The sequence below is a fragment of the Malania oleifera genome, chromosome 9, assembly GCF_029873635.1.
Source record: "Malania oleifera isolate guangnan ecotype guangnan chromosome 9, ASM2987363v1, whole genome shotgun sequence".
NCBI lineage: Eukaryota > Viridiplantae > Streptophyta > Magnoliopsida > Santalales > Ximeniaceae > Malania > Malania oleifera.
Window position 1 is genome coordinate 32,728,007 of NC_080425.1, and position 144,179 is coordinate 32,872,185.

The window sequence follows — 144,179 nt, forward strand, 5'->3', positions numbered from 1 at the left end:
AACCGTCGACGATTTTCTTGAGACTCCTCAAACCATCGACGGTTTGGTCTTGTATCAAACCCTTTTCTTCTTTTCCTTTTTCCTTCTATTTTTTTTATTTATTTTTTTATTTTCGTGATTCAGGTTACTACAATATTTAACTTACATTTTATAAGCTTTATGATTTCATCCCACAGCATGATCATTCAGTAAAAACATGTCACTTGCCGATAACTAGGTTGAGTTGAACAAAAGTGACAATGTACACTACTCAAGTTAACATATAATGAATAAATATCCCATGTGATAATTCAAGGAGGCACCTAGACACGTCCCATGGGGAAGGGGCGCTTGAGAGCTACTAATCGGCTTGCGGTGAGAGAATGTAACATAGGGGCCGGTGGCTTCATGCGGGTCGCTTCCATAATCCATTCGTCCTCGCCATCCGCATAACTTCGCCGTCCAATCTCCAAAGTCCAAGAGCCTTTGTTGGATACTGGAGAAGAGGTTATTAGGGTTCATGGTACCTTCGGCTTTTCGATAAAATTAGGTCGCCAAATTCAGACAGTCTCATGACAAAGCCCTCGGTGCCCGTCGCAAACCTTGATTCCACCAACATGCTTCTACGGATTAAGCAAGAACAAAAGCAATCGCCACTAGCAGGAGCAGGAACAGGAGCAGGAGCAGAAGCACCACCACCGCCACTGCAAAACCCTGTAGCTCAAGCGAGAGGGGAAGTCAAAATGGAACTACAAGAAGAAGAAGAAGAGCCCCAATACATGAAATCCATCAACGAACTCGCTTCTCTCTCCGCCACAATCCACACCTTCAAAAGCAGATTCGAGGACCTTAAAAAACACCTGGATTTTATCCAAAACGCTATCGACTCCGAATTCAAGGATTATCATCACCAACCAGAACAACAAGAGCAGCAGGTGCAGATTGAAAACAAATCGGCTGCAATTTCACATCCGAAATCAGTGGGAACAGATCAAACAGGTTTGACAAAGCCACCAGACACGGAAACTGGTGTCAAAGCCTCTCGCTCAGAGATTCAGCATCTCTGCGAAACAATGTGCAGCCGGGGCCTTCGCAAGTACATCGCTACGCATATGTCAAATATAGGGAAGCTTCGCGAAGAAGCCCCTGCGGCTCTTAGGCTCGCGCCAAAGCCTGCGAAGCTCGTTCTGGAATGCATTGGGAGGTTTTTTCTGCAAGGGAGCAAAGCGTACAACAAGAATTCACCGATGATTTCTTCAAGACAAGCCTCGGTGTTGATTTTGGAGCTGTTTCTTTTGATGTTGGGAGGCTGTGGAGAAGGAGAGGTTGAGATTGAGTCCTCTGTGAAGGAGGAGGCAGAGCAGGGAGCAATTGCGTGGCGAAAAAGGTTGATTAGTGAGGGTGGTGTGGGCAAGGCCAGTGAGACTGATGCGAAAGGTTTGTTGCTTTTCATTGCCTGTTTTGGGATTCCTGCAGCATTTAAGAGCGAAGATGTTGGTAAGTTGCTGAGGTTGTGCAATATTGCTGAGATTTCTGATGCATTGAAGGTGTCTCGCGTGCTTGTCTCAAAAATGGCAGGTATTTGAGCAGGTGTAGATGTGGTGTATTAGCTGATAAAGAACTGTTTTTTGTTTCCTCAAAGCTTTTCTTGTTGTGTTGCTTTTTTTAGTTAGTATTTATTTATCCTGCTAATTGTTTTCATTTCCCGAATTTGCCCACTATTGTAATTCTATCTTTATCTAGTGGCTTTAGCATCTCGGGATCTTTCTGTTGAGGTATGTATCTCAAACATGGTTTTAAATAAAGGCCGCGACCGTTATGTAACGGTATTTTTTGGGTTACTGATACCGTTACACACCGCGAAATCGCTGAGAAGAAAAATCACAGCCGTAGCGCCCATTACGGATCGCGACCATTACGTAAAGGCCACTTGCATGCTATACCCTAGTCATGGATTTGCTGGGTGAACCAAGTTTCCTGATACTTTGCCTGTTGGTGCACCTAAGTTGCTAAATGGATGATCTGGAATGGTTTTATTGGTGGCTACCAATTTCATGATAAACACAAGTACACTACCAATTACTATTGCTGTTACATAATTGGATGAATTCTCTTCTCACATTCTGTTTTAAATATAAAGGCCGCTTTATTCAATAAATTTTGTATTTTTCTTAGTGTTTATGTCTCTTTGTTACATCTACACAATCTAGCTTTCTCTAATTCCTTACCCTAGTTACTGAAAGTTAACCAGCATGCTTAAAATTCTTGAATCAGCCTGCACAGATGTGTATTCATAAGTTTGCAGCAGTAGAGCACTAGAAACCACATCCTATTAATGAACCAGGCGATCAGTTTGCTTAAAATTCTTGATTAGGCCTGCACATATGTAATTTTTGGGGCCTATCATAACTTCACTTATAGTTATAGCGTTCATTTCTGATTTCTTATTGTGGTGTTTGCCATTTCGGATACAGCCATTTGGATGTTTCTGGATGCATGTGTCTGGTTACAAATTTGGATTTACATATGGCATTTCGTCTTATGTTGATGTGGATTTGATGCTCGGTGTGATTCTATTTCAGCTTTTTGCTACATTTGTGATCTGCACACCTGTGATGTGTTGTCTGGGCATCCGAAGCAATTAAAATATCACATGATTTATGCTGGTCGTGAGAACTCTATGAACTTCAACATTGGCTCAGTGCTTCATCAGTTACATTCTGCATTGAGTGTTAGTTCGAGTTTTTCTTGCTATCTGGGCCCTTCTTTTGTTAATGAGTATTTGAGGCCTAACAGCAAATGATGGCAGCATGAGTTTAGAAGTTCTTTGTGGAGAAAAGAGCTAGTGAAGAGGCCCTTTCATTCTTCAGGAAATCCAATTAATTTTATTTTTCTTCTTAGCAACTTTATTTTAGGAAGGAACCGTTGTTTTATTTTGGAAAGTAATTTGCAGAGTTTTGTTATTTATATGGAGTCCAGGAGTTGTAGTCACCTTTGGAGGTGGTTTGAGGAATTGAAATCTGAATTGAGAATTTAGGGCTTACCTGTGTGAAGACGTGTATGCTTTATGTTGCTGGATCTTATGTCTAACACATAGGTTGAACATATGGGATCTCAAGAACTTGCAGAAGTTTAGAAGTTCTTTGTGGAGAAAAGAGCTCATGAGAGAGCCCCTTTCGTTCTTCAGGAAATCCAATTAATTTTATTTTTATTTTTAGCAACTTAATTTTAGGAATGAACCATTGTTTTATTTTTTAAAGTAATTTGCAGAGTTTTGTTATTTATATGGAGTCTGGGGGTTTGTAGCCACCTTTGGAGGTGGTTTCAGGAAATAAAAACTGAATTGAGAATTAAGGGTTTACCCTTGTGTGAGGATGAGTATGCCCTATGTTCCTGGATCTTATGTCCAACACATGTGTTGAAAATATGGGATCTCAAGAACTTGAACTCAGATCCTAGCTTAGGCCAATAACTCTTAGTTTTCTTTGATTAACGTATGGGTGATGTTTTGTGGGTGTAACACCTTGGGATGTGATGGAGGTCCTTGAGAATGTGTCAAGGAGTGTGCACTCTCTCTCTCTCTCTCTCTCTCTCTCTCTCTCTCTCTCTCTAGGTTAGCTCTTCCCAACTTTGAGCACGTCTCTTATCTTGAAAAAAATAAAATAAAGAGAGAAACATTGAGCACATGTCTTAGATTAATAGATTCGCTTCAGACCTCGAGCATTTGGTTGTGTGGGACAGATGCTGGGTGCAGCCTAAGTACTTTGGGGGAAGTGTTCTATTGGCATCAGCTCAAGATAATTGTGTGGTTAAGGTTTTCAATACATTCAGACATGCTTGGAGTGAGTAGATCAGAGGCAGGATGCACCAATAGAAATGTCATTACCATGACTCTGGAGCTTCAATTGTGGACAGAGGTTGCAGCTTGAGGAGGTGGAGGGCAAGTTGGAAACTTTATTTTGAGTTGGATGAAGGCTTGCTGACAGGGGAGCTATTTGGACGAGATGATGGATCTTGTTCACCAGAATGAGTCTGCTGATTTAGTACCTACTACCTACTGGTTTACAGGTCACACTTTGGGGCGTAAACCGTGTAATATCTTTGATGGGCAGCAAGAAGATGACAAGTTGAGCCTTGCATGATGGAGTCTAAAAAGGAAGAGACAATAGCTTAATTGATTTCCAAAATTTGTATGAGTACAGGTGACACTTGGGGATTGTAATATCATTGATGAGCAGCAAGAAAATAACAAGTTGAGCCTTTCATGCTGGAGTTTAAGAAGGAAATGACAATAACTGAATTGGTTCTGAGAACTTGTTTGAGTTGTTGAAGTTGGGGGTCCATGTTGACCATAACATTAGTATTAATAATGAGGGTTCTTTAGCTATTGTCCTCCTTTCTAATAGCCCAGATTTTAATGCTTCACCTAATCTATACATACCATCTAATAATTTACTTGTGAAAAGCAGGAGACAGGAATCTAATAAAGGTGTCTTGTTGAGTCGTAAGGAAGGCTCTACATAAAACATGTGTCAAAGGGAGAAAGGTTTGGAGGATTTTTTGTAAGGGGAAGAAATAACTGAGTCTACGACTGCTTTTGGAGATGTTGGGGTAGAAAGTGAGGCCTATGGGTCAAGAGGTCTGTGTGGATTTCTCATTGGGGTGCAGATTGGAAGAATAAGTGGCTGCGTAAATAATTGCAGAAGCTCGCTACATCTTTAATTTTTAATTTTTTGGGCCGGGTACTGCCTACTGGTTGAGGTACCCTGTTAGTTGTACGAAATTAACTAGGTTATTTCCTAGACGTCCCCAAATTTTTTCACGATGCAAGAAGCTGAGTTCTAGTGTATTGATGGTCGATTAATTATGTAATTTTGGTCATGCCCGTAGGAAACTAGGATTATTATATACCTTCAGTGAATTGCTTTTTTAGTGCTGTAACTAGGATTAATCCACCCCTTTAGTGAATTTCCAGCAACAGCATAGCAGACTATAAGAAGAATTAAGGCAACATAATCAAAGATGGAATGATGAACTTTGAGATTGTTCTGAATAATCTGGGATTCTTTGATTAGTAGCGACGATTTGGTTCAAAATTGCAGGAACCAGAGTGCAAATACTCTGGGATCCTATTTGATGACCAGCGACGATTTGGTTCCAAATTGCAGGAACCATATTGCGAATAATTTGGGTACATTCTCAATGGCTGGCGGGAGATTGGCTCATGATGGAGGGTACCAGTTTGTGAGTTTCAGGGGTTTTTGTCCGTTTGTTGAACGAAATTGTGGGAAGAGGAGGAGTTTCCTGGAGAGGGTTGGGTTTGTTAATTATAAACCAGTTGAAAAATCTGTTCCCGATTTTTACCGTAATGGGCCTAATTTTATTTGGCCTAATGAAGTTAAAGAAAGAGGCTGTGATAAATGATTTGGGCCAAGTGCTATTGGAAGGGGGAGTAGCAAAAGTTGGGCTGTGGTTAAAATAAAAAATCTTGATGGAGTTACCAGGATTAATGAAGACATAGTGGCAGAACATACTGGGTTGGGTATGGTTCATTCTATTGCTGAAACAGAATAGCCTTTCTTTGATAAAAAAGTGAGTGCTGTAGAAGTAAGGATGGAATTGATAATTTACAAGGGATTGTGGAAATCCATACTCAAATAGGCAATGAAGGTTCTGTAGGAGAAAATATTTTGCAATCTAATAATTCACAGATGGTTATTCCTGCGCAGAAAGCCATTTCTTCTCTTTTATCTTCTTTGTATGGTGCTAAGAAACAAAATGATGAGCAGCATAAATGTTTACCTTTGGAAGAGGACGAGGTTGGAAAGAAAAGCTTTTATGAGTTATTAATGATGATTTGGGGAGCTTATGTGAGTCTCATAAGGGTTTATTGTTGATCAGCTGATGGTAGAACTAGGGATAGGCAATGGTTTTTTGAATTATTCTCTAGATAAGTCACATCGTGAGGTATCATGTGTCTTTTTTAAGGGACCAAACAATATAATGAACTTAAGTGATTCTTTCTTATTTGGACAACTTAAGCAGGGATGGAGTTTCTAAAGGGACCTCTGAAGATGATTAGGTTTGTGTTGACCCTCCGAGGAGCACAAATAATCATTTAGAAGATTTAATCCAAGAGGGTTTTTGCCTATCATTCCTTCCAGTGGTTGTCTTCCTGTTCTAATTGATAATGAGTCTATTCCAGCTGTTGAGAGTGGCAAGTCTGAGAATGACTTTTTCATGGAAAAGCAAGGGGATCCCACTTCTCGGCAAAGTATATTGCCCATTCCTTGTTTGTCAAATCGTATTCTTAGTTTTTTGTGCCAAAACTATACATATTATGAGGGAGGGGTGGTGACCATTAACTCGTTGGGGGATGTGACAGACAACCATTATTCTCAAAAACTCCTTGTAGGGATAGGGATTGAGATGGCGAACTCTTTTGGAAAGGAAATGAAAGTAGTAGTTTCTCCTAAGACCTATGAGAGGAAGAAAAAGAAGGTGCTAAAAGAATTAAACTAGTTAGCTATTTGGTGAATTATGGAGGGGGTCGAGGTAGAGGTAAGGGAGAGAAATTGGTTAAGTTATGTAGATCATTAATTAGAATGTTAGGGGGTTAGGGGATGTGAGAAAAAAGGGTCTTATTAGGGAAATTTTGAATAGGATTTCTCCTGATATTATTCTTATCCAAGAAACTAAACTTGAGAGTGTGGATGATGATATGATTTGTAGTTTTTTTTTTTTTTTGGGGGGGGGGGGGTGTTGTAGGTTTAAGGAGTGGAGCATTCTTACTTCTTAGGGGGGCTGCTAGGGGAATCCTTATTTTTTGGGATATTCATTCAATTGTTAGGATAGATAGCTTTGTGGGTTTTTTTTTTTTTTTCCTTTGGTCTATTTTGTTGGAAGTGAAAGGTAGGGGTTAGTGCTGGTTCTCGTCATTTTTTGGTCCTTCCAGAGTCCCAGACTTGCTCTCAGGTCTTATTTTTGGGATGAGTTATTTCTTGTATGTTTTTTGTTATTCTAGGTGGGCTTTAGGAGTTGATTTTAATGTGGTGATATTTTTTAGGGAAAAGAAAGGGGGTGGGAGTTCACTTCGAGTATGAAGAATTTTGATAGTTTTATTAGAGGTTGTGGGTTCAGGGATCTTCCTTTGGGTAATGCTTTTTTTTCTTGGTTAGATTATTTATTTATTTAGTTATTTTTTTTTTGGGGGGAGGGGTTGGACATAGAGAGAGTTTGCTTGTTTAGTTAAGTTCTTGTTCTCTAGTGAGTTTGGGGGGGATGTGTTTACTAATCTTTCTCAGTACGTTTTGTCTAGGCCAATGTTAGATCATTTCCCTATTCTTTTAGAGGCTAGTACGTTCAAGTGGGGGCTGAGTCCATTTAGAATTTTGAAAACATGTGGCTTGGCCATAAGTCTTTTCAAACTTTGGTTAGGAATGTTTGGAGTGAAAATGTTGAGAAGGGTTGGGAAGGTCTTAGGTTTATGTTAAAGTGCCAGAAGAGTTGAAAATTTATAATGTTGAAGTTTTGAGGGATTTTGGGGTGAAGAAAGACAACATTTTGGATGAGATTAATTTGTTGGATGGAAAAGAAGAAGAGAATAAGTCTTTTGGAATGTGATAAGGTAAAGAGGATAAAGGTGATTAATGTTTTAGGGCAGGTGATTTTTGGGGAATTGAGGAGTTGGAGGCAAAAGATGATGTTTAAGTGGGTTAGAGAAGGTGATTATAATTCTGATATTTTTCATAGTTTGGCTATTGGTAGGAGTAGGAGGAGGAGGAGGAGGAATATGATTACAGAATTGGGGCAAGAAGGAGGAGAAGTTACTACCGGTTCTTCTTTTATTACTAGGAAGATTGCATATTTTTTTGCTAATTTGTTTAATGAGGAGAATGATTGTTGGCCTATGTGTGAGGGGCTGGATTGGAGTCTTATTTGTAGTGATCAAATGAGGTGGTTGGAGCGGCCTTTTGAGGAAATTGAGGTTAAAGCGGTGGTGTTTAAGATGGGAAAAGATAAGGCTCCAAGTCCATATGGTTTTAATATGGCTTTCTTCTAAAATCATTGGGATATTGTTAGAGGGGATTTAATGAAGATCATCAGTGAATTATTTTTAATGTGATTTTTGGTAAAAGCATTAATTCTACCTTCATCACTTTGGTGCCTAAGAAGAGTAGGTTTGTGAAAGCTGTAGATTTTCGTCCTATCAGTTTTAGTGACTAGGGTATATAAGATCATTGCGGAGGTTTTAGTTGAGAGGTTGAGTATTTGATAGGGGATGCTATTTTGGAGGCTCAAAGTGCTTTTGTCGGAATAGGAAGATCTTGTAATAGCAAATGAGATTGTTGAGGATGTTCATGGAAGGAGAAATAAGGGGTGGTTTTTAAGGTAGATTTTGAAAAAGGCTTATGCTCGAGCTAGTTGGAACTTTCTTGATAAGATCCTTTTAGAGAAGGGTTTTGGTCATAGATGGCGATCTTGGATGAGAGGGTGTTCATCAATGTTTCTTTCTATGTTATTATCTATGGAGAGCCTAAATCTTGGTTTAGAGATTTGACGGGGTTAGGCAAGGAAATCTCTCTCCCTTTCTGTTTGTTCTTGTGGTAGATGTTTTGAGTAGGTTGGTTTTTAGAGCTGTAGATAGAGGTTTTTGCAAGAGGGATTGGGTGGGGAATGATCGGATTTTAGTTTATTATCTTCATTTTGCTAATGATACTATTTTCTTTTTAGAAGATTATTCTCTTGCTAATGTGCTTTATATTTTGCAATTGTTTGAGAGGGTCTCTTGTTTAAAAATAAATTTGGTGATGAGTGGGTTAGCTTGTATTAATTTGGGATTTCGAGATCTTTGGAATCATCCTTCATTGTTTAAGAGGGTCTCTTGTTTGGAAATAAATTTTGGGATGAGTGGGTTAGCTTGTACTAATTTGGATATGTCTAGATCTTTGGATTGTCCTCTTTAGTTGGGTGTGGTTGGCCTCTGTGTTATCTAGTGTGCCTCTTGGTGATAATCTTAGATCACTTTGGTTTTGGGATCCTGTGGTGGAGAAGGTGTCTAAGAGGCTAGATGGGTGGAAGGGTGCTTGATTTTCTCTAGGTGGGGGAATTACACTCATCCAGGACGCCTTGCTAGTATTCCTCTTTATTTCTTGTTTATCTTTAGAATACTAGTGAGGGTAGCTCGTATTGTTGAGAAGATCATGAGAGACTTTCTTTGGTCCGCGATGGGGAGAACAAAGATCATTGGCTAGTAGGGAGGTTGTCTGTAGGTCTAAAAAGGAGGGGGGATTCAGGTCTTGGTAAGTTGGTGTCTAAGAACATTGCTTTAATGGGTAAATGGAGGTGGCGATTTTCCTTAGTGGAGTCTTCTCTTTGGCTCAAAGTTATTGCAGTAAATTTGGGTTGCAGGATTTTGGGTGGATGCTAATTTGAGTTTGGGATGTTCTTGTAATAGTCCTTGGAAGGGTATTTCACTGTTATATCCTCTTCTTATTCCTTTCACAAATTTTATTGTGGGAAATGGCTATTGTGTTTGGTTTTAGGAAGACATTTGGGTGGGGGCCTTGCTTTGTTCATCTTTTCGCTGTTTGTTTAGGTTGTCCTCTTTGCACAATGAACCAATTTCTTCTTTCTTTATTTCTAATGGAGTTGGTTTCTATTGTGTTTTCCATTTTCATAGGCTCTTAATGTTAGGGAGGTTTTGGAGCTTGCTTCTTTATTGAGTTTGTTGGATAATAAGCTCCCTTCCCAAAGGAGAGACTACCGTTCTTTAATTCTTGATTCTTCTATGAAGTATTCTTCTAACTCCTTTTTTGAGCATTTAACCAATAAAAGTTTGTCTTCCTGCTTCATAGATCCATTTGTAAGGTTAAAGGGTTTCCTATAAAATAGGCTTTTATTTGGTTGGTCCTTCTTAATAGAGTTAACATTAACAATCTGTTGCAGAGTGGGGGGCCTTTTAAGGTTTTTTCACCAGATGTTTGTTCTCTTTGTTTTCAAAATTAAATAATCTGGTTCTCACCTTTTCCTGCATTGCTCCTTTTCTTGGAGGGTGTCGAACAACCTTTTTGGTTTATTTGGAGAGAATTAGGTGTGTTGGGAGTCGGTGGAAGATTTGTTGGCTGCCCACTTTTCAGGTTTTGGAAGGGGTATGGATGCTTTGGCCTTGGAGGTGTGCAATTTTGGCAGTTTTGTGAGAGATTTGGTTGGAACGGAGTGTTCGTATTTTCGCAGGGAAGATGCCTTCAGTTATGCTTTGGATAGGATTGAAGCCTTTGGCCTCGTTGTGGGTTGTTGCAGCTGGGTGTTTCAAAGGGTTTTCTTTTCCTGATCTACAGCGTGATTGATTGGCTGTGCTGTTTTGATTTATTTTGATTTTGTTTTGTATTTTTAAGGAGGATTACTTTTGCTCCTTGTTGTACTTTTTCTTGTTAATAAAATAAAATAACAAAAAATTTTGAGATTCTTAGGCTGAAAAGCCTCAAGGTCTGTGTAATCTGTTTTTCTGAAATAACTGATGAAACCTTGGAAGAGGCAAAAACAATGATTTTCATACCCATAAAACCATATTATCCTAGCCCATATTTACTTTAGCCCTTCAAGTGCAGTAGACAAGTTGCATGAAATGTGCATGACCTTCTAAGAAACTAAGACAATAAACTAGAGTCTATAAAAGCTAACATAAAATATAGAATTCTTAGGTTACACTGATTTGCAGGATCCTACTTTACTAACAATCTTGATCCTATATAAAATCGCAAAGTAGTAGGATTGCAGTGGGGTCAGTGGTACTTGATACATTGTACTTAGGATGGAGGTAAGATCGTAATCTGTAAGATCCTACAGTACATTGTATTTATGAATTTTCTCTAGATTACTTTTACTATAGGCTTGATGTTCTCCTGAATAACATGCACAACAAATGGGAAAATTAGGAAGTGATTTGGTTTATCTAATATTGACAAAATCATTAGACTCAAAAAAAAAAAATATTGTTACATGGACGTTCATTAAGTGGTTCAAATGTCAAACATCAATGTCTAGGTTGAGGATATAATTGGAGATTTAGTACCCAAATGCATTTGATGATAACAATGATGACATTGATGATATTTTAGAGATGGGCTTGATGAATTCACCCATGATGACCTCAGTGATACTGAAGAAACAAATAGTGGCTTGAATGTTGACACTAGTGTTATTGAGCTAGCTCTATAGTTTGCTTTTGCTATTTGTACTCTGTATTTTTTTTTTATAAATGTTTTGTGTTCATGTTGCATAGTTGTTTGTGACTAATTTGTGTTAAAATTATGTCTCTCTTTTTTCCCCCCCTTATAAGTACTTATTCCTTTATCATCATATAAGCTGGTTTGATTTATTTTGGAAAGTAACAAGTTGAACCCATCTCTTTGTTATGTTAGGGATCTATCATATAAGCTACTGGTTATGTTCGTAGTCTTGAACACTTGCTAGACAATGTTCCTAGTCTTGGACACTTGCTAGACAATTTTTCAGGTTTATAATATTTAAATTTTTGAAAATGGCATTTTTTTACATCGATTTTATATCATTAGTAGTATTTTACGATCCTCACTAGGATCCTATGTGGGATCCTGATTTTAATAACCTTGCTCCTTGGAATAGAATGATCCCACACACTATAGTTGTCAAATTGAAATTTGAATCGTGAATCGAAATTCTAATTTTGGGAATTGAGAATCAAGAATCAAATTGGATTGTAAGATTCGGTACAAATTTTCGAAATCAATTCTAAATGATATGCATATATTGATATACAAACAACAAGCAAAGTAGTAGAATAAATTTTTATTTTTGACAATTAAAAAAATCATATTTCATGCGTATTTCCGTAAACAAGTGAAAAGTTAGGGAATGAGTCAATAAATATTAACAAAGAATGGAAATTGTGCTGTTTAAGGGAAGGAATCGAGAAAAAACAATTAAAAAAAAAAATTGAACTTTCGATGTTTATCAACAATTGAAAAAAATTAATGCATATTCTTTATTGAATTAAAAGGAAAAAATAATTAAATTTAAAAAATGATAATAATTGAACAAAATGCTAAAAATAACAACTTTTGAATCTTAACAACATAACAAATCGTCAATAACACCTTAACTGATGTGTGTCCGCCCCTTCTCAATGGCAAAGCACTATATTCCATGAGTGAAGAATGATTTTATGAAGTCAACACGAGACCTAAAGTTCTACTTTCTCCTCTTTTTTAGAACAAATAATTGTGTAAAAAATAGCAATTAAAAAAGGAAATGGGGTTTTAAACTAGTCAGGTTTGTGAGGATACAATAGGGCTAGAGTCGTGTGAATCGATGGATTCTTGATCGATTCACAAGGTGAATTGATGGATTTGGAAATAATTCAGTTGATTTTAGATTTGCTAGTAAGATTTGAATCGATTTGGTGTGGAATTTATACGAATCGTATGAATTGAATCGTGAATCATAAGATTCTAACTATGGGCACATAGTTATAGTATGGGAATTTGATAGCTTACAAAATGGGAATATCTTTTCCTATTGTTATCTAAAAATATCTTTTCATGCTATAATTTATGTCAGATGGAATCACACAAATTTTTGCATAAATGACTCCCTTGGAAATTATTATATATCTCTATAATAATTTTTGGAAGAAGCTGGTTCGAAGGATCGAAGACGAAAGCCTGCCTCGTGCTAGTTTGAACTTCGAAAGCTTTTGTACTGCTTCGAAGGATCGATTGGTCGAAGATGAACTTCTTTTACTGGTTTCGTGCTGCTTTGAAGCAGATGAACTAACGACTTTCGAAGGCTCGAAGGCGAACTCATGAAGCTCTTGCTGGTTCAAAGGCTCGAAGACGAGCTCGCGAAGGGCTCTTTTTGGTTTGAAGGCTTGAAGACAAACTCACAAAGCTTATGTTAGTTCGAAAGCTCGAAGACGTACTCGTGAAGGGCTCCTGCTGGTGTTGTGCTGCTTCGAAGGGTCGAAGAAGAAGGGTTCTGGTTGGTATCGTGCTGGCTCAAAGAGTTGCAGATGAATCTTGTTGGTTCGAGTCAAATGCGAGCTAGGTCCCGTTCTGGCTATTTCTTTATTAATAGGCTTATGGCTTCAAAAATTTCAAGGCGCGACTCACAGTGCCTGGAGCGTCAATGCACCCTCCTGCGCCTCTTAAAGGTTGCCTCATCTCACCAGTGATGAGGTGTTGGCCTTGTCGTCCCCCTACTCCCCATGCCTAGGAGGCGTGCTTTTGACTGCTATGCAACCGCTTAACCAATACTCCGTAATATTTATTGCTTTTCTTAGGTTTTGACTCTTTAACGTCTAGTACATCTTCAATGACATCAACTTGAGCTTTGGGAAGTTGTTCTCCTGGAGCAATTGAGCCTCTACTGGAGCAGTTTCTTTGTTCACATATTAAGCAAGCAAAAATCAGAATTTTTTTTTTAATAAACAAATAAATTTGTTTGAAGAAAGGAAGACGCTATGGAGAGTGGGATAAGGCATCCTCCTATCGAATAAAAGAAGGAATTGAAAAAGAACAACTTGATGTCATCAGAAAGTTAATGAAGCAAAGTTCTCCAGTGCCTTGCAAATAAGTGAACCTCCCCACTAAGATGTATTTGCACAGCATCAAAGTGATACAAGAAAGGCGCCTTACTCCAAACCAAAAGAACATGAATAATATAACTCTTGAAAATTGCAGCATTAAGCTTCGTGTTAACACCAAATAATCCAAATACTCAACAAAAAAAAAATGCAATGACAAATGGGATTAGAACAAATAAGCATTTGCACTGATCTTTCTAGCTCCTACAACAACAATAACAACAAAACCAAGCCTTAAGTCCCGCTAGGTGTGCCTTACTCCAAACCAAAAGAACATGAATAATATAACTCTTGAAAATTGCTGCATTAAGCTTCATGGTAACACCAAATAATCCAAATACTCAACAAAAAAAAAATGCAATGACATATGGGATTAGAACAAAGAAGCATTTGCACTGATCTTTCTAGCTCCTACAACAACAATAACAACAAAACCAAGCCTTAAGTCCCACTAGTTGTGGTTGGCTATATGAATCCTTTTCCGCCAATTTATGTGATCATGGACCATTTCTTTTGACAGATTCATGGATATTAAATTTGTACTCACTATCTCCTCCCAAGTTATTTTAGGTCTACCCCTACCCCTCACAGTAACTCTCTCTCTCTCTTCCTCACTGGTGCACTATGTGGCTACGTTGCAAGTGTCCGTACCATTTGAGTTGCCCCTCCCTTATCTTATCTTCTATAGGAGCTACACCTAACTTACCTCGAATATGTTCATTCCTTAATTTATCGTTCAATGTTATACCACTCATCCATTTAAGCATTCTCATCTCGGCAACTTTTACATCTTTCTAGCTCCTCATTGGTGGAAATTTCTGACTTTATCTTGTGATAACTCAGGAAATCTATCTTGCCTCAAGTGCACTAGCACTGTTTGTCTTATTCAAATTCTTGAACCTTCATTGCTGATTAGCCTGCATGATTCATTATTGGCTTTCATTTGCTGCTTTGAAGTCATCTTTATAAGATGTTTAGAAAATGCTTATCTATCTTTACTCGATCGAGCTTCCAATGGGAGTGGAATGGAACTAAATCCAAGATTGTGCTAGAACGGACTTTATGATACCAATCACCATCATTGCAATTGTCTTGTCCCTACCAAAATATCCACCCAAACCTTTATTATGCATTTTTTTTTGCGAATCTGTTCATGTAAGGATTACTTCAAATGCAAAATTGGTTACCTTTTAAAGGGTGCCCCTAGCATTCCCTGTGGCACAACTTTTTCCTTCCCTACAATTTGGTGGTGATGGAGCTGGAGATGCGCCATTGTTGCATTGATTTCTTACCTCTTCAAACCTTGTAGCAGCTAGTTGGAAACAAAAGTCATGGTTATGAAAGAAAGCAATCATAGTACTAGGCTCTTTCATTGTGTCGCTTGTGGTAGGAGGTGTAAATTTCCACTATAGAAATGGAGAATGATTTAGATGGTCATTGGTGATCCAAAATTGATTGGTCTAAAATTACTCAGTTCAATAAAGTGTTTTCATTCTAAAAATGATTATTGTCTTTGATAGAAGCTTTTTTTGATTGGTGTCCCACTTTTATGGATAAAATTGAGTGGTTGGGGAGGCTATTTGAGGTAAAGAAGGTATGGAATGTAGTGTTTGAGAGGATTTCTGGTTTGAAGGTTAATTTATTGACGATTAGGTTGGTGGTATTAGCTTAGAATTGATTTGTTGTCTCAAATTGCATATATGGTTGGGTGTTCAAAATTGATATGTTATTTTTGTGTTTGTTTAGGAGAGAATCCAAGAGCTGTGTTATTTTGGATTGTTTATTGAGAGTGTGTTGGATTTGTCCTCCATCTTGGAGCATTTCTTGTTGATTAATTCTATTAGCTTTGGAAGGCTCAGACAAAAGAAAACAAAAGTTGTGGTGGTGTACAAACTTTGCAACTATATAGGTAATCTGGCTGGAGAGGACTTACTTCATCTCTAGAACTTATTTGGAACAGGATTATTTTTTTTGGCTTCCTTGTGTGTGTTCTCTACAGGGTGTTTTGGATTGGTAACATGGCCTTCTCTGATATCTAGTGTGATTGACGGGTCCTATTAGCTTAATTTTTTTATTTTTTGTTATTTTTTATAGCCATCTTTTTTGTTCTTTTTCACTTTGAACAAATTGGAATCTGGCTATTGAGGGTGCGTATTTCCTCAGTTCAAGCTTGTTTCTTTTTTGTACCTCTGTATTCTTTTTAATCTTCATCCAAAACTCATATGCAAGTTTCTCAAAATTTAGAGAGGAAGTTGAGAAATTTTATGTGGGTTAGGATTAAGCCTAAGTGCGAGGGTGGTTTAGGTTTGGGAAACTTGGTACAACAACAACAAAACCAAGCCTTAAGTCCCACTAAGTGGGGTCAGCTATATGAATCATTTTTCTCTAATTTATGCGATCATGGACCATTTTTTTTTGACAAATTCAGGGACATTAAATCCTTACTCACTATCTTCTCCCAAGTTATTTTAAGTCTACCCCTACCCCTTCTACTGCCCCCCACAGTAACTAACTCACTGTTTCTCATTAGTGTATTATGTGGCCTACGTTGCAAGTGGATACCATCAAAGTCGCCCCTCATTTATCTTATCTTTTATAGGAGTTACACCTAACTTACCGCGAATATGTTCATTCCTTAATTTATCTTTCAATGTTATACCACTCATCCATCTAAGCATTCTTATTTCGGCAACTTTTACTTTTTGGATATTCTGTTTCTTCGTCGCTCAACATTTTGACCCATATAGATCCAAGGTATTGAAATCCTATAAAACTTTCCTTTTAATTTCAAAGGTATTCTACAATCATAGAGCACACTTGAAGCACTTCTCCATTCTACCTAACCTGCTTTAATTCTATGCATTACATGATCTTCAATTTCTCCTTCAGCTTGCATAATAGATCCAAGGTATCGAAATCTACACTTGCTATTTATTACTAAAATTACATTTCATATATTCTGTCTTATTTCTACTTATCCTAAAACCTCTAGATTCCAAAGCTTCTCTCTATAATTCTAACTCGACCTCTACTCCATCCCTAGTTCCATCAATTAATACAATATCATATGCAAACAACATACACCATGGAGTATTTGAGGAAATTTTGCATTAGTTGGTATATGGGTACAATGTGTTCCTTTGGAGCCTAAGTTTCTTTGACATAGAATGGTCCATGGTATGAAATCGGTTAGAATGGTGGGGATGCTAAAGGCGGTATTACTGGTTATCATTTTCTGTCCTTGGAAATTTTTGTCTTAGGGTTCTCTCATCTTTTCGTTTCCTCGGATATAATTTAACAATTGTGATGGTCCTAAGAGTTTACTTTTGAGAAGGTAACTAGATTGGGTAAGCTCCTTTATTTCATGTTCATCCTTGACTTTGTTGTCTTAATTAATATAGCACTTTTTTTTTTGAATTTTTTCTAGGCGGTATTGTTTATTAGAATTCCTATTTTAGGAGAAACTTGATTGAGATATAGAGGGACCATTGAAACCATTGTGCATCTCTTTATGCATTTCCGTGTGGTGCAGCATCTTTGGTCAACTCTATTCTCCATTTTTGGTGAATCATTGGGATTTTAACAAAGCAAAAAAGAAGAGGCGTTATGGAAATGTGTGGTTCATTCTATTATTTGGACTCTATGGACCAAGAGAAGTAAGCGCTCTTCAATGCTAAAGCTACATATTTTCACTTGTTATGGGATAGAGTAGTTTTTTACACTTTTTTTTTTTGGCTCATGCTTTGTAGTTATTTTCTAGGCTTCTAGTTGTTTACTGAAAGATGTCTTGTCCTCCATAGTTTGCATTTTAGTTTTTTTTAAAATGAATAAATAGGCAAAAAGACACTGACCGTTCTTTAGGTTTTGTAAAAAAACGTGGACTTCCCTTAAGATTTTAAAAGTTCTACGAACCTCTTTTGAGGTTTGGAAAAAAGAAATGGACCTCCATTGATATTTAGAAAATCCCATGGACTTCTCTTGAAGGTTTGGCTAAAAAAGGCAGACCTCTAATATTTGGCAAAAAACAAGGTAGGGAGGAGTAGAAGTGTCTCAAAAATCAAATTCCAAGGGAGATCAATGGGAGAAGTGTGCATTGTTTTGGTAGACTAGAAGAGAAGTGTATGATTTTTGAAACCTTTGTGGAGGTTTGCGCTTTTTGCCAAACCTTGAGGAAGGTTAGTGTCTTTTGCCTTAAATTTTTCTCCACCCCCGCCTCACAAAAAAATAAATAAATAAATAAAGGAAAAGAAGAAAACTTAGGCCTATAATGAGATCAATTTATGTTCAAGTCAAGGCTTTTATTCGACTATGGCCCTTAATAGTGGAGGTGCTTTACTATTGATGTGGTGAGTCAAGTGTTCATATATGTGTGGTGCACGTTTGGAATAAGCTCTTTATAGTTTATAGGTTTTCCCATCTTCTTTAGAGGGCTTCTTTTTTTATGGTCATAAGGGTTTTGGTTTTGGTATGAAGAGAGGTTTTTTGGAATTGTTCTATTTTTGTAGTTGTATTGTATATTTTCTTTAAAGTTTATTAGGGGTTTCAATTGGAAACTAACTCCTAGTTTGGTGAGTAGAATTATATTTTTAGCATCACATTCTACTACATCGATGGTGTTTTCAATGCTTTTCCTATGCTTACAGTCTTAAATTTGTTCTATCTTAATTTTCACTTTCCACCAACTTCAAAATCAAAATGATAGTTTCTGCCTTGAAAATTTTTCTTTTGGGATTTCCACCAGTCATCCAAAATTTATTCGAACTCTTGAAGTTTCAACAGAATTTGTTGAAAATTTGACTATGGAACAAAATTTGTTTCTTGAATTATTCATAAGTAGAATTGAAAATTTTATCTTAGTAATTTTTTTTTTATTGAAAGTAGACCTTATTACAAGAAGGATATGAATGATAGCTTCGAGACTTAAATTTTAAGCAAAACTAAACTTAGTAGCTACAACGTTTTATTAGCTTTTTATTGTCTAAATTTGTTGTATTTGCATGATAATTAATATTTAAGTTAGCTATGAATTTCATTTATTTTAAGTATGAATATGTTTAATATAGTTATTATATTATAGTTATTGCACCTTATATGCGACGTCGTTTATGTATTTTATTTATAATATTTTATTGCTAAATCTGGCATCATTATTTTTATTGATAGTTTTTGAAATTTCATATAAATTCCATGCTTTACTATTTATTGCCATCTCTTTTTTTAAGAATTGAAATTAATGTCAAAGCTCCATTTACTGTCGTAAACAACAACAACAACAATAACAACAAGCCTCAAGTCTCACTAGGTGGGGTCAGTTACATGAATCCTTTTTCACTAATTTTACCTGAGTCGGAGTATTTTCTTTTATTAAATTAAGGGCTATTAAATCCTTCTTCACTACCTCATTACAAGTTATTTTAGGCCTACCCCTATCCCTTTTCATGCCAGAAATAATAACTAACTCACTCCTCACAGGTGTTCTACTAGGCCTGCGTTTCAAATGTCCAAACCATCTAAGTCGTCCCTCCCTTATTTTGTTTACGATCGGTGTTATACCTAAATTATTGCGTATATGCTCATTTTTTACTTTAATTTTTATGTTAAACTACTCATCCATCTTAACATACACATCTTAACAACTTTCATTTTTTGTATATGTTGTTTTGTGGTTACCCAATATTCTAAACCATAAAGCATAGTTGGCCTTATAACCGTCTTATAAAACTTTCCTTTTAATTTTAAGGGTATTCTACGGTCACTCAACACACTTAATGCACTCCTCCATTTTAACCAACCTGTCTTAATCTATGTACTACATCTTTTCAATTTTCCCTTCAACTTGAATAATAGATCCAAGATATCTAAATCTATCAAGGCTATTAATCTCTTGATTATTCAGTTTAATCTTCTCGTTATTGCTACTCCTTACATTACTGAAATTACATTTTATACATTTTGTCTTATTCCTATTTATCCTAAACCCTTTAGACTCTAATGTGACTCTTCAAAGTTCGAGCTTAGATTCCACTCCACTTTTACCATCGTCAATCAACACAATATCATCTGCAAACAACATACACCAAGAGATCTCATTTTGGATATTCCTAGTTAGTTTATCAATTACTAAAATAAAAAAATAAGGATTCAAATTAAAACCTTGATGTACACCTATTGTGGTTGGACACTCTAGAATCTCCTCCTACAGTCCTAATGCTAGTCACTATTCTATCATACATATCCTTAATGACCTCCATATATCTATTGCAAACTCCCTTCTTTTCTAATACTCCCAACAGAATTTCCCTATGTACTCTATCATAAGCTTTCTCTATGTCAATAAAAATCGGATCTAAGTCCTTCTTTTCCCTAAACTTTTCCATTAAACTTCTTAAAAGATAAATGGCTTCTGTTGTTGGTCTCTTAGGCATAAAACCAAATTGATTTTTTGAAATCTTCGGTTCTAACCTTATTTTATATTCAATTGCCTTTTCTCATAATTTCATCGTATGACTTATAATCTTAGTTCCATGATAGTTATTACAATTTTGAATATCCCTTTGTTTTTTGTACAAAGGCACTAACGTACTTTTCTTCCATTCTTTTGACATTTTCTTGGTTTTTATATGTTTTTCAATGCCATATTGACTTCAAGGATTCTAATTTTGCAAATAAACCTCCTATTTTTAGTCTTCTCCTCCTTCGTCACTTCCAAGTTCAATCTTTCATTTTGGTTTTCATTAAACAACTTATTGAGGTATCTCTGTCATCTCTCTTTTATGTCTTCTTCTCTACTGACATTAGCATTCTCGTCCTTTATACATTTTGCATCGCGCTAAATCTTTGCATTTTCTTTCTTTAGCTTTAACAAGCTATAAATGTATTTTTCTCATTCTTTTGTATTTAGTTTAGTGTATAAAGTATCATAAGCTCTATGTTTAGCTTCATTGATAGTCTTTTTTGCATTTTTTCTCGCTTCTTTATATTTTTTCAATATTTTATATATTTCTACAATGTTGTCATATTTTATACTAATTTCTTTTTGTATTAACGGTTTTTTGGACTTCTTGATGTCACCACCAACTTTCTTTACTACCCGAATATCTTCCTTTGGAGTCACCTAAAACCTATTTTGCTATCCTTACGATAGAATTTGTCATTTTATTTCAAACAGTATTTCATCAACCTTATCTGTTGTTGCCCAATCACTCTTTGTTCATTTTATCTTTAAATTTTACTATATTATCTCCCTTCAAGTCTTGTGTTGATTTATACTAGTCTGTTTCTTCCATTTTTTAATATGTATATCTAATACGAAGACTATGTTGTGTAACCAAATTTTCACTCAGAATAACTTTACAATCCTTACAAGATAGACGATTCATGTTCTTAGTTAAGAAGAAATCTATTTGGCATTTACTATACCCACTCTTGAAAGATATTAAGTGTTCTTCTCTTTTATAAAGCAAGTATTCAATATAACCAAATCATAAGATGTGGCAAAATCTAAATTTTTATTATTGGCCTCATTTTTATCTCCATATTTATGGCCTCCATGTATCCTCTCATATCCTATATTATCCTTGTCAATGTGACCATTCAAATCAACTCCCATGAATATCTTTTCAAACATTGGTATCCCTTGTAAAATACTATTTATTTCTTTCCAAAATTGTCTTCTCAGATTTTTTGCTAAGCCTATTTGGGAAGCATATACACTAATGATGTTCACACTCTCCCGGCGTAAAGCTATCTTAATTTTAATGTTCCTATCTCCTATTCTTTTAACATCTATTGTATTATCTTTTAGGTCTATCTACAATAATACCCACCCCGTTTTCATGTTTCTCGTTACTAGCGTACTGAAGTTTGAATCCTGATTTTTTAATTTTTCTAGCTTTTTGTCCTACCCATTTTGTCTCTTGAAGGCAGATTAAGTTAATTTTTCTTCTAAACATTATTTTTCACTATTTCCATATTTTTTTCCCATAAGAATCCTTATATTCCAAGTTGCTAATCTTATCTTAGTTTCTTGCGCTAACTTATTAACCCTTTCCCTTTTATACTGACTCGGTCTATTACTTTGACCTAGGTGAATTTGGTAAGAACTCATAATAATAAGATCTGACAAAGTTTTACGTTGGCTGTTAGTTACCGAACACAACCCTGCTTTTTATATGAGCTTAGTACCAGCTGTGTGCACAAAGAATTTGTGTTGCATAGGCGAAATGCATGTTTGTGTTTATTTATTTATTTCTTTTGGCAAACTTATTTCACATAAACAATTTTCTAAGTCACAGCCTACAACTAATAGAAACCACACACAAAATACAATGCATTAAAAAAAAAATTTAAGCATATAACTTTGGGTGTGAATCCAAGCTAGACTATTTTTTTTTTTTTAAACCATGTTATAGTACTTTTTGGAAAATTTTGTATATTCTAAAACTTGCAAATGAAAAACACAAAAACACAAAAATGCATATACTAATACTAGGAGTCTAAGAAATGGGGGGATTTTTCAAATGACGATAGTGACGACGTCAGTGAGTTTGACTATGGTGGTGGTTTGTTGTTGGATGAGGTTCCCAAACAATATGGCTATGTTTTTGACTTGTGTGATGTTCTCGGGGTTCTATCATATGTACATCCTGCCTCGATGGAAAGATTAGATAGGATTCCTATTTTTGAGGACAATGGGTTGGGTAATAAAATGCAGTGCAATGATGGAATTTTACCTACACAAGTGGAGGTGATTTCTAGGAAGAAATTAGAAACCCAAGATATAATGGATAAATTGGATTTAAAAATGTGTGATGCTAGTGGAATTGAAGTGCGCTTTGATGGGGGCAAGTACAAGGCAAAGAAGGGTCAGAGGGAGCTTTCAAATTTAAAGTGCTCAATAAATTATGACTAAAAGGGATTGAAAAGTGGTTTTCTTTGATTGGAGTACTTTTCGGTTTTTTATTTTTTATTTGTTATTTATAATTTTCATTTTTATTATTATTTTTTGTTTTTTTTTTCTAATTTTTTTAGGTGAACCGCTTATTTTATATTATTATTATTATTATCAGTAAAGAGAAATTTATATTGACAAGGCATCAAGGGGATGCCATCCTGAGGTACAAAACATCAACCACTCTGTAGAGTGTCGCAAACATCAAGGGTTACATTAAGATCATTAACAATTTGCCCACTAAACCAGCTGGAAACAACTACAAACCACTGCTCTTTGCAAATTTGAAGCAGTGTAGCTGTATTTTTGAGGGCTCCCTTATTTCTTTTTTTCCAAGCATGCCAAAAGAAGGCAAGAGGGATGAGATTCAAAGCCTTTTGCTTCTCCTTGGTGGCTCTGATGCCTTTCCAAGACCAAATCTTCCCTCCAACGGAATTTGCAGTAACCCACTGATTATCCAGTCTAGGATAGAACCATATTCAACAAGTTCCTTGTCCAGGGGCAGTGGAGAAGAATGTGGTTGACTGATTCTGCATCAGCCATACAAAGAAAACATCTATTTGTGACTACTGTAATCCCCCTTTTCTGCAGATTGTCAAGGGTTAAAATATTTCCATGTGTGGACTACCAAACAAAAAAGGCAACTTTTGAAGGGGCTGCTGTCCTCCAAATATGAATCCAAGGGGCGGGTAAGGCTTGCACCATTGGTAAGGGTGTTATGGATTCAAGCCATGAAAATAGCTTTCTCCACTGTGCAGGCAAGGCTGTGTGCATCATACAATCAGACGCCTAATATATGGGGTGGGAGCTTTGTGCGTTGGTTGTTGCATTTGGGGAAAAAAAAAAAAAAAGGAAAGGAGAAACGATGTGAGAACTTCTCTCATATGGAGTTTGAAGCACTTTGACCCAAATGGTTCTGCCATGGCATTCTTCCAAAACTGTTGCAGTATAGTTCATTATGATGTTATGTGTTCTTTTTGGGAATTTTGTTTTCTTTAATGGGTTTCTCGGGGAAGTATAAATTCTTCTTTGTGCCCATTTGAGACAACTTTCAATTAAAACTGAGTCCATAGTACATAATTATTTTAAGACCAGCCTTCAATGGCTTGGTTTGAAAATCACATTCTTAGAGTTGGAACTGAATGCTAAACCTAGAAATTACTTCAGGAGCAAAGTAGTTCTTGAAGCTTACCCCTGAGCTGATTTTAGATAAAAAATCACTTCCAAACTAATTGATGCTTGTGAACTGGGGAAAGTTAGGTTTTGTCACTTTTAATAATTTTAAGAAAGCCTTGAGTTTGAAAATCAAGATGTTCAAATTGGTGTAGCCTTAGAGTATAAGAGTTAGGCCAGCTTTGCCTCCCTTGGTGGTTGTAGGATTTTAAGTTCTCCTTCCCGTCTTGGTGCTGCATTAGGAGAGAATCAAAACTATTTTTGGATTTTGTGGTGTGAAACTTCCTAGGTGCTTTGATGGGTGGAAAGTTAGTTGCTGTTGTTGTTGTTGTATTTTTTTTTTTAAATTTTAATCTCCAGGTTTGTTTTAGTATTTCTCTTTACTATTCTTTGTTTTGGATTCCTGTTGGGGAGGGATTGAATTGAGAAGTTAACAAGGAATTTTTTTTTTTTTAGGTTGGGAGTGGGAGATACAAAGCGGAACCGTTTTTTAGTTGCGAAATTTGTTGTGAGCCTAGCTTTTTTCATTTTTTTTTTCTTTCCATTTTTTCTTATTTTAAAAGGAGGGGGTGAAGGTTTAATGTCTTATAACTTGCCTAATAACATTGCTTTGGAACCACATTTTCTTCTCGAGCTTGATTTCCTTCGGTGTAAGGTGATAGCATAGCCTACCATCTATGATGGTCGGTAAGGATGGACAATGAAGTCAATGTCTACCATGTGAGTGTTTTGAAGTTTTTCTCACGAGTATGCCCTAATAGCCACATTTTCTTTCTCCCATTTAGATACAAAGTTGATGATTCTCATATTCATTTATACAACAATGTGCAGAAATGGGATGGTCCTTTTTTGTTTAAAAGTTTTCTCAAGTTTATCATCTCTAAGTCTTCATAATGTTCCTATGTCCACTTTTTATATTTTGGTTGGTCTGTCAGCTTCTCAGAATTTTCTTTTTTTCCTAGAATCCAAATGAAAGGGAAATCCTAGATTCTTGTCCATCCTTAATCAGTTTGGATAGGACCATCGTTACCAAGAAATGATAACACCTTAGTGAACCATGTTCTGAATGTCGGTAAGTCTAACAATCCAAAGTTTTAATTCAATGTTTGGTGTCATATTTTTTTTTTATTTGTTGAAGTGGGGAATTATCACCTTATAATTTTGTTTTTGGTCATTATTAATCTATTTCACAAAAGAAAATCTCTTCTATATTTAGAAACACCTCATGTCCTCTTGAAAATGTACAAGTGCCGTCCATTACAGTTTTCATCAATTTACCTATATGAGTAGACCAAGGGTGGATCAATGGTAAGGTTACTCTGTGATTGGTTGGTCATGGGTTCGAGTCCAAGGAAACAACCTCTCTACATAAAAGTAAGGGCAAGGCTGCGTGCACTGTGATGACCCTCCCCTTATCCTCGCAAAGCGGGGAGCCTTATGGCTCAGGGGTCCCCTTTTTTATCCATATAAGTAGACCCTTTAATTTTCTGCATTTTAGAGACATGTCATACCGTGTTCCTGTTCCTGTTCCACAAATGGGAATATTCTGGGTTTAGGTAACATTGAATTGGATGTTTTGGTGTTTCAATGATTTTGGAACCTGTTTGTCCTCTTTTTTTTTCTTGTCATGGCTCCTAATTGGAATCATTTCCCTCTGGTCAAGCACATTTGGAAAGTTAAAGAACCCCACTTTTAGTTTAAAGATTTTTTGTATTTGGTCCTTGGTAGGATTAACACTAATATCCATTGCGGGAGTGGAATCCAAGGTTTTGTCATAAAAGTATGTATTAGGAGCCATCATAGTAATGAGACTAATGGCCATCTTCTCTGCCCCCCTCCCTCTCCTTTTGCGTTGCACCATCCCCTAGAGTCTTTGGAGTGGTTTTTTGGTATTATTGAATGACCAGTGTGTTTGTTGGGAGACTAGGAGGATCTATTATTGATTCCTTTTCACGGGGTTATTGGTGAGAAAAGGAGAGGAAAGATTCTTTGGAGACCTGCTTTAAGCCTTTGTCTGCATTGCTTTTTGTGTCTATTGATGGGAAGTGATGCTTGAAGTATAGAACTTCCAGAGATCTGTATCAGGGCATGCATTTTGCTTGGGATTCAGTGGTGTTCTTCGCTTAATTATGGTTTTCAGCTTTCCTCATTTTTTTGAGGAATTTCAGGTGATATTTTCAGGATTGGAAAGCAATTTCATTGTTTCTTTTAATTATTGTTATATTCTTTAGGAAGACGCCTTTGCTGCCTTGGTATTCCCTTTCCCTTGTAATAAATGTCTTCTTTTATGAACAGAAGGTAGGAGGAGGAACAAATTCTAGATGATTGGTCATCTATTTTTTAATCTTTGGTGTATGCCCTTGCCTCATTCTGGAGGTGTCTATAACATGAATTATCATTGAAATCAGGCATTTATTGCTTCATAATGATTGGTTTCTTTGAGCATATTTCATTTTAGCTTCTTTTTTTTTCATCTTTAGATTGTTACATGTCTCATATTCTCTTGAAGTCCTGACCACATTAACTTTGAAGGATATGAAGTAAGTTTAATTGCATTTGGTTCATTATTACCTACGATATTTTTTCAATCAATAGGGAAGATATTGCTTGCTCATTAGCTGCTGACAACTTATCTGATATGATGTCCATCTACTCTAGATATCATGGATGCTATGGGGAAGAATGGAATGCATGTGGAAGCTATTGATATTGCTTACACCCTTGGGATTGAGGATAAGTTTCCTCCCCAGACAATCTTGACTGCATACTTGCGAGAGTCCAAGGAAGCATACAAGAAAGCAAGACGAGATGCACAAAGTTCACCGGTAGCACTGGTATTCTACCTGCTTTAATGTTATTATATCATGACTTTTTTTATTTGCTCGTCATAAAAAATATTTTATTATATTCTTTAATTTTGTCAAGTTATTGTGATTTTTCACAGAAAGAAGCAAACGAAATGCAGTTAGATGCTCTAAAATCTGTTGTCAAGTGTTTGGAAGACAGGAAGTGGGATCTAACAAAGCTTCTCGGCGGATGGCAAATTAAAGAAAAGATGGTCAAGTTGGAGAAGGAAAATGCTGATCTTGACAAGAGGATTGAAGATGCAGCAAGGACAAAGAGAAAACTGGACGAAATGGGGTCCTCAAGTAAAGTGAAGGTAGAAGCTAAACGTGCGCACCTTGCAGCCCAAGGATCGCCCATGTTGATATCTCCTAATGTCAATAGTTTGCATGAGCGGCGGGCAGCTATTTTTGCAGATGGCATGAGGTCGTATGATAGTTTAGTGCCAAAATCTTTGGAAAGTGGTATTTCTGGTCTCAGCAGTTATTCTGGTATGCATGCAGCAGCAATCGGAGGTAGTGTGGTCCCTGGAGCAGGTGCGCTATCCATGAGTTCATATGCTGGGGCTCGTGGGGACATTGGGGTTGATAAGCTTGGGCATATGACGAGCAAGACAGGTCAGTCGTATGGATGGCATGGGGTTGATGTCTCCACAGCAGCATATACAGACAGGCCACTTGCACAAAACACCCTCGGGCAGTCTGCATCAAAGGTGGCTGGTGGTTTGTTTGGACCATTGCCATCTGTGGAGGGCTTTGCTGGTCTGCCAGATTTTGCGCCCAGTGGCGCTTCTAATCGAGCATCAGCATCTGATCTATACCGGTTTGCTGATGATGTAGTGGAAACTGATCCTTATGGCAGTAGCTCTCACAGGCCTGGTGCTCTGCCCCCTGTTGTCCCTGCTCGCCATCCTTCTTACATGTATTAACCAGTTGAATTTGCAGCACAGCACCAGGTTTTTGGACTTGATTTTCTATTTTATAGAGAATTTCGTAGCTAGGGACTTGGCATAAGCTTGTTTATTTGCTTTTACTCCAGACAAGCAGGTTGCTTGGCATGTTCAAAATGCCTCATATTGGGCTTTCCCTGGTTCAAGCATTACATAATTATTACTGAATGGGCAAATAGTTTTAAGTTGAACAAATAGAAGTATCATGGCATTTGCTTATATATAAGGACAGGCAAGCTGCAAAACACCCCCACAAGAAAAAAAAAAAAAAAAAGGGAGAACAACAACAGCAACAATAAGTGTGGATGATGTGTTGGTTGGTAAGCAAGCTATTTATCTCACAATGTTTTTCTGTTTCAAGTTCCTTTTTTCTGGCTTTTTTTTTTTTTTTCAAATATGTTATATTTTATTTTTTATAAAATATTATTTTTGTGATGGTTGTGAACATTTTTCCCCTAGCTAGAACTCCCTTTTCTTTCCCACATCCATTTTCATTCGCATGATTGATCTCCAACATATACAGAATACCTTTACTTTGACTAAAAGAGATCGAAATAGCTTGAAAATCACGAACAATCTCAAGGTTTAGCGCTCCGGCGTCTTGTTCATCTCTTCTAGGGGATGTTTGCTTCGTGAATTTGAAGTATTCCCATCAGATGATATTTTGTGGAAATCTTATTCCATCAAATGATATACGTGAATTTGGAATCTTACTTTTAGTGCAAAAATATTTAGTATACTTACCAAATAAAGTTTCTTTTAAAATTCTTACCCATAAAAAAAAAAAATTCCAACACATTGGTAACCCAGTTAACTGGCATAAGGGAGGGTAGTATAATTTCAAATTTTCAACTATTCTATTATATAATTATTGCACAATAGTAAAAATATATATTTTTATTTTTTTTGGACCAAAGACACTTAAAAAAAAGGCACTGGCTTTATGAGATTTTTAAAATTTTACAAGACTTGGAAAAAAGATAAGGATCTCATGGGAGGTTATCTAAATTTTACAAACTTCACTTGACATTTTGAGATATTTATCCTTGTGGAATTGTCTTTTTGCAATATTAAAGAAAGATTGTGTTTGTTACTACAAAAATTTATTTGAGAAAATTTGGATCAAACACGACTTAGATCGCCTACCAAGAAGAATAAGAGAAAAATGACTTAAAAAGGATTTAGGGTGTATTTCGGGGATCATTTCGATGCCTAAGTTTGGAAATTTGGAAGGATTGTGTGTTTGCAATAGTAAAAGTATGTATAAGAATAAGAAAAGATGAGATATCTTACCTTAAGGGATCCTTTTATAGGCATTCGAGATACCTCCCTATAGATTTCCCTACTAATGGATCGCAGGATTACATTTTAGATTGGTTTCTAGGTAGTAGAGATTTGTGTGTTAACCCCCTATTTTAATTTACGGGCATTGCCTTCTTTCCATTAATCTCTCAATTCTTTTTAGTTTTTTCGGTCTTACATTAGTTAATGGGTCTCTTTGAGGTTATATCAATGGTCCCCTTACTTTCGAATCTTAGAGTTACCTTTTTGGCTCGAGAGTATTTTATATTTACTATAAGTCCTTTTATTATCACTAGACTCATATTAAGTCATCAAATGGGAAGTTTTGGGCCTCATTTGTGATACTCGTTAGATAGACCAATACTCTACCAAGCAATGCTTGTTTCTTATTGCCTTATAAGCGGTGCTCATTAAATGGACTTGTACTTTGCCGAATAGTGTCCATCTCTTGCTGCTTCATGAGAAGTGCTCATTAGATGAATATTTTTGGGTCTCATGAGCGGTACTTATCAGATGAACTAATTTTTTACCGAGTAGTATCCGTCTTTTGTTGCTTGGTGAGCTGTGCTCATCAAATGAGTATTTTTTTATCCTTATAAGTAGTACTTATCAAATGGGTCAATTTTTTGTCAAGTGGTGCCCATCTATAGTTGCCTTATGGGTAGTGTCCATCAAATGGCCACTTTTGGGCCTTATTAGTAATGATCATCGGACCAATTTTTTATGGAGCAGTGTCCATCTCTTGTTATCTTATGACTGATGATCATTAAATGATAGGTCTGAAAAGTACATTTTTTTTTCATCAAAATATTGTATTTATTTGATGAATTCTTATTATTTGTTAAATATATAATCATTGATAATATTTCTTCAGAATCTTAGAATTTCATGTATTGTAAATATTGTTTCCTTCTAAGTCCTTTAATTTATAAGTTCTTAACTTGATTTCTGCTGTTACTTGATATAGTCCTTCCCAATTTGACTTCAACTTATTAGGTCATAGTTCTCTTGGGCTGACCTGTGCCTTCCTTAGGACCAAATCTCTAGGCTTGAATACTTGAGCCTTCACTCGAAAGTTATGATACTTAGCCACTTTTTGCTAGTATGTCATTATCCTGATTTGGGCCTTGTCTCATTTTTCCTCTATCAAATCTAACTTAGTTCTCAATTCTTCGTCATTTTCGTCTACATTGAAATGTTGCCTTCCCCTTGAAGGAATTCTTATTTTTGTTGAAATCACAACTCCTTATCCAAAGGCTAGTAGAAAAGAAATTTCTCCAATTGTTGTTCTTCAAGGAGTGTGATATGCCCAAAGTATTGAAGGGAGCTCCTCTATCCACCTAACCTACGTAGACTCGAGACGTGTCTTAATTCCATGCAATATTGTGTGATTCAGGTTTTTCACGTGTCCATTGCTCTGCGGGTATGCCCCTAATGCAAAACGCAAGGTTATACCTAAATCAAAGTAGAAAATTTTAAAGCGATGGTTATCGAATTATTTCTCATGATCCGCCACTACAATGTGTGGTATTCCATATCGGCATATGACCAAGGATCAAAGGGATTTAGTGGTATTTCTCTTTATGATATGGGATAGTGCCTCAGTTTCAACCTATTTACTGAAGTAATCTATAGCAACCATTAAAACTTTTCTTTGCCCTATGGCTTGAGGTTAAGGGCCCAATATGTCGATTCCCCATTGAGAAAAAAGACATGGGCTAGCCAATGAAGAGAGAACACTAATTGGTAAGCTGGGTATATTGGCACACCTCTAGCATCACACTGCTTTACTAGATCCAAAGCATCTCTTCTCATGGTGGGCCAATGATACCCCTTTCATAGAGCTTTATGATCTAGCGCCCTTCCTCCTAGGTGGTTCCTACATGGATCTCTTTCAAAATACACTTTGCTTCACTTTTATCTAGACAACGTAAGTATGGTAACGTAAAAGATCGTTGATATAGCTCTTCATCTATTATTGTGAATCTAACTGCCTTTCTTCTAAGCTTTAGCGACTCTTTTCAATCTTATGGTAGCCACCTTTCTGTAAGGTGTTTTAAAATTGGAGTTTTCCAACTTGCTCCTTCAACCGCAACTATTATAGTAACTTTCTTACATGTAGGATTTCCTATTCGATCCAAGTATCTTACTTTCTCCCAATTTGGTTTTAAGGTGGAGGCTAACCTTGACAGAATGTCAACCTTTGTGTTCTCTGCCCTAGGGATATGTTTAGTGTTGAACTCTAGTGCTATTGTATATTCTCATACTTTGGCTAAGTACCTTATCATCTTTGGTTCTCTAGCTTCAAAATCACCTTTTACCTGCTCCACCACTAGTTGTAAGTCACTCATTATTGTAATTTCTTTGCCCTCGGTAATGATCGTAACTGTAGAGACCTAAAGAAATTATAATAATTAAATAATGAAAGAGGTAGAAAAATAAAATTGTAAAGGGAATCCAAATAGGGTCTCGTCGACAAACATAGCACGTTCGTTGACGAACAGGCTCAAGGGGATCGTCGACGGGGACACGTGTCTTGTCGACGAGAAGTTACCGAGAGGCTATTTTCAGTTCTGAATTTAGTCGACGAAAAGTAAGCAATCGTCGACAAACTCCCTTTGTGGCTTCGTCGACAAAGTGACATGGCTCGTTGACAAGTGCAGGTGTATAAATAGCTTAAACTCGATTTTTTAGTAGAAATTACATGAAGGATCTCTCTCTCTCTCTCTCTCTTGCTCGTCCCCTCTTCCTTCTCTCTAAGGTTCTGGGTCCATTCTTCGCCGGATCGACGATCCGAGGCCTCCACGACACTCTTGGGAAGTTTCTTTTCAAGTCTGCTGGAGTGGATCGTTGGTGGGGTTAACTTGGACTCCATCCCAAATTCAGGGTAAGACTTTTTTTTTAGCATTTAGTTTTCCTACAGTTGTAGAAAATGTAGTACTCGAAGAAATACTGAAGTTTTGTTTGGGGCAATATTGTTTTCAGGGTGTTGAACGGGGAATCCTGCGGGTATAGGACTAGTCATTTAAGGGGCTTTCCAGAAGTCAGGTAAAGGGATGAACTAAGCCAGGATTTCATGAAAATGTATTTACTATTTTTACAACATTTAATTTCAGAAAAATATGTATATTGTAGAATTGTGTTGGAAATAATGTTGTTGATCAAAAATATGGATTTTATGTATAATATCAGAAATAAGATTGATATCACTTCTGTGTGGTATGAGTAATATTTACCATGAAATATTCTGTTTACAAAATAAGCATGTTATTACTGTTTTCAGGAAAATGATAAAATGATACAGGAGTTTTTCAAGCTAAGGAATTTATATGTTATGTCGGCGTAAGGGCCGAGGATTTAATATGTTACGTCGGTGTAAGAGTCGAGGATTTTATATGATATGTCAGTGTAAGGACTGAAGTTTATTATGAAATATCGGCGTAAGGGCCAAAAGATTTTGTGATATGCAATACCAGCGTAGGGGCCGTGATTTACAAAATACAAAATGCCGGCATAAGGGTCGTAAATTTATTATGATATGTTATGCAAAGTTGTATGAAGATATTAACATGACAGATATTACTATGAAATAGCTATGTACTATGAAATAGCTATGTATCATTATTTGGAAATATGTTATATATTATCAGAACCTTATTGGTTTGGTTTAGGCTTTCACGAAGTACGGTACCGTAGCTATATGATCACGATCATGTTTATGTTAGTGCTACCGCTTGTCGTACGGGACAGTGGGAGATCGACAGTCGATGTGGTTTATTGTAGCGTAGGCATCCCTCTGGTGTCCGGACTAGGAGGGGCAAACCCATCGTACTTATAGACTTATGTTGATCTAACGTGGTTGGCCAGCCATTACTAGGTCCCGCCTTTGGGCCACACAACTCAGTCATGTGGGGGTAAGATATGACACCAGCCAACTAACCACCCAGGATATTTTCTATGTATAGTTATATGAGATGATTTACATGTACAGAAATTTAGTATGTTATATCATGTTATGATAAAATATGTTTTTCCAAATATGATACAAATATTTTTATCAAGTGTAATTTTAGTACTGTTATATTATAACACGAAAATACTCATGTTGCCACACACTGGTATTAGTTTATTTCCCTTACTGGCAGGTGTCTCACCCCAGCTATATATAAACATTTCAGGAGCCCCAGATAGAAGAGCGGATAAAGCTCTGCAGCATTAGGATTCATCCGATCTATCCTATTTGAAGGGTAAGTAGTTTGCTAGGGTCAGACGGATATTTGGGTGGTGACCCTAGGACTCTTTTTGATTATTTTGGGTTGTGTATATTCATATGACGGATGGAGTAAACTCTAGTATTGTTTTGGATGGATAATTTGATATATATATATATATATATATATATATATATAATTTTACATTTCCCGTTGTTTAGGTATCAGGATTGTATTTCAGATATACCCTTGGTACCCATGGGTCCACGTGGGTTATGATTTATCATGTTGATTATGATTTGTCAAGATTATTATATTAGATATTATTATGGAAAAAAAATTGGTAAAATAGGCAGGTCGTTACAATAACTCTGTTAGCAAGGTTCGTATTCTGCATCATTGTTGGTTGCAATAAACTTTAACCTCAAGACATATTGTACTTTAGTTCCATCGAATGTCTAGTCCAATATTATCAGTCTAACCACCTAACGAAATGTACCACAATAGAACTGTGATTCTGTTTCCATTTCACATTGTGTTGCTTTTCTATGCTAGAAGATCCAAAATTTTCGTTATTTAGAGGGGCATATCAAATAAAAAAAACGGGAAAAGTTATATTGTTGAACAAGTGGAGCATCACATAATAATAATAATAATAATAATAATAATAATAATAATAATAATGCATAAATAAATAAATAAATAAGGGAAAAATGTGTGTTCGAGCAAGAATGGTAGATATTATTAAGTAATAACCAATTGCAATGCATGCACTTTGTTCATCCAACTGGCTAACGAAAATATTTTAAAATATCTTAAATTTGTTAGATGAAGTCTAATATTTTTCTTTAGACCAACCTACTATTTACTTACACTTAAATATTTCTTGAATTCTCTCTTACCTTTCTTATTAAAGGTAATGTTATTTCCTATCTTCATTTCCTTTCAACTTTTGACAGTTTTTTCTCCTTTAATTTTAAATTAATAGTTTTCTCCTTCAACCCAAAATTTTGTTTCTCAATTATTAGTTAATATACCTTAAAATTTTCAAATTTTGAAATGCTCATAAAAATGCCCATGCAAATCTTTATGAAAATATTTCTTATATTATTTATACACTAAAGTTTTAATGTACTAAAAAAGAGATTAATGTGTTCCAAAAACTCAATCCCGAATTTTAAATTTTATTTAAAAAATACACTTGGATGTACCTTATTGATTGACGTGTGCTTTTTCGGTACATGATAAAAAAAAAAATGTGATTATTTATGAAGTTAAGTAAAAATGTGATTTTTCGGTACATCATTTTATTGATCATTTGTAATATATATAAAGATAATGGTCTATTTTGAGAAAGATGTAATTATCTTTGCTATTAATTAAAGTAAATTAAACCCAACCAGTTTTTTTTTTTTTTCTCATCATTCATTTTATAAACTCGTTTGATAACCCTCAACATTTTAGAGTAATAACTAGTTTTTTAGAGAAAAAAATGATAAATATATAATAATTTATTTTGTGAATAAAATTTCACTCTTTCAATCACTCCATCGTCTTTTTACTTTTTTGGTTCAACAAGTTCTTTTTTTTTTTTTTGATAAAACTGTTGGTTTTTGTTTGTCCCACATCGGTGGGAAGGTTGTTTGAAGTTTTTTTTTTTTTTTTTTCTTTTCTTTTGTCCCACATTGGTGGAAAAATTATTTGAACCTTTGGGATGAAGCTATATAAAGAGTTCCCCTCTCCATTTGTAATGACATCTCAAAGTTATCATTTGTCTGGAAGTAAGGATTGATCATCGGCGCCCGAAAAACGTATGTAATTCTGTACCGAACCTCGTAAATTATTGTTTTGTTCTTTATTGTTGTATTTTATTTTTAGTTTCTGCATTACTTTAGTTTTGATTATATATTCAATAACAACAGTTGTAGTATTGGTGTTTGACACAAGTGGGGTGTCCAACACAACAATTGGTATTAGAGCCAACTTGAATAATGCCAATACAGAGGTGTTTCTCTGTTAGGATCATTGATTCCATTTTTTATGTCTAAGAAAGACCTTGTCTAAGTGAGTGCTCAGAGGCCATTGCAGCCCAGTCGCTCCCTGGAGGTCGACCTAGTAAAACTAGAATTTCATAAGATATACAGAGTAGACATAGTTGGGATAAGTGCGGTACTATTCATCCTAGGCCTTTTGCTTTTATGTTTGCTATTGAATATACAGAAGATGGCCGAAACTATGCGTGCAACAGTAGAAGAAACTCTGTCCACATGAACTCCAACCCTAATAGCTTCGATATCATCATCATAGACGATAGCCAATACTCGGTTTGAGGTGGAGAAATTTGATGGTACCAATAATTTTGGTATGTGGTAGTGTGAGGTGATGGACATCCTGTACTTGAAGGAATTAGATATTGCTTTGGATGATAAACCAGAGGATATGGGCGACAGAGATTGGGAAAAGATCAATCGTTAGGCATGTGGTACAATTCGTCTGTGTTTCGCTAAAAATCAAAAATATTGTGTTATGAGGAAGATATCCGCAAAGAAATTGTGGAAGACATTGGAAGATACATTTATGACTAAGAGTTTGGAAAATCGGCTTTATTTGAAAAAGAAATTGTTTTGCTTCCAGTATCAACTAGGTATTTTGATAAATGATCACATAAATGTTTTCAATAAAATTTTGGCTGATTTGTTAAATTTGGATGAAAAGGTGAAAGATAAGGATAAAGCCTTATTGTTACTAAATTCTCTTCCAATGATTATGAACATTTGACTACCACTTTGTTGACCTTATAGGTCACACTCGGTTTTGATAGTGACAAATACTTAGGTATTTGATGATTTTCAAGTGTTTGTGCAGGTTAGATGAACATCTCAAAAATGACACTTGAAGCAAGACTTGAAGACCCTAAAAATTTCAAATTGTATTGCCAATTTAATATTATGTAATATGGGTCTGTAATAGTAACTAGGGAAATTGTTTGTATTAATTACCTGCATATCATGCATATGAGATATATGGTAAGTTCAATAAGACCATAATATGACTCTAGGTCCCAACACTCTCACATATATCATACAAAATACAGGAGTGTTACAAAATGCACTTCATTGAATATTTCTAAGGAAATTGAGAGAGCTCGGGCGACCGAATCCTAGGAGTTCAAAACTCCTCGGGCGCCCAAACTGTTGAGAAGTCAACAATTGACTTAAGCTCTCGGGCGACCGAACTACATTGTGCATACTGTTCACAGGTGCCCGAACCCTTTGAAAGGGACATTCCATCAACTTGGGCGACCGAGCTATTTAGTTTAAATTGAGCCCCGGGCGACTGAACACATGAGTTCGGGCTACCAAACCAATGACCGAGCACTTGAATTTACGAACAGAGACTACTGACTTTTGTTTGAGTTTTCGAAGCATGACAGGGGCGACTGAACTTATTTAAATAACTTTTAAGACTGTGTTTGTTCGGGCAACCGAACCACGGTTCAACCACTCGAACTGCGCCGGGTTAAAATTATTTTAACTGCGGTAAAATTAGGTTAAGTTGGGTAAATTGGGTTTAAACTATTTGAAACTTTTCTAATTATTCCCAACAAGTCCCAAACGGTTATATTTTTTACCTTGCCTATAAATATAGGCTCATTTGCAAAGATTAGCAATAATTAACAATTTGATTAACCAAAAAATCCTCTCTTTTCAAAGTACACTCTTTGTCCAAATACTCTCAAATCTTTACTTCCTTGATACATTTCTGAGATTGTGAGAACATTTTTAGAGTGTTTGTGATTGGTAGAATTACTAGAAACTCCAATTTGTGTGATTGATTGTGCTATTATTTTTTTGGGAGTTTAGCTTAGGTTTATCCCATAGATTTCCATATTATAAATCTTGTGTGGGGATAAACTAAGTAAGCTTAGGATATTTGCATTGTTATTGCAAGTGTCCAATAGTTTTGATTTTTGTTGTGCAAAGATTTTTCAACAAGTAAAATAATTTCAAACTAGTATTGTGCTTATTTCATTGAGGAAAATCTTCTTGAACTAGTTTGAATATCTGATTGATATCTTTGAAATATTGATTTGCTACTGAGCTGTGCTTTGCTTAAATTCTAAGATATTGCTTGTATTGAACACTTTTGAGCATCTCACTGATTATACCATATTGAATGTTGATAGCACAACTATTTGCATCACTGAACTTACACTATATCCATATCATTGATGTGTATGTGACTGCACGTATTGGGTACATATCTGCTTTACATGAAAACATAATCACTATACCATTTGATTGATAAAATATTGTTGTATTTCCAGGCGTGACCTAAGGGGGCGGTAATCCATCCCGGTAAGAATTGTGTGTAAAGGTTGAGGTCAGCCCTGTGCTAATTGACCCGGTTGTTTAGGTGATGCTCCACCCGTTTAAGTGAGCATTATAGTCATAATCCTTATGCTTGTTAGCCGAGGCGGGGACGTAGGCAATTTTCCGAACCTCGATAACACTTATGCGTGTCACTTCTCTTTACTGCTTTCAGGTGCATGCTTAGTTGATTAAAGTGTGTTATTTAACTTCTGCTACATATTACAATTGATTTAATTATACTTGCACTAGATTGACTTTAGGTTTGTGAATATACTACTGTTAGGATACTAACATAGGGCATTAATTTTAAAAGTACTAATTCACCCCCCCCCCTCCTGGGATCACGGTAAAGCTAACAATTAGTATGAGAGCCACATAACATAAACTAATAGTTATTTTGCAAAAGATCTTATATGACTTATAGCTCCGTGACCCCTTTCCCTGAGGGACCATCTTCCACATGACCTTCGATTTTCAGTGGTGTTAATTACACCTTATGGAAATAAAGGATGCACATCTACCTTTAAAATACAGGTTGGAAAGTGTGGAGGATCGTCTCTAAGGGAAATTATGTTCTTATGAAAACAGAGGGTACAACTAGAGTTCCTAAAACTGAGGAAGAATATGATGATGATATGAAAGCTATTAGTTTGAATGCCACTGCTATAAACATTTTGTATTGTAGTCTTGATGTGAATGAATTTAATAGAATAATGGTATGTGCTACTGCAAAGGAAATCTGGGATAAGTTAGAAGTCACTTATGAAGGTACTAGGGATGTGAAAGATAGTAGGATAGATATGTTGACTAGTAAATATAAGGCCTTTAGGATGAATGTAGCTGAGTCCATTCAAAGCATGTACACTAGATTCACATACATCATAAACTCACTGCATGCATTAGGTAAGACCTATCCCACATATGAGATGATTAGGAAGATCCTTAAAGGCTTGCCTTCTGTTTGGGAAGCCAAGGCTACGGCCATTACTAAGGGTAGAGATCTTAAGGCTATGACTCTAGATGAAATGATAGGTTCCCTGATCAACTATGAATTAGCCATAAATGAGAGACTCAATGAACATAATAGGGTGAAAAAGGTGATTGCATTGAAAACCTCAACTAATACATCTAGTGAATGCAGCGAACCTGACACTGATGGTGATATGTCCATGTTGACTAGAAAATTTAGCAGATTCTTCAGAAAGAATGGAAAACCATACAAAAGATATAGGGAGTCTGCATCTGAGAAGGGAGAATCTAGCAAAAGAAAGGAAAAATCAAATGCTCCCATGTGTTACAATTGCAACAAAGTTGGGCACATCAAGCCGGACTGCCCACTACTGAAAAAGGAAGCTAAGAAAAAGAAGAAAGCCATGAAGGCAGACATTTCATGGGATAAATTAAGCAGCAGGGACTCAGAATCAGATCACAACGACTTAGAGGTTGCTAATGTGTGCTTGATGACACACGATGATGAGGTATCGTCCCCTTCCTTTTTATCTTCATATTATTCATCTTATGATTGTGATTATGATTGCATGCTTACGTTTAGAGAATTACAATTTGAATATATTCGTGTATCTAAACTGTTGAACAAAATGACCAAAGAAAATGATGATTTGAAAAAGAAATATGAAAATTGGTCAAAATTGTTTGGAATTGCAAAAACCTCTCATGCTTCTATTTTGAAAGAAAAATATGTGACTATTGCTAAACTTGAGAGGAAATTGGAGGATAGCTCCAAAGTTGTTTTTAAATTCACGAAGGGCAAACGCAATTTTGAAAAACTACTTGGTGCCTAAAGAAATTCTTTAAGTAAAGAGGGTTTAGGTTTTAATGGTATTGAAAATATTAGAAAACCTAATCTTTACTTGGGACATTTCACGCGTGAATCAAAATCTCAAGTCCCTCCTAAAGATCCTAAGTGTAGAATGAAATAGTTTAAATGCAAAAGAATTGGGCATATTCAATTTGATTGTCCACTTATGAATAAGCATGCGAAAATTAGAAAAGTATGGGTAGTTAAAGCTGATTCAACTACTAACCCCCGTGGACCCAAAAAAATTTGGGGACCATCATCAGTTACTTAGCCTATTTTGCAAGTATGTTTGAGATTGTCCTTCTCTAACGACAGGTGGTACATAGATAGTGGGTGCTCGCGACACGTGACCGGCGACAAGGCCAAATTTGCGTCAGTCATTCCCAAAGATGGAGGATATGTGATGTTTGGCGACAATGCAAAGGGATGCATCATCGGCGTAGGTAAGGTTGGTAAGGATCCTTCCCTTGTTATTGATAATGTTTTATTAGTTGATGAGCTAAAGCATAATTTATTGAGCATAAGTCGATTGTGTGATAAAGGATATAAAGTATCATTTGAAAATGATAAATGCATAGTTGAAAGTAAATCAGATCATAAAGTGTTTTTTACTGCAGATTGCCATGAAAATGTTTACACTACCACCTTTTATAACTTAGCTTCACAACAAGTTACTTGTTTTTCTGCAATAAATGAAGCTAGTTAGTTATGACATAGGCGCTTAGGACACGCTAGTATGGACTTATTGTCAAAACTAGTGAGAAAAGAATTAGTAAAAGGCTTGCCTAAAATGTCATTTAAAAAGATAAAATTTGTGATGCATTTTAAATGGGTAAGCAAGCAAAATCAAGTTTTAAGAAAAAGAAATTTATATCTACCACTAGACCACTTGAAATGCTTCACTTGGACTTGTTCGGTCCTAATTCTGTAAAAAATCTTGGTGGTAAATCATATGCATTTGTAATTGTTGATGACTTTTCTAGGTTCACATGGATGTTATTTCTTTCACATAAAAATGAATCATGTGAACAGTTTACCAAGCTTTGTAGGAGAATTCAAAATGAAAAGGGCTATAAGATAACTCACATAAGAAGTGACAGAGGCACGAAATTTTAAAATGAAGGCATAAAAAATTATTTTGACCTAGAGGGCATATCACATAACTTTTCTGCACCTAGGACCCCTCAATAAGACGGTGTGGTAGAAAGAAAGAATAGGTCATTACAAGAAATGGATAGAACTATGCTAAATGAACATAACTTACCTAAATATTTTTGGGCCGAGGCCATAAATATTGCTTGTTATGTCATGAATAGGGTGTTGATTAGACCATCACTTAATAAAACCCCTTATGAATTGTGGAACAATCATAAACCTAATATTTCCTATTTTCATGTTTTTGGTTATAAATACTTTGTGCTTAGGGATAATGAACATCTAGGGAAATTTTCAGGCTATGCTGAGGAAATTCATCTAAATTTGATGAAGACATTTTCCTAGGCTATGCTCTTAATAGTAAAGTATATAGGGTTTTCAATAAAAGAACATTGACTGTCGTTCAATTTTATTCATGTTGTGTTTGATGAATCTAATCCATTTTCTAAGAAAGATGATGAAAATGATATTGACATTAAAAAATGCTTAAAAAAATTGTCTATTGAAAACAATGCAAGTGAAAATTCAGAAGTAAATGATAAATCATCTGAAGATAATGACAATCAAAATGAAGCTCAAGAGTTGCCTAGAGATTGGAAATTTATTAGGAACCATCATATATATCAAATCATAGGTGAACCATCCCGTGGTGTAGCCACAAGATCTTCCTTGAAGAACCTAGTGAGTTATTCTACTTTTTTGTCCCAAGAAGAACCTAAAAGTATTAAAGAAGCTATAGAAGATGAGTCTTGAGTGATGTCCATGTAAGAAGAATTTAATCAATTTGAAAGAAGCAGAGTGTGGACCCTAGTTCCTAGGCCTAATGATCATACAATTACTGGAACTAAATGGGTATATAGAAATAAGAAATATGAGAATGGGGTAGTAACTAGAAATAAGGCTAGACTAGTTACCCAAGGTTATAATCAGGAAGAAGGAATAGACTTTGATGAAACATATGCTCCTATTGCTAGGTTAGAAGTCATTCAAATGACTTGCTTATGCTGCTTTAAAAATTTTTTAAATTGTTTCAAATGGATGTTAAAAGCGCTTTTCTAAATGACTATATTAATGAGGAAGTATATGTAGAACAACCACCTAATTTTGAAAATCATAAATATCCAGATCATGTTTATTGGTTGTTTTAAGGCCTTGTATGGATTGAAACAAGTTCCTAGAGCTTGGTATGAGAGGCTTAGTGGTTTTCTCCTAGAAAATGGGTTTACTCGTGGCAACATTGACACTACACTTTTCATTAAATCCAAAAATGATGATATGCTCCTTGTTCAAATTTATGTTAACGATATCATTTTTGGAGCAACCAATGATGAGTTGTGTAATGAGTTTTCCAAATGCATGCAAAGTAAATTTGAAATGAGCATGATGGGTGAGCTTAGTTTCTTCTTAGGGCTGCAAATTAAACAAGCTGAATATGGAACTTTCGTATGCCAATCTAAATATGTCAAAGACTTGTTAAAGAAATTTAATATGGAAGATTATAAAATTCTTGGTACCCCTATGAGTTCTTCCATTAAACTTGAAAAAGATAAGTAAGGGGTCCCTATTGACGTGAAATTGTATCGTGACATGATTGGGAGTCTTCTATATCTCACTTCTAATAGGCCTGATATTATATTTAGTGTGTGCATGTGTGCTAGGTTTCAAGCTGCTCCTAAGGAGTCTCATCTCATAGTAGTTAAACGAATCCTTAGGTATCTAGTTGGAACCATAGAGTTAGGCTTATGGTACCCTAAGCATACTACCTTTGAGATTGTGAGTTATACTGATGTTGACTTTGCCGGTAATAAGGTTGATAGAAAGAGTACCAGTGGCACTTGTCACTATTTAGGACAATCTCTCATTTCTTGGTTCTCCAAGAAACAAAATTTAGTTGCCTTATCCACAGCCGAAGCAGAATATATTGCGGTTGGTAGTTGTTGTGCTCAAACTCTTTATATAAAACAACAACTTATGGATTTTGGATTATACTAGGATAGAGTACCAATTAAATGAGATAATACTAGCGCAATCAACATCTCTAAAAATCATATCTCACATTCAAACCAAACACATTGAAATTAGACATCACTTCCTTCATGATCATGTGCAGAAAGAGAATGTGATTCTTGAGTTTGTATGCACTAATGAGCAGTGAGCGGAAATTTTTACTAAACCACTTTCAGAAGATAGGTTCATACAAATTATATGTGAATTAGGTCTCATGCATAGTAGAGATGCCTCCTAGATATTTCATAGTTTGCATAAATTTAGGGAAAGTTTTCAAATAATTTTTAAAAGTCTAACAACTAATATAACTGTTGATATCTTTTATTGGTGTAGACTTTGTGAAAATTGATTATGGCTTGTAATGCAAAATTCTCATATCTACTGAATGATGATGATTGCACTTATGTTCTATATCTTGATCATACTAGAACTATTTGAGTTGCCTAGTTATGGATAAACTGATAGGTCTTATAAACTCAAAACATGTTATTTTTATATAGGAATTTTTGGGAAATGTCTTATTTTCAAACGACATGCTACCGAAATTTTTAAAAATTCCCAAACTTCTCTTGTATACAAATGATTATTACCCATTGCCTAAAGCTATAATTTTAATGGCCTTTTTTACTGTTGCCAAAAGGGGGAGATGGATAAGAGGGCAAAAATTGGGTTGAGTTGAACTTACATGAAAAATTATTTAGAGTTTTACATTATGCACATTGTCAGGGGGAGCTTACTAAGGTTATACCCATTTTTTGCATGATGTATTTGTCATCATCAAAAAGGGGGATAATGTTGACATTATAGGTCACTCCCAGTTTTGATAAAGACAAATACTTAGATATTTGATGATTTTCGAGTATTTGTGCAGGCTTAGATGAACATCTCAAAGATGACATTTGAAGCAAGACTTGAAGACCCTGAAAATTTCAAATTGTGCAAGCTTAGTTGATTAGAGTGTGTTATTTAACTTCTGCTACATATTACAATTGATTTAATTATACTTGCGCTAGATTGACTTTAGGGTTGTGAATATACTATTGCTAGGATACTGACTTAGGGCATTAATTTTAAAAGTACCAATTCACCCCCCTTCTTGGGATCACAGTAAATTTAACACACTTTATTGTATGAAAAAGATAAAGTTACTTTTGATGCTATTTGTACTGCAATTGTCGCGATGTCCCGGAGCGCTTGTGCCCCGGGGTGGGCAAAATAAAAATTGGTTTATATTTTCGGGAAAAATTGTATAATGGAGTCACCACTAACCTTTTAGTGTGATTAGAACACTTATTTACTACCTAGTTAAGGGTAGAATTGGTCTACGTTACCAAAGCTTGGGATCGGGAGTTTGGTTATGCGAGGGGAAGGTACGAGCACCCCCTACGCACCCGTTCTTACGAACGGTACCTAATTAATTACGAAATTATCTCATAGTATTTAAAAAGCCTTTTAGGTTACTCCTTTTGGGAATTTACAAATATACATGCAAAATAAATAAATAAATGAATCATACAAAAATATACATAATATATATATATATATATATATATTCCCTCATAACTAAAGGTACGTGAAGTCCGAAAGCTTATACCCTTTTTTTTGAAATCATAGGGACAAAAATCAAGAAAATATTTTAGGAAAATAACTCTTAGATTGGTTTCAAAATTTTGTAGGATTTTCTTAATAATGTTACAATATTTTCAAAATTTCTAGGAGGTTTCAATATATGTTAATAGGATAATAAGCTAAGATATTAAACTACTACAATACATATAATAATACTAATAACACATATCTACTAAAATATTACAGATATCAAAATAAGTAATAAAATATTGGTGTAATTCTGAGAGAGGGGTGAATAAGCAAGTATGCAAATATTTATAATAGATATACCATTCACAACAAACAAAATATTAGCATACAAATGCGGAAAGTAAAAAGCGTAGGGAAGAGAATGACATAGTTATTGTTATCGAGGTTCGACCAACACTGCCTGTGTCCCTGCCTCAAGCTCGCAAGTAAGAGTATTTACTAAATGCTCACTTAACGAGCGGAGCGATGCCGTTTACACTGTCCTTACGGGGGCGGACACTCCCCAGCTCAAATTTCAAGGCTGAGCCACAACTAGTACACCTTACAGGATGGTGCTCCTAATTCTCCTAATCGGGTCTAAACCAATTCGGGACTTTCTTAACCAAGTATAAGTCTATTCGGTGCACACTTTACCAAGATGGTGCAAATCCTAACTTTCCTAACCGGGTTTGAACCAATATGGTGCACGTTACAGACCAGTGCAATCCTCTTCCAACCACACGTCGAGAATACAACAATATCAAATAATATTTTTGTGTACAAATAACAAGCTTCTAAAATAAGCAAACGATGTACACCAATAAGCACAAATGCACTCACATATGATATGAAGTAAGTTCAAGTGAGTATATGAGGTTTTCATAAAAATAATTTTCTTAATCTTTGAGTGAGATGTATATGATAAGTACCTCAAAGATTTAAACCCTAAAAACTATTTCTCCAAAAATGTTTTTCAAAGAAAATGTAGGAGAACATAGGGTTTATGCTCAAAAGGATTTATACAATAAAACACAATGAGCTTTTGGAATCTTGCAATGACTATGCTAAGATCCACAATCTACAACTAGTTCACCCAAAGAAAAATATTTATCAAGCAAGATATATAGGGGACCTTTAGCTATACTCTAAAGAATGATTTTCAACAAATAAAGGTGAGTGAGAGTATTATGCCTTACAACAATGAATGCCCAAAAATATATGTTCCACTTGTACGACCTTCAAATGCAAAGTGCTTGCAAGTGAAAGAAGTAAAGGAAGCAATAAAATGCTTTCTTAAAAATGATTTTGAAAATAAAAGAGAGTAAAAGAGTATATAAAATAAGCACACAATTTTTTAGAGTAATTATGATCTAAGCATTAGTTTGAAAATGAGTAATGAGAGGGTATTTATAGATTTTCTGAAAATATGACTGTTAGAGACATGGTGGAAATTTTATAATTTATTTAATTAGAAAATAACCCCATTTTAGCACGGAGACTTTACCAAACCCGAGAGGTTCACTAGTCAATCGACACAAGCCCAATGAAAGTTAACCCATGAGGGTCGGTTGGCTGGGTAAGGTGTCGGTCGGCTAACCTCACTGTGTTATTCAAATTTTCTGCGAGGCTCGGTCGGCTGAAGAAAGGGCTAGTCGGTTGACCCAAAAGTGATTCCAAACCTTCGTAGGTTCAGTCGACCTGACATGATGTCGGTATGTTGGTTCTTCATGGTTGTTTAGCTGAAGTAATTTTGAACTATAAGGCCAGACAACTGAGGCAATTATAAAGGTTCACCTTCTAATGTCGGTCGACTGTGGAAGCTGAGTTCAAAATTGGTAGGTCGACTGAGCCAAGTCAAACATTTGACCCAAGGTATGGTCGGTTGACTGAGGGTAAAATAACGTGAATCGGTCGGTCGAATGAGGTCAATAATTTCCTCAGTTTTGCCCTAACTTTGAACCTAAAGATATATTAAAACCTTTGTAAGTTTTTAGTCTTTTATGAAAAAGGTTTTTGATGAAAAGATAGGTCCCCTAAGGTCAATCTATGATCATCTTGAGCTTTTGATCACATCGTGTATGAAATGCATTAATACAAATCAAATAAAGAAACTAAATGCAATTACAATTTAAAACACACACAAACACACACACACACACACACACACACACACATATATATATGTATATCTTCTTCTTCTTCTTCTTTGCTCTTTTGTCTTCATGGAATACGCCAAATAATGTGAACTTTAAGTTCTTTTGACTTCCATTACCAGTTCCCTTATGTGTGTGTTAAAATTGAATCATGTTCAAGCACTTAAATACACACATAAGATACAGAAGCTTTGTCAGCATCAAAACAGGGATCGGACTCAAAAAGTCAACTTCCTTATTATCAAATTCAAAGATAGTTAACAATGTTTGTCATCTAGCAAATATTTGTTTTGTTGCCAAATTTTTTACTCCTTTTATTAGAACATATTTGGTAGATTTGCAGTGTACTCCTAATTTTTATTTTTGTTTTTGTTTAGTAGGTCATCTTGGGATTTTGTTATACATAAAACTATTATCAAAATCTCTTTTTTGACTGTGGAATATTGTTTTTTAACTCTCATTCCATCTACCCGGAATGAAGCATTACTAATTTTTCTTTACAAATTATCATAAGAAGAAGATTTTTGGCATTTTGCTTTTATTTCTTTGACTATATTTGTGTGGACTAAGGACCACTGTGGAGGGTCCTTTTTTAGTCTGTCATAGAATGGCTTACATATTTTTCTTAAGCCTTTGTAGAAGTCTAAGACATAGTTTAAATAGCCTAGAAATCTCTAACATTGTTTTTTATCTTTGATTTTGTTTGATAATTTATCAATAAATTCAATACCTCTGTTAATAGGAATTATTGTCCCATTTACTATGAAGTGGCCAAGGAATCTAATTTGAGTTTGCATTGAAAATTTTTCTTTTTCTACATACTATTAGTCCTTTTCCCTTGATTATTTTCAAGAAAGTACTTAAATGTTTAAAATGTTTGTCTAAATTATTTGGAAAAACTAAAACATCATCAATATAAACAATTATGAAGTCTGCATGTGGATAAAAAAGTATCATTCATCACATTCTAGAATTCACTTGCTGCATTTTTTAGTATGAAGGCATAACGTTCTACTTATATTGTCCAAATGGAACTGTAAAAGTAGTCTTATATTTGTCTTCCTCGACAATCTAGATTTGCCAAAAGCCTGATTTCATGTCAAATTTAGACAAGACCTTTGTATTACAAACCTGCTTTAATATGTCTAATTTGTTTGGTAATGGATATCTAAGCCATCTCAAAGCTTTGTTTAGGGGTTTGTAGTTGATCATTAATCTAGGATCTCCTCATTCTATTTCTGAAGCTTTTTGTACATAGAATGCAGACCAATTCCATGAAGATTTTGATTTTCTGATGATTTTTTTAGGAAGATTTTGGATTTCAATTTAGCCATGTTGTATTTATAAAGATAAGAAGATCTTCCCCTAAGATTAGTAGGACTTTGTCGGGCTAACAATGTATAGCCATGGGAAGGTCTTTACAAGTCTATAAGACCTTAACTGATCTAAACCTCTTAGGGTTATATTTTCTAACATTCTGATGGAAAGTGTATCTGGCAGTAGTTTTGATCCAAAAGATCAAACAGGACAAACAATATTAAGCCATGAATTTATATTGGGAAGACAAAGAACTTTCAAATTAGAAATTACCAATCTTTGACAACCATAGTATATATAAAAAGGGGAAAAGTTTAGACTGTAAATTCGAAATAGGACAAAAAATGAAGGAAATAAATGTTCGATTCATAGACAAAATGCATACTATGAATTTACTCTCTAAGTAGTCTTTAAAAAATTATGTTAAACTTGGGTATAATGATTTTCATATAGGACACATCCAAATACCAATCAAACATTTAGCAAAAACAAGATTAAACAATGCTTTACTAATTTGTCTCAAAGATGCTAGGATTACAAATTATATGGAATCAATTTTAGGAATGGTAGAAAGTACCCTCACCAATGAACGAATATATTTTAAGTGCTTTGCAGACTTTACCACAGGTCTAAATGTTGATGACCATAAAGACAAATATTTTATGTTTTAGTTTAGTGAAGTGTTTTTTTTTTTTTTAGGTTTAAATATTTAACTTATCCAAAATGATTTTATAAATGTAAGTTTATCTAATTTTGATTTAATTAAATTCTTTGGAAGAATATTTTGTCTTACTTTTAAATATCATAATATATATTACAAAATGAATGATTCATTCACACTTTTATAAATTTACTAGTATATGTGTCATGTGCACCGAGCGTGATTACATGAAAATAATATTAATTAAAATATTTTTTTTATAATTTGTAATAAAATTCAATTGTGTTATATGTCTTTTAAAAATAATATATTATTACAATTTAGTTATAAAGTATAAATATTCAATTTTTTGGTAAAAATTTATATTTTTATTAAAAATATAAGATATGATATGAGAGGAATGCTTTAACGAACATTATACCTAATATGTAACGACCTTCCTAATTTACCATATATATTTTTTTTCACATAATAACATGTCAATAATCATGATAACCATAAACATAATCCACCCAGACCTGTGGGTACTGGGGAATAATTCTGTCATATATCACTAACACCCTAGCAATGGAAAATATACATCATATACATAACAAACCAATCGTCCAAATACAATACCAGAGTTTTACAAACCCGTCATATAAATATACACGCATCCCAAAATGATCATAAAGTTCCCTTAGGTCACTCCCCGAAAACCCATCTGACCCTAGCATAGCGACTTACCCTTCTGGTAGGGTAGATTGGGTGACCACTAACGCTGCGGAGCTCTATCCGCTCCTCTACCTAGATTCCCTGAAATGTTTTAGAGATGGGGTGAGACACCTCTTAGTAAGGGAAATAAACTAATATCAGTGTGTGGCAACATGAGTATTTTCATGTATCATAAGCATATACTGTATATAAATCGTATCTGTGAAAACTATCTGATAATTTACTGAGTAAACATATTTAAAAGTAACATACATGTCATGCTATATCTTTGTACGTGTAAATCATCTTATACAACTGTATAATACATGAAATAAATCCCAGGATGGATAGTTAGTTGGTGTCATGTATTACCCCCACATAACTGGGTTGTGCGGCCCGAAAGCGGGACCTAGCAATGGCTAGTCGACCATGTTAGATAAAAAACTTTGATCTGTAAGTACGATGGGGCTACCCCACCTGGTCCGGACTTCCAAGGGAACATCTCCAAACTACATTGAAGCCACATCAACTACCACCTTACCACACTTTGATCGTGTGGTTGCACTATCATAATCTGAATATATATAGCTACGGTACCGTGCTCCTGAAAACTGAACTAAACTAAGTCATCCAGGTTCTGATATCATATACTATGTTTCATATGCTGAACATAACTGTTTCATCATAATATCTGACATAATAATAATTTCATGAAAATAGCATATCATACATCACGGTCCTTGCACCGGCACATCGTATCATATAAATTATAGCCCTTGCGCCATTTCATATAAATTACGGCCCTTGCGTCGTATCATATAAATTACGACCCTTGCGTCAATATATCATAAATTATAGCCCTTGCGTCGTTGCATTATAATATACTTTAAACATACTTCTGTATTGTTTTTAACAATTTCCTAAAACACTAATAGCATGCTTATTCTAAAAACATAATATTTTGTCATTACATAAAATCATAAAATTCTATACCCATGCCACACAAAAGTAAATCATGTTCCACTCATAAAATCTACACTGAAATCATTTTCCTTGATTAAATGTATTAAAACAATCTCCTGTTAACAGTAAATTTCCCAAACATAATTATATGCTATACATAATTTCTTGGAATAAAATGCTGTAAAATAGTAAATATTTCCATGAAAAATACTGACTTAATTTATTCCCTTACCTGACTTACTAAGATGCCCACACAGTTCAATCCTGAGCCCATGGCATTTCCAACAAAAAACCTACAATTTCCATTTCCCCTGAACATTCAACCAAATTCCAACATAATTTCCATAAAACATTTCATAGGCTCCTAATAACCTAAATAAATTGTTAAACTCCAAAAAAATCAAATTACCTTGGTTTTCCTAAACTATGCCCGTAGGGTCCCAAAATTACACCCGTGACGCTTACCCAGGCCCTGAATTCAATGACCCTAATTCAACCTTAGATTGCCCAATATTTAACATTTCCAAATCTACAATAATTAAATAATAATTAGCCCCTTAATAACCCCCTTATCCTAATTTTGGGGTTATACCTATGACGACCCCACGAGAAATCTGCTTCACTAGACTTGCAGAGGATCATCCCTAGATTCTCATGGTGGTGTCCAATCGTCAATTGGGCTTAAGATTTATGAGAAATTTAGGTAAAAGTAAGAATTAAGTTTACCCCAGGAGATATGCCTACGCCGCTCCTATGACAAATCCGCTCTAGTAGAAATGATGGTGGCGAAGAATGAAGTTTTACGGTATTTTCTGATTTTCGATCGAGCAAAAATCAGTCGAAAAATTGAAGGAAGTGGGAGAGAGAACGAAGAAAGAGACGGAGCTGGAGAGACGCTGAAGGAGAAGCAGAGAGAGATAAGGGATGGCTTCAACATTTCAAATCCAATTTCTCCTGAAGTTTCTTTAAGCTTCAGGAGGAGATGATAAAACTTTAACTATCAAACATTATTATACTATATACTTATGTGTGTGTATATATATATATATATATATATATATATATATATATCTTTATTCTAATTAGTTTTTTTAAATGTTAATTTAATTAAATTAATTTATTTATTTATTCAATTAAATTATTATTTATTTTATTTTATTATTATTATTTTTTACACTTCCATGCATATTATCTGGGGCGTTACATTCTCCCCTCCTTATAAAAATTTCGTCCTCGAAATTTGTTGACTACAACCTCAAATAAGATCCATCGTCAACCTTACAAGTTTGAGTTAAAACTTATAACCAATCCTATCAAAATTGATAGCTAATACTAACAGATGGGTTAAATTGATATCGTGCTCTAATACCTCTTGCTACAGAACCAACATTCAACAACTTTAATTCACATTTTCAATCCCCCAAAATCTAACACTGACATAGCCTATTGTTCCTTTGTGTTAGCTCCCTTTGATTCACATCATCCCAAATTGTTATTTGACAACTATATATAGAAATATAATCAAATTCTAAATTGATCAAATTTTATACATTTAGTCAATTTTTAACTCTTTTACCTTAAATTAATTCTAAATTGAATCAAACCCCCTTCTCTCTTCCTTAATATTTATGAATTAATCAAATCTTCCATCATTATTATTATTATTATGTTATATTATATTATTTTTTTTTTAATACTTGTTTGGCTTTTGATATTAACAATCATCACATCATCATCATCAGTTTCATCATTCTATATATATAACCTTAATATCACCAACCCGACCACTAGTTTAATTCACCAGTCCAACTAGTTCAACTAACTAGTGGTTCTATAGGGCTGGTCATTGGTTCAGAATATAAAACAATCCCAAGGACAACCCCCTTTGCTTCATATCAGCGTCAACTGCTTCATGTCCAAAATTTTAGTATTCAAACCAGATTTTCTATTCCTTCTACAAATTGTTTGTTCCCTCTCATTGCTTAATCTCTACTTACTTTTGATCAAGATCAAATAACATTTTTGGAATGACTTTCTTTACTATGTTCAAATCAGACAAGAACTTACATCTTTCAGACTTGTTACTCTCCTTTAACTTATTCGCAAGTGTACAACTAGGATTACCCTACCATTGAGATAATCCCCATAATTCTCTCGTAAGATCTTGGAAACTACTTCTTCCAATCATTATATTATCAAACCAAAAAAGGCCCTCACATTGGCTGTTACCTTCTCCATCCATCAATATAGAACAATGATCTGATAAAATTCTTCGCAGGCTATTTGTTAAACCTTTAGATAATGATTTTCCAATTAAATGTCACCAATAACACGCATTATCATTTGTTTCGTAGACTGCCAAAACATTAAAAAATAAAATAAAAAAATTCACAATTATCAAATCAAAATTTTTTCCCTTGCTTCAGACAGCTTTTAAGATTCAACTTCCAACCTATGTTGGCCAACATTGAGTATCAAAACGTAGTTGGAAAATATCCTCAATGAAAAACATGAATTGCAATATAGTTGGAAAATATACTGACTTCAAGTCAACTATGATCTTACTCCAATTACTGGACAAATATGCAATAAACATGTGTCTTGGTTTTTGGTACAGAATACAATAATAATGAAGTTGTTAATCAGCTATGATCAGTGATTGGACACTGTCTGGCAGCATAGTTATTGTGTGAAATGGACTAGGAAGGAAATTGTGATATTCATTTGTACTAGAGAGTTCTTAATGGTATAAAGATTAGATTCTAAAGTTGGTTTCAAAAGCCACAATCAATTGTAGACAACCACAAAATATTTCACATTAAGTTGTATACAACTCAAATCCCAACTGAATCGATGCTTAAGCGGTTAAATTAATGTCCCATTGCCAAGTAGGATTCGCACAAGATAAAGTGAAAAGGTAAGGCTCCCAGTCCTAGCATGTATGGTTTTCCTTCTAGATAGCAAATTGTTAAAGGTCCGAATATCATTATGATTTTCCTTCTAAGTAAGTTGCTAAAGATGACTCGGTTAGGTGTTATTTGGTTCACAGGATCCTTCGAGATACTTAGCTCTATGATGCCCATGACATCTTATTCTCATGTTTGTTCCCAAGTTATGGTGATAACCTCATTTCTCAGGGAATAAAAAAAAATTTCTACAAAACATAAGAGTCCAATTGTTGCCCACTTAGTTTCTTAACAAACTCTACCTCATGATCAGGAGGTAGTCCCAACAAATTCTCAGGGAATACACTAGGAAAATCCCTCACTACCGGAATACCTTTAATTTCCCCTTCTGATACTTCCTTCACATAGGCCGAATACCCCTGACATCCATCTAGGAGTAGCCATCTCGCTTGCACGGCTGACACTAACTGAGGTGGAGAACACACCCGTGACCTCACAAATCTGAATTCTTGCTTACTTGGTGATTTGAAAATTACCTCTTCCAGATGACAATCAATATTAGCATAATTAGCTGCCAGTCAATCCATACCCAATATTACACCGAATCCATGTATATCTAACACAATCAAGTCAGTTGGTAGTACTCTCCCCTAAATTTCTACTGAATAATCCCTGAGCACTCTACGACACTTCACCATTGACCCTGACGGTGTGGCTACTAACAATTCTACATCTAATGACTGAGTCTCATCTCCAGACAATTTAATATAATTTGCAGACACAAAAGAATGAGTAGCACCCAAATCAAATAAAACAATAAAAATTGATATGATAAAATAGTAAAGGTACCTGTCACAACGTCGCTTACGGTCTCGACATCTCCTGGAGTCAGAGCGAAGACCCTTGCTGAAGCCACATTCCTCTGCTGGCCTCCACGGGGCACCAGGTAACCTCCCCTGAATTGCCTGGGATCAGAAGCAGTACTAGGTGGTTTAGGACAATCGCGTGCCATATGCCCTGAACCACCGCAGCGATAGCAGACAACACTCCCCACTCGACACTCTCCCAAGTGTCTCTTTCTACAAGTCTGACAAACAGGGTAAGTCTGCACCGCCTGAACCCCACGACCCCCAGCCTCTTGTCTCTGTCCCCTACCATTATTTCCTCTCCTCCACTGACCCTACCTGCACCCTTGCTAAAAACCTGAAGGCACAAATCTCTTCTTCTGTCCCTATTCCTCAGCACCTAACCGCTCACTAGCCTCAGCCAAAGTGGCTCTATCTACCACCTCAGAAAAATCCTATATTTTCAATACCATAACCTATCTGTAGATCTCACGCCTCAACCCTCTTTCAAATTGTCTCGCCTTCCTTGCTTTATCAAGCATAATAAATGGGGCAAAACGAGATAATTCTATGAACCTCGTTGCATACTGTTGGACCGACTGTTGTCCCTACTTCAGATTCAAGAACTCCTCCACTTTAACTTCTTTGATAGTAGCTAGAAAGTATCTATCAAAGAATAATTCTCTAAATCGGTCCCATGTCATAGCTATCGGCATCATCCTTTGCTGTTCCAAGAGTTTCAAAGTAGTTCACCAGCGCTTTGCCTCTCCTGTCAGTTTATAAGTAGCAAATAGAACTCGCTGCTCCTCCGTACACTACAGCACCGCCAAGACTTTCTCAATCTCCTGCATCTAGTTCTCGAAGACTGCAAGATCCACTCCTCTTGAAAATTTTGGAAGATTCATCTTAGTAAATTTCTTAATCGTATTCCTAGAGCCTACAGATGGGCCTCCCTGCTCCCTAGAGCTCCTAGCGATCTCGACTATAATTTACTAAGCCACGCTGCATAGTACGGCGTTTGGATCACCTCCGCCTGCACCTGAGGGTAGGGGTGAGCATAATTCGGGGAAACTCGAATTAACCAAATTAACCGACCAATTTTGGTCGGTTTGATTCGGTTAAGAAATAGGGGTCAATCAGTTCAGTTATGGGTTCATTAAATTTCGAGTAATCGATTATCAGGTTGGTTATGAAAAAAATTAATTCGATTAACCGAATTACACGAATTAAGAATTATATGTTAGGAATAGGCAGAGGTCAGCTGCTGCTAGGGCTAGGATCCTCTCATCTCCTTTGTGCCCAACTGTTCGTGTCCTCTCCTCTACACCATAGCCTCTAGGACTCGCTTGCATCGGCTTCCCTCACTATTGCTGTTGTCCGTGATCAGAGCCTTGGAGATTACCTTGAGAGTGAAGAACTCGTTGGCGATAGCGTCGCACCCTAGGTCTCGCACTAGGAGCACCACACCCTTGGCTCCCCGCCCTAGCATGGAAACAACCTACAGGCTACAGTTGCGAGAGATGGAGCCTTCGAACGCGGCAACGTAGGAGATCCTCGTCGTCATCCATGGTGGAAGAGCCATCGAGATTTATGATGTGAGAGCAACTAGATTTTGGGAAAGTGACTCAAGTACTTATATTCTATTTTTTAATAATTAATTTTAATTATTTCGATTAGATTCGGTTAACCGAATTACCTGAAAAGGAATTCGATCGGGTTGATTCAGGTAGCTCTCCTTGTTTGGTCGAGTCGGTTAACATAATTTATCAATCGAAATTTTTGGTTAATTAACCAAATTTGTCCGAATCGACCGTTTGCTCACCCCTACCTGAGGATCCAGCTCCATCACCCCCAACATTCGTACCACTATTTCCTGGGTCCATTCTGAAAAAAAACATGAACATGACTTAGGGACCCTGTCCTTATAATCTACATATCTAACCAAAACCCCACTATATTGTCATTCTTATCTTTATTCAAGGTTAAGTCCTACACTTTAGAAACACAACCCGGCAATAGTTTACCATGGCTTTCCCGAAATCGTCACCCAAGGAAAGACATAGAAACCACCATGGAAGTCCTGCCTCTAGACTGTAAAACCATACCTTAAACCCTTTGACCAAAACTCTGGTATTGTTTCCGCAGCACTCTAAAGTTTAAAGAACCTAGCAACCTAAGTTCTGATACCAAACTGTAACGACCTGCCTAATTTACTATATATTTTTTTTTACATAATAGCATGCCAATAATCATGATAACCATAAACATAATCCACCCAAACCTATGAGTACTAGGGAATAAACTTGTCATATATCACTGACATCCTAGCAGCGAAAAACATACATCATATACATAACAAACCAATCGTACAAATACAATATCAGAGTTTTACTAGCCCATCATATAAATATACATGCATCCCAAAATGATCATAAAGTTCCCTAGGGTCACTACCCAAAAACCCATCTGACCCTAGCATAGCTATTTACCCTTCTGACAGGGTAGATCGGGTGACCACTAACGCTGCGGAGCTCTATCCGCTCCTCTACCTAGATTCCCTAAAATGTTTTAGAGTTGGGGTGAGACACCTCTCAGTAAAGGAAATAAACTAATATCAGCGTGTGGCAACATGGGTATTTTCATGTGTCATAAGCATGTACTATATATAAATCGTATTTGTGAAAACTGTCTGATAATTTACTGAGTAAACATATTTAAAAGTAATATAAATATCATGTTATATCTCTGTACGTGTAAATCATCTTATACAACTGTATAATATGTGAAATAAATCCCATGATAGATGGTTAGTTGGTGTCATGTATTACCCCCACATGACTGGGTTGTGCGGCCTGAAGGTGAGACCTAACAATGGTTGGCCGACCATACTAGATCAAAAACTCTGATCTGTAAGTAGTATGGGCCTGACCCACCTGGTTCGGACTGCCAGGGGAACATCTCCAAACTATACTGAAGCCACATCGACTACCACCTTACCACACTCTGATCCTGTGGTTGCACTATCATAATCTGAATATATATAGTTATGGTACCGTGCTCCTAAAAACTGAACTAAACTAAGTCATCCGGGTTCTGATATCATATACTATGTTTCATATGTTGAACATAATTGTTTCATCATAATATCTGACATAATAATAATAATTTCATGAAAATAGCATATCATACATCACAACCCTTGCGCCAACATATCATGTCATATCATATAAATTATGGCCCTTGCGCCATTTTAGTACGACTCTTGCGTCGTATCATATAAATTACAGCCCTTGCACCGTCATGTCATAAATTATGGCTCCTACGCCGTTACATTATAATATACTTTAAACATATTTCTGTATTATTTTTAATAATTTTTTGAAACAGTGATAGCATGCTTATTCTGAAAGCATAGCATTTTGTCATTACATAAAATCATAAATTTCTATACCCATGCCACACAAAAGTAAATCATGTTCTACACATAAAATCTGCACTAAAATCATTTTCCCTGATTAAATGTATTAAAACAATCTCCTGTTAATAACAGTAAATTTTTTAAATATAATTATATGTTATATATAATTTCCTGGAATAAAATGTTGTAAAATAGTAAATATTTCCATGAAAAATACTGACTTAATTTATTCCTTTACCTAGCTTACTAAGATACCCACACAGTTCAATCCCAAGCACGTGACATTTCCAACACAAAGCCTACAATTTTCATTTTCCTTGAACATTCAACAGAATTCCAACATAATTTTCATAAAACATTTCCTAGGCTCCCAATAATTTTAATAAATTTTCAAACTCCAAAATAATCAAATTACCTTGGTTTTCCTGAACTATGCCCACAGGGTCCCAAAATTACACCCGTCGCGCTTGCCCGAACCCTAAATTCAATGACCCTAATTCAACCTCAAGAAGTACAATATTTAATATTTCCAACCCCTTAATAATCCCCTTAGCCTAATTTTGGGGTTATAGCTACGACGACCCCACGAGAAATCCGCTTTGCTAGACTTATAGAGAATCATCCATAAATTCTTGTGGTAGTGTTCGATCGTCAATTGGGTTTAAGATTTACGAGAAATTGAGGTAAAAGTGAGAATTGAGCTTACCCGAGGAGATATGCCTATGCCGCTCCTATGGCAAATCCGCTCCAGTAGAAAATGACGGTGGTGGAGAATGGAGTTCAGCGATATTTTCTAATTTTCGATCGGGCGAAAATCAGTCAAGAAATTGAAGGAAGTGGGAGAAAGAACGAAGAGAGATACGGAGCTGAAAAGACATTGAAGGAGATGCAGAGAGAGATGAGAGACAACTTCACCATTTCAAATCCAATTTCTCCTGAAGCTTCTTTAAGCTTAAGAGATGATAAAACTTTAACTATCAAACATTAATATATTATATACTTATGTATATATACACACACACACATAAGTATATAATATAATAACATTAATTTTATATATATATATTTATTTATATCTTTATTCCAATTAGTTTTTTTTTAATTTAAATTTAATTTATTTATTCAATTTAATTATTATTTATTTTATTTTATTATTATTATTTTTTACACTTCCATGCATATTATTTTTGGGGGCTTTACATAATATTTATATTATCAGTGTAAATAAAAAAAATACTTAATAGATAATATTTTTATTATTTTTTATTTTATGAAAAATCTTAATATTTGACTTCTTTCGATGAAAATATTATTAAATTTATTACAATTTTTAAATTATAATTTTCTACCTAAAATATTAATAATTATTTCATTTTTATTTACTAAATGACCATAGGATTTTCTTGAATTTCCAATAAATTATTTGGGAGTACTTCTACGTCTATAATTTTATTTTTAAATTTAATTTTCAAAATTTACATTATTATTATTCATTTTTTATTTTAATTAAATGGATTATATTCTTATGATTTAACATAAAATTTAGATATAATTCTATCTAACTTTCCTTAAATTTTGTTTTTCTAGAAACGCTTTGTCATATTTTTAAAAAATAACAATACTTTCTTTTGCCTACAAAATAACTTTCGCTTTGCACTTATACACTGCTAGTTAGTTTGTTTTCTTATTACAAAATTATTTACTCTATTCTTACTTTTATGAATGAAAATTTTAATCCTTATACAAAATTTACAATTGTATACATAGATGATGTTCTTGTATACTCTGAATCAATTGAACAACATTTCAAACATCTTAACATTTTCTTTGAAGTAATAAGAAAAAAACGGTATTGTGGTCTCTCAACCAAAGATAAAATTATTTCAAGTTAATGTTAGATTTTTAAGACATAATATTTATCAAAATACAATTACTCCAATACAAAGATCAATAGAATTTGCAGATAAATTCCAAATGAAATCAAAGACAAAAATCAATTACAAAGATTTTTGGGTTGTTTTAATTATGTTGCAGATTTTATTCCAAACTTAAGAATAATTCTTAAGTCATTATTCAATAAGTTAAAGAAGAACCCATCAGCTTGGTCCGATGAGCATACTCAAACAGTAATTAAAGTCAAAACTTGAGTCAAAAGTCTACCTTGCCTTAGCCTTCCAGACCCAAAGGTTTTCATGGTAGTTGAAACAGATGTCTTTGATGCAAGATTTGGAGGTATTCTTAAACAAATGATAGGATTAAAAGAAACTTTAGTTATGTTTCATTCAGAAGCCTGGTTTGGTTCTCAAATTAATTATTCAACAGTTAAAAAAGAGATTTATCAATAGTTTTATGCATTCAAAAATTTCAAGATGATTTATTTAATAAAGAATTTTTACTAAGAGTTGATTGTAAAAGTGCAAAAAATATTTTAGAAAAAGATGTAAAAAATCTTGTTTCAAAACAAATTTTTGTAAGATGGCAAGCTATATTATCTGTTTTTTATTTTCAAATTGAATTTATAAAAGAGACTTCAAATTCAATTCCAGATTTTCTTACAAAAGACTTTTTACAGGGAAAAAATGCCTAGTTGTCAACAGGCTAGTGACTATTACTCAAAAGAAATTCCTGTTCAAAACAGATATTCACCTCTCATAAGACCTTCAACCTCTCAAGCTCCCTCTTTCAAAGAAATTATGAAAGGACAACAACAGAGTTCTTCATCTCCTAAAAAGGCTTCAAAAGTTTACATTAATAAAGATATTGTCGAAGATCTGTTTCCCATTGAACCTGAATGAGATTTATCTTCTCCTTTTGATGTTATCAAAAGTTGTCATTTTGAAACTCCTGATACTCTGAAAGATAGAAGATTTTATGAAATGATTTTAATTGAAACAAATTCAATTTTTATTGATCATAACTATGATCTTCAAGATGTTTCAAAAATAAATTTTTCAAAAATCAAAATTTTAAAGTTCATTACTCCTTTCGAGTAGGGTCAGCACCCATGAATCTCCAAAAGGTTTAAAGGAATTTTTTTTCCTCAAACCTATGATTACAAAGACTATATCAATGCTTGGTTCAACACTATGTTTGTTCGAAATTTTAGCCATTCATGGTTCTTTCATCTCGATCAAAAGATTTTGAAAAAGTTTCCCAAATGGTTTATTTCATGGTTCAAGTTTTTTGGTCCTAATAAAATCATTTTTCCAGAATTAATTCAAAAATGATTTTGAGTTGTTTCAAAAGAATTTTAATCAGCTTCAAGACTCGTTAGACGATTCTTCAAGCCTCCTACTGTTTTGTTCATACTTCATGATTACCTGGATTTTTTACTGGGACTATATTATAGTTCCTCTTGAAGAAAGCACAATATGTTTTTCAAAAATTGTTCGAAAAATCTACAAAATCAGATGGTGGGAAAAATTCACTATGCCGGAGGACAAAGTTTGTGCTTGGCTTGCCCAGTCCTCTGGTTAAGATACTTCAACACCACTATCAAGTTCATAGCTTAAATCCAAATAAAATAAAAAAGGTTTTTGAAGAAGATGACACTATTTCAACCAGTTTTGGAAATCCAAGTCTAGAAGCATGAAGTCAAAATTGATCAAAATGATTGCGCAACTTGAATCAGACAACTTTGATTCATCCGAAAATCATGATTCACATCAAACCGTTGATCTGAATCTTCTTGGTTCAGATATCGACAGTTGGTACGAGTCATTCAAAAGGAAGATCAAGAGGAAGCTGCAATGAATAAATCAAAGACGAAATGATTTGTTGCAATTACTTTTCAACAAAAGACGGTGACTCATCAGCTCGCTGTTGGCCATCATCAAAAGAGGACAAAAGCTTCTGTCAATACATCTTTATCATGATCAAAAGTAGGTAGTGATTTAACACCTGTCCACCATTTGGGGCTAGGGTTGCAATTTTAAATTATTAAATAGTCCAGAGTCTGTAAAATAATTGAAGGTGGTGGGTTCCCACACAAATGCAGTCGTCCATGTGTTGTTACCTTTAATTATTAAAATAGGAGTCCAGTTGTGTCGGCTCGTCTGTCTTGTAATGGATCCAAAGTTTAATTTTTTGGTCGATAGGGCCCAAAGAGCACCAACATTAATTCATCTCGGATTCCAAATGGTTTGAAGTCCGAGCCTTAAGTCTATAAATATGCATTCATTTCTATTGTAAAAACACACCAAGTTGAGGGTTTAATTTCCTCTAAGGAAATCCTAAGCCTTGAGCTCCACTCAACTCTCTCTCTCTCTCCTCTCTTATATTTCGTCCTTGTCATGCAAAATTTGGTCAATAAAATTTAAGTTTTCAATATAAAGTTTGAATATTTTGTGAATGATTTTTATTTTCATAAGCATTATTTCCATAAGTATGCTCTGCAGTTGCAACCTATTGGTTGATCCTCTACATCAGAAATTGTTTGATCTTGCTCGATGTTTTCATTTTCTGGTTGTTTCATAACTAATAATAACGATCTTGCTAGTTTTGGTATCAGAGCCATAACTATTCATTATCATCTTTAATTTTATAGAAATTGCATGTTTTAATTCCCCTAAGAGTTGGTCAGCCAGTGGAAATCCGATGGTCAACCCGTTTGCTAGGAGAGCGTGAGGGTGGTCCTGATTAGGAATTTAAGATTTGCAAGAATTAGAAAAATAAAGAAGTGTTATGCAAGAATTAGAAAAAGTATTTCAAGTGTTTATACCGAACCAAACAAATATTGTAATTATAAGCTTAAACGAATTAACTTTGAACCAGAAGTTCCTCAAGGATATTATCAAGAAAATTCAGAAGATTCAACTTCACCAACTTTGTCACAAGCACTTGATGAAGAATAAAGAAAAGCCCTTGAAGAAGAAGGTCAAAGAAAAAATTTATTAGTCATAAATAAAGTTTATGAACCAAATATGCAAGTTCTTAGAGAAGATTACAAAAACAAACTTAATCAAAAGAATCAAAATAAATTCTTTGCAAAATATAATAAAGAAGAAAGGGAAAAAATAAAAGCTGAATGGTTAGAAGAAATGCAAAAGGTTCAAAAGGATATTCTATTTTTTAAATATTTAAAAGGTAGACAAAATGTTAATGTTATTCATAATAATAAAAAGAATTGGAAGTTATTAGACAATAACTATGTATCATCAACACATATGCCAACAGATTCTTTCAAAATTGATTACAAAGGAACAGAAGTAATAGCCTCACCTTATAAAGAAGTTAAAAAAGTAAATAATGATCTTGATCAATTAATAAGTCAAAATAATTATATAAATCAAATGTTTCAATCTATTGCAAATCAATCTACAAGAATTGAAAATCTTTTAGAAGGATAGTTAGAAATTAAAAATAATAGTGTCTTTGAAAAAAGAGAAACTAAATGTAAAAAACAAGAACCAATATTCAAGCCTCTCTCAATATCTGATATTAATTTTAGCTTTGAATCTCAAAATGATCAAATCACTAGAAAAATTGAAGAGATTCTTAAAACACATAAAAACATTAATACTTTAATAAAAGAAGAAGCTATTCATAATTTGGAAAAAGGTTTTAGAGAGGAAAGTGATTTTGAGATAAATAAAATAAACAATAATTCTTGGAAAACCAAAAGTGATAGAACATATTACAAATGACCAACACCTCAAAGTTTATTATTTGAAGATGAACCTTTAAAAATCATATAGGAGTTTTGAAAGTGATTTACATGAGTGGAATCTTGATGGATTTATAGAATATCAAATAACTACCTTAGTTCAACAAATGACATTAGCAGCCACTGCTTTTAAAGTAACTAATCCAAGAGCTGAAGAACCAACAATAACAGTTATACTTATTCAAGGATTTAATGGGTCACTTAAAGCTTGGTGGGATAATTATCTCACTCCAGCAGAAAGAGATCAAATTTATTCTGCAATTAAAAATGAAGAAAAAGATGGTCAACCAACACAAGTAAGTGATGTTGTATTAGCATTACTTTGGTCAATACTCAAAGCTTTTACTAGAGATCCTAATGATAATACGGAGAAAAATAGTGTAATATTAGTCAATCTTACATGCCCAAAATTATCTTATTTTTCATGGTACAAAAATATTTTTCTTGCAAAGGTTTTATGGAGATCAGACGGTAGAAATGGGTTTTAGAAAGAGAAGTTTATTAGAGGATTACCCAAATTATTTGCTCAAAGAGTTAGAGAGCGAATCAAAGATATTGTTGGTTGCCCCAGCCCGAAAGTATATAGTCTAAAGGGGGGGTGAATAGACTCTTTTCGCGGAATACGTATTTTTATACAAAATAAAAACTCTTGGCAAGATACAAGAAATTATATCGCAATATGAATACAAGATATAAAATAAAGAGTGTAAGGGAGAGAAAGAACAACACCGGTATTTTTACGTAGTTTGACACCAAGCCTACGTCCACGCCTTAGCACCAAACTAAGGATTCCACAATCCACTATAATCGCTCCTTCCGCAGCGGAGCAAACCTTACAAACTTGGGAACAAATCCCTACCACTCACAAAGAACCTTTATCAATTCAGTTCGCAAAGAACCTTACAACATGGTTCACAAAGAACCTTTCACACGAAGATGGAAGATTACAAAGAATGCTCCTTACAATGAGCAAATATGGTTTAAAACTCAAACCTCACACTATTCTCTCAAGAATTGAATTAAACAAAATAAGTGAGTAAGAGAGAATAAGCACATGTAATGAAGAACTAATATGCAATGTGTTAGGTTTTGTATAAAATGATGTTTTTTACTAACAATGATCAAAGACCTTCAAAACCATGTTAATACAAGTTTAATAGCTTGTATTTATAGCCCAAGAGCCTTAGGAGCCGTTAACTAGCCGTTGGGGGGAAGAAAAAAATATTTTATTTGGCAAACTAGCCATTTTCCGCCCGTTAGTGTCATTTTGCCCGTTGGACTCGTCGACGAATCCCCTGTATTCGTCAATGAGGTCCCTGAATCAGAAAAAGTTATTAACATGAAACTTGTGGCATTTTGTCTTAGCTTTCTAGGGACACTAAGATCGTTCATTTGGACCTTTCTATCAAAAGTTATGCGCAAAATACCGAAATGTGTTTAGGACTCAAGGTTACACTATGGTAGTGACAATTGCTTTGTTTTTCCTTGTCAAAAAGCGTTTTAATGACTTAAAACATTCTTAGACGAAAGTATATGAAATATATTGAGTTCAATGAAGATTAAAACTTGTCCAAGTGAGTTTCACCATAAATATAAGATATCTTGTTTTATGAAAACATATTTGAAAACTCGTTTCGATATCTTATATGCTTAGTATGTCCTTTATTGAAAATATGCTTGACTTTTAGGACTTTAGGACGTAGAGCTAGTTTTGTAAAATTGGGACCAAGTTTTGAAAATGTTTATAACTCATATATTACTTAACACTTGTCCCATTTTGAAAACTTAATTGAGTATAGGATTATTTTTACAACCTCTTTGTTTTTACTTTGAAAACTATGAATTGCGAGTTTGTTGCTTTTGTGCAGATCCTATATGCTCATGTGTCTTAGTATGCTTATGCAATGGCTCAACTCTTACTCAGAAATCATGCAAGACACACACCGCAAGAGTTATAATACGCACTCACTCACACAACCCTTATTACAATTAATTTATACACCATAAAAACTCCGGGATATGCTTTGGTGCTTCTGAGTCAGTGTCCTTCCGATCTTTTCTATTTGATGTCTACTAGGTTCGATCTTTGCTTCTGATTTGGCACCTCTGTGTATCTGACACTTTGTACCTATACTAGGTAAGATCTATAAGGATGAAAAATACTAGAAACAATAAATAAGTTAATATCATCAAAACATATAAACCAAAATAGTGTAACTGAAAGGGCTAACAGATACGTTAGTAACAAATTATACCGCAATTACTTATGGGCAGATCATTTGTGTTATAAATCACGAGGGTCTAAAATTATGCAACGAACTCAAGATAAAATCTCAAATGAAAAATGAATTTAAAAAGAATAAAGGAGAATTAGGAGATTTTTGTACTTAATATAGGTATGAAAGGATCCAAGCTCCTTCAAAAGGACATAAGCATCATAAAAAAAAATTATAAAAAAAACCGTTTAAAAGATATTACAAAAGTTATGACAAAAATTATTACAGAAAGAAAAAGAAAAATTATTCAAATTATTCTAAGCCATCAAAAAGTAAAACAAAATATAAGGATAAAAGATAAATAACTTGTTACAAATGGGGAAAGTATGCTAAAGATTGTAGAATTAAACAAGAGATTAAGGAATTAAATTGTAATGCTGAACTTAAAAGAAAAATGATTTCATTAATCATAAGCAGTGAATCAGAATTATCATCTGAATCATCTTTAGAATCAAAAGAAATTATACATAAGATACAAGAAACCTCTTCCTCAAATTATTCATAATCATCCTTAAATGAAGAATCATGTAATGAAGAAGTTGAATTTTGTTTTTGTGATAAATGTTCAAAATCTGTTAATGTAATTACAAAAGAAAGTGAAGTAATGTTAGATATGATTGAACATATAGAAGATCCAAAAGTCAAAAACAAATACTTAACAAAATTAAAAGAATAATTAATTAAAGAAGAAAAACCAAAGTTTCGAAAGGGTTATGATATTACATAAATTATTAGTAGATATAGGGAAAAGGAACTTTTAGTCAATAATACAAATAACCAGCCAACTATCCAAGATTTACAACGCGAAGTTAATAATACAAAAGAGGAAATAAATAAGATAAAAAATGAGATGAATAATCTACAAATAAAAGTTAGTTCATACTGTAACAAAGGAAAAGAAAAACTTGAAATAATAGAATCGGAAGATGAACAAGAAGACGAAGAAAATAACTTTCAAATAGATGACGAGAAGGAAGCTTTTTTAGAATACCTATCAAAAGTCAATATACATAAGTGGTTTACAGAAGTTAAAAAAGTAAATAATGGTCTTAGTCAATTAATAAGTCTGAAAATAATATTAATTAAAATATTTTTTCAATCGTGTTATTTGTCTTTTTAAAATAATATATCATTACAATTTAGTTATAAAGTACAAATATTCAATTTTTTGGTAGAAGTTTATACTTTTATTAAGATATGATATGAGAGGTGCTTTAACTAACATTATACCTAATATTTATACTATCACTGTAGATAAAAAAACTTAATAGATAATATTTTAATTATTTTTTATTTTATGAAAAATCTTAATATTTGACTTCTTTCAATGAAAATATTATTAAATTTATTACAATTTCTAAATTATATTTTTCTACCTAAAATATTAATAATTATTTCATTTTTATTTACTAAATGATCATAGGATTTTCCTGAATTTCCAATAAATTATTTGGGAGTACTTCTACGTCTATAATTTTATTTTTAAATTTAATTTTCAGAATTTACATTATAATTATTATTATTATTATTCATTTTTTATTTTAATTATAATTAAATGGATTATATTGTTATGATTTAACATAAAATTTGGATATAATTCTATCTAACTTTTCTTAAATTTTGTTTTTTTTAGAAATGCTTTGTCATATTTTTAAAAGATAACAATACTCTTTTTTGCCTACAAAATAAGTTATGCGTTGCACATATACACTGCCACTTAGTTTTTTTTTATTACAAAATTATTTACTCTATTCTTACTTTTATTAATTTATAGTGATATATATAGAGGCGTTTATGTAACATTAAATTATTTCGTTTCTTAACCAAGCAAAAAACTTCAACATAAATTTATCTAATTTTAATTGAATTTATTTTTTTATATACAAGTAGAAATTTATTTATTTTAGAAACATATTTTTTTAAAAAATAAAAATATTTTTGTTTATAAATAATTAATAGTGTTTATACTTTGTATAAATATTATATATTTTAGAAAATTTTCATCTTTAATTCTAATTGATTTTTAACATCTTAAAAAAATACATATTTAATGCGAAAAGTACTTATGTAAATAAGTATTTGTTTCAAATAATAATTTTTAAAGTTCTGCTTTTGAAAAAAATATTTTTTTTTAAAAAGTACTTAGAATATGTTATCCCAAGTTATTTTAAAATAAATATTTTTTTAGATAAATACTTTTTTTAAGAAAAGTATTTTCTATTAATGATTCCCGGAGGATCTCTTTATGCTATTTGTATTATTATAAAAGGGGAAAAGCATTAAACTAAAAAATTAAATAAAAATAAAAAATGCCCAATGATTAATTTTATTTTAAAAAATATTGCATTCAAATGTACCCGGATAAAAATAAAATTGTTTATTTTATATTGTAATGTAAATAATTGTATACTTTGTACAATTCAAACTGTGCGCAACTCTCACGCTCTCATGGCTGCAGTTCGAGATTTCTTCCTAGTTCCTGCTTCTTTCTGATTCTGGCAGAAAGGAAGTAAAAGAGTGGGAGAGAAAAATATCTGCGGGCGAGAGAGTCTCGGAGAATCTGAGAAACCCTAGAAATCCGCAGTCATGGCGTCGTCGAAAGTGATGGCGTCCGCTATGTCGTCGAATTCGGATCTACCGCGGCAGTCCTCTATATGTTCTCTTACAATTGCGGAGCTCCAGGGTGATCAGAGCAGAAACTTCGGCTCCATGAGCATGGACGAGCTTCTCAAGAACATCTACACCGAAGCTAGCATCTCGACGGAGGTGTTTCAGGCCGCTGGAGGAGCCGATTCCGCTGTTGGAGCCTCCGCCGCCGCCATGTCGCTGTCGCGGCAGGGGAGCTTGTCCTTGCCGAAGAACGTTGGGAACAAGACGGTGGATGAGGTGTGGAAGGAGATCGTGTCGGGAAATGAGCAGAGGCGGGGAGGTGCGGGGGTGGGTTTGGAGGAGATGACGTTGGAGGATTTTTTGACCAAGGCTGGGGCTGTTAGGGAGGAGGAAGTGAGGGTTTCGGGGGTGCCGCCTGGGCCGGAGAATTACGGTGTAGATTCAATGTTTCAGGTGCAGAGCATAGAGGGGCCGATGGGGGTGGGGTTTGGGAATGGTATTGATGGAAGAGTAGTTGGGGTAGGGAGGGGAAAGAGGAGGGCCGTGGAGGAGCCCGTGGATAAGGCTACACAGCAGAAGCAGAGAAGGATGATTAAGAACAGAGAGTCGGCTGCAAGGTCCAGAGAACGAAAGCAGGTTAATTTGTTCTTTTTTTCGTCCTTAATTATATCCCAATATTTTGTACTTACCTCCGCCGTAGCTTATGGAATACAGTAAAAGCAAAGAAAATAAATTGAGTCTTATTTTGAAAACTCAACTCCAAGAAAATATTTTGTTGCAGTGGTTCAATTTAGCTTTGACCTTTACCCCTCCCTCGGTAATTGACTAGAGAAAAAATAATAATTCGAGTGTTGTTTTGTTTTCCCTCCACTCCCCTCTGGTCGTAAAAACAAAACATTTTATGCTCAGCATTTTTATTCATTTATTCTTCTTTGTGCCTCTGCAGCAAATGAATAATGCAAAAATTTTTATTTGCATTTGGATCTGATCTCTAGATTCTACCCTCCTGAATGTTACAGGCATACACGGTTGAGCTAGAATCGTTGGTTGCTCAGCTGGAGGAAGATAATGCAAGGTTGTTGAGAGAGGAGGTAATATGTCCATTTAATGTTTCAGATCTTATGCGAGGTTTTATCAAGGATGAATTTTTGCCTCTTTTCTCCATGTGCAGTGGTTTTTTTTTGGTTTGGGGAGTGGTTGGAGGGTTTCATTTTCAACTGTTTTTGCATAGTAATTTTCTTTCTTTGTTTAATTCATTAAAACAACAATTAGTTTGACTTGCAATTGTGTTAATGCATATCTTATGATTATAATAATATATTTTTTGGTATCTTATTGCAATTTGTAGAAAATGAGGTTGTCAGTTGTGGATTTTTTGTCAACATCACCTCTATTCATTATGGTTGAGCATTATATATATATAATTATATATATTATGGCATTATACAAATGTAATTAATTGTGTCAGGATGCGTAGGCTAAGCTGATAATGGATGATGGATTCTGAAACTAATGAATTGCTATCTCACTCACGCAAGGGATAATTTAGCATACCTCTCTTAACAGTACAGAGAGAATTCACCACCCTAGAAATATTGAGCAATGAAACTAACCTCTCAATGGAAGTCATTGATCAGATATAGAGTTAAAGAGATAAACATGTCACAAGGTTAAATTTCATTCAATATTTAGTCATAATCTGCTCGTCCATGAGCTCAGCACAAGGCATATGTAGGCTAAGCTTGGAACAACCCTCCAAGGATAGGAAAATGCAGAAAATAAAGTTTGGGACATTACCCTAGGGACAATATATTTTGAAAGGTCGATTGACTGGTTATTTGATGTTTCCTTTGACAATGTAATCATTCTTGAACAAAAAGGTTCATAATTTCTAGGGAACTCCAAATTACATGCCATTGATGTCTTTTAGAAACTGGATTCATTTAGCTTTCCAATGGTACTAAGTCTTTCTGGTTCTTCCTTCATGCTTGACTCCAGATTTTGATGGGAACTTCATCCATATCTCTGGTTTGGTTTCTGATCAAGCTTTTCTCTATGAGGGCTTAAATCTGGGCTTTAGTTTGAGCGTCAGGCTCCTTTGGTTGATCAGAGTTTGCCCCCAAATCTACAATGAGTTCATTGTGATGATAGGGAGAAATATCAGCTACATTGATGGTTTTCAAAGCACCATAATCTGCTGGTAGCTCCATTTTTTATAGGCATTATCTCCAATACATTGTTGAACCTTGAAAGGACCATCAGCTATTGGTAAAAGCTTAGAATGCCTTTGATGCAGGGCCGCACCAAAGGTCTGAAGCCATGAGAGAATGTAGGAGAGTACAAGGGAAGAAGAAGAAGAAGGAGAAGAAGAGAGAAGAGGGAAGAGAGAAGATACAAGGGGGAATCACACGTTAACTTCTCAATTCAAATTCATTAGAAAAACTACTCCGACATTGCTTTCACACACTATTAATAAGAAAGCCACTAATGCATGAAATTACTCATAACCCTAAAACTACATGAAATTACAAACAAACCCTAAAATACGCAAATATTACAAACAAATCCCCAAATGCATATGATCCTATATTAATTAAACTAAACACACAATAAACTACCCAACAATCCCTTGACCCAATTCTTTTGAATTATTCTCCAACAAGGATCTGCCCATGTTTGATTCTTGTTCTACATGAAATTTCCCCCATTTAAGAAAAAATTGGCCTCGAATTCTAAAGTATTGGAGAATTAGAAGTAACAAGCAAACTGGGTCTCTTCAAAATCCAGTGGTTGAATTATGTAAGAAACCAGCATCCATTGGCAACACCATAGATTTGAATTGAGAATTAGCATGATAGCATCAATGACCATATTGGGAATGACAAACTCAACAGTAGGAATGTTTTGGGAGACTTCAGATGTTTTCAAACACATGCATTTCTTTGCGTGTAGTGTCTGACTTTGAGTGATTGTGAATGTGTGATTGACTATTTTTCTTGATTGGTAGAGCGGGCTTCAAAATGATCTGTTTATTATTATAGCAAAAGACATATTGTGATGTCCTTGAATCACACCCAAACCTTCCAACCAATGAGTACATGGCCAATATTCATGTGTATGATAGCACAGCAAACATTATAAAAATAGTTGCCCACCTGGATAGGAACCAAACATCTTTCACAAACACTTATCTTAGAGCTATAAACTCAAGATCTCATAAGGCTCTGGGTGAGGTTCTGGATGAAGTTGCATACGAGCGACTCCATTTATAGAAATCACATTCATGGGGCATCTTCCTTCAATGAGGATTTTGCATATATTTTCTCCACACTTGAGAAAGGTGTGAAGTTGTGTCTGAGGAATGTGACATTCACTTTTCCAATAATTTGTCACCATATTGCTGGATTTATACATGTATACACTGCAACTGTACATCACCAAAAGTCCTTAACTCAATTTGGCCACAATTCTCAATCTATTCATGTAAAACCACAAATTTGATTCTCAATTTTCAGAAACTATCTTCAAGCTACCTTTAGTCTTGAGTATCGTGTAGAAATGAAATAAATTCACTTAGAAAACTCACAAATTGCAGCAATAAAAACTGATTTTTGATTCTGGCAGTGACATTTCTAGTGTTTTGTATCAAATTATTCACTTGTTTGCAATATATCGTGTCTGCAATCAAAATTTCATGCTGCAGATAAAGATATCATGGAGAAAACTCAAAATATTGTGGCTGGTGCAATTTCTTACGAGACTGGAAAAAAACAGAACAGATTGGTAATGGATGTAGAACAGGGATAGAAAGTCAAAGTAGAGAGGGAAGAAGAACAGAGAAATGGAGGAAGGGAAAGACAGAATAGAGAGAGAACAGAGCAGAGATAGAGGAGGAAGAAGAAGAGGGGAAAATGAGGGACTGAAGTGGAAGAACAGAGATCGCTAGGGTTTCTGATGCCAAATGCTGCAGGGCAACATCAAAGATCTGCAGCCATGAGAGAATGTAGGAGAGAAGGGAAGATGAAGAAGAAGGAAGAGGGAAGAGGGAAGAGAGGAGAGAGGAGATACAAGGGCACGTTAACTACTCAATTCAAATTCATCAACAAAATTACTACTACATGGCTTTTTCACACACTATTTATTAGGAAGCCACTAACACATGAAATCACACATATATTCCTAAAACTACATGACATTACAAACTCTAAAATACCCCAATATTACAAACAAGTCCCCAAATACTCATAATCCTATACTAATTAAACTAAACACACAGTACACAATTAACTAAAACCAATAATCCCTTGACCCAATTCTTTTGAATTAGTTTCCAACAAGGGTCTATCTGTGGTTTTGCTTCTTGTCCTACATCAGCCTTCTTACTGGAAAGCTTTCATCGTTGAGATGAATCCATTTGAGATCTCCTTTGAAAGCTGCTGGTTTCAATTCTTATTAGCTTGTATCTTTTATGTTTCTCGTTTTACTTGATGTCGTTTGGATCAACTTTAGCATCTTTTAGTATACTTGGCTGTTGGGCATTGGCCCTTTCTTCACCATCTTTGCTGAAATGAAACTTAGTAGAGATAGGAGCCAAGTATATTTGACTAGTAAGGTTGTATGACCATGCATAGCTTCATAAGGGTTTAGTGATTGGTAGTTTGGCTAATGGATCAATTACAAGCAAACTCAGCATGGGGGTAACATAATCTACCAATTGTGCATGACAATGACTAAGCTTGTGTTGACTAAATACGTAAAGCCTTATAATTTTAATAGAGGATGAGTTTTCGGGGCAAGAGATAATGATTCCAATCATCAAGAGCTTGAATAATTGAGTAGAACTTATCATATGTTAATTTTTTCCTTTAAGAGAGGTGATGCAAGAGAGATGTACTGGAATACGCCATTGATTCCAGCAAGCAATCTTCATTGTTGATTGGTTTTTTTGAATTGATGTGGTACTTTGTTTCTGAAGTTCGAGGTTAGGTGAAGGCAGGCAATACCAGTTTATTTGATTCAAGATTGTGTTAAGCCTTGGCGGGATCAGGTTTATTGGAAATTTGTGTGTGTTTTAGATTGTGGTGTTTTAGGCCGAAACCATCTTTGAAAGGTCAAATTACAGGAAACCACCATTGATTTTGGCAAACCATTCGTCTGATTGAGTGTTCTTCTGTAGGATTATTCTCACACCTGAATATTTGACATGGAAATTCATGAATTGATTATGGATTTTCATGGCAGATAGGAAGATTTTCAATTTGATTATTCAGGGTCTGTTTAGTCTCACTGTCAAAAACTATGAAAACAAAAGCCAGTCTCGAAAACAAAAAACAAAAAACTAAAACTGAAAACCTAAAACTAGCAACCTATTTCGTTAATATTTGTAAAACTAAAACAAATTAAAAACTTGCTCAATTTTGTCCTTGAATAAAATAACAATGGGTAAAATCTAGCAACACCCCCTCATTTTTCAAAATATGACATTCCAAACCCTGTGTTTTTGAAAACTACAACAAAACCCCCCGAGATTTAAATTTGTTGACAAAATGAACCTTCTGTTATTTGACCGTTAGTCAACCATTAAGTTTTGTGAAAAAAATTAAAATTTATCCCTATTAAAATGACAAATTTACCCTTCCACTCTGTTTTGATAAGATAAATTAAGAAAATAAAATTAATTTAATAAATTAAGTTGAAAAAATTGGTCATTTAATTATAGTATATTTTAAAAATTAAACTTATACGTGAATTAAACACCCAACGACTAGGCCGGGTCAATTGAAATAAGCATGGCAACATATTAAATTATTATTTAAAAAAATAAAAAATATAATAAATAATAATTTAGAAAAAGCACTTAAATAATCTTATTGTTACAAAAGATTTGCTATATATGTATTTCATGAAATTTAAATGACTAAATATATCTTTAAAAAATAAAATATAGTTTAAAAAATCGGCTCAAAGTGGATAAGATGTTGAATTGTGGCTTACTTCTTGAGTCTTGTTGAATATCCTATTTAATAACATAGCAACTCAAATAGAACTTGGAAAAGTCAGTGCAATTGTCTCAAATAATAGTAAACCAATTAATATAAATTTGTGTTTTCTTTGTTAATTTAGCATTCATATTTTTACGCACAAAAAAACTAATATCCAATTTTATAATGTTAATTTAGAAAGAAGGAATTTTATAATTTTAGTTTATCTTTTTTTAACACTATATTTGATAAGTTACTTAAATTTAAAAATATTGAAACATGTTTTATGATGTGTTTAGCCATTACATTTTGTAATTTATTAGTAATCTTTTTTTTTTATATTCAATTTTTTTTTTGGAATAGTAATAAAATTTTTTTTTAATGTTGATGTCAATTGGATGATAAAAAATGACTGGACTAGATTGACCAATTAATTTGAAAATCAATTAGGTTTTTGAGTCAGTCAGTTTTCAAGAGATTATATTGACCAATTTTCCAATTTTATTTATTAAATAGATATCATTTTAAAATATCATTTTATTATGGCTAAAATTAATTTTTTTTCACATATACTTAACGGTTGACTAATAGTCAACTAATGGAAGGTTCATTTTGTCAACAAAATTAAATCTCAATGGGTTCTTTGGTAGTTTTTGAACACATAGGGGGTGGAGTGTCATTTTCAGAAAACGCAGGGGGTGTGGCTGGATTTTACCCAATAACAATTAAAAAATATGATTAAAATAATAAAAATTAAAAATATTATAAAAATAAAAATATTATAATTATTTTACTTAATTATTATATTTCAAAATTCACTGTTAAAGAAGAGTTCTTATTGTACATGATGATTGAAAAATACTAAAAAAATATTTTGTGAAAAATGGCTTTTATTATTATTTTTTAATTATTTTTTTGAAATTTTATGGACATTTTTATTTAATCATATTTTAAATTTATATTATCATTTAATTTTAATTTTAATTAAAAAGTGTGTATAAATAATTTTGGATATTAAAATATTTTGGCAATTGGCTGCCAAAATAACTGAAAATCAGAAAATTTGGTTTAGTTTTTTTGCGAACAGTTGAAAACCGACAATAGAAATGTAAAATTGGTAATAAACAAACATGTTTTCATAATATATTTCTTCATTGTACAAAAATGAAAGAGAAAATAAAAAATAGAAACAATACCAAAGGCCCTTAAAGAATGGCTTGGTGCACATATCAGAGTTTGCTGGTGGGCATACTTTTTTTTTTAGCTGTTGGATGCAAAGGAATTTCAATGGGTGCTGAACTGTATGAATCAGCTCTGATCTGGACCTTGTGAATTTGATAAGGGTTTGGCAGGAACAATTTTTAGGAATAAAGAGGGTTTGGTTAGTTTAAATTGCTGTTCAAGCAAGGGGACCCTTTATTGTGTTTGGAAAAAGTGAAAGAAAGAAGAGACATTTTTCAGTCTGAATTCCAAAAGGAAAAGAAGCTGATGGTTGGTGGAAGTTTTGGAATGGTTTGATAGAGCTTTCCACTGGTAAGGAAGTGGAGCCGAAGAGAAATCTGGGAGAAGGTTGTTCTTTCATGAGTGTGGTTTGATAAACATTGGCAGGTGTGAGGAATGGAGAAAGCAGTCTTTTCCAGCGATAATTTTCTGCTGACTTTCTTTTTCAATCTCCGATGAAAGGTTTCTGGGTTTCCGGCAATGGAACAAGCGGACACGGTGATTGGTGTAGTTTGGTGAGATTTCAGGGGACAAATCAGGGATTCGGGTCAGATTTGAAGGCTAGAATCATGTTGGTAATGGAACGACTGGACACGGTGATTGGGATAGTGTGGTGAGAGTTCAGGGGAAAAATCAGGGATTGGGGTTGGATTTGAAGGGTAGAATCGTAGAGAGGGTAGGATTAGGGAGGAATTTAAATTTTAAGAGTTTTGGGCCTATACATATTGGGCCTAGTTGGAATACATATAGGTCTTGAGCTGGAGCTCAAAAGCAAAGGAGGTTTGTAGAGCTTATGGTGGAGGGTCGTAAATTTGGGTTGTGAAAGGGAGTGTTGGGCCTGAGACTACTAATGCAGATTTGGGCCTGAAGGTTCTTAATGGGTTTGATAAGATGGAAGCTGATAGAGCTGAGAGCAGATGGTTTGGTTAATTTAATGGATGATGGGTTTGGGGTAGAGTGATAATCCTTGCTCCTTTTGGGTGTGTTCCCTCGGTCTTTTATTTTTTGGGATTATTGCAGTCTATTCTCAAAAGAGATTGGAAGGCAGCACTTTTGTAACTAAATACATGTATTTTTTTTCCCTGTATTTTTATGTTTTTTCTGATATTTGAACCTCTAGGGAGGACTCCTTGTTCTCCAGTATTTGTATTCTGTTTTTTGGGTATTAATAAAATGTCTTCTTTTATCCAAAAAATAGAGGGTGATGGGATGGGCTTTTTAAGTAAGAATGGGTTCGTTAATCTCTTAAGCTGGTTTGGGAATGTATGAAGAAGAAGGGTCAGGAGGTGCAGAAATAAACCCCTGATCGTTGTAGAGTTCAGAGAATCTGTTGAAACTCAAGAAGAATTGAAGATGGAAGTGAACAAGAAACTGATACATGATATGCAAGATGTGAATGTGATGGAGGAAGAGATGGTATGCAATTTGTGAGGGTTTAAGGATTCTTACGAAGGGGAGAGTTACGAGTTGGAGGAACTTGTGGAATTCAGTCACGTTGATCATCAAAAGAATTTGATAGCTGCTGATAATATAATGTTCCTACACAGCAAGCTATGCATACTTTATTGTCTGCTATGAGAATGTCTTAGAATTTGGGGGGTTGCGATGTTAAGAAAGGGGTAGATTCAGACAAATATTTGGAGAGTTTTAAGTGGTGATGAATATGTTCTTTTATTGTATCAATTGATGGAAGAAAATGGGGTGGATGATGTTGGCGAATTTTAATATTCACATCAGAATTTAGTTGAGTGTACAAAATGCTAAATGACAGTGGTATAATGCTGTGATAGAATTGAATAAGGAAAATATAAGGGTTCTAAATTTTCAGAAAAAGTATCTATACAATCAATATATTGGAAATTTTTGATAATATTTTATGTGAGAGGGACATCTGTGACCTGCAAGAACATCTTGAGTGGATGGGGTTAAGGTTGTGAATCCTTGCGGGAAGGAATTGAAGGTGGTGGTTTCTCCTAGGACCTACGAGAGAGAAAAAGAAGGCGCAAAAGGAGTTGAATAAGTTAGCTAGTTTTATCAATTATGGGGGACGTAAGGGTATTGTGAGGGGGTAGGTCAGTTGGAATGTGAGAGGTCTAGGGGATGTGAGAGAGGGTTTATTAAGGAAGTTTTGAGTAGAAGTGGTCTTAATATTGTTTTTATCTTGGGAATCTAAACTTGAAAAGGTGGATGGGGGGATGATAAGCAGCATTTGGAATGGTAGTTTCATCACTTTGGTGCCTAAAAAAGCAAAAGGATAAGAGCTCAAAGCAAATCCTTGATGTACACTTATTGTGATTTGAAATTCTCTAGTCTCTCCACCTACAGTCCTAACACTAGTCATTACTCCATCATACATAACTTTAATGACATCAGTATACCTACTACATACACTTTTTGTTTTCTAAAATCTACTACCATAGAACTTCTTTAGCTACCCTATCATATGCTTTCTCTAAGTCAATAAATACCATATGCAAGGCCTTCTACTTTTTCCTAAACTTTTCCATTAATCTTCTTAAAAGATATATAGCTTTGTAGTAGATCTCCTAGGCATAAAACCAAATTAATTTTCTCAGACCTTTGTTTCTAGCCTAAATCTTTGTTCAACTACCCTTTCCCACAGTTTCATTTTATGACTCATTAGTTTAATTTCACGATAGTTATTACAATTTTAAATATCTCCTTTATTTTTGTATATCGGTATTAAAGTGCTTTTCCTCCATTTATTGGCATTTTCTTTGTTTTTATAATTGTGTTAAATAAATTAGTTAACAATACATTTTTGTTATCACTTAAGCATTTCCAAACTTCAATTGGGATGTTATCCAATTCTATAACTTTTCCATTTTTCATCTTTTTTAGTGCATACTTAACTTCCTTAAGTCTAATCTTGTGAAAAAATCTCAAATTTTTGGTCTTTTCCTCATTTGTCAATTCTAAGTTTAATCCTTTTACTTGGTTTGGAGCAACACAAAGAGACAAACATGGAGAGTATGCATAGGGTAAAAAGAGCATTAAAATTTTTTTCTTTACAGTTCAACTCACTAACTTTAACTTAATATAAAGAAATTTACTAAATATTTAATTATATCAAAGTAACCTACTTTATTATTGACAAACTAGGTTATTAATTCTTAATAGTTAATTTTATAATATTATTTTTTAGATAATAACTTTTTAATTGCCTTACAAATTTCTTTAAATTCATTTCTCCAATTAAAATATTGTTTTTAACAACATTTATCTTAAATAATGTATTATTTCTCAACAACATATATCTTTTAATAAAATTTAATCGATTATAATAATGTTGTTCTTGTTGATTGGAAAGCCATAAAATTTTCTTTCTTTCCTTGCAATAAAGTACTAACCTGGTTGATCGCTAGGGATGGTTTTCTTTTTCAAAAGTATTTCCACTTTTTTTATATCTAATCTAGCACACAAATTATTAAATGATCTATATTTATCTTCACTAACAACTTTTTGCATCTTTTCTCACCTTTTAATATTTTCAAAGTTTCACACGTTTCTACATTTTTGCCATGTTTTATACCAAATTCTTTTTGTCTTTACAACTTTTTGGACATTTTGATCCAACCACCAACTTTCTTTGCTACTCGAGAATCTTCCTCTTGATTCACCTAGAATCTCTTTTGCTATCTTTTTAATAGAGTTAGCTATCTTACTCCATAGAATGTTTGTTTCCATCTTCTATAGTCTAATCATCATTTTTGATTATTTTATCTTTAAATTTTATTATATTTTCTCCCATTAGGTTCCACCACCAAGTTTTCTTACATTGGCTTATTTTATCCTTTCTCTTCCATTTTTTAATACATATATCTAACACTAAAACTCTATTTTGTGTGGTCAAGCTTTCGCCTGACATAACTTTACAGTTTTTACATGATATATGATCTACTCTATTAGTTAAGAAAAAATCTATTTGACTTTTATTTTGTCCACTTTTGAAGGTTATTAAGTGTTATTCTCTCTTCTTAAAGCTAGTATTCATTGCAACAAAGTCATATGACATGACAAAGTCTAAGATCATCTCCCCAGACTCATTTTTGTCTTTATATCAATAGCCTCCATATATCCTGTTTGGGACTTGGGAAATATCAAGGAAAGTATGAAAGAATCCAAAATTTTCATATGTGGTTATTATGGAAGTGAAAAAGAAAATAAAATATATAACAGATCAATAAATAAAATTTTGATTTTACACATCATTAATATTTGATTTTTCTTAACTTTTAACCATATTAGAATAAATGTTCATTTTTAATGGTATTTGATGTATAAAATAAAATATAATAGAAGATGCATTTCATTGCCCCTTTTCAAACAAAATCCTTAATTCAAATGGAACCTAAAGAATTTTAATTAAATAAGATGCGATATATTATGTTTTATTAGTTTTTAATTTATCAAAATTTTACCATTTGAAATTAATTTTTATTGAATTCAAAATATCAAATCCTCACACTATTATTTAATATTTATTTAACTTCTAATCATATTAGTAATCATCAACATCAATATTTATCATTATCATTAAATTCTCTTTGTAAACACACGCATAAATACATACATTCATCGTGGAGGATGTTTCAAGGAATAAAAAGAGGGGGGTTTAAGTTGGATTTTTAGAAAGCTTATAATCAAGTCAATTGGAAGTTATTGGATGTGGTTTTGTGGATGGGAAAGGTTTTGGGGTTAGGTGGAGTGCTTGGATGAGGGGTTGTTTGGGCATTTTTTTCTTCATTTATGTATTTTCTTAATAATTTTTTTTTTTTTTTGTATAGTATGCTAACATGGGCTTAGACTATGCATATGAATTAATTTTTTCAGAAAAGAATGGAAAGAAAGAACAGCAAAGAAAGGGAAGAGTGGGAAGGGCTTTCAAGTTTAGTTTCCTGAAGTATCACAATATCATGAGAATGTCTAGCCTGAACTTCCCTAATTAGACTCCTCTTCCTAAAATCCCCTAAACCCCTAAAATTTCAACTAATGATCTTCATAATTTAACTTTTCCCCCCCACTTTCCCCTCCCAAAAACCCAAAAAAAAAAAAAAAATTGATGGAAGATGCTAGATTTTAAAGTTCTTTCTAAGCCTCCTTCCCCACTCTTCTCATAGGTTCCAGGACTAATCACCCCATCCATCCCCACTCCCCGGGCCTGCGCCAAACACTTCTTGCCCAAAAGGACTCACTAACTTTAAGCCCATTTTCTCCCTCACCTTCTATTGGACTAACATCAGTGATATCTCCCTCTTTAGAATCCTCCCCTTGGCATAGGAATGGGAAGAATACCTTGTTTAGTATTTAGAAGTTTCCATATTCTTTACTAGAAGTTCTTTCACATCATCACTAACCCCCCAATCTGAAATAGGATCGCCCAGAATGTCAGTTGGATTTTGCTAAAAAAGGGAACAATGTCCAAAGATCCCTTCTCAGTCAAGTCTTCTACCTGGATATCAGTGTCCTTCAAATGGCGAACACCAACCTGAGGAACTTAAGAGAGATTCTTAGGACTGCTTTCCCTGCTTTCCTTCTGAACAAATGAGGAAACATTTTCTGCATCAATTTGATCTTCAGAAACAATTTCATAACTACACCTTGGATTTGTAGACAGAATATCCTCCCTTTGGATGCCATTCTCAGCCATCAATTTATCTGGCAACCATCCTTTTTCAGAATTACACATATTACCCATTTCATCTTATGAATTGGGATAAGTGTTTCCATCTGACCCAGAACTCTCAGGTGATTGGGTACACCCTTAGAGCAGACATCAGAGAGGATAGCGCTCGTTCAAGGCTTCAAGTGGCGAGTGTCAGCACTGTCAGGCAAAGCGTTGTTAAGATGCTTCACTAGATTAGCCCGTTTGCATCCCTGAGTGAAGATTGAACTCCCATTTGCTGCATCTTGATTGAACTCCCTTCTGATCACAACCTGCTCTCTGCCATTCAGCATAAACACCAGCCTCTTCTTATCCCTGATGGGCCTCGCCTATTTTAAAACCAACACCTGGGCCTATCCAGGCCTATCCTAGTAAGCTTATCTGGACCCCAACTTTCTGCTGAATCTGCCTCAGTTGGCTTACTAAGTCCTTTCTTCTCAACTCATCCAAATACAGCCAGTTTCTTAACAGGCACAATAACTGAAGGCCCATTATTAACAGGCCCATCATTAACCTGTTTCATAATGCCATTATTTTTAAAGATTAAAATGGGATCTCTGCTTTCTTCAAATTGTGGAGAAGGAACTGAAAATGGAACGTAATCCTCGAATCCCTACAGTTCCGGATGATTGTCTTCCTGGTGGCGTTCATCTCCTTTGCAGGAAAATTTCTGAGCACATCAGCTTCTGAAACATCCAGAGAAAGCCTCTGAAAGGCACTCATTGTCCATCCATGAACCTCAACTCTCCCAATGTTAACAGAACCACAATCGATGCATTGATTCCCAGATTGCTACTCACCTGCGCTTCCTTGTATCTGATAGTGGCTATGTCCTTCAAAGCAGTGATGAAAGACGGCCATCTTTAAGCTTTCACTCCCTCAGGGTTGCGAACAGCTTGAGACTTTCCTTTATCTTGGAATTTCTCCAAACACAAGAATTGACCCCTTTCATTCTACATAGTTTCAGCCTAATGGCTCCTCCCACTACTCTGAAGACTTTGCCTCCTGACCCCTTCTTTGACCCTCCTCGATCAGACAAAAATAAACCCATCTGCCTTAAAACCCCCTGAAATTCATCGTTTCTCAATACAGCTTGTTTGTAATTCTATGGAAAATGCATGCTCCTAAGTTCGTTCTTCATGTTGGTCCAGGTAATAGCCACAATCTTTCCATCACTAAGCTCGTTGCTTCTTCAAATTTTCCGACCATATTGAAGCATATTCTTTTTCAGCTTAATAGAGACCAGCTTCACATTGCAATGTTCTGGCACATTCTTGTAAAACAAATCACTCCCAACATTGTTCCACTGATCAATAAATTAATCAGGCTTCTACCTTGAAAATTTGGAATTTCGACCTTGATGCTATAATATTGAGGAAGGTAATAAGTTCTGCAGGCATGGCGCAAAGAGCTGATCTCATTACTTCTTGCAGCCCTTTGTGCATCATGGAAAGGATTTTAATGTGATCCTCTCCCTTTACTGACTCTTTCATATTCTAGGTTTTGGTGGTAATCATGGTCAAGCATTTTATAGAACTCAGGATGCTGTTGAAGCAGCTTCACCTGCTTGTGATACCTGCCCATGGCCTTAAATTTCTAACAAATTATTGAATTTTTTTCTGAAAATTTTCCTTTTCACCCTCAAAGTAGAAACGGTAATTAAATTTCCATCTTAAAAATTTCCCTTGGAATTTCCACAAGCCATTTGAAAGTTATTGAAATCTCAAAACTTCAACGAAATTTTGCCAAAATTTTGGCCGTAGGACAAACTTCCCTTGAAATTGAAGTTTGAATCAAACCTCAAATTGAAATTTCTGTCTAAAAAATCTTCAATTTCATGGAAAATGAAGATTAGTACAAGAAGGATATGAATGATTAGAGACTTATAGAATTTTGTGCAAAATTGAACTTAGATATTTGTTGCAATATTTTATTCGATCTTTTGTTTCTAATTTAGCTGTATTTTTTCATAATAAGTACTGTTTAACTGATTTATGAATTTTCATTTGTATTAGCTGGATATGAACATGTTTAATGTGATTAATTTTTTTTGATAGAAAAAAGAAGTTCATTAGGTGAAGAAAGAATGTACAATCAGGAGAGAAGGTATCTCCTTAATGAAATCTGGGAAACCCCAGGAAAACCGAAAAAAAGAAAAAACATAAAAAGTAAAAGACAGCAAAAGAAAATCAACATGCTCTAAGAAGAGACTGCCAATCGCGCTGAATATCTGAAATACGCATCCCCTTGAAATTTCCATTGCCCACACCCATAAACAAGACATAAAAGAACTTTTCCCACACCAACCAATCTGGTAACTTCTTCCCTGAGAATATATGCAAGTTACATTCCTTCCACCAGCCCCAAAACACTGCAAATAAAGCACAATTCCATAATGCACTTCCTTCCTTCCTTCTTCTTCTTCTTCCTCTTCCTCCCAAACCCCTCAAAAGATATTGCCAAGAACTCCTCCACTGTTCTAGGACAGACCCAGCTTAGAACACAAGGAAGAATAAAGCGCAATTCCATATTGCATTTCTTTCCTTCTTCCTCCACTGTTCTTCAAAGTAATTCAACAACTTGTTCCAAACCTTCCATGCAAAGTCGCAGTGCAAGAAGATATGTGAGACAGATTCTGAAGAATCAAAACAAAGCATACATATATCAGGAGAGAGGGCCTTTAAAGGTCTTCTTATCTGCAACAAGTCATTAGTATTTGTATTTTGTCCCATTAAGCACAACCAACCAAAGAAACACTTTGATTTTTAATGGGATTTTGATCTTCCAAATAACTGTAGAGTGGATAGGAGAAGTTGGTACCAACCAAGAATTCAGTTAAAGATTTACAAGGATAAACACCCGAAGAATCCAACAACCAAGATTGACTAATATTTTCAAAAGATACCCTACAATTATTCAGCATAACCAACAAAGAATAAACCCAATAGTTTTCCTATCATTCAAGGCTCTCCTAAAGTGACAATCCCAAGAACGTAAAGGACAGCCCTGGTATACACAAGAAGAAGAAATGGGATCATTTTTCCCTGAAGCAAATTAGGTGAGGAAAAGAGGTGGACAGAACAATGCTCCCCATCCATAGTCTTTCCAAAAACGTATATTACAGCCCTTACCCAAAAAAAAATTTGTATAGGGAATAAAGAGATAAATCTGGGAAATAGCTTTCCATGGACTTTCCGAAGATCTAGATCCCAAATTAGTATCCCATCCATTTCCATCAAGTCCAAATTTACTTTTGATAACTTTATGCCACAATGAAGAAAACTCTAGCTAGAACTGCATAAGCCATTTTGCTAGAAGTGCTGTGTTCTTAGACACCAAATTTCCAAGACCCAGACCACGCTCCCTCTTAGTCATACAAACTACCTCCCATCCCATTAAGTGATCCCTAGAACCCCCTACCCCTGACCAAAGAAAACCTCTCATAATTCTCTCAATCTTACTAGTGACTCGCGTTGGAATTTTAAAGATAGGAAGAAATTACAGCAGAATACTAGAAAGACAAGCCTGAATTAGAGTAATCCTCCCTCCCAAAGGAAAAGGGGCTCCCTTCCACCCATCTAAGCGCTTGGACACTCTCTCCACCACTGGATCCCAAAAACTAGCTGATCTAGGATTACCCCCAAAGGACAGTGCAAGCAACCTCCAAGGCTAGTTCCCTAGCACACTCTGCAGGCACGTTGATAAGGGCAATACCACTCTTTCCAGTATTAATTTAAAAATTTGAAGATGCCCCAGAATACTTAGGAAAGAAATGATCCTCCAGAAAAAAAATAGTATCATCCACAAACTGAAAGTGCGACACCATGATCTCCTTCCTATCCACTTTTACACTTATTGCACCTTATACACCTCATACTTGTCATTAGTATATTTATTTGTAATATTTTAGTTCTACATCATGCATTATTACATTTATTTAACAATCTCTAAAGTATTGTAAAAAGTTCCATGCTTTACTATTAATTTCCTTAATTTTTTAAATTCTCTATTGAAATTGAAATCGGCATCAGTTCAAATGTTTTTCATAATGTTGCAGCCTTGAAATTTTAATCTAGAGCGAAATTTAAAACTTCGGCCTTGTCCATGGGTCCACCATAATAATAAAAAGAGGACGTAAGGGCATATTTGATTGAGTTTTCAGATACAATTTTATATATCTCAATACAAGAGATGCAGTAAACAAAAACAGAAAAGCACGATTGATTAGTCATTTTTTGAAATTTGTTTTTAGGCTTGTATCTGGAAAACACCCAGTTTTAGGATTCTATTAAATCATGTTTTGTGTGAATTCAGATGCAATCCAGTCCCAACCTCTTATTCCCTCACTTATTGGCTCTGTATTCCTCATTTTCCTATGTTGTCACAGCTCACTGCAAACTACCGATCATTGATTTCCGCCACCATCACCCTGGGCTGCTCACCGTCAGCTTTCTGCTGGTGCCAATTACCATCCACTACTGCCGATCACCATGACCCACCATCAACAGTTGCTAGCCTTTGTCGACCACCAACATCCACTGTTGGCGCTCATCAGCACCGCCCATCCCTGGCTGCAATCACCACCCACCATTGCCACCATTGTTGCTCACTTATACTCTACTAACCACCAGCATTGCCAAATGTCAAATCTTGGCCATCCATAAAATGAAAGAAGAAAAAGGGAAGAAATTTTTTTTTTTTGGATTATCCATACGCATTGCATTTTTTCATTTTCAAAAAACTAAACTTGAATTTAAATATCCAAATGCAATTCTGAATGCCAAATATGCATAGTACAATTTATTTATTTATTTTTCATTTTTGAAAGAAACTTTGGATATGCATATTTAGATCCTCAAGTGAATGGGGTCTAAATTTTCCTTTGACCATCATTTTGATCTTTATTAAAACATAAAAAGAATTTTATAAAATATGTATTATTGGGCAAAAAATGATTTGGATTCCTTTCCAAGTCGTCTAGATCACCTTTAATTTATTAATTTTGAATAGTAGGAACCTATGTAACCTATTGCTTACAGGGTTTTCGCTTCCTACATTCCAAGTGATAGGAGGTTCAATGGAGCATTATCCCTCGACCATGTAACTTGATGATAGGAACCTCTGTAAGGCGATCATTGCAAGTTGACATAGTCTCAAATAATAGGAATGCAATTTAATTAATGGATTTGGCATCTTTTAATAAAAATAAGCAAAAAACCTAACTCTTATACTAAACTTGGAAACCTAAAGGAACTCTAGGCTGAGTTTGGGAATTGAGTTACAGATTGAGAATGTTAAGGAACCTAAGGAAAGAACCCATTGGGCACCTCAATTTGTCCTTTTGGTTTTCTTTTTGGCAAATTGACTATCTTTAATTCCTTAATAAGACACATAACAAACTCAAATTTGGTGAAAGCTAAAGTTCTTTCTAAGATTAAGGCATTTACGTGGGCGGCAATCCTGGGAAAAATTAACACTAATGACTTACTTTGGAAACAAAGACCTGATAAGTTCTTCTTACCTGATGTGTGTGTCCTTTGCTTTATGAGTGGAGAAAATTGCTTACACTTTGGTGTAAGTTGTGTGGTAGTCTTGGAGAGGATTGGGTCTACCCTTCCTCTTTGGAGGCGTTTTGTGTTATGATGTTTAAGAGGTTTGGGAAGGGGAAGGAGAGAGGCTTTGTTGGATGCTTGTTTATGGCTATATTTTGGTGTCTTTGGATGGAGGGGAATGCCAGAATGTTTGAAAGCAGGGTTACTTCTCACAATTTTCCTTGGAGTAAACTGGTGTTTCTTATGTCATATTGGGTTTTCGCAAATGATTTCTTTCAGCATTTATCATTTTATCTATGGCAGATGTACGTTGGGGCCAAAAATGCTGACCACCCTCTAGAGCTGTTCTGTACTTAAGTTTTTATGTTTTTGATTGTTTTTGATTTTTTAAAAATAATTTTTCTGTATTACTCCTGTGTTCTAAGAGGATATCATATTCTCCTGTTTTATTTTTTCTTCCTTTGTTGTGCTATTATTCTCCTTCTCTAAATAAATTCTTTGTTTATGAAAAAAAAAAAAAGTAATCTTTCAAATCACAAATCAAGGATTATCAATCATAATTACTACCCATGATAATCATATTCTATTATCTATCAGACGTGAAGCTAGCAATATGAGAACATAATCTTTTTGCTATTCATGCATTAATGTGTTTAATTATGCATAAAACGAGTAACAGTAATAAAAAAAAAAATTTTGACTACATCTATGGACCATGCCTTGATCCCTAAGAGACTAAGCCTCTTTAGAAGGCTTAAGTTTGGCAAGCCATGGGAACTGAACTCATGATCACCAAAATAACAAAGGATTGAAAAAAGAAAAACTAAAATATTATACTAAATCATTCAAAAATGATTTGGCCTTTTTTTGCACTTGGGATGAACCCCAAGTTGCCTACTTATCCATCTCTTGAATGAGGAATCAAATCATTGGTAACTCTTTTCAAAGAGGGGCCCCAAAACACACAAAAGAAAGCACACATATCAAAATAAAACATAATCAATTGTGCAAGAAAATAGTCAAACATACATGCCAACAACAAGAAATCAAATTTTAATGATGCTCCTATCCAATGATCTGCAAGGATTAACTACCCAGACATGCAAATAACATATCTATAAAAGATAAACAAAGCTCCAATGATCCTGGTTTTCAGTGCTTCCTGCTCGAAGCAAGACAACAGAATTTGATTTTTCTTTTGGCTTCCAATCCCTCCAAAAGGGGGACAAGCGTCTTATTTATGAAAATGGGAGTATAGTGTTAGGTGCCTTATTGCCTTGGAGGCTGAGATTGTGATTGAGAGGTCCCCAGTTGCTTACAATCTGATAAAGAGTGAGAAACAGGGTGTCGTGCCGTTTCCAGGACTAGAATCACATGGAAAATATGGAGAAGGGATTGAGGCTGTGCTCTGATGCCTCTTTGAAGAGGTGTGCACCCCTTGACAAAGAGTAGAGCTTTTCTTGCTCAAGAAAATTGCACCTTTTTGCCCAGTTTGTTTATTTTTGTCCGTTTGGTTTCCAATTTGATGCTGTCACTCCTGTATGCAGCCTTACTCTTAATTTGCATTAAAATTTTTGCTCTTTATTTTTATGCTTCAAATACTCAAAAATGGGTTCTTTATGGATTGGGCTCAAATGTGTGCAAGTTGGTGATAGGCTTTAAAATTTGTCCAATTGGGCAAGGCGCATGGGTTAGAAATGAGCATGATGATGCGTGGGCCATATTGGAATGCGACTATGCCGACTCTTTCACTTCATTTCAATATCCCATAGGTCTCTTATAGTAGTTGAGTTCTTTGCAATGGCCTTTCCATTTTATGGACTCATTAATCCAAGGTTTCACTACGGACCTAATATTGGGTAGATGGGTGAGTTAAAAGAACTAATCAATCTAGTTCACACATACAAGGGATAATCCAGCCTGCCATCGTAGTTATACAATGAAAGCTTGCTGCAGTAGAGATACAGAGCAAAGAAACTCCCCACTCTATTGATTCCACCAAAGTGAAAGACAGTTTAAGAGAGAGACAAACAAAGGAATCAATTTCAATCTATATCATTTCAACTTATAATCTGGTCATACATGAGCACAAAGTATATATGGGATAAGGTTTGAACAACCCTCAAAGTATAGGAAAAATGCAAAAAATAAAGTTAAAGGATATTCTATATATATTTTTTTACAACAAAAGAAGAGGTTTCATGAAAAAGAGGAGAATTTTACGAGGAGAATAAGAGACATCTCCCGTCAAAATTTTGCAACAAGCCAGAAGAAAAAAAAAAAAAAAAAAAACGAAAAATAACAAATAATGAGGAGGAAAAATCAAATCAAAAGATTCCTCCTATCTCGCTGAACATCTGTAAAACTAACTCCCTTATAACACCCAAAACCAACGCACGACAAAGAGGCCAAGTATAGAATCTTTTCCCAAACCAGCTGCCAAAATTTCCCCCAAAAGATCCATGCATTATGCTCCAATGATAATCCCCACAATACTGCAAACTAAAGTTAAAGATATTCTCTAGTCAATTGTTTGATGATTTTTTTTTTTTTTGACACTTATTATTCTGAGACTTGAACAAGTATTCGTAAGGCCAGAATTTGGGCCCTAGATTGGGCTGGATTGATGGATTTAGCTCCTATATATCTTTAGCTTAAATTGAAATTTATTCAATAGATTGTTATCCAATTAATTCAATCTTTGTCATGCTCCTGGATTCTTTGGTAGAATTTGCTTGGTTTTGATCCTTATTCCCTCATGGAGCTATATTCTCTATTACTGTGCAAGCCCTTGTTACAGATCAGTGGGTTCATCTTGATTTCTTGCTTTAAAATTTCTTTTTGGTTTACATGCAAATTACCAAGTATTCTGAAGTTTCTGAAAGGAAAAATTTTCAAATGCAGGCTGAGCAGACTAAGGAGAGGTTCAAGCAGGTATGTATCTGAATTCTGAGTTGCTTATATGATTCCTTTATAGATTTTGAACATACTAAGCATTATGAATGATGTTAGTCTTATCTATAATTCATTTAACATTACATATAATCAATTTGAAGTTTGCAACATAAGCAGCTGTCAAAAAAAAGTTTGTTTGTCAATTAATGGTAGCAAAAAGTTTTGTCTTTCCATGATTTTTATGCAGTGCTCTATAAGCTTTCTCTTTTGCACTTGATATCTTTGAAAAAAAAAAAAAGTTTTGGCTCCAAGCACATAATGATCATAAAAAGTTGGCATTGTGTTGTAATTCATAATGGTGGTGATTTCCCAAAAAAAAGATGTCACTTTTGAAGTGCAAACTAATTAATAATCAGCCTGTGTGGGGAGAGCAACTGGAAGGCTGCTTTATAAATTGTGATCAAACATGCTGAGCAATTATGATTACACTGTTATCCCACAATGAATGTACATCTGATTGATTATATTCAAGCTAAATAAAAGTTCTAGCTGGATGATATGGCTCAGGTACTGATAGGGGAACATGACAGTGCGCCAGTGTTTTAGAATTGCTTTTCCTTTTATTCATTAAAGAATTTCTTGAAGTGTTATTCATCTAAGTGACGTTTAAGAGTTTTGTTTCTCCATGTCCATGGACATATGTACACGTATTTATGGCTAATCTAAGTGGCAGAGAAGATTGAGAAAACTGATGTGAATATAAAATTCTGGATACTTGGAATTTTGATTGGTTTTAGATAGAACTCGGTGCTTCCCTGAGAGTAGAGGAAATCTTGAAAGATAGTATTGTGTACATGGCTGATTTAAAATAGTTGTGTTTCCTTGAGAGTTGAGGAAATCTTGAAAGATAGTATTGTGCACATGACTGATTTAAAATAGTTACCATGTCAACAATCCTAGACAATTTTATTTTTTTATCTTATTATTATTTTTTAATGTTTTAAGACTCAGAGATTCTCCATAAAAAAAAGGGTATCCTGTGCCACAAGGCTCCCCGCTTTGGAGAGAAATCCATATATAATAATAATAATAATAATAATAATAATAAGAATTTAAAATTATGGATTGATTCCAAGAATATATATTTTTTTGATAAACAAAGAAATTTATTAGGAAGAAATAAGCAAAGAATTTCAAATGTGGAGAATAAGGTATCCTTAAAAAAAAATGAAGAAAACAACAAAGTAAAGAAAAAGAATAAATAATTACAAAACAGTGCTAGTGAAGAAAGCATAGATCAGTCCCTTTTAAACTGGAGCATAGATGATTCATGCTGGCCTTGTTGCAATGTCAGGAAAAGCCCCTGATTCAAATAACTAGTAATCCCTGGAATTAACATACACTGGAACATTTTTGCTAGTCTTTTTACTGTGGTAGATGTGCGTGGGCCAATGATTGAGGCATTGGCGTGGAATCCTATTTCAAGGTCTTTGTTGTAGATGCCTTTTGAGGAGAATGAGGCGAAGGTGAAAGTCTTTGCGATGGATCGGGATTAGGATTTGGGACCAGATGGTGTTGATTTTACTTTTTTTTTCATGATTGCTGGGATGTGTTTAGAGCAAATTTAATGAAGATATTTAAAGGTTTTGTTAATGGTTTTCTTACTTCTGAGCAAGGGCGTTAATTCTACTTTCATCACTTTGGTGCGTAAGAAGAGTAGCTCTATCAAGTTTTCTGATTTTTGGCCTATCAATCTAGTTACTAGTGTGTATAAGATCATTGTGAAGGTTCTTGATTATGGGTTGGGTTCTGTAATAGGAGATATTATTTCTCAGTCTTAAAGTGCTTTTGTTTGAGTAGGCAGATTGTGGATGCTATCTTAGTAGCTATGAGGTTGTGGAGGATGTGCATAGAGGAAAGGTAGGGGGTTGTGTTTAAATTGGATTTTGAAAAGGCTTATGATCGAGTTAGTTGGAATTTCTTAGATATGATCATGGAGTGGAAAGGTTTTGGGAAGAGGTGGAGGGGTTGGATGAAGGGATGCTTGTCTAATGCTCCTTTTCTATCATCATTAATGGAGAACCTAAGTCATGGTTTAGGGCTTCGAGGAGTGTTAGAAAAGGGGATCTGCTTTTCTCATTTTTCGTTTGTTCTTGTGGTCGATATGTTGAGTGAAGTGGGTACTTATAGAGGGTTGCAAGAGGGATTGGGTTGTGGAATGAGAAGGTTGTAGTGTCTCACCTTCAGCCTAGGACACTTTTTTTTTCCTTATAGAATCATAAGGAGTATGTTTACATTTGTTCACCATTTTAGAATTTTTTGTGCATGTCACATGGTTAAAATTAAATTTGGGGAAGAGGGATAGCAGGGATTAGTTTTGAGTGATTCTTCATCTTTGGAGTTGGCTTCTTTAGCTTGTTGTGGTACACTGTAGATTGACCTTTGACTTATTTAGGGGCTCCCTTGGGTGGTAATCCTAGCCTCCTAAGTCAGCTGATTTTTGGATTTTTGTGGTGCAGAAGGTGGCTAACCATTTGGATGAGTGGAAGGATGCTCTTTTTTCTTTATTTGGTTGTATCACACTCATTCATGCTTGTCTTTCTAGTATCCCTCTTATTTTTTTTTTTAAAATCCTTTTTAGAATCCCTGTAGGGGTGGCTAGGATTATTGACTCATGAGAGATTCTATTTGGTCTGCAATTGGGGAGGAGAAAGATCATTTGGTTCGTTGGGAGGTGGTGTGTAGGTCCAAAAAGGAGGATGTTTGTGGTCTTGGTAAGTTGGTGTCAGAAAACATGGCTTTGATGGGTAAAAAGTAATTTGGCATGAAGGTAAATGGACGGAAAGCAAATGCGAATAAGATGTTTTTTTTGAGTCCTTGGAGGTGTATATTGCAGCCCATTCTTTTCAGCAAATTCAGTCTCAGCTGTCAACTGATCGTCTGAAGTAAAATCTGAGTCCAGATGAAAGCTAACCCTCTCCAAATGCTGAGAACTCACATTTGGATTATCCGCTTTACATAACCCAGCCTCTTCAGGATCCCTGTTAAAACCTTCAAACTTCTGAACCAGCACTTCGTTTTTGAAATCAGCTCTCAACTGATCCACCAAGTGCTCCTTCTCTGATTCACCCAGACTGCCCAACTCCTTTTCTGAGTCAGACATCAAATCATTTTATGTTTGCCCTTCAGACATCGAGTTCATCCTCACTAATGGAGCTGCAATTGGCAGCACAACTTGATTGCAAAGGATATCATGCTTCTTGCTGCTTGTAGAAGCTTCTTCATTAATACCCTTTACCGCTGGTTTTTCTGGATCCAAGCTGTCCTTTGAAAATTCACCCCTCCCCCCAGGACATCTAGATTGATTTGATCTGGACTGCCCTTCTCTGCCTCTCTGGCTGATCCTAGTTGATGCATTCCTGAATTCAGACCCTGTACTGTATTTGGTTCTTTTCTTTTAATGACCCACACGACTTTGGTTTTCTTCTGCCCAAATTTTTTTTTTTCAAAAGTGCTGCCTTGACTGCAGCAGTCCCTTTCAGCCCTATGGAAGATCCCCCAGTGAGAGTGGTATCTTTCCTATTGTCCCCACCCTGACTTGTCAAGGAGATAGGATTGGTGATAGTCACATGCATGGTTTTAAATCACGGTAGCGGGTAGCGTAACGTAACAGTAATGGGTGTAACGGGAAGCAGGAGTAGCGGATGTTACATAACAGGAAGCGGGTGTAACGGCCGTGAATTTTTTTGGAGCATGCACAACCTTGTGCATATTAGCATACTTGCATGTTTTAAGCTTTTAGCCATCCTTAGAAAGGGTTTTAGTGTATTTTGAACCCTTTAGTTCGAGTAACTAAGTTATTTGGTAAGGGCAACAAGTTTACATTTGTTTTAAACCATCATTGATAGGAAATTACGTGTGTGTGTGAGTATTTATACTCCTCATTGTTCTTATCTGTGATAAATTCTTATGTGTGCTAAATGAATTAATAAAATAAAATACATTATACACTCCATTAATCTATTAGACACATAAGACATACGAATAATATAAATATAAAATAGCTAGAAAAGAAAGAAGGTTGAAGTTGAAAAATAAAGAAAATAAATATCACATTACTAATATTATTAAAAAAAAAAATTTCCCTAACAAGTTAATATTTTGAAATTGTTAATTAATGCATCTATTGTGAGTATTTAAAGAAATAGTAAATTTTGTATCATTGTCATCCTCATTATAATCATTTCCCCCTCTTGCCACTTGGTATGTTGAGAATGATATGTGAAAGAGAGAGAGAAAAAGTGATAAGAAAAAGTAAAAAATAAAATATTTTTTTGGTGTAACAATCCTGTAGCGGTTACGTAACGGCCGTAGCGGCCTTTACGTAACGTTTGCGGTCCGTAACCGTCGTTACGGCCGTGATTTTTCTTCCCACCGATTTTGCGGTGTGTAACGGTATTGGTAACCCAAAAAACCTTTACGTAACGGTGTTACGTAACGGTCGCGGCCTTTATTTAAAACCATGGTCACATGGCCTCCCAGAAGGATTAGTGATAGTCACGTGGCCTCCCGGAACCGTTTTGTAGCGAGTTATTTTCATAGCCTCTTCCTTGTCACTGGCGGTTGTCTCGCGAGTTTTTTCCCGATTTATCTTTTTTTTTTTTTTTAAATTTATTAAATAATACATTTTTTGGAAAAATATTTCTTGGAATGACTCTGACGTAATCTCGCTACATGAAGTATCGAGATTTGCCACGTGTCACTTCGAGAATTATTATCTTAAAAAAGATATTATTTAATATATATATATTTTTTAAAAAATTAAATCGGGAAAAATCTCCTCACAGAAGAGTGAAGAGAGCCGAACTGAAGTTTTGGAAAGTGCTTTAATGTGTTGGGTTAATGCGCTTTGACGTTTCCCGATGCACTAGGAGCAGGCCTAGACTAGACCCTTCCACTCCCTCTGTCATCCCTGTACGTCAGCCACCCCCAAAGAAAAATAAGTTATCATTATTTTTTTGTTAAATATTTATGGGTTTTCTCTTTTTATTTTACTGATTTTCAAGTTTTTAAAATATTTATTTTTTTAATAGGATGATGTAATCTGCCCTGCCTCTGTCTTTCTTTCCTTCCTAAGAAAAGCCAGCATTTACTCAGCTGATGGAAAAGTAAGCAGTTAATTCAAAAAGAAAGATAAAACAATCCTACCCATCCCTCGACCCGTGCAGAAGCAAATGAAAGGGAGAGAAAAAGGCACGCTGCCAGATGCTAGATTTGTTTTATGTGTGGATTGGGTTGGGTCATTGCCTTCGGTGGCGGGTTGGAGACAATGGGGATGGATTCTATATCACGTTCTGGATTTTGGTTGTCTAATATTTCTGAAGTTCTCTAGCATCTGCGCAAATTAAAGAAATTTAATTTGTTTATAGCTTCTTTCTATTTTTTATTTTTTATTTATTTTTTTTTTCTTGATTTTTGAGAATGAAAGAGATAGATATATGCATATCATATTAACTAGCATGGCTGATGAATGGCAATTCAGTACTATAACTTTGGGAAATGGAAACTAGTCATGTCTGTTGATCCAGATGCCTTACAAGAGATCCAAGTATGGACAATCAAAATCGATCCATTTCTCGAAAATACAAAATAAAATAAGATAAAATAGCTTATGAAGCTTAGTTATACACTTTGCCTCTTAATCTTCTTATGGATGCCCAGTAGTTGGATCATAGAACTTCCATGTTGGAAGTTTTGGACCTAGGAGTTGGAAAGAGGTGAAGGATTAGGAAAGGGGATGGCCATTAATATGTAGCTCAATCCCACTGGGCCTCCCAAGGGATAAAAAGGTTTTCAATCTTTTTAAATGTATTGGAAGTGACTCGAGAAGTTTTAGGTTTTGAGCATTTGGCAGCGCGCCTTTTTCTCTCCTTTTCATTTGCTTTTGCACGGGTCGGGGGATGGGTAGGATTGTTTTATCTTTCTTCTTGAATTAATTGCTTACTTTTCCATCAGCTGAGTAAATGTTGGCTTTTCTTAGGAAGGAAAGAAAGACAGATAGGGCAGGTTACATCATCCTATTAAAAAAATAAATATTTTAATAACTCAAAAATGAGTAAAATAAAAAGAGAAAACCCATAAATATTTAACAAAGAAATATTTTAATAACTAAATTATTTTTCTTTGGGGGTGGCTGACGTACAGGGATGGCAGAGGGAGCAGAAGGGTCTAGTCTAGGCTTGCTCCTAGTGCATCGGGAAATGCCAAAGCGCATTAACCCAACACATGAAAGCACTTTCCAAAACTTCACTTCGGCTCTCTTCACTCTTCAGTGAGGAGTTTTTTTCCCGATTTGATTTTTTTTATAAAAAATATATATTAAATAATATCTTTTTTAGGAGAATAATTCCCGAAGTGACACGTGGCAAATCAGATTTGTTTAAATCTCGCTATTTGAAGTAACAAGATTTGTTTAAATCTTGCTACTTCAAGTAGCGAGATTACGTCAGAGTCATTTCGGTAATTATTTTCCCAAAAAAGGTATTATTTAATATATTTAAAAAAAAAAAAAAAGATAAATCAGGAAAAAACTTGTTGTCTGGCCATATCTATAGGAGAAGTTTAATGATAACCTTGTAACACGCAAGTCCTCCTTTATGTCCTCAACTTTGTGAATATTTGAAGACCCGGAATTAGAACATCTCCATCTATCACTGTTTGGAATGGCTACATCACTTGACAGATCAGATAATTCCAACAGGGCAGCAAGGAAATCCCTCCACCCTTTTTTCCAATCGCCTTCTGAACTATATATGTCATAGAGAATCTTGCTATTGGCCTTCAACAAATGTGAGTATCTTCTCCTGCCATTTTCAAGAATCTTCATCGACATACTACTCTCAGCTTTACGGTACAAAATTCCGCTGTGGCTAGTTGCTTGCGCTCCCTTCATTTGCTGCGCTTAACACCCCCCATAAACTTCATTACCCACACAATTTCCTCCTTAGCTAGGACAATGAAGAAGACCAGCTTACCTGCGTTAGCGGTGGTGGAAAATTCAAACCATCCAGTTGAGTTATGGTGATTACCTTCATCTCAGTTTTAAGATTGTCCTGTTCTTCCATTTCCACTTTGAGCTCTACTGAGACAAGGTCAAACGACAAGAGGGTCAGAAGAATGGGCAGCCTCAAGTCATATCTTAGAGCAGTCAAGGTGGACGATGAAAAGCCCTCAATATTATCTGGGTAACAGAGCAGAAAGATGCTGGTTGTGTGAAGCCAGAGGCAGGTTGTCCTAAGTTCTGAAGCTTGCTGGAGTGGTTCTAAGCGAGAGAATTTTCGGCCTTGGGGTGTAGGAGCTTCGTTCTTAGGGTTTGAAATGAGAGGAGTTCAGATGAGGGAGTCTGGCCAGGGTTTCAAAAGGGTCAGAGGTTGATAGAGATGACCTTGTTGCTAGTTAACAGGAGGATCGAAGACCAGGTGACAAAGTCTCAAACTTGTTTCAAGGCACGACAAAGTCTCGACCCTGTTTTGCATTGATGGCAGGAGGTTCGAAGAGCAGATGGCGAATACATAGGAGTGATAGCTGATGGTGCTTGAAGTCTGTTTCAGGAGAAGAGGGGAGGATTATGGGAGGAGGTCGACGAGAGTGATGCCATGCTCAAGGGCTCGAAGCTTTGGGACATGGAAAGGGTCGGCGTTTTGTCTTCATTGCCACGTTTTCTAGGCCTTCTCCTTTGAATTCCTTCTATTTGAGGGTGATTTGTTCATCGTGATCTTTACAACAATATGTATAAACTCAAAATACACTAACTTAAAATATTTTTAAACAAATATGCCTTCACTAACATATAAACTGGCATACTTGCCTTGGAAAAAATTGCATTTTCACATAACAATGCTTAATTCCATAAAAAATGTCTATCAAAATTATTTTTAGATCTATAACGATGGGAAATGCATTTATATCATGATGAAAACGAGATACTGTATTTGAGATAACTAAGTGCAGCACAAGTGAACAACAGCATCAAATTAAATAATGCCATCTAAAGTTTAATTATGGGATGTGCTTTTGTTTGAGGAATATAATCACTATATTTTGCTTATTTATTTATTTTAGGGTTGGAGGAGGGGGTGGGGGGGGGGGGGGAATGGGTAGTAAGCATTTTGGGTGTTAGAAGGTAGCATAAAAGTTGTATGGTACTATGGTTTATGGACCGAAAGAGAACTGGAATGCAAATGCTTTTAGTGTTTAATTCGACTAGAAAAAACATAAATTGTGGTATTGTGAACAATCATGCTAACAGTAGAATGATCAGTTACAAAGGCTTTTCAATTTTTAAGACCTTATTTGTAGGGTTTGAAGTAGGGTTAGGTTTTTCAAAGAAGGTTTTTGCTATGAAAAAAATTTAAATAAATAGGAGCTGATGGTGTGGTTCAAGTGGGTAGAATTATTGAATTAAGGAGCAGAAGAAGAATAAGGAGAGTGTATAGACACCATGTGTGGATTCAGGGCTGCATCACAAAATCTTCGAGCAGAATTGCTCGAAATTTTCTATAAACTTGTATTTTTATTGAATTTAAAGTATTAATATTGGGTTTGGTTTTATATGCCACCATGAGTAAGATTGCGCCTGGTTTGACTAGGAAAGACCTGTGGCCAGAATTTACAGTCCATGTCCAGAGAACACAATACCCAAAAGTAAATGATCAAGGATTCAAAATAAATTCAGTCTTGTCCAGCATCAAATTCATGGTGTATTGAATTCTATGTTCTTTTTTATATGGCAAAAGAAATTTTATTTAGAGCGAAAATATTACAAGCTAAAGAAAAAGAAGGCGCCCTCTAGGGTAAAAAAAAGAAAAAAAAAAGAAAATGGAAAAATAAAATTAAGACAACCTATTCAAAAAGCCTTTATCCAAACCCTTCCCATCATATAGTGATGATATTCCTTAAATTATATAACTTAACATATCTGTAATATTATTCAATTGTGGATTAAAAGTATGATACAGATGTGGGAATGGTGCATCCTGTTGATAACACTGCTTTTCCTGTTTTCCTGCTATGAATATTGGTTCTTTAGTAGGTTCTGCTTTTCCTAATTCAGTATGATTAAAATATTTATTTGATTTCCATAATTCTCCATGTAACTCAAATTCATGGTTAGAGTTTTTTATCGCTTTTATATCTTCCCTTATTTCCGCTAGTATTTCGGTAACCTTTTCTTCCTTTTTGGTGGTCATAGTTTTTCTTGTAAATTCTTAATTTCTACTAATAGTTCTTTTATTTCTTTTTCCCAATCCATCTAAGAATAATCATGAGAGACCCAAGTCCAGTTAATATTTCAGAAAATACTTCACAGGAATTATTTGATATTATTAGATCAGAAGAAACTAATTCATTTTTTGGAATAGATACTCAAATAGAAAGATCAAAGATAAAGGAAATAGAAAAACATGAAAAAATAACATTAAAAGACGGTCAAGCCATTAAAACTTCTATATTCCCAAAACTAATAAGAAAAAATATTCTGTATTTAGGAAAATTTGTAGTCGAACAGCCATTAGAAATTAAACGGAGGTTCTGGGGTGTTTTCTTTTTGAGTATTCATTTTTACTTCAAAATCACTATCTTCTGATTCATTTCCAAAAATCACTTCATTTTCTTCTACTAATTCTTCTTTTATTTTTAAATTATTCATAATGGTTTTTAATTCTTCAATTTGTTCATCTATATTCATTTAATCTCTAGTTCTATGTCTAAACCATAAAGGTTGATTCTTATTTTTAGGTTTATCTTATAATTGTTTTATAGGTTCTGTAGATTTTATATGAAAATATTGCTTGAGATCTTGTATAGTTATACATCTATGTTCTTCTAGTCTTTTATTATCTTCTTCTAAATTATGTATCTTGTTTTAGGAATTATCTTATGATTAACTACTCCTATAACATAGTATTGTAAATAATAGTTATGACTGAAACTTAGATCAATATCCATACCTGACTGCTTTTCTCCTTCATCTTCTAGTTCCTTTGCTGTGCTTGATGGCTGATAATATATGTAATGATAATTAGGATGGTAGCTAAGATGATACTGCTTTCCCTCCAGAGTATTACCTCAAGGATAGTTTCAGACCATAGGTCTGGGAACTCAAAGAGATCCAAGAAATCACAAAGGATTTTATTTCACAACTTTCGCTCCCCGATTGTAGAGGGGAAGGGCTACATTTATAGGGTTTGAGATCCACAGACGGACCTCAAAATCGGACTTCAAACTTACAAAATAAAAGATAAGATGCTAAAACCATCACTATCGGTACGAAACCGCGTAAACCGATAAGATGCTTAGCTTACAAGTAATATTTTTACATTATTGCTGCCTTTATGTCTACATCTTGTCGGCTTAGTGTATCTTTAAATAATGCTGACTTTTTATTCTTCCACTAAGTCGTCTTCAGTGGGTCCTTCAGATATTTTTGGGCTTTCTTCCTTGATGAATCCTCTCGTGCAGTAAGGGCAAATATGTCCTGGAACTTCATTAACCTTGCTGCAGAATTTTTTCTTGATTTCTTCTGGGAGATTGGGGACTTTATTTTCTAATAATATTTTTTCAAACTTCATAAATGCTTCTTCTTGGTTGGAGTTTATATCAGTGCTGGATTTTGAATAAATCAAACAGGTGTCTGACTTATAATTAATCCTGATGTTTGCTGAGACTCCTTGAAGATGATGAATTATTCCTGAGTATAGGGTAGCATTTCTTTCTGTCAGTTCGTCTCCTTTGCTGGCTTTTTCTTTTCCTGGTGGTTCGAGAACTGGATAATTTTCATTGCTGATTCCTAATTGAATAACTGAATAACTGGGAACATTTTCCCCCCCTGAAAGGTCAAAGATGGGATAAGTTTCATAAGTCTTGAGGTAGATCTGTCGTCCTTTGCTGAATCTATTGAGATAGTTGCTGATAACTGACTGCATTTTTTCTGGGAAGTATTTTAATGGTTGAATAGTATTAAGATAAATGCAATCTGTTAATCCAAGCTTGAATAATTCATTGGTGGTTAACTCTGATGCTTCAGGCATTGTTATTGCTTTTACTCCAATCGTATCTCTGAATTTAGGATAGAAGTTGAGGCTTCTATGCCTATCTTCATAGAAAGATAAGATATGGAGATAATCCGAAAATTTTTTCTGAGTGATTTTTAATAATTCTTGTCTGGCTGTGATGCTGTCAATGTTGGCAATGGTTGGAATTTTGCCAAGTACTGTTTTTGTTCCTGAGCTTTCGCCAGAGGCGAACCTTCTTGCTTTTGGTGTTGGTTGCTGGATGACAGTACTGTAAGGTGCTTTTTCTTTTTCTAAAGCGTCCTAGCTTCTTGGATATTGCTGAATTTTTTGTGGATGACGTTCTTGCCTTGGATGTGTGGTGCTGCTTTATGCCACTCATCATAGATTCCTCGCATGGGTCCGATGAAGATGACATAATAACTTTTCTTGCTGTTGTCGCTGTTGCGTGCTATTTGCTCTATCTTTTCCGTTTCTTTTTGAAAAGTTGATGCTGCTTCAGTGCTGTTTCCTTTCGCCTCAGTGCTTCCTTTCATGATAGCCAAAGTATCTTCTAACTGTTTCAATTCTTGTTCAAGCTGCTTAATTTTCGCCATTTTTTGCTGAATTTGATTCTTTTCTGCTGAACCTGGTTTTCAATGGTTCTTATGGCTCCTTCCATTCTCGTGTAAGGGTGTTTGCTCCAAAATTGTCTTGAGATTTGATCAATAGTACCTGAAAATCATACTGACTTAACTCGAGCTGCCATCGAATTAGTCTTCCTTGGTTGTGGTTGGCTTTAATATCATATTTAAGAAATCCTGTAAGGTATTTTGAATCGGTTCGAAGAATAAATGGTTTGGGTAATAGATCAATTTTCCATTTTTTAAAAGTTCTGAGTGCTGCAAGGGTTTCAAGTTCATGGATAGGATATCTGGTTTCGGTATCTGAAAATGTACCGCTGGTGTACTTGGTTAATTTTTCAAGCCGTTGAAAGGACTGTGTACTGAATAACTGCTGAATTTTCAAATGAGATTCTTTCAAAAGCTCATTCTTATTGCTGATAGCATATTCCTGAAGTAATTGATATGGTAATGCTGTCATTACCGCTCCCCAATAACCATTGCTGGCATCGGTGGAAACGATTAATAAATCCTGATCGCAAGCATTGTATAATCTCGGAAGATTAACACAAGATGCTTTTAACTGCTGAATATTATTGCTGTCTTTATCAGTCCAGGTCCAAGAGACCTTTTCTGATAATTTCTGCTGTAATGGTTTTCTCAAAGCTGATAGATTTCTCAAAAATCCTTGATCACTTATATAATTCATATTACCTAAAAACCTTTGTAATTGTTTTCTGTTTTCCATTTTATTTGGAAATTGATTTAATTTTTCAACAATATGAGGTTGTAAAATAACTTCTCCTGATGAAATACTTAAACCAAGAAATTATCCCAGAAATAAACTGTAGATGGCATTATTTAATTTGATGATGTTGTCCACTTGTCCTGCACTTAGTTATCTCATATACTAAGTGATGCTGTTTTCATGTCAGTATCTTGTTTCCATCATGATACAAATGCATTTCTCATCAGTATTTTAAGTTCTTGTGTATTTTTTTTTTAGTGTATACATATTGTCAATATTATATGTAATTTACAAAATCCATGGCACTTGCTAGATCTTTCTAACCTTTTTTGAGTCTTCCACATCTTCCTACTTCCAAGCACCTCCTCACATTACCACAGCTGCACCCAAATCCTCCTTTCTGCTTTCACTTCATGTAACTATGGCCTTGCAAGAAAACCGTCAAATTGATGTCCGTTTGTCAAACATTTTCTTACTGCAGGAGGGCAATGTGTCAACATCAACTTGCAGTAAGCTTTCTTTTTTTCTTTTTTCATCTAGAAAGCAATGACTTGAAATATGTTGCAGTAGTTCCTGTTGTTGTGGGGAAGACAAGACAGAACATAGCGCTGTAATCCTTGGCTCTCTTTCCTCCAGGAGCAGCAGAAGCCATGTGAGATTGAAACATTATTTTCTGGGTAGAAATTGAAAGCATATGCCTGTTCAATTTGGCCCAATGCCATAGCCCACCTTTCCCCCAACACAGCCCAACAGAAGCAGCGGGTTCTGTTCCTTAAAATCATCTTTGAGCCCTTGCCCTTACTAATATTGCATTTTACAATTTTGAATACTCTTTGCTTTTTGTGAAACTCATGCTCTCTCCTAAATTTTTGCATGCACGTACACATAAGAAATAAAAGTAGACTAATTAAAATTGCATGATTAGAAAATTTAAGAATTATAAGAAAAAATTTAATTACTAGGAAAAACTAAAATTTGTTTCTTTTATTTTGGCTGTCTTACATCGTGATGTTTTTGGTATAGAGCAAGACAACATGTACTTGTGTTTTCCCAATTGTCGAGGTTAGAAGCTCTGTCAAGTTACAGTTGGTGATTGTGAGGAGAGGCAAGTCTCATTTTTGACTAAATGCCGTAGAGATGATTGGAGCTATTTCACTTCACACGAGGAACCTTGTTATTAACATTTCTGGATGAGAAATCCTCCAAAACAAGCATTTCTGGATATAGGAGATTAATAATTTGAAGCATGGGTCCTAAATTGGAATGGAATGTTGAAATGGCAATTGGAGGCGCTTCCTGTTTTTCTGATGCTGAACAATTGACAAAAACTCTAATATGATTCTTAAAACTCAAATCCAACTAATTTAATGCCAAAAACTAATTTCAGTGTGACTATACATTGTCCTTTGGGGTACTACCTCTTCATGATGAAAAATTCCTTCCATTAGTCTCTTCCAACTCTTGAAAGTTCATCCTTGTACATTGGTTATTTCTCCTCTTTATTCTGTCATAGCTCTAACACATTCGACATTGAATGTTGGTTAATTGAAGGTGGACTTGGTGAATGGAAATGGACTTGAGGCAACGTGACACTCTTCAAGTGATCCCAACATCTTTGATGAAGGTTGAGAATGCAGTTCACGAAAGAAGGCCCCAACCTTGATGCTTATAGTATTTTCATGGCCACCAAAAATCATATGATAGTGGAACTACGATGGTCTTCCCAATAAAAAAAATGACAAGCATGAAGTCACAAACATAATGACATAATTGCAAAATAACTTGATTCAACACTAGATCGACATCCGCCCAGGAGGACACAATGATTCAATAACCGTTCAGATACCTGCATCATGTGGGTTCAGAAAACAATTGACACTGAATGATATGCTATAGCTCATGGTTGGAAGCCCCAAAACTGAATCCAATTAATTCAATTCCAAAAACCAATTTCAACGTGATTACACCCATCTATATGTGTAGTCCTAATATCTACTCTCCAAAAGTAGAGGATAATATACTTTCCTAAAATAAGTAACCGAAGGTTTCTTCATTATAATTGAAAATCCTGATGCTTGCAGGTGTTTTTAATTCTTTTGCTAGGAAACACCAACGCTTCTGGAAGACTGAAGTGTCAGTGTTCAACATGTGTCGGATGCTGACACCTGTGACTCTCCTCGATATCCAACATGTGTCAGAAATTAATTAATTAATTAATTATTTTTTTTAAAATTTTTGGACACGGATGAGACATTTCCTGGCATGGGTAGGACACCTTTGGGATGCTTCTTGCACTGAAACGCTGTGTTTAATTGCCCCCTTGGATTCTGTAAACAAAACCACAAAAAAAAGAAAAAGAGAAGTCCTGCGGCAGAGAGTTAGAAGTGTTTCTTTGACAGTGGAGTGGTTAGACTTTAGAGCCCAAATGCCATTGCTAGCCTTGTAGAGCATGTTCAACCTCTCAGCCCCAAGAATTCCACCCGACCCTCTAAATCCATTGCCAGTTTGCCACTCTGTCAAGTTTGTTTGTTTGCTTATTTGTTTTATTATTATTATTATTATTATTATTATTATGTATAAATTCAAGACGAGCCATCCCATTGCCACCATCAGCCGTGCCCTTTGAGTTGTTTTTTCATTGTTGGAACAATACTCTATAATACAAATGCAGTTGATGATTGTATAAGTCTAGTTTGTAAAATGTGTAATTGATAATTTTACATGAATGGTACTTATGTTTCCTTCTAAATCAAAATTACCAAAATATTTGTCATCTAAAAGGAAAAACATGCTCAATGACAAACTGTTGTGTGTATCCGTGTCTCGTGTCAGTATCAGTGCTTCCTAGATTTTTTTGACTTGTGGGGCTGCGAGGTGTGATATTTTTTTGCTAGTCATGCTGATATAGTGTTTACTGTGAGAAAATAGTATGGTGGATTTTTAAACTGTTGAGACATGAAGTGGTGTTACCTAGTTGAGAACAATTTTGATGTTACAAGTGTGTTTCTCATGATACCTTTTCTCTTATGTCTTTTGCCATTCCTAAGGATGAGTTCATCAGACTTTATTTAAGATGAATTTATTCTGCTTGTGTTTTGCTTCTGATACATTAATCATTGTTAAACTAGAATAGGATATTTCTCAACTAGAATTTTAAAGGGCTGTAGCTCTGTATATGTCGAGTATCTGGTCCTGGTGAAAGTGTACCTAAAAAATGTTACTTTTATTAGGGTCTATTATCTATTAGGGCGTAGAGATTGTTGAGGATGCCTTAACAGGAGGAAGTGAAGCAAGACGGTTGAAATGGAGAACTACTGGAGTTTTATGTGATCATGTGAACTAAGCATTGGGCATAATGCATAAAATTTGCAATGTGATATGAATTGAAGTTTTGAGTTAAGAAAAAGCATAAATACATTAATATTGTGTTTGGGAGCTTGAAGTTCAGACTTTGGATTTGTAAAGTTTTTGTGGATCTAAAATAATGCATAACAAAAATTGTATTTTCGTCTAAATTCACACAAATTCAAGTCCAAGGCCTTAAATCTATGCTCCCAAATGCAAACTAGCATATATAAAATGAAATTTCCATCCTTGATATTAAATGGACAGACACTTGCACCCTCATTTTAGTTGACCTTGAATGCCTGGTGTTGATGTATGTCTTAATAATGAATTTATTCCCCAAAATGTTGGAGAAGTCTGAAATCTCAAGGAAAAAAAAAAAAAAAAAAAGAAGAAAAACTCAGATGTCGTTATTGGATGAGTCTCAATGAGAATGGTGATGTTTGCTAGTGCAAAGCTAGCCTGCCAAAAATTGCAGGTGTGCAGGACATATTGTGTAAAGATGTATCGAGTATTTTCTCTATATATTTATTTTTCTGAAACTTTCCACAATTTAGATGTAAGACAAGACGTCTACTATAATCACTGCCAACTAACAGAGGGGGAGTGTTCATGCATTTAAATGTCAAGGTGGTCAACATCATTTTTTGTGTCATAGGACGTTCCTGTCCTGATAAAATCTCAAATCAACTCTGCATTCTACCCTAAGCCGCATATGTTCAAACTATGAGTACAGTTTTCTGACTGATGAATGGGAGAAGCATAATAGCTTCTTCATACATGAGAGGTTAGGCAGTGTCAGCCATTAAGCCCATCCTGCAATAAGGGTTCTTGGAGTGGGATGTGGATAAGATTTCATTCTTTGTGTGTGGTGGTCACTCTTTTAAGTCTTGAATCCATGCATTTGCATTTGATCAGGCAATGATGACAGCATGGTTAGAGTCATTTTGCAGACTTAATTTGCTGTTGGACTATTGAATGCAGATCTAATAATGTTTTGGTAAATGCAGCTAATGGAGAACCTGATACCGGTTGTGGAGCAGCGAAAGCCACGACGTGTCCTTAGGAGAGTGCAATCTGTGCATTGGTAGAAGTTCCAAATTCGTGGTTAGTAATAAGATGAAGATAATGGTTTCTGAGCTTGGGGGAGGGGCGGTGAAGAGCTCCTTCACGCTGCTGGCAATTTTATAGAAATATAAAGATGAAAATTTCTGGAAAAAACAAAAAGAGGTTAAAAAGTAGGACCTTTATTTAGTTATTCTTCTAGTGACTACCTTGGGGGCAGTTGGTGTTCGTTCGCATGGACAGTGAGAGTTGCATCCAAAAGATTGGGCAATTTCATTACAATTGAAGATGGAGAGCAAGTACCGTATCATACACAGCTCGTGTGAATTCCCATCATAATACCTAGGCGTTGTAAAGAGAATAAGTCTTTTTTGTCATTTGCGGCATATGCTTATAGAAGGGAAATTCTTGAATCTCAACTAATATAATGCTGATGTTGAGTTATGCTTTGTATATTGAAAGGACTGATCGGGGGACCGTAGTGATATATATATATATATATATATTTACTAAATAACTATTTATATTTAAAAATAATGATGCTTTAATTTAATAGTATGCAATGAGGTGGCTTTAATAGTGTATAAATGGGATTGTTTTTTCTTTGTCAAATGACGATTATCTAATTTCATTCGTTCATTCATTTTTTGTTTCCTCCCTTTTCATTTTATTATTATGGGATAAAATGCCGGCACAACCCAACTGAACTGGTGTGTGGTTTGGCACTGACGAAATATTTTGTCATACTGACTAGTTAAAGTTTAAAACTTTTATCTCTTAACGAAAATATGTAATTTAATTATGTTTGTAGGTCTAAGCTCCGCAGTATGTAAACCTAGTCAGAAATTGTATTCCCTTTCAGTCCCACGTTTAAGGTTTCATTTATTTGGTAGGAAATCCTTTTAAAAGCGTATGGATATTTTTCTTTCAGTATGTACATTGAATTTAACGTCGAACTAAAACTGAGCCCGTGACGTACTAGTTAAAGCAGCGTGGGTCCGACTTTGTTTGATGATAATTTGGAATCACTTATAAAAATGTATTTGGGGGGGGGGGGGGGGGGGGGGGGGGGGGGGGGGGGGGGGGTGGCGGGGGGTGGCGGCGGCGGGCGGTGGTTTAAGGAAATATAAAAAAAAAGTATTCATAATAAATAATTCCATTTTACATGTAAAATATTTATTTTCTTAAAATAAAAAGTACTTTTAAAAAAAAATATATTTTTTTAAATAAGTATTTATTATGTACAGACAATATTATTCATCTCTTTTTCTAGAAAGTCTTAAAAAATAAATATTTATTATAAAAAGTGGGATAAAATCTAACAACATTCTCCGAGTTCTCTAAAAATGACAATCCATCTACTATATTTTCAAAAATTATCAAAGAATTTCTTGAAATTTAATTTTATTGGTAAAATGAATTTTCTATTAGTTGATTGTTAAGTAATGTGAAAAAAAAAATTATTTTTGGCCATAATGAAGTAATATTTTTAAAATGACACTTGTTTAATAAATAAAATTGAAAAATTGGTCAGCACAATGTCTTGAAAACTACTGAAGCAATAGACATTTTACTAAGGATAAAATTTAACCTTTTTCACTGAATTTAATGGTTAACTAATGATCAATTAATATAAGTTTCATTTTGCCAATAAAATTAAATTTTAGGGGGTTTTATGGTAGTTTTTGAAAACTTAGGTGGTGGAGTGTCATATTTTGAAAAGTGAGAAGACCTAGACTGACGTTAGGACTCCCTATAATTTATAAAAATATGCCCTATAGTCTTAAACATTAATCATTATATCAATATGATTAATATAAATAGGGAATAGGATCGAAATGCATTAAAAATGCATATTCAGTCGACCGTACTTTCATAGTGTAAATATGTCGGTTGACCGAACCGGTCACCGGGTCAACAGTTTGACCATTCCATGGTCGACTGAGTTCCCACGTGTGTTTGGCCAATCACCCGATCGACCAAACCACTTAGTTCAAATCCATACGGTCAATTGAACTGAGTGAAAATGGAAAAATCGCTTTGGAACCCTGTTGTCTGGTTGACCGAACTTCCAGTTCAAATTTTACCCGGTTGATCGAACTTGGACACTTGGTCAATCGAACCTTACGTTCGGTCGACCTGTGCTCTCGGGTTGCCATATTATTTTTACCACAGTCAAAATTTTTAGACGGGGTTAATTGGGTTAAAATGGTTTAAAACAATCCTAATAATACCCTACATGTCCTAAACGTTCATAATTTGTCCAATTTCTATATATAGGGGCTCATTTGCAAAAATTAGCATGAGATTAGTAAGATTATTAACGAAATATCCTCTCAAATTTAAAAAGCTTATTTTGCCAAATACTATCCCAAATACTCCTCTACTTTGTTTTCTTTGATCATCCAAACTTAGAGAGAGTGTTTATATTATTAGTGCTTTATCCTAAATAACCCTATACTCTCATTGATACTTGTATTATTTGATTTTTGTTGAGAGTTTGGCTAACATTCTTCCCATGGATTTAACTTGATAAAATATTGTGCTGGAAAACCCTTTAGCTTGAGGATCTTTGTATTGTCATTGCAAGATTTCTTAAGTAATTATTTTTGTGTGCAAAATATTTTACAAAGCTTGTTTTCAAACAAACTCCCGTGCTTGATACAATTTGAGAAAATATTTTTTGAGTTCGTTTGAATAATATTGTTAGCATCTTTGAAACACTAATTTGATATTGATATTTCATATACTGTGCTTTTAAAGATTAGCTTGCATGAACACTCTTGTGCTTGACTGAGCATAATCATTATATTGAGTGTGGATTGCACATATACACCATTGAGCTTACAGTTCTTGCATGTTTGGCGTGGATTGATTATTACTTGCACATATTCTAGTACATGTTTGCTTAGTGTGAGAAGCATATTTCCGTGTACGCGAAAATTGTATTACACATTTGTTGTATACCAGACACGGGCCTGAAGAGGGAGATTAGTCCTGTTGAATAGTCCCGGACTGGCTTAGACTCGGTTAGGAAAGTTAGGTGTGCCATCCTGGTAAGGCGTGGTTGTTGAGGTCAGCCCCTTTAATTGACTTGATTGTAACCGATGCCGTTCCACCCATGAAGTGAGCCATTAGTGGAATCCTCGGGCTTGCGAGCTAGAGGCGGGGACGTAGGCACAGTTGATCGAACCTCAATAACATATCGTGTGTGTTCTGTTTATGTTTTCGCAATTTATATTTTCGCACATGTATGTTATATTGTGAATGCTGCGCATGATTTAATTTACGCACGTTATATTTATCTGTGCATATTGGAACTGTATAGACATACCCTAGGTTGAGTAATACTGTTGTTAGATTAGTTGAACCTAGGAGAGAAATTTTAAATACCCAATTCAGCCCCCTCTTGGGAATACACCAAAACTAACAATTGGTATGAGAGCCTCGTGGCATTGACTTAAATGTTTTTACTAAAAGATCGAAATGACTCATATTTGTGTATCCCCATTCGGAGAGGGACAATCATCTACTAGTCCTCCATTATTTTGTGGTGTCGATTACACCACTTGGAAAATTAGAATGACTATATTTTTTAAATCTATGGTTTGGAGGGTCTCGCTTGTGATTGCTAAAGGAAGATGTGCACAAATAAATGAAAATGATTTTAACATGATTAATTCTAATGTCATGGATATATTATACTGTGCTTTAGAGTCTAATATTTTTCTTGAGATTTTGGCATGTGTAAGTGCAAGTGCAAAGGATATCTGGGATGAACTTGAAAGAAAATATGGAGAGACCTGGGAGAAAGAGATCACTTCTCCGGATGCTCCAAGTTCAAATGATCAGGAGGAGGTAAATCATGAGCATGTAGCATTTACAGTCAGTGAGGTATATGATTCTCACTCTATCTCTTTTGATGACCCCTGTTGCGAATGCTGCTATATAACATGTACTGAATCTAATGATAAATCGATTGATGATTCTTGTGTTAAATGCTATGTTGTGTCACATACTGAATCATCTATTAAACATAATGATAATTTTGCTAATATTGCATATGATGATTCATCTATTGATTCCTATAATATATTTTTTGATGAATCTTCAAATGTTTCTTGTGATGATGATGGTATGAATGGATGCAATGATTCATGTGTTTTTCAATTTGATAAATCTTGTGATGAATCATTTGATGAGATGCCTTCATGTGGAAGACTAGAAAAGACTTCATTTAAAATACATAGAATTCTAGTTGAGATATCAAATAAGAAAACATTTTTGAAAAATGAAAATGAAAAGGTGGCAAAGCACTTAAATGATTTGAGAGAATATCAAACCACTCTAGAAAGGAGAAAAATTGAGAAGGTTTTGAAAATCATTTGCTTAGAAAGAAAAATTAAAAAATATTCTAAAATATTTTTCAAATCCTTAAGTGAGAAAGATAACCTAAACAACCCCTTCGGACTTAAAAAGAAAATTCTTTTCAAAAAGGATTCAGGTTGTTTGCATAAAACCAATAGTCTAGCCTCATTGAAGAAAAATAGAATAAATAAGCACAATTTTTTATGTATATTCAATACCTGCTTATTTTGAAAAACTCTATGTGGCACGTATGGTTTAATTGCTTAATTAGAAGTGCCAGAGGCTTAGAAAAGGAAATGAAATGGATAATCAGCAAAGCAAATCTCGTAGGATTTAAGGAAAAATGGATTCAAATTGAAATTATCTTCTAGTTAACTTTCCTTAGTTTTTAGGTTTAAGGATTGTGATGACTATAGGATCGGGAAGTGGTGCATGCTTCAAATTCCAAATCTTAGTATATGCATACTATATTGAATACTAAGATCATTAGAAATTCAAGCGAATATACAAATTCAAACAAGATATCCAATATGAACTTAATTCATTTATATCACAATAATTAGATAAAATATGAAAATATTGGCTATAGCATACTTGAATGAAATCCACTTCCAAATGGACAAGGCTTTCTTGCTTGGTAAATAATTCTAAATGCTTAACTCATGCTTAAAGATAAAACATCTTAAGTTAAGCAACTGTTGTCCATTGAGTAGAAATGAGCCTTAGGGATTTTATCCTATTCTATATATTTTTAACCCTAATCTCATTAGTCAATGCCTGGATCAAAGTTTAGTCATCACTCTAGGTATAAGCACCAATGATAATAAAGTTCCATATCTATCGAGTGCTAATAAAAAGTCATCCTCCTTGTAATCAAAATTAGAGGCATCCACCAGGGGAGTGTTCCTTTTAAGTTTAGATTGTAAATCCTTTAATGCTAGTTCACTTCTTCCATAGGAAATCTTTACCATATCATGACCACATCAGGTAAAGATCCTTCCTCCCATTGGTTCGTATCCTTGCTCCAAAATTATGATCATAGTCGAAGGATACATTCCAATCTCCAAAGAGCTATATTCAAAAATTCATACTCTCCTAGACGCTCTTTGCTCATACTTGGACATGATTACTAAGCATGAAAATATTTTGGAAAATGTCCACTTATTCTAAATACTCTTCTGAACTTAAAAGAAATTTAACTACTAAGAGTATTTAAATCATCTTCACAAGCTCTCAAACTTTAAGTCAAATAATTTAGAGCTCCACCTTCGTGAATTAAGTTTATGGCTAGTATGATTGGTATAGGTTTCAACATATATAAAAAAAATACAAAGCTTCAAGAAACCTATGCACGAACTTTAAAGTTCAATACCATTTGAACTTGTGCCTCTCACAAGTATTGAGATTCATAAGAAAAGAGGAAGACATGGGCTTATCATCTTAACAAATATTTATTGTGACTGTTTGGTCCGATAAGCCTAAAGCATTCAACGCTAAGTTTAAATTACTGAAAAATCTTAGGGTATTTGGCTTAAGAAGTTGAAAAATTGAAAAAGGCATAAAATGAGTTGAGTGCATAACTCAGGGGGAGCTTTTATCCTTCATATCTATGTAAATTAAAATGCTCTCCTTATCTCGTAACATTTATGTCCATATGCCTTAATGAATAACAATACTATGCTAAACTCATAACTATCCACTGTTGTTTATTGTTCACACTATATCTTGATGAATAGTGATTTGTGATTATCTAGTATTGTGAATTGTTGTTGAATATATTGTTTGATAATACTGGATTGCATGGAATGTCATTTGTAAGGCTGTTGTAGAAACTTATTTACTTGCATGCTTGTATGGAACGCCAACTGCATGACTGATGCAGTATGTTGTGTATTACATGCTGGTAGCATATCTAGGTTCTCATGTGCCTTGAAATTAATCATAAATTACTGAATTGAACCTATCAGGTACAAGTTTTGTGAGAAAATGTCAGATTTACAGATGACATACTGCCGAAATTTCGACATGAATTTTCCCAAAATAAAACCTTGTGCTAAATATGATTATGATAAAATTAAGGTTAAAACATTTTTGAAAGGATGAGTGAAACCAAATAGATAATTAAACTTCATTCTAGCATAATCATCAACCGTTTAGAAAGGCTCAAATCCATCCCTGTGGGAAGCGCATAAATGATCCATACGCATCACTTTCGTTTATTGAATATTAAGGCTCTTCAGAATACCCTAAACATTTTATCCTGTGCTTAACACTTTACGATTTGATATGAAATGTTCTTAGGTCATGAATTGCATAGAATGCCTTAATATCTATTTCCGATGCACTTGTTGTCTATAGGGATGACTATACTGATTAAAGATAAATATTGTTAATAAATATCCAGTATAGTTGTTGAAGAATGGTTTGTGTGCTCACTTATACTTTGACATATTCAATGAAATCAATCCATTGCAAAGTATAAGTAATTTATAGTATCTAAGCAATGATTCAAATTGAAAGGGGGAGCATCTAAAATAAAAATTCCTATCATATTATGCTCACAAACTTTTGAAGCTTAGATATATTTTAAATATAGTGTGCCATGTGCTTAAATGAAATGATCTTTGTGAAAATCTTAAGTTGATATTCATTGCTTTGCTGCAAGTTGTTTGTGTTTGCCATATGATCTTGCATGTGATTATTAAATCTTTAGGATCATCATGGTTGTGGTTTTCTGGTTATATTTTTGTATGTGCTTAATTGACAAACCAGAAAATTTGTGCTTGCTTGTTTTAAATTAAAGTTTCTTATTCAGCAAGCAACCCCCCAGTACATTTTGTAAATATAAAGGGGGATATATATTTATTGCAATACTTTATGGTAAGAATTATTTTCAAAACTCAAACTTTTTCTCTTGCCTCATTATTATTACTATATGCATATAAGTTATAAAATTGCATAACTGGTTCGGTAATTTCACATAAAAATGCATGGGAACTAGTTAGATTGTGTTTATGCTCAAACCTTCTTTTTGGTATCATATGCCATGTGCTTTTAATTCAAATCTTTCACGAGTCTTATGATTTGTGTCAATTGAAATAGTTTGTGCATATTTATGGTCTAATTCTGTTTTTCATGTCATTTAAATCTTTTAATAACCAGTTATACAGTTTGTGTGCTTCATTGCTATATTTCATGCTCTGTGGATTTGGTTACATTTTGCAATACATAATTCTCATATCTATTGCATGATAATGATTCTATTTACGTTTTATGTCTTGATCATACTGGAATTGTTTGAGTTGAGTAGTTATGAATAAATTGTTAGATCTTAAAGCCCAAAACAGGTCATTTTCATACATATATTTTTGGAAAAATGTTCTAATTTCAAACGGCATGCTGTCAAAATTTTTAAAATTTTTCCCAATCTTATTGTGTATTTAAATGATTCATACCCAATGTCTTTGGCTATTATGCATTTAGGCCATTTTTGCTGTCGTCAAAAGGGGGAGAAGTAGGCAAGTATTTGTCATCATAAAAAAAGGGGAGATTGTTGACCCTATGGGTCATATCCCGATTTTGATAATGACAAATATTTAAGTATTTAATGACTATCAAGTTCATGTGCAGGTTTATATTAGCAGATACACTAATGACACATGAAGTAAAGCTTGAAGACCCTGAAGATCATTTTTATTGTATTTTATTCGGATCTGTAATATTTAAGTAGGAAATGTCTGTAATATTTAATACATATCATGCATGTAGGAACTACAAGCTCAAACACTTTAGAACGACTCTAGGTCCTTACAAAAAATCATGACTTAGAAAGACTTAAGGGATCACCCTTTAGTCGACCGACGCTAAATTTTTTCAGTGTCCTAAAGAAGACCTAGACTGACCTTAGGACTCCCTATAATTTATAAAAATATAACCTATAGTCTTAAACATTAATCATTATATGAATAGGGTTAATATACATAGGGAATAGGACCTATTGGCCTGGTAGTATGTCTAGAGGGGGGGTGAATAGACTTTCTTCAGTGATGTGCTTACTTTCTACAAACACAGAAATCTTACCAAGAGTAAGTGTATAAAATTGCCGTGTAAAAGGAAATGTAGAAAATCACAATAACAATATAAATGAGATAAGAGAGAAGAAAAGCTTAACACATTGATATTTACGTGGTTCGGCACCCCGCCTACGTCCACGCCTTGAGACCAATTCAAGGATTCCCAAAATCCACTAAAATCCTCCTTCGGGCGGAGAAGCCAATATACACCAGCTCACAAAGAGCTTCAACAAGGTGCTCACTTAGAGACACCCAAAAATAGCTCACAAAGAGCCTTTGTTTACAAAAAGGTAGATGAAGATTAAATGTAAGCTTGAATACTCCCTTGAGGTAGTTAAATGAATAAAATCCTAACTCAATATCCTCTGTCAATAGAGTGAATACAAGACTAAGAGTAGCAAGAAGAGGGCAAGTGAGTTTGTGAGTAAACCCTAGAGATGACAACACCAATGAATGATCTTCTTTCAATATGATTTCTCTAGGTACGAAGTAAATGCCATTTACTCCTATTTATACATTAAATGGGCGAGAGCAATGCTGGAGAGCCATTGGGCATTTATGAATGTAAGACAAATTCAAAAATAGCCGTTCGTAGCATTTAATGTTAGCTGCTACTCGACGTTTTGTCGATGAAGCCCTGTGTTCGTTGACAAGCTCTTCAGCAATTTCGTCGACGAAGCCCTGTGTTCGTCGACGAGTTGCTGGTTCTGAATTCAGGTACCTCTCGGTATATTTTCATCTATGAGACCCTGTGTTCGTCGACGAGTCCTTCATTTATTTCTTCGACGACGCCCTGTGTTCGTCGACGAGTTATGGATCTGAATTCAGATGCCCCTTGGTATCTTTTCGTCGACGAGAACCCTGTGTTCGTCGATGAAATTTGTGCTAAACTCGTCGACGAAGCCCTGTGTTCGTCAACGAGGTCCTCCTTCTTAAATTTTTGTCCTTTTAAGTTTCTAAGAAGGTTCTTGTCCGTTTGGGGGTTTCTTTATACACTTTAAAATGACTTTATTAGTATTTTGTTGTGTGTGTGTGATACGCCCCTTTTTTGTTGTATTGTTCATGAATGCTTTGAGAGACTTGTGCTTTTGGTCATGACATGAATTGCTTTGACTGTTTGTTGGTTCAGATGCCATTCTATATACCTGAAACATATCTTAGAGAAACGTTAGTGACCTTGAGAGCAGCTAATGGGTTGATAACATCAAAACATAGTAGGAATGAAAGACCTTTAACTATTTGGTCTAACATTCTCCCCCTTTTTGATGATGACAATCCATTAATGTCTCCTAAAAACATAAATGCTCCCCCTTACTAAATAGAATGGTTTAGAGTTTAAATGAAATTCTCCCCCATAATGTTTGCATTTTATGAAATAGTATTTTATTTAAATTTTGGCAGCATGTCGTTTATAAATGCGATAGTTTCCATTTAATCCTGCATAAACCATGACAGTTCAGTATATCAATCAATCAAATTCGCAGATAGAGCATTTACACTCAAAAGGATGCAATGATTGTTCCATTACTAATTATATGTCGTGCTTACAACGAGTGATTAAATCTAATAGCATCAACTAGAATAGTTTTTTAATTACATCCGCATACATCTGAAAACTGAATCTGAAACTACTTCTCCCCTTTTGCCATAATCAAAATTGGGGGGTTAGCGAGACAGCAAGCTACTCACGAGGGTGACCCAGTTGATCAAACAGGGCAGCAAAAGATGCGTCGAGAGTGTCGAAATGAGCGCGGTTAGCGCTTTCGAGTTGAGCAAGAGATGCATCAATGGAGTCAAACCGATGGCGGTGTCGACGCTCGGACTGCGTCACAGTATGCTGAAGCTCGTCCAGGCGTGTTAGTATGTGACCATAGACGGGGTCCTTATGCTCGCCTTCTCCGGCTTCGGCTTCAACTTCCAGGGCAGCCTCAACCTCATTGACAGGAATAGGGCCCTGCTCGTGGGCTTTGACCCACGTGTTAGTGGTGTCGTCCTTTTTGAAGTGCATGCGACGAAGAGTCACCTCAGTGTAAATATCTTTGGGCGTAGGACGAATATAAGGAAGGCTGGCGCGAATGAGGTCGAAGTGATCGAAGAAGGTTGTGAGGAGACGATCGTATGGGAAACAGCCGCGTTGCCTCTTGAGGTCTTCTTCCATGTTCTGAACGATGATGAAGGGGAGATATATACCCCGGCCAACCCAGAGACAATACATGCAAAAAATGTCACCGAGGGTAACTCAATCTCGGCCTCCAGTTTGAGGACATAGGTTATATGTGATGATGTGATGGAGGACCCGGAATTCCATAGTGAGGTCCTTGGATTTTGGGTGAGCGAGTGCGGAGATACGAGGGTTATCATTAATGGGCTTGAATGCCGTGTGGGAGTCGAACTAGTCAAAGCAGGTCGGCTAGGAGGACTTGGGGATGCCATGAAGAGGATAAGAATTGCAGTCCAATACCACGGAGAAGGTAGCGTTGGAAAGCTGAATGACGGTGCCGCGGACAGTAGGGTAGGCGGTGATGCAGCCATAGGAAGGGACAAAATTCGCGTAGAATTCGCAAACAAGATCTTCATAAACTAGGTCATCGAGATTGAAGAGAGCATCCCATCTAAGAGCTTGAATCTTGGTGAGAAGAGCAGGGAAATGAAGCTGTAAAAACTCAGAGGGTAATATTTTGCCATATACGACATGTCGCTTGACAATGTCGATTTGGTAAGCGTGGGCAGCTTCAGAGGACACGAAGCGGGGGTCGGGGTTAGTCGGAGCAGGGGTAGGGAGACCGGAGGCAGGGCAAGAGGATCCCTTGCTGGCTTCAGCTTGAATTTGCCTGCGTTTGGGGCGAGGAGCCATGGAGGGACGGGGAGAAAGGCACGGCCGAGAGGGAAGATCTGGGGGCTTGAGGGAGGAGTAGCTGGTAGCGTGGGGGAGGGAAGATCTGACGGCGAAGATGGGGGAGGGAGGTGGTGGGTGGTGACGGCGCAAGGTGGGCGAAGGAACAGCATAGAGTCGAGAGAGGGAGAGGTGTAGAAGAGGGCTAGGGTTTCTGTTGTTTTAACTTGAAGAGATAAGTACCCTGACAAATTTCGTCGACGAGAACCCTGAGTTCGTTAATGAAAAATAAAATTTTTTGGTGACGAACGCCCTGTATTTGTCGACGAAGTATGAGGGTTTCTCAGTGACGAAGACCCTGTGTTCGTCGACGAGAACCTGGAGAAAAGAAATAAACATTAAAGTGGAAGAGTAGGGAAAGGAAGAGTGGGGGTAGGATCCTATAGTATGTCTGAAGGAGTGCACATTCCTAGGGCGTGCCGAATTTTGTGAAATCTTTCTTCATTGAGAGGCTTAGTGAGAATGTCGGCAAGTTGGTTTTCGGTGGGAACATAAACCAACTCGACGTCTCCTTTTTGGACATGGTCTCGAATGAAGTGGTTCCTAATTTCAATGTGCTTGGTTCTAGAGTGGAGACACGAATTTTTTGAAATGTTGATGGTACTAGTATTGTCACAATGAATTGGAGTACTTTTAACTAAGATTCGAAAATCCTCAAGTTGTTGTTTCATGTATAATGCTTGAGCACAGCAGCTTCCGGCTGCTATGTACTCAGCCTCGGTGGTGGAAAAAGCTACGGAGGTTTGTTTCTTACAAAATCAAGAAACAAGGGAGTGTCCAAGGAAGTGACATGTTCCACTAGTGCTTTTTCTATCGGTTTTACAACCACCGTAGTCAGTGTCAGAGTAGCATGTGAGGTTGAAGGGAACATTTTTAGGAAAGAAGAGTCCTAGGTCAGGAGTGCCTGCTAAGTATCTGAAGATTCGTTTAACCACAAGAAGATGAGATTCTTTAGGACAAGATTGAAATCTAGCACAAAGACAAACACTGAACATTATGTCAGGCCTGCTGGATGTGAGATATAGTGAGCTACCTATCATGCCACGGTAGAGTTTTTGGTCAATGTTTTCCCCTTTTTCATCAACGTCAAGCTTAGTTGTGATACTTATAGGAGTTGCCTTAGATTTTCCCATTTCAAGGTTAAATTTCTTTAACATGTCCCTAACTATTTGGCCTGATTTATGAAGATTCTGTGCTTCATTTTCTTGATTTGTAATCCTAGGAAAAAGGTTAGCTCACCCATCATGCTCATCTCAAATGTTTCCTGCATAGTTTGAACAAAGTCTTGACATAAGGTCTCATTTGTGGTCCTGAAAATAATATCATCTACATAGATTTGTATAACTAGCATATCATTCTCTTTATGTTTTAAGAAAAGAGTGGTATCAAATTTTCCTCTTATGAACCCATTTTCAAGAAGAAATTTGCTTAAGTGTTCATACCAAGCTCTTGGTGCTTGCTTAAGTCCGTAAAGAGATTTTGAGAGTTTATATACGTGATCGGGATGAGAGTGGCTCTCAAAGCCAGGAGGTTGTTTGACAAAAACTTCTTCATTTATGTATCCATTTAAAAAGGCACTTTTAACATCCATTTGAAACAATTTGAAGTTTTTGTAACAAGCAAAGACAAGGAGCATTCTGATAGCCTCTAGTCTAGCTACAGGAGCATAAGTTTCATTGTAGTCAATACCCTCTTGTTGGTTGTATCCTTGGGCTACAAGTCTAGCTTTATTTCTGACAATATTTCCATCTTCATCTTTCTTATTCCTAAATATCCATTTAGTGCCAATTATTGTGGTATTTTTGGGTTTAGGAACTAAGTGTCATACTTTATTTCTTTCGAATTGATCTAATTCTTCTTGCATGACATTTATCCAATCTGCATCATTTTCAGCTTCTTCAAAGTTTTGAGGTTCTAGGTGAGATATAAAGGCAATATGATTACATCCACTTCTAAGGTGAGATCGGGTGCTGACTCCTTGAGGGGGACTTCCTATGATGAGATCAGTTGGATGATTTTTTACAAACTTCCATGCTTTGGGTAATTCATGATCTTCTTTCTCTTCTGGTTGGTTAGGTTCTTGAGGAGAAGATCCTAGATGATCTACATTTTTATCTTCATAATTTGTGTCTCGATCATTGTTTATCTTGAGTTGTTCTAATTCTCTTTCAATTCTAAAGGTAGTGACTTGGTTTTCTTCATTTATCTCAACAGGGGGTTTGGATGTGTAAGGATTTGTTTCATCAAAAACAACATGGGTTGACTCTTGGACGGTTTGAATCCTTTTGTTGAATACCCTGTATGCTTTACTATTCATTGTGTATCCTATGAAGATCCCTTCATCGGACTTTGAATCAAATTTAACTAAATGATCTCTATCGTTTAATATAAAGCACTTGCATCCAAAAACCTTAAAATGTGATATGTTAGGTTTTCTACCCTTCCATATTTCATATGGGGTTTTTCTTATTTTGGATCTAATAGTGACTCAGTTACTGACATAGCATGCTGTGCTAACGGCTTCTGCCCAAAAGTATTTTGGAAAATTATGTTCGTTGAGCATTGTTCTACCATTTCTTGGAGTGTTCAATTTTTTCTTTCAACTACATTGTTTTGTTGTGGGGTTTTTGGTGCAGAGAAGTTATGTGAATATCCATTTTCGTTGCAAAAATCCTCAAGTTCTTTATTTATAAACTCTCTTCCTCTATCGCTTCTAATATGTACAATTGACATCCCCTTCTCATTTTGGATTTTTCCACAAAAATGAATAAATGCATTACATGTATCACTTTTATTGGCAAGAAAAATTATCCATGAAAATCTAAAAAAGTCATCAACAATAACAAATGCATACAGTTTTCCACTAATGCTAGCAATGTCATTAGGTCCAAATAGATCAAGATGGATTAACTCTAGGGGTCTTGATGTAGAGATTACTTTCTTAGTTTTGAAGGAGGACTTAACTTGTTTTCCATATTGACATACATCACATATTTTGTCTTTCACATAGTTGTCTTTTGGTAGACCGTTTACTAGATCCTTGGATGAAAGATTATGAAGAAGATCCATGCTTGCACGGCCTAGTCTCCTATGCCATAGCCAACAATTTTCATTTGTGACAGCTAAGCATTTAATGTTACAACTTGTGATTTCTTCAAATTCAATTGTATATATGTTGGACTCACGTTTTCCTATGAGAATTGTATTTCCATTTAAATAATTTATTAAGCACTTTGTGGATTGGAAAATGATATTCAACCCTTTATCACAAAGTTGACTAACCCTTAGTAGATTATGTTTGAGAGTGTTAACTAGAGCAACATTTTCAATAGCTAGGGAAGAATTACCTATTTTACCTTTACTGATGATTCTTCCTTTGGCGTTATCTCCAAATGTGACTAGCCCTTCCTTTTTGTATGAGAGGGAGAGGAATTTGCTTGCGTCTCCCGTCATGTGTCTTGAGCATCCACTGTCTAGAAACCATTTGTTCTTTACGGAGTTGCTCTTTAAGCACACCTGCACATAACATCAAGTAACTTGTTTTGGTACCCATATTTTCTTGGGTCCTATTGGTTAGTGTTCTTAATCACCCATTTGTAGTTCATATTTTTTCCTCTATTTCCCCTGAAGGGGCAAGTAAATCGTACATGTCCCTTTTTCTCACAATATAAACAGACTTTATTTGTGTGTGAGGGATTTAGTTTAGGTGCAAAATCTTTCTTTGATACAGAGCTCCTTTTAGCATAGAGGTTTGCAAATCCTATTGACTCGGAAGATGATAGGCCGTATCCTAAACCTTCTTTGAAAATTCCAAATCTTTGGGCTCCAAGTAATCTATCGAAATTTTCCTTTCCATTTGTAAATTTATATATGGTATTGCTTTGATCCTCCACTTTCTTTTTCAATGAAGAGTTTTCTTGAAGAAATTCAATTACTTGACTTTTCAAGCTTTCAATTTCTCTTTGAGAGGATTCTTTGTATTTTGAGTATTCTTTAGAAAGCTTTTCTTTTTCAAGATTAGAAGAAGCATTTTCAGCTTTCAAGGTATTACACGAGCAAATCTGTTTTTGTTTGCATTTTGAATAGTTTTCTTCTAAAAGTTTGATTTTCCTTTTAGATGCTCTTAGTTCAACATAGAGTTTTCTACAGTTTTCTTCTAATTCCTCATATGAAGGGAGATATTTGTCATCGGAACTTACCTCACTTAGTTTGTCCGCCATGAGGCAGAAATGGTCGATTTCTTCTTCGACTTCTTCATCGGTTGAGGTTCCATCTAGTTCATCCCATTCAGTTGCGTTCATTGCTTTGAATCTCTTCCTTGTTGATTGTTGTTTTTGTTTTTGAAGAGAGGGCAATCGGCCATGCGGTGCCCGATCTTTTTGCAATTGTAGCATATGATGCTTGATTCTCCTTTCTCCTTTGGTTTGCCATTTCGTTTGTTCATTAGAAAGTTTCTGAATCTTCTAGTCAGTAAGGCAACTTCGTTGTCATCATCATTCTCCTCTTCTTCTATGATCTCTTTTTGCTTTCCAGCTTTTAGAGCAATTCCGGTAGCTTTCTTGGGTGCTTCAGCTTCAATAGCAGCATTTTTCTTCTTGATTTCGTAGGTCATGAGAGATCCAATTAGTTCATCAAGTGTGACCTTTGAGAGGTCCTTGGCTTCTTCAATTGCTGTGGACTTTGCGTGCCAAGATGTTGGTAGAGAACGAAGAACATTCTGCACATTATCTTCCATAGAGTACTCTTTACCGAGAGCTTTTAGTCCATTAGTGATGTGTGTGAATCGTGTGAACATAGCTGTGATTGTTTCACTTTCTTCCGTTTTGAACATTTCATATTCTTTTACAAGCATATAAATTTTAGATCTCTTTACCTGAGTAGTTCCCTCATATGTTACCTGAAGTTTTTCCCACATTTCCTTGGCCGTGTTGTAACCACATATCCGCTTGTATTCTTCATCACTTACGGAGCAGTATAGGAAATTCTTGGTTTTAAAGTTGAGCTGTGCCGGCCTTGCATCTGCCTCAGGAAGTTTCCCAATGGGTATGTCATCGCCATCTTCATTTTTGAAGGTGTAGTCTCCTTTAGTGATGACATTCCACATACGGTAGTCATAGGCCTGGATAAAGATGGACAGTCGATCCTTCCCTGCTGGGTAGTTAATCCCACAAAACTTGGGAGGGCGGTCCACGGATTGACCTTGGGTAAACATATCAGCCATGTTGATCTTTTCGCCTGGATGTTACTACGAATTTCAGCGACTCGCGCTCTGATATCACTTGTTGGCCTGGTAGTATGTCTAGAGGGGGGGGGGGGGTGAATAGACTTTCTTCAGTGATGTGCTTACTTTCTACAAACATAGAAATCTTACCAAGAGCAAGTGCATAAAACTGTCGTGTAAAAGGAAATGTAGAAAATCACAATAACAATATAAATGAGATAAGAGAGAAGAAAAGCTTAACACATTGATATTTATGTGGTTCGGCACCCCGCCTACGTCCACGCCTTGAGACCAACTCAAGGATTCCCAAAATCTACTAAAATCCTCCTTCGGGCAGAGAAGCCAATATACACCAGCTCACAAAGAGCTTCAACAAGGTGCTCACTTAGAGACACCCAAAAACAGCTCACAAAGAGCCTTTGTTTACAAAAAGGTAGATGAAGATTAAATGTAAGCTTGAATACTCCCTTGAGGTAGTTAAACGAATAAAATCCTAACTCAATATCCTCTGTCAATAGAGTGAATGCAAGACTAAGAGTAGCAAGAAGAGCGCAAGTGAGTTTGTGAGTAAACCCTAGAGATGACAACACCAATGAATGATCTTCTTTTAATATGATTTCTCTAGGTACGAAGTAAATGCCATTTACTCCTATTTATACATTAAATGGGCGAGAGCAATGCTGGAGAGCCGTTGGGCATTTATAAATGTAAGACAAAATTCAAAAATAGCCATTCGCAGCATTTAATGTTCGCTGCTGCCCGATGTTCGTCGACGAAGCCCTGTGTTCGTCGACTAGCTCTTCAGCAATTTCGTCGACTAAACCCTATGTTCGTCGACGAGTTGCTGGTTCTGAATTCAGGTACCTCTCGGTATATTTTCATCGACGAGTCCTTCATTTATTTCGTCGACGACGCCCTGTGTTTGTCGACGAGTTATGGATCTGAATTCAGATGCCCCTCAGTATCTTTTCGTCGACGAGAACCCTGTGTTCGTCGACGAAGTTTGTGCTAAACTCATCGACGAAGCCCTGTGTTCGTCGATGAGGTCCTCCTTCTTAAATTTTTGTCCTTTTAAGTCTCTAAGAAGGTTCTTGTCCGTTTGGGGGTTTCTTTATACACTTTAAAATGACTTTACTAGTATTTTGTTGTGTGTGTGTGATGCGCCCCTTTCTTGCTCTTGGTATTGAGTTTCACTTTTATGTACAGGATATTTACAAGATGATATCTCTCTTATTTTACACACTCATTTTTCAGATGACTTTTGTATATTTGTTGTATTGTTCATGAATGCTTTGAGAGACTTGTGCTTCTGGTCATGACATGAGTTGCTTTAACTGTTTGTTGGTTCAGATGCCATTCTATATACCTGAAACATATCTTAGAGAAACGTTAGTGACCTTGAGAGCAGCTAATGGGTTGATAACATCAAAACATAGTAGGAATGAAAGACCTTTAACTATTTGGTTTAACAAGACCGAAATGCATTAAAAATGCATGTTCGGTCGATCCTACTTTCACAGTGTAAATCTGTCGATCGACTGAACCAGTCACTGGGTCAATAGTTTGACCATTCCATGGTCAATTGAATCCTGCTCAATTCAAATCACCTGGTCGACCGAACTCTCTCTCGGTCAATAGTTTCACCACACGGTCGACTGCACCTATTGCTTAAGCCAACAACCTAGTCGACCAAGTTCTCATGTGTGTTTGGCCAACCGCTCGGTCGACTGAACCACTTAGTTCAAATTCATACGGTCGACCGAACCGTGTGGAAATGGAAAAATCGCCTTGGAACCCTATTGTCCGGTCGACTGAACTTGTAGTTCAAATTTTACTCGGTCGACCGAACTTGGACACTTGGTCAACCGAACCTCATGTTCGGTCGACCAGTGCTCTCAGGTTGCCATATTATTTTTACCACAGTTAAAATTTTTAAACGGGGTTAATTGGGTTAAAATAGTTTAAAACAATCCTAATAATACCCTACATGTCCTAAACGATCATAATTTGCCCAACTTCTATATATAGGGGCTCATTTGCAAAAATTAGCATGAGATTAACAACATTATTAACGAAATATCCTCTCAAATTTAAAAAGCCTATTTTGCCAAATACTATCCCAAATACTCATATACTTTGTTTTCTTTGATCATCCAAGCTTAGAGAGTGTGTTTAGATTATTGGTGCTTCATCCTAAATAGCCCTATACTCTCATTTATATTTGTATTGTTTGATTTTTGTTGAGAGTTTGACTAGGGTTCTTCCCATGGATTTAACTTGATAAATCTTGTGTTAGGAAAACCCTTTAGCTTGAGGATCTTTACATTGTCATTGCAAGATTCCCTAAGTAATTATTTTTGAGCGCAAAATATTTTATAAAGCTTGTTTTCAAACAAACTCTTGTGTTTGTTACAATTTGAGAAAATATTTTTTGAGTTCGTTTGAATATTGCTAGCATCTTTGAAACATTAATCTGATATTGATATTTCATATACTTTGATTTAAAAGATTAGCTTGCTTGAACACTCTTGTGCTTGACCGAGTATAATCATTATATTAAGTGTAGATTACACATATACACCACTGAGCTTACAATTCTTACATGTTTGGCGTGGATTGATTATTACTTGCGCATATTGTAGTACATATCTGCTTAGTGTGAGAAGCATATTTTCGTGCACGCAAAAATTGTATTACACATTTGTTGTATTCCAGGCACGGGCCTGAAGAGGGAGACTAGCCTTGTTGAATAGTCCCAGACTGGCTTAGACCCGGTTAGGAAGCTAGGTACGCCATCATGGTAAGGTGTGTTGGTTGAGTTTAGCTCCTTTAATTGACCTGATTCTAACCGGTGCCACTCCACCTATGAAGTAAGCCATTAGTGGAATCTTTGGGCTTGTGAGCTAGAGGCGGGGACGTAGGCACAGTTGGCCGAGCCCTGATAACATATCATGTGTGCTCTGTTTATGTTTTCGCAATTTATATTTACGCACGTGTATGTTATATTGTGAATGTTGCGCATGATTTAATTTACGCAAGTTATATTTATTTGCACATATTGGAATTGCATAGACAGACCCTAGGTTAAGTAATACTGTTGCTAGATTAGTTGAACCTAGGAGAGAAATTTTAAATATCCAATTCACTCCCCTCTTGGGAATACACCAAAGCTAACAATTTTGGTCGTGGATCATTAACTTTAGATGTCACACGAGTGGTAATATTACCTTGAGTTATTGCCATTTTATAAAGACCAATATGATTTCCTTGAGTTTTTCCTTTTTAGCCACAAGATTGGTTTGGAGTAACACCTTTATAGCATCAAGTTGGTTCCCATAAATCCACCATGGAATTGAGTAGGCCTTGCATATCCCCACAAAGCTCATCATCCCTTGACTCAAGCCATTTGATGCATTTACCAATCTCCTCAAACCTGTCTTGCCCATTTGCCACAACAAGCTACACATTTATGAGTTGGCATCCGTGAAAGCCATAATCTCTCTTAAATGAGACTTTTCTTTCCTTTCATTATTGGAATACTTGTCCCATCCATGTTGCGGCCTTGAATGGGCAACACTATGTCAAACATCTAGCCTAGTCACACCCCCATGTAACTGTGTTGTGATACCACTTGTCATAGACTTGAAAATTTCTACAAATTCTTATGCAACACTTAGACACTATTGGAAGACTTGGAGTGCTAAGTCAGCCTTAACCCACTAAACAAAGCTTAAAAAGTAATGAATGAGAGAAATAAAAGAAGAATGTGAGAAAGAAAAATATTATTATAGCTGACTTTTCTTGGATGCTTACAAATGAGATATCTAACCCTATTTATGCTATTCCACCTCCTTCTAGAATGTTACATGGAAATAATTACTACCTTATTAACCCTTTAAAAATAATTACACTTTTTATATATTTCTCCTAAAAGACTCTTGAAATTATAAAAATTACATGTGATAATTGCACGTTATAGATCTTCTCCAAGAAGCCTCTAAAGATAAATCAATTTGAGTGTCCATGTAATGTCCACATAAGCATTCACATAGTACTATGTCACCCATGAGTTGGTGAGTGTGACATAAGGCCTCCAAATTATTTATATAATGAACAATTCAAGAAGATAGGTGCAACTTTTGGGAATGTAATAAAGACCAAGAAGACAAGGGGACCTTAAGAATAGTCTATAAAAGAGACATATTTTCATCTTAGATATTATAGAAAAACCACTACCAACTGATTTCAAGATGCAACACATTAGCTATTATGATGGCACCTTAGATTTGGTAAACCATAAGAATTTTTCCTAATCACTAATGCATATACATGCAACATTCGATGCTATCACATGTGGAGCCTTTGTCAAGACTAGGCATTCTGGACCAACTACTTTGGCAATAAAGTTAGTATCTTTGTTCAAATTGTTGAGGTGATAAATTTCTTCAACATTTCATCAATTGTAGAGGTTACTACAAATCTTCCTACAATATCCTCTCCTAAACCAAAAATGAGAAACAACTTTTGAAGAAGTCCCAAAATATGTCTAGAAACATCTTATGCTCTAAAGGTCAAAGGCATGGATCAATAGTAGCAATGAGGAAGGGTTTGCATCCAAAATCACCCTTGGCGGCCTAAATCACATGTTGACAATAGTAAGGCTTTACACATAAAATCTTAGGAAAAAAAAATCAAGCAACTAGTTGTTGGGGGTTTTAATCAATGTCTTTAAAATCGAATTAGTTGGTTCAAGCAATTGAACCAGGAAGTGGACCCCTATTTGGTTTACTTCAAACATATTTATTTATAAATTTAAGAATGAAAAAAATCGATTAGAACCGGTGTACTAGATGACCTGGATGAATTAGACTGAACCCAAGTTATTGTGTTTTAGGAGATATAAGACTCAAATTCTTTCAAAGATCCTTAGATTGGGGAGTTAGGAAGTAAGAAAAGGGATGCTCATGAAAGAGAGACATGGAGATGGAATACTCAACATTAGACAAAAATTTTAGGAACAAAAGTTTTGGGAGATGAACAAATTTGAGAGACAATAAGAGAGATGCCATGAGTGAATATTCAATGCCTTTGTGTAAATCAAAATAAAAAAAAAAATTGATTGTGCGTACAAGGGGAATTGAGATGCCAAATTTGAGGCTAGAAATGCAGGGATTCACCATTAGACCACACTCTAAGATGCCATAAGTGAATATAAAATGCCTTTGTGTAAATCAAAATAAATAAAAAATAAAAAATTGATTGAGTACAAGGAGAATTGAGACCCAAACTTTGAGGCTAGAAATGCAAGGAGTCACCACTAGACCACACTCTAAGATGCTAAAGATTTATATATCAAAAAAATTTTAAATTTCTAAATTAAAATGTTAATTTAGGTGTAATCCTAAGAGGGGGGGGGGTGAATTGGGTATTTAAAAATATTTTGGTACTTCAATCTTTAATTGAAAACCCAAACATACAAGCACAAACTTGGATATACACCGATTTCAGTTTTATACAACTTAATTGATTTAATCAGTGGATATCTCAATTAATTTAGCATTACCCAATTATTCCCACGTTTTTTAGATATTCATATATACCAATAATTAAAGCATGCATAGCAGGTATAATATGAATATAAGTGCAGAAATATAAAGAGGGATAGAGAGAGAGTGCATGAACCAAATTTTTGACGAGGTTTGGCCAAACCCAGCCTACGTCCTCGCCTTGGGAAAAACACCCAAGGATTCCACTAATATGCTCCTTAAACCCAGATGGAGCTTCTCGTTACAAACTGTTACTTACAAGAGACGTAGCTTCCTTCTATTCCACTGCTTACAAGAGGCACAACTTCCTCCTACTCCGCTGCTTACGAGAGGCACACTTCCTCCTCCCCGATGAACCATTAATATAATAGATTGATAAAATTCCTGAACACTAAGATGCTTCTGAACAAGCTAATGAGTACAATAAAATTCCTAAAACATATTCATAGGATATAACTTGAAGCTCAATGAATGTATGTGATGATTTCAATAATATTCAAATATATGATCTTTATATATAAAAATATGTATAATGAATTTTCTCAAAGATCTACACCTAATACAAATATCTCCAAACAATTATTTTTCAAATAATATGTGTTGGAGATCTAAGGTTTTCTCAAATAACTTTTGGCACGAATAAAAGAATATTAAATCTTTGAATAAAAATAATATCAAGAATGCTTCAAAGATTTTAAAGTACTAGAATGAACTTTTCCCACAAGATTTTTCAAACAAAAATATGAAACTTAAGGTTCTTGCTCTCTCAATAAAATATTAAATAAAAATATGAGAGAAGAAAAACTTTTACAATGAAGATTAAATGCCCAAATATAAAACCTTGTATACCAAACCTCAATATCAAACGTGCTAACAAGATGTGTGCGTGAATGCCCTTTGTGAAGCTAAGATAATGCCCAAAAGATGTTTGACCTTGATAGAGTGTAGGCAAAGTATGCAAAAGTTTGGCAATCTGTTCAAAACTCTCAAGAGGTAGGAAAAAACTCATGCTCTAGGGTTTATAGGTCATATTTAGAGGTGTTCTTGGCCTTAGGTTAAGTTCTGGCCGTTGGATCAATTTAATCAAGAAAATTCCACGCGTATTCGCGCTGAACCGACGTTCTAGGCAAGCGACCTTTAGTGTTTTGGACATAACGTTTACTATAGAACTCCAAATTAAACGTTCTTGGTGTCAACAAAAATTTAAAGAGAAAATCCCACAACTTTTATGTTGAACACATTTTCAGATAAGAAGTTATAGATTAAGAAAAATGCCCATAAAAAATAACATAAGAAACATGAAGGGAATTTTTTTGCTACGTACACCTTTCAGTGTTTGGCCATAACATTTTCTATATGATTAAAAATTAGACATTCCTAATATCAACAGAAAGTTAAGAGAAAATCCCACAACTTTTATATTGAACACTTGTTAGGATAAGAAGTTATGGATTGAGAAAAATGCTCGTTTATACTATTCGATTGGCTGGCCGGTCAACTAACCCCTTTGTAAAAATTAGTTTTTGCCTTATTTTAACTTCAAAACCATTTAAAAACATTTATATAAGTTAGGCATTTTATGAAAAAGGTTTTTCATGTAACTTGGAGGTCTTATGGTCAATCTAAGGTCATATTTGAGCTCCCAATTATATCTTATGAAATATGTAAATACAAGTGGGACTAGACACACATTACAACTGAAAATTTGAGGTATCTTCATCCTTTTGTTCTTTTAATTTCATGGAATATGTCAGGTCATATGCGCTTCAAGTTTCTCATAGCTTCCATAGCATTTGTATCATCTGTGCGTGCTAAATAATGATCCTACTAAAAAGGCTCAATGCATAGATGAGATAATTGTGTTTTGTCATTATCAAAACGGGATCGGACTCAAAAAGTCAACAATCTCCCCCTTTTTGATGATGACAAACACAAGAGAAAAATGCATAAATTTCAAAATAGATATTGTAATTTAAGTATATCCAGAAAAAAGATATTAAGATATTTCAAGTTGAGAATTTTAAGTTTAGCTCAATATGAATCTAGATAAAGTAATAAAGCATATGCACATTAATCCTCTCCCCCTAAACGAAGGAGTATATCATTATGTTCATTAATCTTCTCCCCGTGTTGGCATCAACAAAAGGGTTAAGTTAAATGGAAAATATATATATATATATATATATTTAAATTTTCTTAGCTTTAAAAGGATAACTCCCCCTTTTTGAAAAACTCCCCCCCCCCCTTTTTGGTCATTCAAGCTCATACACATTGTAAACTATGCAATTTTTTAAAAATATCTCTCCCCATTTTTATCTCAAAAAAAATTTCTCTCCCCCTTTAGATCTAAAATAATTTTGCTCTAGTACATTTCGAAAAGAAATATAACCAGAAAGATTAACAGTACAAACTTTAATTATATCAATGGATTTTAAAACAAGATCATATGGTTAACTCAAGAAACTTGTGGTAAAACAATATATTTTTCATTTAGAGTATTCAATAGGATCATCATAATTAAGTACATGCCATAGAAAGTTTAATGCACATCTAAGCATAAAATATTGGTGAGCATAATAAGATAGGAAATAATTTTCAGAAAGCTCCCCCAATGAGTTTGAATACTTGCTTAGATGAAATGAAATGCTTATTTTTATCAATGATTAATTTCACTAATCATACCAAGCAGTACAAGCAATTATTCCTAATCTTTAGAACAACTATACTGGATATACACTAATTCATTTCTTTCAAGCAGTCAGTATAGTTATCCCTTTTTGACCACATTAATTTGCATAACTCAATAACAGTTCATGTTATAAACAATATCAACTATCCATAAAATTCATTTAAAAACATTTAGCATGATATGGATAGTAAGCTGCAGCTCTATATTCATAGAGGCATATGGGCACAAGGTATGATCATGAGAGCATTTAATAGAGTCATGAAGTTATAAAGAGAAATGCTCCCTCTGAGTTATGCACTATTACTTTCTTATGCCTTATTCATCTTTTCGTTTTTCAATTTCTTAGCCAGGTGCTCTTAAATTTTTGGCTTTAACGGACCAAAAAGTCACAATCAATATTCCTTCAATGAATAAAGCCTATTTACCCTCTTTTCTTATCAATCTCAATTTGAGAGGCTTAGGTTCGAATGACGTTTAATTTAACTTATTTGTGCATAGGTTTCTTTGAAGTTTGTTCTATCATCTAGATTGAAACCTATAGCAATCATCTTAGCCATTCAACTTCATTATAAGGATATGAAACTCTAAAGGATTTAATTAAAATTTGAGAGCTTGTGAGAGATGTATAGGATAAATACTCTTAAATAATAAACCACTTAATGAATTCAGAAGAGTATTTAGAAGTGGGCATCAGTGGACAATATCCAGAATATTTTTTATGCTAGCGAATATGTCCAAACAGATTGGGCAAATAGCAATTATGAGTATATGGATTTTCTTGAATGATGCTCTCTAGTTGTTTCTCATTTGCCACAAATGGAGGGTATCCTTTAAATATGATCAAAATTTTGAGCAAGGATACAAACCAGGGAGTTCGATGAAACTTTACTGAATGTGATCATGGTCTATAAAGAATTCCTATGGAGGAGATGGTGAACCAAGGTTAGAGGATTTTTATATTTTAAGCTCAAAGGGAATATTAGGAATCTATGATCATTAGTGCTTAAGCCTAGAGTGATGACTAATTTTTGATCAAGCATTTAAGGCTCCAAAATGAGCTTAGGATAAGATGATACTTAATATATGATACATTTCCTAGAGCTCAGTCTTATGCAATGGACAGAGTATGCTTAACTTATGGTTTTCATATTTAGCAAGGGTTAAGTGTTTAGAATTATTTACCAATTGAAATTACCTTTGTCCATTCGGAAGTAGATTTTACTTTAACATGCTTTTGAGATATTATGCAATAATGAATTTTATGTTATTCATCTGAGAAATGAAAGGTTCCAGATATTTTATCCAGTTAAACCCTTAACCTTTACTTTGAACCAATCAAAGGAATACTATGGATTATGTGGAGACTGTCGTCTTATTCAAGCAAAGATTACCACATTCCTTTTCAGTTCAAAGTTCGCTTGCTATGGCCAATATTTTTATATTTCATCCAATCATTATACACACGCGCGCGCGCGCGCGCACACACACACACACACATTAAGTTCAAATAATATATGTTACTTGAATTTTCATATTGGCTTGATTCTCTAAGATTCTTAGTATACAAAAGGTGTATAGTGAAAGCATATACTTAGATTTTTCATTTTAAGCATATACCACTTCCCAAGCATTTAGTCATCACGACCCCTTTTAATTTAAATACCTAATCCTAAGGTCTAAGGAACAATTTAAACATTTTTGTAATTCCTAATGGAACTTGATCTTCCTTTGGTCCTAAGGGGTTTGCCATTAGGACAATCCATGCCATTTTTCTATCCATGCCTCTGGCAGTTCTACATAGACAAGTAAACTAGACGTGCCATTTTCTTTTATAATATAAGCAAGCTTTGTGTGCAGGTGAAGGATTTTTCTTATGTATATTCTATTTTTTCTTGGCAAGGCATAAAAATGGCTATTGGATTTATAAGATGTCCTCTTTTTGAAAGAATTATTTCTTTTGACTCCTAGGGGTTCTTTAGAGTTATCCTTTTCATTTTTAGCTTTGAGAGTCAATCTAAAATGATCATCTATTTTTCCCTCCAAGAAAATGATTTTCAACACCTTTTAATCTTTTTCCTTTCTAAGGTGGCATGATAATCTTTCAGATTTTCTAATTGGGTTGCCAACCTTTTACTCTCGTTTTAAAAAAAATATTTTATGCTTAGACATCCTAAATAGAAACTTGTGTATTTTAAATAAGCCTTTTTCTAGTTCTCCATGCGAAGGCATGCTCTCATCATATAATTCAATAGATGATTCATTACCAGATATATCAAAATAAATATCACATGAATCATTGCATGCTTTATCAACAATACCATCACAAGATTCAACAGATGATTCAACACATGATGTATTATAACATTCAACACAAGAATCATCAGAATATATGGAGTGAGAAGCATATACCTCATTCTCGATTAAGACTGTTAGTTCATGATTTACCATTTCTGGATCGTTTGATCATGATTCTTCAGGAGTGGTGGTCTCTTCTTTCTTAGATGCTCCATATCTCTTTTCTAACTCCTCCCATATATCTTTCGCACATTTACATGCCATAATTTCAATATAAAATATTCGAATCTAAAGCACAATATAATAAGTCCATGGCATATGAATTTGCATATATTAAGCAAGTATGATTTTCATTCATTGGCAAACAAATTCCTTTACCAATCACCTGCCAAGCCCTCCAGTCCACTGATTTTAAAAATATGATCATCCTTTGTTTCCAAGTGGTGTAATCGATACCACAAAATAATGGAGGCCTGACACATGACTGTCCCTCACCGAATGGGGATACACCACATTGAGCCATTGCTTTTGAAAGATAAAGCCCAAAAATTATTTCAAAAGATTTTCGACCTAAGCAATAGCTAATAAAAGAGTTACGAGGGGCTATTTATAGACAACTCCAAAAATATGACAATTAGGGACACGAAGGGTATTTTTAAGATTTTTTAATTAAAAATTGAACTTGTTTTAGCACTTAAAAAAATGGGCAACCCGAGAGGGTCGGTTGACTGAGTGCATCACCGGTCGTAAGCCAAGCTAAAATTCAAATTTCTTAGGGGTTCGGTCAACTGGGGAAAGAGAAGGTCGGTTGGCCAAAGGCGATTTTCAATCCTTCATAGGTTCGGTCGACTATCCTGATGTCTGGTCGAATGAGCTTTTGAAGGTTGGTCAACTGACTGTTTTCAGTACATTTTGGCCGGTCGACTGAAGCTTTAAAATAGGCCAAAATGCTTTGGTTGGTCGACTGAGTATTTTCAGTACAAATTTAGCCAGTCGACCAAGGCTTGACAAAAATTTGATTTCTGGCCTAAGGCATGGTTGATCAACTGAGCTAGTTTGAACTAGTAAGGCTCGGTTGACTGAGGTCTTTGAACACTTAAGATTTTGCCCTGATTTTTGACCCTAAAGTTATTTCAAAAAACTTTGTATGATTTTAATTTTTATGAGAAAATGTTTTTGAGAGTGTTGGTCCCTATGGTCTGTTTATGGTCATTTTGAGCATTTAATCACGTCATGCAGAGCATGCATTATTACAGACCAAAAACCTAAATGCAATTACAAATTAAATAAACATATGTCTTATTTTTTCTTTGCTTTTTTTATTCTTCCTGGAATACGCCATGCAATATTAGCTTTAAGTTTTTTCATGGCTTCCAATGAACTTTCCCTTATGTGTGCACTGAATTATAAACCTGTTCAAGCACTAAATACACACATAAGATGCTTGTGCTTTGTCAGCATCAAAACAAGGATTAGACTTAAAAAGTCAACAGTTGTGTTAGGTAATTGATAGCCACGGCAAAACTTTGTTAGATCTTATTTTCTTGAATTCTTACCAAATTTACCTAGATCAAGGGAATAGACCAAGTCAGTATAGAAAGGAGAGGGTTAATAAGTTAGAATAAGAAATTAAGATTAGATTAGGAACATTCTTACGGGTAGAAGTATGGAAATAGTGGAAATAATGTTTAGAAGGAAAATTAACTTAATTTTTCTTCAAGAGATGAAAAGGATAGGAGAGAAATCTAGAGAAATCGAAAAATTAGGATTTAAACTTTGGTACATTGGTAAAAAGAAACATAGGAATGGGGTGGGAATTTCTATAGATAAATATCTAAAAGATAATGTAGTAGATGTTAAAAGAATAGGGGATAGGATTATTAAAATCGGGACAGCTTTAGGCCTAGATATAGTGAACATCATTAGGGCGTATGCTCGCCAAATAGGCTTAGCAGAAATTCTTAAAAGAAAATTTTGGGAAGATATGGATAGTATTTTACAAGGGATGCCAATTTCTTAAAAGACATTAATAGGAGTTGATTTGAACAATCACATTGGAAAAGATAATATATGATATGAGAAGATAAATGGAGGTCATGGATGTGGAGATAAAAAATGAGGTTGATGATATAATCTTAGATTTTGCTATGTCTTACAATTTGGTTATATTGAATACTTGCATTATAAAAAGAGAATAACACTTAATAACTTTCACGAGTGGGTATAATAAGAACCAAATAGATTTCTTCTTAACTAGGAATGATGATTTATAACTATTGTAAAGTTATCATAGGTGAAAGTTTGGCTACACAACATAGAGTCTTAGTATTAGATATACATATTAAAAAAATGGAAGAGAAGGAGTAACATAAATCAACACAAGAGGACTAGATGGTGGAATTTGAAGGAAGATACATTAAGATTCAAATATAAAATTATCAAAAAAGTGTGATTGGATAGTAGGGGATAAGGTAGATGCAAATATTATTTAAAATAAAATGGCAAATACTATCATAAGAATAAGAAGAGAGGTTTTAGGTGAGTTTTAAGGAAGATACTTAGATAGTAAAAAAAGTTGGTGATGGGATCAAGAAGTCCAAAAATCTATTAAGACAAAAAGAAATTAGTATACAATATGGCATAAGTGTAGAAATATAAAAAATCTTAAAAGATATAAATATGTGTCGCGACGTCCCGGGTGCAAGGGTGCCTTCGGGAGGCAAGTAAAAATAATGAGCATTGATTTTCGAGAAAAATTGGAAGTTTGGAGTTGGCACTAACCTTTTTCTTGGTGTGGTTAGAACACCTGATTACTACTCAATTAAGAACAATATTCGATCTGCGTATACCAGGATCAAGATTGGGAGTTCGGTTATGTGAGGGGAAGGTACTAGCACCCCCTACGCACCTGTTCAATGAACAGTACCTTATTAACTAAGAATTATCTCAAATTGGATTGTAATAATCTTTAGTTAACCCCTTTTAAATTAACAACTATGTACAAATAAACAAATATGCACATTTTTAATAGGATATAATTAAAACAAGGTGTGATTTAAGAATTGTCTAATAAGACCCCCGGAAGTGGGGATCTCGTTAGAAAACCCCCCCCCCCCTCAAAGCTAATGTAATGCCCCAGCCTAGGTCTGCCAGGGAGCACTGCGTCTTTCCTCCTTCACCTGGACTAGACAATAGTGGGTCCTCCACCTGCACTAGACAATAGTGGGCGGGCCTTATCAAACTAATGATTGGCCTCACAAACCAACACGTGTCCTTTTTAGTGTGTTTTGTCCTCACTCACACACTTCCTGAGAAAATTTTCCAAGTGGTCACCCATCCCAAGATTGCTCCAAGCCAAGCACGCTTAACTATGAAGTTCTTATGTGAAAGCTCCCGAAAAGAAAGGTGCACTTTGTTGATATGGGTAGTAACATCTAATCTTTTAAATCTTTTCATCCATGGGGTATCACAGCTAACAAAGGAGAGGCTTGAAAAGTCCATTGCCCTTTTTAAAATCATAGGGACACACCCCTTTTAAAAATCAAGAAAATATTTTTTAAGAAAAATACTCCCAAATTTTTATAATTTTCTTAGCATTTTTGACATTTTTTTTCTAAAAAGTTTTTGGGAGTTTTTCACAATTGATTTAAAATAAAATAAAATATTTTTCCTAACTTCAACAATATTTTTCTAAAATTTTTCTAATTTTCCATGATTTTTCTAATTTTTTTATGATATTTCTACTATTTTTCTTAATTTAAAAATCAATTAAATAATATAGTAGTGAAAACATTGGGCCAACCAGTTCAATAGGAGGGAGTAAGGGTCAGTCAACCGAGGTACATGTCATTTCCTGGTGAAGACACGTGGCCTGGTATATATAAATATATAAGTATTTAATGGAGGGATGGGTTGACGTTGACGTCACCTTTAGACACTTGTTGACAACCGAGTGAATTGGGATAAGGGACGTGGATCAGTGATGTGGCAAAATTTGGGCCATCCTGAGAAAACATAGATCGAACAGCTTACGAGTGACCACATGATGCGTTATTTACACGGAGGAGAACCTATCGCGTGTCACCCATTGGTGGTGACATATGGCCTCAGGTACAGGACATAAAATGTGATTTTTTTTCATTTTCTGATCATTTTTGCATTCCTTCTCCTCTCTCCTCCCCAGAACCCTCTCTTCTCTCTCACTTTCTTTCCCTCTTTACTCTAGAACCCTTTCTTCTTCCTCACTCTCTTTCTCTCTCTATACCTACGAACCTTCTCTAAAACCCTAACCCTCTCTTCTCTCTCACTTTCCTTCTCTCTCTAAATCTACAAGCATTCTTTGAAACCCTAACTCTCTCTCCTCTCTCACTCTCTTTCTCTCTCTAAATCTGCGAGCATTCTCTGAAACCCTAACCCTCTATTCTTTCTCATTCTCCTTCTCTCTCTAAATCTGCAAGCATTCTTTGAAACCCAAACCCTAACCCTCTTCTCTTCTCTTTCATTCTCATTCTCTATCCATACATGTGAGCACTCTCTGAAACCCTAACTCTCCTGACTTGGTTCAAAACCCTAACCCTAGATCCCTACCTCTCTTTGTTTCTTAGTGAAGACCCATGAGGCCTCTTGGCTTATCCCCTCATGACTCGGTTTGGGGATCTAGGAGGGATCTACGATGATGGGTGTCTACGAACTCAAAGATAAGTATCCCCTTTCTAATCATGTTTGAATTTTATGGTTCTATAAATGTGTGTGCTCTACGTGATATCGTGTAAATGTGATGTTGTGTTTCGAGTGCTGGCTTGATGACTCAGGTGTGTGTGATTTGGTTTGGATATGGTGATTAGTGTATGGGCTTGAGTGTGTGTTCGGATGTGTGTGTTTAGGTATGTGTTCAAGTTTGTGGTCTGTGTGTGTATTCGGGTTTGTGGCCCATGTGTGTGTTCAGTGTGTTCTCAGATCTATGTGGGTGTGAAGGGGTTTCAGGCGAGTCAACCCGGCTAAAATCAGGTGAGTTTGGTTTTGGATTGACCTAGTCGGGTTAACACATCGGGCTAATTGAGTAGCTGGGCTGTGTTTTAAGAGGAAAGAGCCTTCTCTTAAAAATGGGTTTCAGGCCTAGGCATTGTTTTTAAAAGGTGACTTAGGCCTAGGTATTAAGATGGGTTTTAGACCTGGGGTTTTAAAATGTGTTTGGGTCTGGGGTTTTAAAATGGTTTCAGGCTTGGGGTTTTAAAATGTGGTATGGCACTTGGGTTTTAGATGTGTTTGGGCTTGGGTTTGTATGGGGTGATCTGGGTTGCGAGTCTTTAGTATGAGCTTGTGGGGGTTCTTTCTAATTTGGGTTATAGGTCCAGGTCCAGGGTTAGGTTTAGGTGTGGGTTCAACCCTAGGTTTGGGTTTGTCTTGATTTAGGGCTGAAGGGGCTCGAGTCTGTTATGACTCCGGGTCCAAAGTCTGTCTATGTTGCGCCCCAAACCCGATCAGGTCTAAGGTGCAACTTCCTATCAACATGCAATAAATATAAAGCAGCAGAAGTAATTGAAACCTTAAATATTTTATACCAGAGTGCTAAATAATTGTATTTACAGGTATTTCTTTAAACATCAAAATTTACATTCAAAACATAAAACCTAAAACACTACTAACTGGCACTTATGCTAGTAATTATTAAATAGTTGTCTCTCTTTCTAATCCCGCCCATGTGCCCTCTTAGCTTGAGTTACATCATGCTCCTCACATCTATCTGTAAAGTGGGAAAATAATTGGGTGAGACAACGCTCAGTAAGTAAATGAGATTATATTAGCATGTGACTAAGATGAGCTTTAATGTATCATAATCTCGTACCAAAAAAATTTTAATAATATAACTTTAACGTGTATTTGAAAAACAGTAATACATATGTAAATCTCTGTAACTATGACTGTAACTGTAAATATAAGTAGGTGTATATATATGTAAAATGTAAATATAAATAGGTATATATGTATATATATTACTGTAAACTGTATATATGTAGTAACTCGAACCCGAAAAATAAAATAAAAATAAATAAAAGAAAAGGGAAATAAATAAAGGAAAATAAAAATAAGAAAAAAGAAGAAGATAATTTGGTTTAGCACCAAACCGTCAACAGTTTTCTCTTCAGTGGACATTTTAAGAACCAAATTGTCGACAGTTTTGTCAAGTGCAGGAAAACTATCGACGGTTTTCTTCAAGGACAGAATACCTATAAATAGATCCTAGTTCATTTTTTTTAGAAAATTCTCTTCTCCTTGCTTTCTCAGCTAGGGTTTCGGGTCTTTGGGGGGTTTTAGGGCATTGCAAGTGTTTCTAAGCCTATTTGGGGGGGGGGGGGGGGTTTGTGATCGCTCCCAGACGTAGGTTCATGTTATAGCTCATCAGTTTTGGTTCGTCGGTAGGTTTGGAGCCTAGGGTTTCAAGTTTTCCATTTATTTCAGGTGGTTTCTTTAGGAATCAGGTAAGGGGAATTAATTATAGCAGGTTTTACTAATTTTGAACCCATTAAATTTGATTATATAAATTTATATACTTAGGTATGATTTTCTAAACAGTTAGGCATTTGGAAGATGATGATTTTCGATATATATTAAATATGGAAAAAATTGTGTGGCATGAATATAACTTTCATATTTTAACTGGTTGCGAATACTAGCTATTGTAAATACTGATTGGTGATAAATACTGTCTACTTGTGAATATTGGCTGATTATGGATACAGTTTATTTGCGAACATAGATTGGTTGCGAATACTGGCTATTTGTCATTATTGTGTCATGAATACTTTGATGTGTGTGAATGGGTCATTTTTTGTGGTTATTCGTGTGTATCACAATATAACTTTGGTAGGCCTGAGGAGTTCGTTATATTGTCATTATATATTGGGGTAGAACATTTTCAAGCCTAAGGAGGTTGTTCTACTAATATTATATGGATAGGTCATTGTGAAAGTATGACAGTGATGGTTGGCGGGGAAGAACTTGTGCAAAATCCTGTGTGGATGTAAATCCTGTGTGGACGGTATTTCCTGTGTGGATGTGTGTGGTTATGAGTATACATGAATTTTAGTGAAATAGTTTATAATGGATGTGTGTGAACTTAATTATATAAATATTTATGGCAAAGTAAAACTCTTCGCTTAAGGGCTTGCTGAGAAAGGCAAGTGCCTTGGTAATTTTTAATCTAGTACCAGAGTAGAGGGAAACTACTTGTATGAGCGGGTAATCTTCCCTATTCTCGGAGACTTTGCCTATATACATAACCCGAGGGCTTACTGAGTAAGGTGAGTGCCCTGGTATCGGTATTAGAGTAGAGGGAAGCTACTTGTATGGGCGGGTAATCTTCCCTATTCTTGGGAACTATCACTAAAAATAATAATGTACGTGTGAGTGTAATCTGTATATGCTTCCTCTACTGATGTTGAATAGCAAATGATTATTTTTTGTAATTATTAAACTATCTACCACACACTGTTATGGTTTATTCTTCTTTACTGAGATGTGTCTCACCCTAGCGAATGATTACATTGAGAATGTTATTTATTTCCGTTGCGTGATTGTAGTTTATGGTATTGGAAACAAGTGAATGAAACACGTAACCTTCGAGCCCCACTTGACGGGTTTGGGGCGTTACAATATATATATAATATAAGTTGTAAATATAAATAGGTATATACATATATATAAACTGTAAATATAAATAGGTATATATATAAGCTATAAATATAAATAGGTATATACATATATATAAACTATAAATATAAATAGGTATAATATATATATATATATATGTAATGACCCCGATCCGTCACGTGGGCCCGGAGTGCTACTTTAATGACATCTGTGTACCTAATACCTTGTTCATCATATATTAAACACATATATGCAGCGGAAACAAAATACAAAATCCTCAAATTACATTACCAGAATACTAACTATCTTTATACACAAATATATCCATTTTTACATAATTACATCCCATAAAACTAAAAAAAAAATAAAATCTCTATCTACACACACTACCTACATAAATTTACACTTATAGCTCGACTCCTCTAGCCCGTTAGACCCGATCTCTAGGATTTCTTGAAAAGACAATTTGTAAAGTAGGGGTGAGGCACAACTCAGTAAGTGAAAGACTAAGTTAATGTCAGTGTGTGGCCAGCATGCATTTAGTGTACAGAAAATAGCCAGTTCACTAAGTAGATAAACACATTTATGAAAACATTCTTATTTTACACTCACACACACAATTAGCTGAGGATATGGAAGATTACCCGCCCATACAAGTAGCTTCCCTCTGCTCTAATACCATTACTGCTACTAGGGCACTCGCCTTTCTCAGCAAGCTCTCGAAATTATCTTATTAATTATTTGTATTCACATAAATTAATAGATATGCATATAAGACACTCCCTGTGACAAACACGTCATTTACTTCCCCAATGACACGAGTTGTGCGGCCCGAAGGCTGGACTAATGTCCTGGGGGATCCACCCAGACAGTAATCATTTATACTCTCCGCTAACATACTCTGCGGGTATACGCAGCTCCAATGCTGGTCTAATTGCCTTCACCTAGGGGGGTGCATTCACCTCACGTAGGCAAATCAGACAAGGCCACCTTACACCTCTCAGCACAAGTGTGGGCGCACACGGCCACATAACAAATCCCTATCAAGGGTACCGTGCTCACAATACACTAGTCCTCAGGGTTCTTAAAGCATATCATGCAATTTAGATAATAAAAAAATACCATTTAAAACATTAATTCACATATATTCCCTGTTATTCCAAAACCTGGCTCCCGACCACAAAATACAACCTGGCACAAAGCCGTTTAAACAAAACCCTGGTCCTCGCCCGTCAAATCAAAGTCATGCATTTTTCACAAGCAGTTCTAGTGTTTTTCACAACAATTCCAGTATTTCTTAAACAATTCAGTATTTCAAAATTCCAAATCCAGATATACAATAATTCATACAAATTAAATCATCTGCCACATAATTTTCCACATTTTAACATATCCATATAAACAAATAAGCTTTCCACCGTTCATTTTATTCAAAAATACAATACCATATATCCTAAGTTTGTAAAATCCATTTCGAACGGTTGGTTTATAAAATAACCTTTAAATTCCCAAATGAATAAATAAATAAATATATTTATATAACCGAAACAATTAAATTGATTCAAATTTTATAAAATTATTGACTTAACTTAATCCCTTTACCCGATTCCTGAAAAAGTCCGCTAACACCCTGGTGCCCCACGACATTCAAAATCCCTGAAACCTTGAAATTCAAATTTCACTACATTACTCATCACAATCCCTAGAGTAACATTCCCTAAAATTCCCCTAGGTTCTGAATACCTTAAATAGCCTAATAAAGCCAAAATTATTAAACTTACTCTCGATTTAGGATTGGTACACCGGAGCTCCAATTTGAAAACCCGCTCTAGCTAGATTGTAGAAAATCTCCTAACAATTTTTGTTCGTTAATTGAGTTTATAGTTTAAGAGAAATTGAGGTAAGTTTGAAAATTGGCCTTACCCCAAGAGATATGCTTACGTTGCTCTCACGACAAATCCGCTCCAGTAGAAGTGTCGAAGGCGGCAAACAAAGCCCAACGGTATTTTTGAATTTTCGATTGGCCGAATATCGGAAACGAGATTGAGGAGAGTGGGAGAGAGGGACGGAGGAGATGAAGGAGCGTTGCTCTCTGTTCGCAGAATGAAAAAAAAAAAAGAAAAAGAAAGGGAAGGCTTCCTTGATCCTTCAGGATAACTCAACATATATATATATATATATATATATATATATATATATATTATATTTTATTATAATATTATATTATATTATTTTAATTAATAATAATTATTTAGTTAATTAATTAATTAATTTTTTAAAATTTAAATTTAAATTAATTTTTTTAATAATTATTTTTTTAATTTTAATTTTTTTTTTATGATCACTACATTCTCCACTCCTTACAAAAATTTCATCCTCGAAATTTGTTAACTATTACCAATTACCTCCTTAATTCACGATCCCTGCCTACAGAAGAGTCGATAGCCACCCACATAACGGCCTTGTCCCACGTTTATTAACTTCCCTCACTTATGGTCGAGGAATACCGTGGTTACAACCTTTGAGAAATTACAATATCCATAATAAATTTTCCCAAAGACTATCCATAATTAAAATTACACACAACTAACCACACGACTTACTCTAATCCCTTTATATACCACCATACCCTTACCTATTTAGCACTAGCCCTCGCTGAACAGCTACGGGTACTTCTGGCGTATTTCCGTTTCTAACTCTCAGGAAGCTTCCTCAATTGCATGATTTTGCCACAAAACCTTTACTAGCAGTATATCCTTGGTATGCAGTTCCTATATTTTCTGATCTAGAATCTGAACTGGTACCTCCTCGTATGCTAAAGTATCCTCGATCTCCAATGACTCAAAACTGATCACATGTGAGGGGTCTGGAACATACCTCCTCAACATGTACACGTGGAACACGTCGTGTATCTTGGACAATGCTGGGGGTAGTGCTATCCTATACGTCGCTGAACCAATCCTCTATAGAATCTCAAACTGCCCAATGTATCTAGGGCTCAACTTACCCTTCATTCCATACCTCATCACCCCCTTCATCGGAGCAATCCTCAAGAATATCATATCACCTACTTCGAATTCTAGCTCCCGTTGGCGAGTATCCGCATAACTCTTCTGCTGAATCTGGGCTACCTTAATCATTTCCCTAATAAGTTCGAACTTTATGGAGGCTTGCTAAACAAGTTCTGGACCCAAAATCTGCCGCTCGCCTACTTCATCCCAGTACAACAGATATCAGCACCAGCGACCATACAAGGCCTCATATGGTGCCATTCCAATGCTAGCCTGGTGACTGTTATTGTATGCAAACTCAACCAATGATAGATATCGAATCCAACTGCCCTCAAAATCTAATGCACATGCATGTAGCATATCCTCGAGAATCTGAATGGTTCGTTTGGACTGTCCATCCTTCTGAGGGTGAAAGGCAGTACTGAAAGTGAGTTGAGAACCCAACGCTCCCTACAAACTCACCCAGAAATAGGAAGTGAACCGTGGATCCTGATTTGAAACGATGGACATGGGCATGTCTTGTATTGTAACTATCTCCTGAATATAGAGTTCTGCCAGCTTATCCATGGAATAACTGGTTCTAACTGGAATGAAATGGGCAGTCTTCGTCAATATGTCAACAACTACCCATATGACATTCTGCCCATGCAATGCTGAAGGCAATCCCGATATAAAGTCTATCGAGATATGATCCCACTTCCACATAGGTGGAGCAACCTCTCCAAACAACATGCTCTCATTTGGCATGATTCAAAACCCGAACCGCAAAAATACAAATGAGATAAATATTTTGTGCAC

The 144,179-nt window shown here is 35.1% G+C and overlaps 2 protein-coding genes across 4 annotated transcripts; both read left to right on the plus strand.

The window, feature by feature from the left end:
* Positions 1-269: 269 nt before the first annotated feature.
* On the plus strand, positions 270-27,714 carry LOC131163605 (protein FRIGIDA). Its single transcript, XM_058120206.1, has 3 exons — positions 270-1,557; positions 26,385-26,560; positions 26,671-27,714. Exons 1-3 carry the CDS (start codon positions 552-554, stop codon positions 27,496-27,498), a joined length of 2,010 nt encoding a protein of 669 aa, XP_057976189.1. The 5' UTR covers positions 270-551; the 3' UTR covers positions 27,499-27,714.
* Positions 27,715-67,231: 39,517 nt separating this feature from the next.
* Positions 67,232-106,223, plus strand: LOC131164643 (ABSCISIC ACID-INSENSITIVE 5-like protein 4). 3 transcript variants are annotated; one of them, XM_058121978.1, is made up of 5 exons: positions 67,232-68,107; positions 68,491-68,562; positions 88,816-88,845; positions 101,707-101,734; positions 105,581-106,223. In XM_058121978.1, the coding sequence occupies exons 1-5, from the start codon at positions 67,448-67,450 to the stop codon at positions 105,634-105,636; spliced, it is 846 nt and encodes a 281-aa protein (XP_057977961.1). In that variant the 5' UTR covers positions 67,232-67,447; the 3' UTR covers positions 105,637-106,223. The 3 variants fall into 3 exon arrangements, with proteins under 3 accessions (XP_057977961.1, XP_057977964.1, XP_057977963.1); XM_058121981.1 differs by lacking the exon at positions 105,581-106,223 and adding an exon at positions 102,249-102,319; XM_058121980.1 differs by lacking the exon at positions 101,707-101,734.
* The last annotated feature ends 37,956 nt before the right edge of the window (positions 106,224-144,179 follow it).

Coding starts and splice junctions, on each gene's coding strand:
- LOC131163605 (XM_058120206.1), top strand. CDS start 552: ATGACAAAGCCCTCGGTGCCCGTCGCAAACCTTGATTCCACCAACATG. Junction 1,558..26,384: donor GCTTGTCTCAAAAATGGCAG/GTATTTGAGCAG, acceptor CATCTACTCTAG/ATATCATGGATGCTATGGGG. Junction 26,561..26,670: donor AAAGTTCACCGGTAGCACTG/GTATTCTACCTG, acceptor GATTTTTCACAG/AAAGAAGCAAACGAAATGCA.
- LOC131164643 (XM_058121978.1), top strand. CDS start 67,448: ATGGCGTCGTCGAAAGTGATGGCGTCCGCTATGTCGTCGAATTCGGAT. Junction 68,563..88,815: donor CAAGGTTGTTGAGAGAGGAG/GTAATATGTCCA, acceptor TTTCAAATGCAG/GCTGAGCAGACTAAGGAGAG. Junction 88,846..101,706: donor CTAAGGAGAGGTTCAAGCAG/GTATGTATCTGA, acceptor TTCTTACTGCAG/GAGGGCAATGTGTCAACATC.